Source organism: Uloborus diversus, chromosome 2, assembly GCF_026930045.1.
Source record: "Uloborus diversus isolate 005 chromosome 2, Udiv.v.3.1, whole genome shotgun sequence".
Classification (NCBI taxonomy): Eukaryota; Metazoa; Arthropoda; class Arachnida; order Araneae; family Uloboridae; genus Uloborus; species Uloborus diversus.
The window spans coordinates 49802545-49905823 of record NC_072732.1 but is presented as its reverse complement, the minus strand read 5'-3'; the positions used below and the strand labels follow the sequence as shown (position 1 = coordinate 49905823).

The 103279-nt window shown below is 32.4% G+C and overlaps 1 protein-coding gene across 3 annotated transcripts; it reads right to left on the bottom strand.

The window, feature by feature from the left end:
- Positions 1-30222: 30222 nt before the first annotated feature.
- On the bottom strand, positions 30223-99809 carry LOC129235124 (bifunctional 3'-phosphoadenosine 5'-phosphosulfate synthase-like). Of its 3 annotated transcripts, none has more exons than XM_054868814.1 (12): positions 99655-99809; positions 62608-62722; positions 58461-58696; positions 54909-55047; positions 49651-49769; positions 48225-48450; positions 46125-46330; positions 45918-46049; positions 43700-43829; positions 40761-40903; positions 39223-39348; positions 30223-36018 (listed from the first exon to the last, which is right to left on the bottom strand). In XM_054868814.1, exons 1-12 carry the CDS (start codon positions 99682-99684, stop codon positions 35773-35775), a joined length of 1848 nt encoding a protein of 615 aa, XP_054724789.1. In that variant the 5' UTR covers positions 99685-99809; the 3' UTR covers positions 30223-35772. The 3 variants fall into 3 exon arrangements, with proteins under 3 accessions (XP_054724789.1, XP_054724790.1, XP_054724787.1); XM_054868815.1 differs by lacking the exon at positions 99655-99809 and adding an exon at positions 78292-78385; XM_054868812.1 differs by lacking the exon at positions 99655-99809 and adding an exon at positions 72834-73042.
- Positions 99810-103279: the final 3470 nt, after the last annotated feature.

The window sequence follows — 103279 nt, the reverse complement described above, 5'->3', positions numbered from 1 at the left end:
GATAAGAATGGCATTACCGAACTTTCAAACTCTTTTTTAACATTATTACATAAAATGACAACCATGAAATGCTTATTCTTTTCTGGTATATATAAGAAATAGGTATTTGTGTTACCTAATGTCATGTTGATTAAAAATATGTCAAGAGCTAATTTTTACACCATTTTTTTTCAAAATGAATGTAATTTTAATCACTGGTAGCACCCCCTAAATTATGTTCAAATTCTATGAAACCTTTATATGTGTATTTTTTCATCAAATGGAAGCAATTAAAGGGGTGCCCCAAAAGAAATTCAAAACTTTTTTAAAAAGTGCATTATAAGACACACCCTAATATATATATATATATATATATATATATATATATATATATATATATATATATATATATATATATATATATATATATATATATATATATATATATATATATAAAATCAATGTTCAACAAAACTACATGAAATTTTTTAAAAAAATATTTAAACTTAATTTTTCAAAAATCAAAAACCAAAAAGTGCCGGAAATTTTATCTCATAAAAGTCTTTGCACACTTAAAAAAAAGTCTATATATTATTGAATAATCTAACTTTTTATTAAGTAATTATTTAGCAGAATATCATGCAGCATCAGCAACACCTTTTAAACGTCTGGGAATAGATTTCATTCTTTTTTTCTTTCTTTTTTTGCGTAATTTCTGGGTAAGTGTTCAACCACACTACGAATGTTACTGTTTCTAGCTCTATTTTCGTTTTAAAGTCGTATTTTCGTAATCTAGCCCCCGGATATCTCTAAATATGTTACATTAAGTTCAAATCTGGAGATTGAAGGGGTATTTTCTAAACTTTAGAACAATTTTTGAGGCACAAAACGCAAACGTTGAAAGCCGTGTGCTTCTTATCGTTATCTTGATTAAAAAAACCAAGTTGTTTCCGATAACCAAATTTTTGGCTAAGAGTTTAAAATTGGTTTTTAAAATATTTAAATGAACAGCATGATTTATTATTTCATCAAAAAATTCCAAACTACCAAGTCCTGATGCTAATATGCACCCTTGCACTAGAACCCCTCCACCGTCCTGATAAACTGATCCAACTAAGTTCTTAAGATCAATTTCCTCATTTTTTCTTCTATTGACAATTATACCAAAATCTAACCAAAAATGTTGAATTCAACTTCATCTGTAAGTAAGACGGTATTCCAAAACGCTTTGGAGCTTATGTATCATTTATTTTTGCGACAAAAAGCGTAAGCTTCACGTTTTTCGCACGAACAAGAAATTTCTGCGGGAAGAGTTTCCATTTAATCCAGTCAATCAGAGAACTTGGCGAACAATTTTAGGTGAAAATTAAATGTAAGTTTTTTCATTAAATTCTGCAGAAACTGTTACAGCACTCAAATGTGTATTTTTCATAAATTTTTTAACTGTAAATCTCCGATCATGCTTTGTCAACTTTGCCGGTTTACCTTTTCTTGCCTTGTTTTCGGTCCGATTATTTTCTTTAAATCATTTTATCAAGCACTTTATTATAGAATGGAATAAATTAACTAATTTAGAGACATTTCAAACCAATTTACCTCCACTGTGAGGAAAAATTTCAAATTTCGAATGATGTTTGCGGTTTTTTACGAATACCAGCCATTTTAAAGTAATAAGCACAACATTAAGGAATAAATAAACAAAAAATTAAAGCCAAATGACTCTTAAGGGTCAACACAATGAAAAAAAATTAAAAAAAACAACATATGATAATTTTAATCATGAATTTATTCGAAAATATTTGAGTGTACAATAACTTTTGTGGCGCATTATTTCTCTGTCTCTTCGTTTTCTGACCCATTTCAAAAAAAAAAAGATCCGTCAATATTTTGAAAAAACTACAGAGTTTTATTTAGAATGACATAGGAATGGTGTGAAAAAATATTGGACTTCATATTCGAATTCAGTTTTGCGTTATTTTGGTTTTAATGAAAAATTTTAAAGTGTACGAACACTTTTGGGAGCCACTGTATAGATTTTAATCTGAAAAGTTCCATCTGTATCAAATACATGGAAGTGCAAAATTTTAAAGGACAATTTCTCAATTTGAACTCGGCTGCAGATACGACTTTTGCGCTTAGCACGGCAGTACAATGCTGTATCTCATGAAAAAATCCTGCGGTTTAGATGAAATTTTGGAATTAAAGTGGACCTACTTGGAAACAGACACTGATTCAATATTGGCGTTAACCGTTCGAAGGGGGGCTGATTTTGGTCATCCTTCGTGCTTCATTAAATCAACAATGTGAAAGATAAATAACATTAAAAGGTATATTCAGTAAATTACCGCCCATTGGCCAAGGCTAAAGCAAAAATACGTGAAATACACCGCCAGCTCAGTCATTTCCAGCCGAGGACTGCAGTTTCGGGCTTATTAGCACTCATCAGCCCGGCATAGGAAAGTGACTGAGCTGGAGATGGACAACCTCTTAAGGAAGCCAAGAGTGCGAAACAAACTGGTAGCTAATATAGAATTAGCAGACCAGACGAGTGACCGAAGCAATGGTTCGGTTCAACTCGAAGATTGAACGCGAGGCAAGGTATATTCAGTAAATTACCGCCCATTAGCACGAAACTGCAGTCCTCGGCTGGAAATGACTGAGCTGGCGATGTATTTCACGTATTTTTGCTTTAGCCCTGGCTAATGGGCGGTAATTTACTGAATATACGTTGCCTCGCGTTCAATCTTCGAGTTGAACCGAACCATTGCTTTGGTCACTCGTCTGGTCTGCTAATTATATATTAGCTACCAGTTTGTTTCGCACTCTTGGCTTCCTTAAGAGGTTTTCCATCTCCAGCTCAGTCACTTTCCTATGCCTGGCTGATGAGTGCTAATAAGCACGAAACTGCAGTCCTCGGCTGCAGTCCTCGGCTGGAAATGACTGAGCTGGTGGTGTATTTCAAACATTAAAAGGCTTTCAATTACGATAGTATCGCACAAACATTTCACATGATTAATTTTACATCACATGATTTATTTATACAAAAGCTAAATAGCATCGCACACATAGATGACTGCGTACAAAGCGACTTGCCTCTAGACACAAATAGAAAAGATTTACAACATATGAGAATTAAATAACACCCAGGGCATCGGCGGGAATCGAGCCCAGGACCTACGGCTTAGAAAACGAAGCTTATCAGTTAGAACTTATTGAAATGACACTTATAATAGATTAAAAGTAAATAAATGATAAACATGACAAGACAAGAGGACTATGTATCGATCACTCACGTCAGTAAACATGATGTCATACTGGTGTACTGTACGTACACCTCAAACTGGTTTTAATGACTGTGTCACTAAACACTCCACAAGCAATACAAAATGCAAATAGCTAAAACTATTGACAGAAACAAAGCACCATGAAATTTCTATCATTATCTATTGCCATTCTACAACCCTTCCTACCAAGATTAAGAGCGACACTGAGTAATTTGTCTCTGTTTCAACAAATGATCGTTGTATCACTTGATCCAATGTTTCAATGTGTTGATACCTTCCCGCCAATCTTCTCGTCAGATAGCATTGGGGATTCTTCATACGATTGCGAGTTGCACTATATGGTAAGAGTCGTGGTCGTTGCTGTTGTTGTCTTGAGCCAGGAAGGCCAATTTAGCGTACGGGCTTCTTCACTTTCGTTCACCAACTGTACCGTAATTTGATATGAAGTCCGAAATCCAAAATACACGCAAGTCATAAGGACTCGTTTACAGGACAGGCAGCCCATCCCAGCATAACAACACATTCACACAAAGAAAGGACAATGACAGGAGAGAGAGAGTACATTCATACCCGGACCAGGATTCAAACCCAGGACCTCCCCATCCGCAGTCAGACTTCTCTGACAACTAGACAAGACAGTCGATATGCCCTCGTTTGATTCATTCGACCTGAAGTACGGAGTACAGGTATCCGTGGATGCAGTTTCCTTCAGCTCACTGGTCAGGTCTCATCATATATGATTCTTTTACAAGTCTTCTTAAAATAATCCTTTTGAATCTGTTGACAAATTGCCAAAATATTTATTGTGTAACAGCTAAAAATGAATGAACTGCTTTGAGGAAAGACTTTATTTATTCCATAACATTTTCAAATGAGAAATGTGGAAGATTATAATAAGACAACTAGAAAATCGCCCGTAAAGGTATGACGGGTGAATATTGTTTCTACATTTGACAGAAGCAATAGCCTGTTTGGTGATGTTTTTATAGTTGAAATTTTACCCCTAGCTTCAGTGGATTAACCCTAAACTCTAGTAGATAAGCGTTAATTGTTGACCCTTTTTTGGCTTCTTCATTCTCCTAAAATGACAGTCTTATCATTAAAACAGATAAGTGACCGGATCCAGTTCAGCCTTGCCAAAATAAAACATTTTCCTGCATGTCAAACATTAACAAAAAAAAAAAAAAAAAATATCAAACTACCATGCTGTGGCGCGAGTTTCATTGTTGGGGACGTCAAGAGCGTTACTCGATCTTTCGCTATTATTTTATGAGGATTTGAAATTTTCATAACACATATTTTTTTCCTATTTTAAGAACAAGCCTTGTGTTGCCGACAAACTGAATTAAAATTTTTAGGTCAACTTTGTCAAGAATTTTTCCAAACTCGAAGAGCAGTCTCTTTTCCTCTTCGCATAGACACTTGCCTATGTCATCACACGCACATGCGTGTAGAAATCCCTTGGAGAAAGAGCGTGAGAAACTCTCCACGATTACGCGCGAGAGAGAGAAAAGCAGGAAACACACAAAATCACTGTTGCGTGAGGGCGATCCAAGGCCGCCGCTCCCTCTCACATATCGGAGTGGGGGAGGTAAACGACTCCAAAGGGGTCCCATGTTTCACATGAGTGACATTTGGCCCCTGCGCGTGCGGCCCGCTGGCCCACGGCATCCGGCCCCCGACGCCTATTAGCGTGATGAGGAAGAGATAATGGTCTGATCGTTTCCTCGATAGTCTCTGATTTGCTGCGTTACAGTAAGGCACGGAAATTTGCAAACACAATGAATCCTCTCTTAGATGTCAATCTTTTGTTCGGTGGAAAAATACTGTCCTCCCAGAGTTGACTACTTGAGGAGTAACTATATTAAAAATCTAACCGAAATATTTAGAAATTATTTGATGAATCCTCTTCTTCAGTGATATTGCTCAAATAAGTGAATAAGAATAATGATGAGGAAGAGATAAAGGTACAATCTTCTCCCCCATAGTCTGTAATTTGCAAGGTCAAAGTAAGGCATGGGAATTTGCAAACAAGGAATCCTCCTTTAGGTGTCTTTCTCTTATTTGGTGGCAGGAGATATTCTCCTGCTTAAAAAGCTGTATAAAGAATCTATCCTAAATAGTTGGACAATTCATTGTGATTCTTATTATTTAATGAAAGAGCAAATCAATTAATAAGAACATAGATAAGGAAGCGATAATGTTCTCGACTTGACGGTAAAGCACGGAAATTTGCAAATACAATGAATCCTCTCTCTTTGATGTAGCTCTTTTGATCGGTGGAAAAGGACTGTTGTTCAATAGGGCCGGCCATCACTACAGCTATATTAAGATCTCTCCTAGATATATCGAAAATCTTTGATGATTCTTCAGTGAAAGTTCACCAATAAGTTATTGAGAACAGTGACGAGGTTAGTAGGGGGAGAAGGCCGTTTCTGCCCCAAGAGGCGGCACTGCGGCTATGCATCTGCAATCCGGCTCATAGCCGCCTCCCACTCCCCCTCTGACCTTGGGTTGACCCCCCTCTGATCTCATGGCTCTGCCTCCGTGTAATCTTTGTAGAAGATTACGGGGGTATTTTCGCGCATTTTGTCGTTTTTCGCGCGTTTTCGAACTTTGTCATTTTTTCTTTGTAACCATTTACGAGGGTATTTTCGCGCATTTTGTCGTTTTTTTCGCGCGTTTTCGAACTTTGTCATTTTTTTTTGTAACCTTTTAAGAGGATATTTTCGCGCATTTATATCCCCCCCCCCCCGCGTTTTCGGACTTCGTCACCTTTTTCTCATAATCTTTTACGAGGATATTTTCGCGCGTTTTTAGATATTTTGCCGCGAATTTTATTTATTTTCGGTCATACTGGACTTAGTTGTTTTTTCTCACAAACTTTTACGAGGATATTTTCACGCGTTTTGATTTATTTTCAAGCATTTTAGAGTTCGAGGATTATTTTACCGTTTTAGTCTTAGACTATTCTAAAGTCTTTTAATCTTTGATTATTTTCTCACTCTCTTAGTCTTTCACTATTTTTAATCATTTCAGACTTTGAATATTTTTCACAAGTTAGATTTTTCTTTCATGCATTTTTGGACTGGAAATTTTTTCACATCCATACATTTAGGATTTCGATTATTTTTTTCTAGTTAGGTCTTTGACTATTTTAAAGCTCTTTTGTCTATTTTTAGCAATTTGTAGACTTAGTTTATTTTTATACCTTTTGATTTCTAATTACTTTTGCATCTTTTATTCATTTACAAGTGTACTCGACTTTATCATTTTTCCAACTTAAACTATTTTTTTCATCATTTAGGAGTTCAATTGTATTTTCATACATATTTACACTTAAAATATTTTTCGAATTTTGATTTTCTTTTTCATGCATTTCAAACTTTATCATTTTTACAACTTTGATTCTTTGCACGAATTTCAAAACTTGCAATCAATTTACTCTTAGTAGTAATTAACACTTTTCATTAACAAATTTTCACGAATTTTAAAAATCAACTTAATTCATTTTATCGTATTACTTTATTTATTTTTTCATACAAGCACTCTTGTTAGAATAAAACAAAATTTTCAACTTTCATGAATTTGAATCACTTTGACTATTTCATTTTCCCAATAATATTTTATTTTACTTTAACATATTCTCACGCGTTTTACTATTTATCATTCATTTACCAAAGTGATGAAAAATGTTCCCGCTATTATATTCAAAATACAACTCTTTCAATATAGTTATTTTCCAAGACGAAAGTTAACAAGTTTTTCTAAATTATTACTTTACAGCCAACTAATTTCATTAACAGAGTTTTCAATACAATTTATAAATTTCAGTTTTATTTATTAATTTTTCATTCGCATGCAAATAAATTCAAAGTCGCATATTTCATTCAAGTCGGCTTCAATTTTGTATAACTGAAGAAGCTTCCAACAAAACACTCCCACATCACAACCAAGACTTACAAAAGATATTTTTACAAAATTTCAAATCATTTCAAGAATATACACACTCATAGAAAATCCCCAACGAAATAAAATAAAAAGTTTGCTTAACACAATTTTAGACCTATCACAAGTACTATATTTGCTCCTTTTTAAGAATTTTCATTAAACTTCGAATTAATTTAATACTAGTTCATGATCAACATAAACAGATAGGAACAGACACATACAATCTTCGTGAAAAAAAAAAAAAAAAAAAAACCCCGGAATCAATAGTAAATTTATCATACGAAGAAAAAAATATTTTAAAGTCAAAAATCCAACCTTTGTAGGAAAAGACTCCTCCAATACTTTTGCATTGATGCATTATTGAAGATAATGAATTATATTACAAAATATGCGTCGATTTTAAATTTAACAACGGCATAAAATGTAATATTATCCAAGCTTCATTTCCATGCCTTCCTAGAATGTTCTGACTGCAACCAACACTCTCTTCGCTAAGCGTCCATCCACATCGAAAGCACAATGGATAATGAAAGATGAAACATAGGCTTATCTCAGATTTTATCTTATCATAGTGAGTCATGGAATTCACGTGGTAAGATTTCAACTCAATACTAACGGCTGTTAACACATGTGACCTCTTTTATCGCTGATAAATGTTTGATATCACAACAAAACCATTTGTAATAATCTTATCTCCCAAAAACTTATTTAAAGAAGATACATCGATTTAAATCTTTATTTGAAACTAATTTCCTAATTAATTTCAAAACCACTGTCGACGATTTATTTATTTTTTATTTTTTCCCGAACTTGAACTGTCTACAAAGTTATTCTATTCTATTCGTTTCTCATGCACACACACACACACACACACACACACACTTAAAGACTTAATTTTTTCTATTCGCAATCAGTCCACCATAACATTTCACATTTTGAAAAAGACCATAGTTATTACTTTTTTAAACTGAGTTGTTTTCCAATGATTATTTCACTGTGGAGATTATTTTCAATGCGTTCTTATTCTTTTAATAGTTTTCATCAATTAAGCATTACAATTATTTATTCTTCCAAAAACATAGCGATTTTCACATTTCCAAAACATATTTCTAGTGATTTTATTTTTACAACAGCGAATTCAATTTCCTTAGAAATTTTCGAATGTATTTTGTCATATTTAAACGAATGCAATATTCAAGTTATACATATGTACATGGTGTAGCAATCAACCTTGAATGAATAATTGCAGGTCTTAACATATAAAAAAAATTTCAAGTTGTAAGAATATTTTTTTTTTTTTTTTGTTTCAAAACAATATTTTTTCAAACTTGTAATATTTTTCTACTTTGAAAATGAAATCAAATATTTTTTTTTCTTCAATTATATAAAATGTTTTTAAGAATTAATTTCTCAAACTTGTAATGTATTTCCACTAATTAAAAAAAAATCAATTTTTTTTTCAATCATATAAAAATAAATTTTTAATCTTACAAAAATAATTTTTTCCGCAAAAATATTTTTTTCAAAACAAAAAATAATATTTTTATAACATATTATTTTTTTTCTTTTCAATCTTTTTTCACAAAACTATTTTTTTTTCATTTTTTTTTCAAACTTACAAAAATAAATTTAATCAACTGAATCTTCAAACAGAATGATTTAATTAATTTTAAAACTAGCAATCACTTTACTTTTTGTATTAATAACAACTATTGTTAATCCATTTACTCTTTGCACTCTCAGTATTAATTAGCACACATGCATTTCAAATAATAGTAATGTTTAAGATACTTATAAATCATTTACTCAAGCTTTCAAATATCCAATTATCATGTTATTGTTCAATCATGTGAGGGAACTTGTAATGAAACTTTACTCATCAATCGAAATTATAAGCGAAAATATCACATTTTTAGCAATTAATATAATCATACAATTAACTTTGAATTTAAGAAAATTAAAAACTATTATACACTTAGTAACACATAGGTCGAAATGGTTTACGATCAGGTGAGTGTCTTTTATCAATTGAGAGAACAACATAGTTGAGAAAGAGCGCTCACATTTCATATTAGAATTTATAAGTCTTTAAGGTATTTCTCCAATATTGAATTCAGTATTAATACGTATGAATTTCAACATGTGAATGTGACTGTATATTATTTTTCAACCCATTAACTTGTTTAAGGTTCACTATCATAATTTTCAACTTTTTCTTAGCATATGTTGAAATATTTTATGTGTGTCAATCTATTGAAATATCACAAAAATCATATTCTCACTCAAACTTTATTACAATACCATACAGTGAAACAAACAAAATACAGACATTCTAAAGCTTGCTTACAAGAAAACGCATGTAGAAATTTATGAAAGATTAATTTCAAAGCACAAATCATCAACTATATACAACGCAAAGCAACAAAACAAGTTTAACTGCCTTAAAGGATAACAGATACATTTTGAAGGATAGAGGTAATTCATTTATAAAACTTATTAATTTACTACTTAGCTAAAGGTGCGTATTTCGCAGTCTGAACTTCCACATTGACAATATGATCCAACATCCACCCAGATCCAAGTTGTATAAACACCTCTAAGGCGTTTTCAACCTGACCAATAGCATCATTCAAATGTTCTAAGATAGTGTCCTTAACAAGTTCTATTCGCATTACACTTCTAAAATAAGAAGTAATCAAATTATCATCATCATCACCAACATGACGACTCAGCACTGCCTTCATTACTATGCACCATTTAATGCTTCGTTTTTCATCTATTTCATCCTCCAATATTTGAATAATTTGGAGTCTTAACTCATCAAAACACATTTTTATGTCTTGAGAATTTTTAGGAGCAGGTGTTACAAACTCCGTAGCAAAAACACCGAATGTAGTTTGTCGAGTAGGTTTTAATCTCTTTGGGACATAAGTTTTCACTGTAACTTGCTTCACTGCACTATGCATAACACGAACGTGATGCAAAAAGGTAGATTTACTAGCAAGCACTTTTCCGCACTGATCACATGTATAGCTTCGTCCATGTATCAGTATATGCCTTTTCAAACTATCCTCTCGTTTAAACTTTCTGTCACATTTCGAACATGCAAAGGTGGTAGTAGAATTATGAATCTTCAAATGACGATTCAAAGCAGATTTCTACTTGAATGACTTTCCACATTCTTGACATATGAATGAGGGACCATGCTCCTTAATATGTAGATTCAAATGCTTTCTTTCATCGAATAGCATGTCGCACTTTTCACATCTATAAGACTTCTTTCTAGAATGTATCTTTTGATGACTTCTCAAAGTAGACTCACGCCCAAAGGAAGCATTACATTTCATACAACAAAATGGTTTCATTCCTGAATGAGTCTTAAGATGTTGATTCAAATTTGAATTTGAACTAAATTGCTTCCCACATGAAGCACATACCTGTAAAAGATATAAAGGAAAAATAAATCAAAAATTATCAGAAACTTTTTTTATTTAAGTCAATTCTATTATTGAAAATAGCATTTAAAACACTAGCACATATGAAGTTTCGTGCTATATACTTTCTCAACATCATTTCATCATCTAAATTTAAACTCAAATGAAATGTAAATAAATACATAAAACGTGAAAACAAAACTCCTGTTTACATCATATTCAATTCTTTTAATAAGACAAGAATCCGAAAGTTGAAATTTTATAAAAGTTCATTTAAAAATACAGCACACAATATCGTTTACTGTTCCGCTACCAAAATTCAGCATGTACAATTTTTCCACTAAACTAACAAGCTTCTTTAGAATATTAAAGTAAGATGCTTATCAAATAAGCGCAAACCTTCAAGTAAGCACATTCTATGAAAATATTAATCAATTTTCATGAAATGAATATTTCGTACTCACACTTTTGAAATAGAAAAATTGGTGAAATCTTTACCCAAAATCATTTATTATATTATTTTCATACTGCTTGAGCCCTCAAATATTTCAACAAAAGAATTATCACATAACACACTCAAAAATAAATACTTACATGTGATGATAAAACATCTTCACGACTCACACCACCATCAACAATATTCGAGTTTTCCCTATGATTTTCCATTAGAAAATCTCTAAAGAAATTCGAAACACCAAGTTAAAATTTTCAACTGTTCGAAAAAGTTTTTCGATAGAAGTTAACTTCAGCACAGAAAACCTCCCGTCACGATCGGAATGGAATCCAAACCACCAAAGGATCTTTCGAAGTAACCACATCAAATTTATACTTTCGAAGGATGCGTTAAACAAAAAGGTGAAATTATCAACCAATGAGAATGCTAAATGAAATGGATGAGAGAACCAATGAGCTTAATGCATTTGTTTGAATACAATCCTTTCACAACAGTAAAAAATAAAACAAAATTAATAAATAAATAAAGATAAATTCAATCCATATGTGACCATCAAGATCTTTCTCAAAATTTGTCGAAAACTACTCTGAGTGGAGTTGTTTTTCTCAAAATTTAAGTTTCAGGATGTGCCATGACTTTTAATTTTGAGAAAAACAACTCCACTCAGAGTAGTTTTCGACAAATTTTGAGAAAGATCTTGATGGTCACATATGGATTGAATTTATCTTTATTTATTTATTAATTTTGTTTTATTTTTTACTGTTGTGAAAGGATTGTATTCAAACAAATGCATTAAGCTCATTGGTTCTCTCATCCATTTCATTTAGCATTCTCATTGGTTGATAATTTCACCTTTTTGTTTAACGCATCCTTCGAAAGTATAAATTTGATGTGGTTACTTCGAAAGATCCTTTGGTGGTTTGGATTCCATTCCGATCGTGACGGGAGGTTTTCTGTGCTGAAGTTAACTTCTATCGAAAAACTTTTTCGAACAGTTGAAAATTTTAACTTGGTGTTTCGAATTTCTTTAGAGATTTTCTAATGGAAAATCATAGGGAAAACTCGAATATTGTTGATGGTGGTGTGAGTCGTGAAGATGTTTTATCATCACATGTAAGTATTTATTTTTGAGTGTGTTATGTGATAATTCTTTTGTTGAAATATTTGAGGGCTCAAGCAGTATGAAAATAATATAATAAATGATTTTGGGTAAAGATTTCACCAATTTTTCTATTTCAAAAGTGTGAGTACGAAATATTCATTTCATGAAAATTGATTAATATTTTCATAGAATGTGCTTACTTGAAGGTTTGCGCTTATTTGATAAGCATCTTACTTTAATATTCTAAAGAAGCTTGTTAGTTTAGTGGAAAAATTGTACATGCTGAATTTTGGTAGCGGAACAGTAAACGATATTGTGTGCTGTATTTTTAAATGAACTTTTATAAAATTTCAACTTTCGGATTCTTGTCTTATTAAAAGAATTGAATATGATGTAAACAGGAGTTTTGTTTTCACGTTTTATGTATTTATTTACATTTCATTTGAGTTTAAATTTAGATGATGAAATGATGTTGAGAAAGTATATAGCACGAAACTTCATATGTGCTAGTGTTTTAAATGCTATTTTCAATGATAGAATTGACTTAAATAAAAAAAGTTTCTGATAATTTTTGATTTATTTTTCCTTTATATCTTTTACAGGTATGTGCTTCATGTGGGAAGCAATTTAGTTCAAATTCAAATTTGAATCAACATCTTAAGACTCATTCAGGAATGAAACCATTTTGTTGTATGAAATGTAATGCTTCCTTTGGGCGTGAGTCTACTTTGAGAAGTCATCAAAAGATACATTCTAGAAAGAAGTCTTATAGATGTGAAAAGTGCGACATGCTATTCGATGAAAGAAAGCATTTGAATCTACATATTAAGGAGCATGGTCCCTCATTCATATGTCAAGAATGTGGAAAGTCATTCAAGTAGAAATCTGCTTTGAATCGTCATTTGAAGATTCATAATTCTACTACCACCTTTGCATGTTCGAAATGTGACAGAAAGTTTAAACGAGAGGATAGTTTGAAAAGGCATATACTGATACATGGACGAAGCTATACATGTGATCAGTGCGGAAAAGTGCTTGCTAGTAAATCTACCTTTTTGCATCACGTTCGTGTTATGCATAGTGCAGTGAAGCAAGTTACAGTGAAAACTTATGTCCCAAAGAGATTAAAACCTACTCGACAAACTACATTCGGTGTTTTTGCTACGGAGTTTGTAACACCTGCTCCTAAAAATTCTCAAGACATAAAAATGTGTTTTGATGAGTTAAGACTCCAAATTATTCAAATATTGGAGGATGAAATAGATGAAAAACGAAGCATTAAATGGTGCATAGTAATGAAGGCAGTGCTGAGTCGTCATGTTGGTGATGATGATGATAATTTGATTACTTCTTATTTTAGAAGTGTAATGCGAATAGAACTTGTTAAGGACACTATCTTAGAACATTTGAATGATGCTATTGGTCAGGTTGAAAACGCCTTAGAGGTGTTTATACAACTTGGATCTGGGTGGATGTTGGATCATATTGTCAATGTGGAAGTTCAGACTGCGAAATACGCACCTTTAGCTAAGTAGTAAATTAATAAGTTTTATAAATGAATTACCTCTATCCTTCAAAATGTATCTGTTATCCTTTAAGGCAGTTAAACTTGTTTTGTTGCTTTGCGTTGTATATAGTTGATGATTTGTGCTTTGAAATTAATCTTTCATAAATTTCTACATGCGTTTTCTTGTAAGCAAGCTTTAGAATGTCTGTATTTTGTTTGTTTCACTGTATGGTATTGTAATAAAGTTTGAGTGAGAATATGATTTTTGTGATATTTCAATAGATTGACACACATAAAATATTTCAACATATGCTAAGAAAAAGTTGAAAATTATGATAGTGAACCTTAAACAAGTTAATGGGTTGAAAAATAATATACAGTCACATTCACATGTTGAAATTCATACGTATTAATACTGAATTCAATATTGGAGAAATACCTTAAAGACTTATAAATTCTAATATGAAATGTGAGCGCTCTTTCTCAACTATGTTGTTCTCTCAATTGATAAAAGACACTCACCTGATCGTAAACCATTTCGACCTATGTGTTACTAAGTGTATAATAGTTTTTAATTTTCTTAAATTCAAAGTTAATTGTATGATTATATTAATTGCTAAAAATGTGATATTTTCGCTTATAATTTCGATTGATGAGTAAAGTTTCATTACAAGTTCCCTCACATGATTGAACAATAACATGATAATTGGATATTTGAAAGCTTGAGTAAATGATTTATAAGTATCTTAAACATTACTATTATTTGAAATGCATGTGTGCTAATTAATACTGAGAGTGCAAAGAGTAAATGGATTAACAATAGTTGTTATTAATACAAAAAGTAAAGTGATTGCTAGTTTTAAAATTAATTAAATCATTCTGTTTGAAGATTCAGTTGATTAAATTTATTTTTGTAAGTTTGAAAAAAAAATGAAAAAAAAAAATAGTTTTGTGAAAAAAGATTGAAAAGAAAAAAAATAATATGTTATAAAAATATTATTTTTTGTTTTGAAAAAAATATTTTTGCGGAAAAAATTATTTTTGTAAGATTAAAAATTTATTTTTATATGATTGAAAAAAAAATTGATTTTTTTTTAATTAGTGGAAATACATTACAAGTTTGAGAAATTAATTCTTAAAAACATTTTATATAATTGAAGAAAAAAAAATATTTGATTTCATTTTCAAAGTAGAAAAATATTACAAGTTTGAAAAAATATTGTTTTGAAACAAAAAAAAAAAAAAAAATATTCTTACAACTTGAAATTTTTTTTTATATGTTAAGACCTGCAATTATTCATTCAAGGTTGATTGCTACACCATGTACATATGTATAACTTGAATATTGCATTCGTTTAAATATGACAAAATACATTCGAAAATTTCTAAGGAAATTGAATTCGCTGTTGTAAAAATAAAATCACTAGAAATATGTTTTGGAAATGTGAAAATCGCTATGTTTTTGGAAGAATAAATAATTGTAATGCTTAATTGATGAAAACTATTAAAAGAATAAGAACGCATTGAAAATAATCTCCACAGTGAAATAATCATTGGAAAACAACTCAGTTTAAAAAAGTAATAACTATGGTCTTTTTCAAAATGTGAAATGTTATGGTGGACTGATTGCGAATAGAAAAAATTAAGTCTTTAAGTGTGTGTGTGTGTGTGTGTGTGTGTGTGCATGAGAAACGAATAGAATAGAATAACTTTGTAGACAGTTCAAGTTCGGGAAAAAATAAAAAATAAATAAATCGTCGACAGTGGTTTTGAAATTAATTAGGAAATTAGTTTCAAATAAAGATTTAAATCGATGTATCTTCTTTAAATAAGTTTTTGGGAGATAAGATTATTACAAATGGTTTTGTTGTGATATCAAACATTTATCAGCGATAAAAGAGGTCACATGTGTTAACAGCCGTTAGTATTGAGTTGAAATCTTACCACGTGAATTCCATGACTCACTATGATAAGATAAAATCTGAGATAAGCCTATGTTTCATCTTTCATTATCCATTGTGCTTTCGATGTGGATGGACGCTTAGCGAAGAGAGTGTTGGTTGCAGTCAGAACATTCTAGGAAGGCATGGAAATGAAGCTTGGATAATATTACATTTTATGCCGTTGTTAAATTTAAAATCGACGCATATTTTGTAATATAATTCATTATCTTCAATAATGCATCAATGCAAAAGTATTGGAGGAGTCTTTTCCTACAAAGGTTGGATTTTTGACTTTAAAATATTTTTTTCTTCGTATGATAAATTTACTATTGATTCCGGGTTTTTTTTTTTTTTTTTTTTTTTCACGAAGATTGTATGTGTCTGTTCCTATCTGTTTATGTTGATCATGAACTAGTATTAAATTAATTCGAAGTTTAATGAAAATTCTTAAAAAGGAGCAAATATAGTACTTGTGATAGGTCTAAAATTGTGTTAAGCAAACTTTTTATTTTATTTCGTTGGGGATTTTCTATGAGTGTGTATATTCTTGAAATGATTTGAAATTTTGTAAAAATATCTTTTGTAAGTCTTGGTTGTGATGTGGGAGTGTTTTGTTGGAAGCTTCTTCAGTTATACAAAATTGAAGCCGACTTGAATGAAATATGCGACTTTGAATTTATTTGCATGCGAATGAAAAATTAATAAATAAAACTGAAATTTATAAATTGTATTGAAAACTCTGTTAATGAAATTAGTTGGCTGTAAAGTAATAATTTAGAAAAACTTGTTAACTTTCGTCTTGGAAAATAACTATATTGAAAGAGTTGTATTTTGAATATAATAGCGGGAACATTTTTCATCACTTTGGTAAATGAATGATAAATAGTAAAACGCGTGAGAATATGTTAAAGTAAAATAAAATATTATTGGGAAAATGAAATAGTCAAAGTGATTCAAATTCATGAAAGTTGAAAATTTTGTTTTATTCTAACAAGAGTGCTTGTATGAAAAAATAAATAAAGTAATACGATAAAATGAATTAAGTTGATTTTTAAAATTCGTGAAAATTTGTTAATGAAAAGTGTTAATTACTACTAAGAGTAAATTGATTGCAAGTTTTGAAATTCGTGCAAAGAATCAAAGTTGTAAAAATGATAAAGTTTGAAATGCATGAAAAAGAAAATCAAAATTCGAAAAATATTTTAAGTGTAAATATGTATGAAAATACAATTGAACTCCTAAATGATGAAAAAAATAGTTTAAGTTGGAAAAATGATAAAGTCGAGTACACTTGTAAATGAATAAAAGATGCAAAAGTAATTAGAAATCAAAAGGTATAAAAATAAACTAAGTCTACAAATTGCTAAAAATAGACAAAAGAGCTTTAAAATAGTCAAAGACCTAACTAGAAAAAAATAATCGAAATCCTAAATGTATGGATGTGAAAAAATTTCCAGTCCAAAAATGCATGAAAGAAAAATCTAACTTGTGAAAAATATTCAAAGTCTGAAATGATTAAAAATAGTGAAAGACTAAGAGAGTGAGAAAATAATCAAAGATTAAAAGACTTTAGAATAGTCTAAGACTAAAACGGTAAAATAATCCTCGAACTCTAAAATGCTTGAAAATAAATCAAAACGCGTGAAAATATCCTCGTAAAAGTTTGTGAGAAAAAACAACTAAGTCCAGTATGACCGAAAATAAATAAAATTCGCGGCAAAATATCTAAAAACGCGCGAAAATATCCTCGTAAAAGATTATGAGAAAAAGGTGACGAAGTCCGAAAACGCGGGGGGGGGGGGGGGATATAAATGCGCGAAAATATCCTCTTAAAAGGTTACAAAAAAAAATGACAAAGTTCGAAAACGCGCGAAAAAAACGACAAAATGCGCGAAAATACCCTCGTAAATGGTTACAAAGAAAAAATGACAAAGTTCGAAAACGCGCGAAAAACGACAAAATGCGCGAAAATACCCCCGTAATCTTCTACAAAGATTACACGGAGGCAGAGCCATGAGATCAGAGGGGGTCAACCCAAGGTCAGAGGGGGAGTGGGAGGCGGCTATGAGCCGGATTGCAGATGCATAGCCGCAGTGCCGCCTCTTGGGGCAGAAACGGCCTTCTCCCCCTACTGAGGTTGGGATAATGGTCCGATCGTTTCCCCGATAGTCTCTAATTTGCATGGATAAAGTAAGGCATGTTAATTTGCAAACAAAGAATCCTCCTTTATGTGTCAATCTTTTATTTGGTGGAAGAAGATATTCTCTCGCTTAAAGAGCTACATAAAGAATATATCCTAAATAATTAGACATTCCTTGATGATTTTTATTCTTTAATGAAAGAGCAAATAAATTAATAATAATATATAGATGAGGAAGAGATAATGGTCTCGATAGTATATAACTTGCTGTGTTGCGGTAAATTACGGAAATTTGCAAATACAATGAATTCCCCCCCCCCCCCCGGACGTAACTCTTCTGCTCGGTGGAAAAGGACTGTTCTCCCGGAGCCGGCCACTTGACTAAGAGCTCTATTAAGATCTTTCCAAGATATTTTAAAAAAACCTTTGATGATTCTTATATTCTTTAATAAAAGTGCGCAAATAAGCTAATGAGAACAATGATGGGGAAGAGATAACGGTCTGATCGTTCCCCCGATAGTCTCTAATTTGCACGGAAGTAAGGCATGGGAATTTGCAAACAAGGAATTCTCTTTTAGATGTCAATCTTTTATTTGGTGAAAGAAAATATTCTCCCTCTTGAAGAACTATACGAAGAATCTAACCTGAGTATTTTTAAATTCTTTGATGATTCTTATTTTTAAATAAAGGAGCGCAAATCAATTAATAGCAATATCCACCTATGTCCCGTCGGCTCGTCATGCGAGAAAATCCTTGCTCAATGCACTAAAATACAGGGTTAATGTTTCACCAAGATTTCGGTTAATCTATAGGTTTTCAAGAGGATACAGCATTTCCTGCTTCAGTTAAAATGACTGCTACCACTGAATCAATAGTTCAATCAAAATTTCGGTTTAACTGTAACTGAAAGTGCAAACTACGGAGAGACAAATCCTGTCACGTCGAGTGAAGAAATTTCATCTAATATCTTGCGGGGCAAAATATTGTCTATTTTAAACTATTTTTTTCCCTGTACGTGTTACTACACATTTAATGCACTTGAATTTCATGCAAGACCTTGCTCCTTTTGTTTCTATGATCTTCATAAAATACGGTGATAATACTGACTTTCTCAACGTGATACTACATTTTCTTGGCGTGGCCCAATACATATACTTTTCAATGGTTTAATCTATTTTTTTCTCAACAAATAAGATAAGTTTGCTTTACATTGGAATATTTGCTATTTATTTTAACACCAATATATTCATGGAGTAGAAGTATTAACTAATTCATAAGTAAGTTACAAGAGGTCGACTTAGGGTGTCCCGCATGTGACGCATGCAAGTTGAAATTTAAGCAACAAAATTGTTTAATAAAAATATAGCTGTGTCAGGAGTATCTTTGTATCAAATGTAAAGATTAAAACACTTTCTTGATTCTGTTTAATTAAAATATTACGAGATATGACAAAGTGTTAATGAAATTTAAGCGTCTTTTTGTTCCGCACGTGTACAAGAGTATACAGGAGTTTTATTTTGGCAGGGGCTCAAGCCAAATATTATTAGAAATTTCCAAATGTAAGTTTGAAAAGATTAAAACCCTAATTCACAATGGATAGTTTTAAATTTTTTGGTGGGGAGGAGATTGGAGGGGGCTTCTTCGCCCCCTTAAACACGCCCTTATACGGAAACTGTTAAAAGTTCATTCTACTAATATATAATGTTTCTTGCAGAACTAGGAAATAGATAACCTAACAATTCTTTAAAAATGTTTAAAAAAAAACTCTAAAGTTAACCAAATGGCCTCAAAATGGTAATTAATGGCTTATAAAATCACAAAAAAAAAAAAAATGCATGCTTTTTTTTTAAATTATAAATCGTTATCTCTAGATACGTAGCTTTAAAAATAATGTAAAAATCATTTTTAAATCTTATGCTCATAACTTTAATTTTAAAAATATTAATCAAAATAATGTTTTTTTTTTATAAAGGGGGGGGGGGGGGAATAAATTTAAATTAATACCGATAAAGTAAATAAAAATTTATGAATTTTTAGGTTCAATCTTCAAGAACGTCAGAGCTTTATTGTATTATCAACTTTTATCATAAAATATGCGATATAAATCGCAGATACAGCTGTTATAAAAAATCAGTAATAGGAAGAAAACAATGCATTTATTAAATTGCCACAAAGCCTAGAATTCATTTTACTACACAAATTTCCTGCAGTTTAAAATAGGGATGCACCGATTAATCGGCCATAATCGGTCACTTTGCCTATTATTCATAATCGGCCAAATTTTGCCGATTAATAGGCGGAAAAAAATGTTTTCACCGAATAATTTCTTCAAGCATGCATTCATCAAGGAACTATGGTGTGAATACATTTATGAACAATAAATAAACATAATTTGGTGAGAAAAACCTTCTCATACCTCATCTCTTGCCCTAACATCATTAAAGATGGCCTAAACATGAGTACTTAGGATTGCACTTTTTCGAAAAACCATGAGAATGCTCCCAACGTAAGCCCCAAGAAACGCCCTATCAATTAATCATTCACCATCATTTACGGTCGAAAAAATTTCGTCTTTAGAGACTTTGATATTAAAAAACTCCCTTAAGTCTCCAGAACTTGTCCTCCTCCTAATATTACCAAAGATCCTCAAAAATTACATTGTTAAGGATTCAATTCAGAAAATGTTTCGCGAGAGATCTCCCAAACCCCCTATTCCTCTAACAGTATTGAAAATCACCTACTATTGCGTTAATTGAATTTCAATTTTGAAAATTCACCAGGGGAAGACTCCGAATCTCTCCACCCATTAACGTTACCAAAAATCTTCTAAAACTGCGTTTTCTACAAATCGAAAATTTTTCGAGAGAATGTCCCCCCCCCCCCCTCTCTCTCTCGCCAACATAATCGGAAAACTTCTTAAATCTCGCTTTTAGTGCTTCAATTACGAAACATTTATGTGCAAGAGCCGCTTCAAAGCTCCCCCTCCCCCTTTCATTGAAACGTTGGCTTAAATTACGTTTTCGGAGCTTTAATTTCAAGAAACTGGCGGTGCACTCAATTTTAACAAAAAAGTCTACAACCGCGTTTTTGAGGCTTCAATTTCAAAAACATTTCGAGGGGTGGTGCCCCGGCATCTCTCATCTCCTCAATATCACCCATATATCGTCTAAAACAGCATTTTTCGAACTGCAATTTTCAAATTTTCCCCGGGGGACCCCCCCCCCCCCTTTAACTGTCACAATCAGAAATAATTCACAATTGCGTCGTGCTTAAAGTTGAAAAATTTATCGGAGGATGACCCCGAGTCTCTTCTTCCCTTAACATCATCATAGATCGTCTAAAACCGTGTCTTTCAAATAACAATCTTGAAAGATTCCCCGGGGGAGACCCCCCAGTCCCCTCTTAAAACATTATCAAATATGGCGTCCGATTGTGTTTTGGGAACTTAAATTGGGGGGGGGGGTACTATTGGGAGAGGGTATCGGACCTCCTCTTCCCTTCCTCTTCAACTTAAAATATAGTCTAAAACTGCGTTTCTATATCTTCAATTTCGAAAAAACGCCAGGAGGAAGCCCTCCGACACCCCAATTTCCGACTGAATATTATCCTTCGGATTAAATTTATATTACTAGTACTAAGGTCTAGTAACATGACTATTTCTGCTAAACCAGAAGCTAAATCTTCTTTCTCTCTCTGTATATTGGAACATGTGTTTAAAACAATTAAAGGGTCACCAAATGCATACCCCTCCCTTCCCCCCCCCCCCCCCCCGGTTTTTGAGCTAGCGACGGCCCTGGCAAATAGAGCTCTGCTCTTGTCTTGCTGGCAGGGCCGTCCGAAGACCTGACGGCGCCCGGGGCGAATGTTTCCTGGCACCCCCCCCCCCCCACCGCACTTATGCACACAGAAAAATCAAGTTAGTTATAACAGCAATGCATCATACGCGTGAGTACGTCATACTTGCATTTTTTAAATATTAATGAACAAAATAATCAGAGAGCTACGGATCACACAAATTGTAACAAAAGCATTGAATCTGTTTCTAATATTCATTAATTAATATCCCCAAAACTTTTCGAAAATGGAAATGTTAAAAATTTAAATATTTATCTTGTAAAATGTTAATCCACAAGATTAAAAACAAACAATTAAATTATGTTCTACTATGTACTAGATTCATGGGTGTCTCATAACGAAAGGGAGAGATACGGCTCTAGTTGCGCTTTTGAAAAGGAAAGAGTGTTTTCAAGTAAGACTTCGCTTTGTTACTTGGTGTTTCAAGACAATTGAGGGGGGATAGGCACCCCATCATCCTGTATTTGTAATAAATTTACTAAAAAAAAATATGTTACCTAATTTGTCATTTTACTTCTACTTTTAAGGCTAAAAGCTAAGTAAAAAGTACCGAACCGTCACAAATTGAATGATTTTTGGAACTGGTTCCCAATAATCAAAATGATCATCCTTGGTTAAAATGCCCATTAATTTGTGAAGAAAAAGTGCATATAAATGCGTTACTTTGCTTGTAATTTCAATGTAGAATGTATATTTTTTTTCCTTAATTGAATGTAGTTAAGGTTTTTGTTAAAAAAAATAAATAAATAAATAAAATAGTAACGACTGAATTACTGAAAATAACAATTCAGGGTCAGATTAAGGAAAGGGCACATGTGGCACGGGACCTAAAATCAATATTTAACATTCAATTACTTGTGCCCACTCAGGGGGGGGGGGGGTCATGCCGCAGACTGCACCATTGAAATTTTTAGAGGGGGAGTTTTTGGGGGTATTTTTCTCATGTTTAGAGGGCTCTCGCTTTTGGGGGGGTCTTCGCGATATTTAGGGGGGTACCCATGGGTAAACTGAAAGTATTTTCTTCTTGACGTCATGGGTCAACCTAAACCCATCACCTGTCTTGTTTTCAAGCATGAACCCCCCCCCCCCCACCTGTAATCCCACGCAGGGACTGAATTCAAAAAAAAAAAAAATGGTGCGACCTGTGCAAAGGAGAAGTGCCTTTTGTTTTATTCTAAGTAGGTATAGTCTCAGAGTTTATTTCTGCTTCAATGATACAAAGAAACGAATGTTTTGGAGACTGAGAGAGAGAAATATTTTCGTGTACAAGGAAAAAATAGAGAATCATTACAATGATTCTCTATTTTGGATATCTCTAATCCATGATACACGAGATGAGGGGCACCTCGCGGAGCCCCCTCTTCGGACGGCCCTGCATATGTAGTTGAAAGAAACGTGTGTGCTTCAATGGGCAACGAAATTCTGATACAATCCAATAAAAGTGCTGCCATCTAGTAGAAATCAAGAGTAATATATTATTAAAAGTAAATCGTTGACTCCCTGGGTGGACACATTTAATAAATCGAAGTCTTGTAAAAGTCTGCAAAGCCGGGCCGTCCCAATGGAATTCGGTGCCCGATACTAATATTTCCTGGTGCCTCCCCCACCCCCCGCGCCCAGAGTAGCTGTCGTATTATGGAAAAGTGCAGAACATTTTTATAATTATTATTACATAATTGAACATGTAATCTGAAATCTGTCGCCGAAGATAGGAATTAAATGTAGCTTGTGTTAGCTTTCATATCTATTTTTCAAAAAAAAAATTCCATTAAAAAAATGAATAAATACGAAAGCAGCAAAAACTTAGTCAATGGCGCCCGCTCATAGGCACTCCGCTCTTAGAATGGCACTGATGCAAAGGCATTTAGTATTATACGCGTATTTCAGCGTTACATAGAAACTTGTAATCAGTGGCGGCGATTCAGGGGGCAAGGGGGGAAACCGCTCCCCAATTTTAATGGTTCACTTACTTATTTTGTTTTCCAATTTAGAAACCAAAACTAGAAATTATAAAAAAAGCAGAAGTCACAAAATTTTCAGATCATAATTATTTGTTTTACTTGTGTATCTGTTTACGAAACATTATTTAGCACAAGCAGTAACTTTTAATTTACGTATTCATTGTTTAGATATTAGTAAATCAATTGCTTAACTAAAACAAGCCATACTTGCTTAATGAAATTATTACCAAGACCAAGTTTGTGACATCTCAAATAGGGTAAATAATTGTCTAATTCATGTCTAAGTGCTTCGTTGGGGAAAGTTATTGTGTACATATTTCATCAAAATCTTGAGAAAAGCGTGAGTTAAGCTGTTAAATTAGTATCAGTTACCACTCATATGCTCTCAGCCTTAGCAAAGAATTGTGTACTTTTTTTTTCTTTTTGCTGCAGCAAAAAACCCTATGGCTTTTAGTTGTCTTTTTTTTTTCTTTTTGCCCCCCCCCCCCCCGACCCACTTTTCAGTAACAATCATCGCCTTCGCTTGTAATCACTACTTAAATTTGTGAGCATTGAGATGTAAGTCAGCTAACCAACATATAACATATTTCATAGAAACACAGAATGTAGATGTTATGATCAGGGACGACGATGGGCCAAGTCAGCCTAGTCAAAAACAAGGGGCCTGGACATTGAGAGCGCCCGTCACAGGCCCGGATCTGCGTACGGGTCATTCTCCAAAAAGTGTAACTTTTCTGTCACACGCCTTTTACAGTAAAAACTTTAAGGAACAATTCATTTCACAATGATTTTTAATTTCATCAAAAATATATCATTTTAAACCAGCCAACGAATTTTTAATAATTTTTATTTTAGTATATTTTTGGTTCACAACATGTGAATTCTCACCTCCGTGGCATGTCTCACACCTTGTGTGACTGTTTATGTTGCTTAATAACTTGTTTAATTAAAAATATGTACTTATTTATTATTCCTTTCACAAATGTCTCAAATACTAATTGTTTAAGTACATTTAATTTTTTAATATTGTGTTTTAGTTCGTTTTAGTAGGACAAATTGTCATGCCACACAATAAATTCTCACCTCCGTTACCAAAACACAAAATGACATTCCTCATTAACACGTGGCAGTAATGACATCAAATTTTATTTTCCATGATACACGGGAGCCGTCATTTGTTTATTTTCAGCCAGTGCATCACCTACTAATATGGCGAAACTGGACTGTGTACAGTCAAGCGCTGCTAGGATTATCACTGGCAAGAGACACAGCTGCCCCACAGAAGTAGTTCTTTTCGAAAGTGATATCAAGAGCCCTTGGGTCTGAGAAGAAACCTAATACTTACAAAGTACTTTTGTAAACTTTACAGTTACGGAGTTAATAACCGGACATCTTAGAAACTGGACAAACAGACAGAGACTAAAAATAGATAGTCCTTTCTCTCCAGTGCAAACGATGAATTTTTTGGATCAGGAAGTAGAAGAACGTATTTTGAAGAAAGTCTTTATAGCCCTCTAGTTGGTTTACCTAAAGTACATTTTAGATCAGAAATGGGGACTCATACTTTCAAAAATCAAGATCCGCCTGAATACCTTCGTCAACTCGCATTGGAGATTATTAATCAAATACCAGCTGCTGCAACTCAATATATAGCAAAAAATGACCGGAACACAAGTGGCAGTGGCATCTTTATAAAGGCTCCTAATTGCTCTCATAAATTCAAAATTAGAAATCCAGCGGCATAGCGTAGGTTTCTGCCGTCCTGGGTAGGCACCAAATTTGCCGCCCCTCATCCATTTCCCTGCTATATACCCACCCCTCCCACACACACACACACACACATAAAAAAAAAACAACATGCTTAATATTTTACAGAACGAAAATAAGATTTTATTATCTGAAACATGTTTTACATTTTAAAATATTTTTACTTCAACAGGAAATACTGTTGATCGAAAAGTTGTAATAAATATTTTTTAAAAATTATTGCATTAAGAGAGATAATAATTTCTCTAGATAAAACATTTAAAACATAATCTAAAACTGTGTATGTAGTATTTCTTAAACCTTTTTTTTAAATGAATTAGAAGAAAAAATATGATTATAAATTACCTGATAGATACATTTTTTTTATACTTGAAAAGATTTTCTCTTTTTAACTAAAATTTTAATTTTCTACTTTTCATCAACGGAAATTCTTTAACAACACTATCAATATCGATTGTATCAGACGCTTCTGTAAAATGTTGTATAAAATATCGTTTTTTAAAATGACCCCTTGAATCCAAATATGCAAGTCCGGATCTGCGTACCTGCAGACCCAGCAGTGCGAGGCGGGGGGCACGGCCTTAAAGGGCCAGACGGCCCAAGAAACTGAAAAAATAAAAATAAATAAATTAATTTTAAAAAAAAAACTAGCACTAAGACTTATTAACGTTGCAAATATACAGTGCTGGCCTCTGGGGAGAGGCCCTGCCGATTTATTGCAGGGGGTCCAAAATTTATAAATCTGGATCTGTAAAAAAAAAGAGCTCAGGAACAAGGGCACACACACACAAAAAAAAAAGCCCAGAGCGCATAAGGTTTTTTTAGTCCCGTCAACGGAAACACGTGTAGGCGCAATTACGTTAGTTAAGGCAGTGACTGCTTGCAGGAGCGGACTGGCCTGCAGGCCGATGCGCCCTAGAACATCCTCTGTGTGCCCTCGTTTTTTTTTGGCTCCCTCAAGCCTGTGCGACTTCGTTTTCTTTCTTTATTTATTTTTAGCGCCCTTGAACCTGCGCGTCTTCGTTTTTCACGCCCTCAAACCTGTGCGCTTTCGTTTATTTTTGCACTTTTAAAAGCTTTGCGCTCTTGAACCGCAGTTCTTTCGTGCCTTTTGGTAGTTACGGTTGGCGCCCTCTTGGGGGACCCAGTCCGCCCCTGCCTGCTTGTCGATCTTTGTGACCCCCCAACGAGATTGTCCTCTCTATCCTCGTCTTTCTAAGTCAGCGCCAGTGATAATGATCCGCATGCATGTCAGTATCCAGTATTTCGTGCTTGTGCCTCAACGAGAAGAATTTCCTGAGACAAGTTAGAACTGAAGAGAGAAACAAAAAACATTTTGATGTTGATTTAGTGATACATCCCTAGCAAAGCGCCGTCTTAATTAAAAAAAAAGCCTTTTTGATGTTAATGTAGTGATACGGAATTAGCCGCCCCTAGCAAAGTGCCGTCTGGGGTGAGGGCCCCCTTTGCCCCCCCCCCCCCTACGCCACGCCACTATAGAAATTCAGACTTCTGTTTCTTTTTTAGATCCGAGTTATTGCCATTGGTGAAACTCTCAGAATCATCAAGACATCATCTGCTGAAATATGGATTTTATCTGACAGCCGCAGTGCTATCCAACATCTTAGCACCTGGACAAAAGTTGGAGACAAAACATCTGCCTCAATCCTTAAAAATCTTAAAGAACTCACCCAGCAACATGAGACATACCTCCAATGGATTCCATTCCACATCGGACTCTGGCAATGACACAGCGGACCTCCTGGCCAAGGAAGGCATCACTGAAATTTGGTACCGAGAAGAAACTTGACCTTCTCAGAAATTTGTTCTAAAGTGAAGACTTTGAACCAAGAACTTTGGAAGACTCCGCCTTGGTACAATAGGCAGTCCCCAGGTGGTGCCCTTTCCATCAAGGCAGATAGAGTCGTCCAAACAACAATCAGTAGGCTTGCAAGTGGGCACATCAAGTGCCTCAATTTTTATTTAGGTGAGAAAGTTTTTGAGACCTGTACAAAATGTAGATTGGTACAGGCATCTCCCCAGATCATCTTTTGAATGTGCAGGACTGGACAGAGAAGACATTTACACCAGTCCTCTCCTGGTTTATGATTTTTTAGGAACTCTTGGGTTCATGGACCGCAGCTATACCAGAGAAAATCGTCATCATCATTTTCAGCCATAGTTGAAGTTGTGAGATTTTTGTCAAAAAACAAGAAGGATAGATTTTGCTTTAAAAACTTAGTATGGTTATTCTGACTTCTTACCTCCATAAACTTGAGTTTCAGGGATTTAAATTAATGGAAAAAAAGAAGTGAACATGTTTTCATATGCTTAACACGTGCAGATTGTAGCAACGAAGAAAAAACAATTTTCTCAGAAAAAATGTATGTATTAGGCCTATATGAATGGAAAATTCCTCACCTCCATGACAGACCTTATCAATGTCATTATTTCTGACGTGAAAATAAATGATGGAGGAGAAATACATCAATAATAGGCATTCTACCAAGATTATAAATTGGCAGTATATCCTCAAATTTACAAAATAGTATTTTTTAACATACATTTGAAGCTACTAATTAAGCCGTACTTTAAGAGAGTTTAATACTATATTCCCACTAATCATTAAAATAGCAGATTGTTTGCACAATTAACGAAATTGCTACTTTGATATTAAATTGGCCTCGATTTTTAAATACTAGAAGTTTTTTTCTTTTTTTTTTTTTGATTTCCGTGAACAAGGTATTTTTTTATTTATGAGTAAAGTAATTGGAACTTAGCTGGGCCATTGTTTATAGTTACTTATAGTAGGTAATACTTTCATTTTCATGTAAGAATTAAAAAAAAAAAAAAAGGTTTCGAAAGTGAAAAATAATTGCGTTCAAAAGTTACGTTTTCTGGAGAATGACCTTTACCCGCAGCGCAGGAGGGGCCCCACGTCCTTAAAGGGCCCAATGGCCCAAGAAATGGAAAAAAAAAACTATCAGAAATACTTATTAACGTTGCAAATATATGCTGTTGGCCTCTGGGGAGAGGCCCTACTAATTTTGTTGCAATGCACCCAAAATTTATAGATCTGGGCCTGGCTCATCATAGTATCAGAATAGTATGAGTTTTAGAGGAGGAGGAAGGCCCAAGGACCAAAATAACATGGGACCCGCTTTGGCTCTCAGCGCCGCTCCAGGTTGTGATGTAGAGGCAGCTCTGGCGTTGCCATAGGAAATGACGTGCCTGATTTGAGAATTCTGGAGGGTGTGTACTGCTCCTTGTAAAATTTTGAAATGATGAGTCTGTCTCTTAATTTTCAGCCCAATGCAGTTTATTTCTTTCACTTTTATGTCCTTGCATATCTTGTGGCTTTTTCATTTGTATCAATCTCAAGTAGGACTTTTATTTCCGTCAACTTATAGTCTTCAGAGTTTATTTTTGCTCTGTCTTGTGTCTTTTATTACTGTCAGTTCACTGTAGGGCATTTTCTTTTTTTTCTGTAAATTTAGTCTTGTATAGAAAAATTCCTTTTTTGAAATACTTTAAATTGAGCTAAATATGACAATGTGTATACGTATACAAATAAAAGTAACTAAAAAGAGTTAAAAACTCAACAAACAGCTGTTTCGAGGATGTAAAAACAAGCCTCTTCATCAGTGCGTAAAAGGAATATGGTTAAGTCCAAAGTAAGATTGGACAAATGTTCAGTTTTTATTTATTTTTAATTGCTTTATTTGTACATATATTTTACTCATTTCTTAGTACAAAATTTTTCTGACTGCTCTTTTACATTCGGTTTTTACAGGAGTGATTGTGGACTCAAGTAAAATTTTCTGAAGACAGTGAAATTTTCGGAAACTATGAAGAAGCTCGACAGCATGAAAATACACCTTGAATTTTTTTGAAAGGTGTACAATCCAATTTGGATTAATAAATTACACAAAAAAGAGTGAAAACCAATAGTGACCAATTCCATAAAAAAAACTTTCTGAGGCTGAAATGGAAGATGGCAGGGAAGAATAGATGTGTGCTATTTTGCTTTTTGATTTAGAATGCTTGACATTTTGCATTTAAAAAAAAAAAGCAAATAAAAATTCCAACTTTTTTTCCATTTTTAACGATGTTGAATTTTTACTTGAAACACTAAGCATAAAAATTCACTTGACTAAATTTCTGAGGCGTATTTCTGATTTTTGAATATGCGAAATACGCCTGTAAAGGCTTTAAATATATCTCTGGTCCAGACTATCTAAAAGAGTTGTTTTTATGCTCCAGAAAGGACTCTTTTCAATATAACTATATCAAAAATGGATTCAACACACAAAAATTATGATTGCAAGAATGTGTAAAATAAACAAATAAATATATTAAAAAAGTAACAGAAAACAACATTTGATAGTTTAAGCATTATTTTATAGTTTCAAGTTTTAGTTTATAGCAAAAAATTACAGATTACTGCAGACATTGTTTCAGGATTTCAAGGAACTCCTTTTCCAATGCAAAATAGTGAGCTTTTTTGGATCAAAAAAACGTTAGCTATTTTCTTTTACTTCTCTGCACAAAGGTATTTATTTCTTACATAACAAAAGTGTCTGAACTTTAAGAAAATTACGATCGCTTAAATGGAACCTTCACGTAATAACAGACCTTAAGCGTATCGTAGGAATAGCCGAAATGGCAGTTTTAAAGAAGAGTAAATGGTTCTTTTAAAAATAAAAAGAAGAGTGCTTCAAAACGACAACTGAACACCATGCTACTATTCTAGTAAGTGACAATTTGAAAAAACACGAAATTAAAAGTAAATAAATGAAGAAAAGATAAGAAGCATATGATTTAAATTAATTTTATTACCAAATATATTATATAATATTCTCTAATACAACAAAAACATTTTGTGAACATTTAACAGTGCACTGGTAAAATTTATGCAAAAGTCAACACTTATTTAATGATAACCAATATAGCCAAAAAAAAAAAAAGTTCTAAAATTAATACATGTGAACAATTTTTTACACAAATCAAGAAAATTCCTTAACAAAACAAAGATTTCAGTTGATGGATTAAAAATGGGCAGGAATGTATTTGATACAAAAAAAAAAAAAAAAAAAAGAAAGAGGAAGAAGAAAACAGTGCCATTAAAATTAATCAATTTCTGATTATAAATAAAATTTTGAAAATATAAACAGTTAGCAAGAATCTTTTTATATGTAATAAGAAGAAAGACAATGTTATTAAAAAAGCATTTATTGACCAAAATTTATTAAAAATACGATATTTCACGTTTTTTTTCTTATTCTTATAGCATAAGATAAGTGCTAAACGGTTTAATTTTAGAAACAATGTAAATAATATGTGGGATTCTTGAATGTAATTTTTAGCACTAAATTTCAGTAGGCCCTGTTTGTAGCAAATAAATTCTAATGAATGAATATTTATGAGAAAGGAAAAAGTAAATATTAGTTTATTAGTAAAAGCATTTCAAAGTGTTTAAGTAAGTAAGTGTGTGTTAAAAATCTCAGAAAATTTCCAGATATGAAAAAAAAAATATGATGTCAAAGGGATATTAAAATAGATTTTGATTTAAATAAATTAAATTTCATCATCATTTTTCACACTTTTTTAAATTCTGGTGACTCTAGCAAGAATAAAACATAAAAATAACAAAAAAAAAATTTGCAAATTTCAGTAATAAGTAACATAGACGTACATAACAAAATAAAAAAATAGAATAAAATTTTCATTTGAGACGAAAGCACGAAAAAAATAAAGCCTTAACTATTCAGATTTGAACTTGAAATACCTAAGCGAATTATATGTACATCAAAAGCTTGCTTTTTGCTATAAAATATTCAGGCAAAATTTTTCAAGCAATTAATATTGCAGATTTTGCAAACTCATTAATGCATTAATGCGAAGAAATTAACAGCATGTGGTGAACTACTTTCTTTTTTTATATAAGAATTTTTTTTTAATTTTTCCCTCAATTTTCTGCATATGCATATTTTGTCGGACCAAATTTATACATAGATCATAATCCATAAAAATTGGTATTGACATTTTGAATCTAAAATTTATTTCTGTAATTTTACCTAATTCAGTATTCTCTATTTCCCCCCCCCCCTTTTTAAATTTCTTAACATTCTCCATTCAAAGTAAATATAAAAAGACCATTCATTTTAAAAATAAATATTTTTAAGCACATTTAACAATCTTAGTTGCAAAAAAAAAAAAAAAAAAAAATCAAATGATGCAATAGATGCAATGAGAAAGAAATTGGAGCTTAGATGCTGTAAAATTAAATGTAAAACACAACTTCTATTTCCCAATAATAATTTTAAGGCTGGAAATATTTGTTGACATAAAAATTTGAATATCTACATGACTTCATTTGAATATATAGAAAATTGAACAAATTCATCGATTTCTTCTTAATATTCAAAAATTTCCTAGACATTTGCCTAATGTCTCTAAAATTAAGAAAAAAACTCCATATTAATTTCAAAGTTCTGCTGCTGCTAAGGTAGTTCTAATAATTCAACATCCTCTAAAAAAGTCCAAAAATTCAATTCAATATTCATGTAGGAAAACATTAATATGATATGATATTGCTGTGTAATTAATGCTTTTTTTAGACTAGTTCGCTCCAAACCTAATTCATTTCACACCTACTAAAAACGTACAGAAGGAGAGAAACTAGTATCCTTTAATAACTCGAAAGATTAAACGTAGTGGAGAGTTGAAAAAGAATAAAAATAAAAAGGAGTACTAAATAACAGGAAAACAAGAGGAAAATACAAAATGGTTATCGACAATGAAGACATGAACTTTCAATCTTTCACGAATTAACTCATAATTTCATTTTAATGAAACTTCAAATATCACAGAAAAGGCGCCCCAAAATAAATCCATTACTTGGCCCTATTTTGGGTGAATAAAGTCCTGCTTGTATAATTACTTTTTGATTAGTTAAAGCATTTGTCATTAAACTGATTTCTTTATTCATAAAAATTAATAGACAATCATACCTGCAATGATAACCAAATAAAAAGATTCTTGCTAAGTACAGGAAAAAAATTGTTAAAATAATTTGCTTTTAATGAAGTTTTTTTTTTCTTTTTAAAGAAGAATGCTTAATGCAAATGAAAGAACAGCTACCAGAAACAAAAAGAAAGAAATAATTTACAATTTTAATGCAAAATTGTTTTTGAAATGTATTGCGTAAAGAGTAACAAACATAAACATACAAATTTCAACAGAGAACCTAACTTTAAAAAACTAAAATGATTGCACATATAGTCTTCAATAAATAATTTGTAATAAAAATATATTAATTATTAATTATATTAAATTTAACATTCATATAAACAATTATAAAGAATCTTTGATAATCAATTAGTGATATAGTTATTTACACACATTATTAATTAGATACAAACAAATATACTAGCAGAACGATTATTTATAATATTTACAACTACTGGCACTTCCCCACACGCTTTTTTCCCAAAGAAATATATTATTTTGATTGACAGTGTTTTCAAAAAAATATTTATTAAATAAATAATAATAATTTTACATATAATTAACACAAGCAAATTTTTCAAGACCTATCATCAGTAATACTATTACCATACTTTAAAAGAAAAAGAAGAAAAAAAAGCAGCAAGAATTACTTTTCAACAAGAAATATTTAATAAAAGATGACGCATTAAAACTTTTTATGCGCATACAGGACTTGATTCAAGGTTCTTTACTTACATACAAAACCTGGACATTTAAAATGTAGGTTGCCTTATAATGGATAAAATCTTTCTCTCTATTTAATTTTCTTTGTCCTTCATCACAAATTCAATTAACAGTTGGAATAAAGTAAATAAATTAAATAAATGTAATTATTAAATTTTTATTATTTATAAAATAATATTTATTACTTATTGAAATATATTGATGAAATATATTATGACTTCCACATATCAAGTTATGAAAGGGGTTCCCAAAATATGTCCAGCACTTGGCCCTATTTTGGGTAAATCAAGACCTGCTTGCATAATTACTTTATGATTAGTTAAAGCATGTGTCATTGGGTAAAGTTTAAACTAAAACGTAACTTACCAAATTGATACACAACATCTTTCAGGCTCAATTACGAAAAATTCAACACAACAAAAATTATTAAACCAAGATTTGGGGTAAATATATAATATTTGAAATCAAAGCAAAAACTTTAAAAACCGAAAATTATTAAATAAAATAAATTCAATTCCCACATTGGAACATCAGCCAATTAAGAAAATAAATATACTGTACAGAAATACAGAAAAAAATATGATTAAAACATATGGATTTATGCCAGCACAATTCCATAACAAAGCTCAGTGATTTATATTTTTTTGCACATAACATGAACATTCAATAAAATAACAATTTTAAGAATAAATAAAATGAAATTATATCACACACAAAAAAAAAGAAAAAAAGTTTGTGTTACAAAATTTTACTTTAGTTCTCTTTCATGTAACAATATAAAATATTGAATAAAAAATGACGTTCAGTGTCTAGTAAAATTTTCAATCTAATTAAAAGAGTGACAGAGCACCTATAACCATACAGTGACAAGACAAAATACGAGAAATGATAATACATCAAACCGCAAAGTATTTGCAAGTTAGTAGTATCCCAAAACATTTTCTAAAGAGGACAAAAAAGAAACTACATCTAACAAAAAAAAGATATCTTTTAATTTTGATCGATTAAATTGAAAAAAATGCCAGTAGCGCTTTAACACAGAGTAGCATCTTTTTTCTTCTTTATTTTAAAGACCCAGGCCTTAAAAATGTCCTAACTTGAAACAATAAAGGAAAAAAAATATTTTGTGTACTTATTAATTTTTTTTTTCATTTATCTTGCACATTTACAAATTTTTTTTAATTCAATGTTTTCAAAAAAATATGCCACATTATCATTTACACAAAGTTATTATTTTAATATTTTATAGAAGTGCACTATATTACCTTCAACCAAAAGTGGTTTATTACACATTCTGTGATAAATGTAAGCTTGCACTAAAATTATCTACATTTTGCAGTAAAATTCTAAAGTAAACTACAGTTGAACTTGGTTATAGGGATATCATTTACAGCGACAACTCTGTTATAACGTCAAAATGTTTCAGTCTCTTCATTTGCCCATAAACAGAAATGATGTTTGTCTGTAATGTCACTTGGCAAAAGCTTCATAAATATTCCATTAGATGACGTTATAATTGAGTTTCACTGTTCTTCACTTTTATGACAATTTGAAAAAGTTAAATACATTTTTTAACTTGAAATATAAGCTATTTCATTTGAAAGGAAATGGATACTCTGAGAAATTTATAAAACATGCAAAAGTATTTTTCATATATATATTTTTAGAATTATATATGCTCTCAATAAAAAATAAATAAACTTTCTAACACCTAAGCAGTTATTTTACAAAAGATTCCATTTTCTCAAAGTTTTAGAAAAAACAAAAATATGGTATTTTAGTAAAATCAATTTTATACAAAATAGCAATAGGTCAAGTCTTTTCTAGCATAAAAGTTTAAGGCATTTTTTTTATCTATATAAAAATAGTAATCATGTAGAAGTGGTATAATGTAATAAAGAATAATTAACAGCATTGCAAAATGCTGCTTGAGTATTATTCATAAATCATCAGGGGAAAAATATGAAATAACTATATACATTCAAAACAACTTTTACCATGGTTAAAAGTATATTAACATTAAGTGAAATTTATGACTAAAATCCCAAATGCATAAAATAAAGTAAATGACTCATGCAATGAATGTTAATCTGTGGAACAAATTGTGTTCAATCAACGTGAAACTAATTGATGGACAATTTTGCATCGGTGATTTCATAGAGAGACATACATTAGGCATTAATACAAAAAGAAGCATTAGCTTTAAAAATTTGTATTATCTCTCAAATATTTGCCTTTATAATTTTGATCAAAAAAGAAAAAAAATGAAATACTTAGAATTTAATATTATATAACTGCTTTGCTTACAATATTTTATTCTTATTTGAACTGGCAATTCGAAGCTGCAAGTTTTTTTTTTTTCTAAAGGGAAATCCAGTTCAAAGAGAAATCCAATATGGAATCTAGTCTTTCCTACACCTCAATTAAGGTGTATATGTCAATAGTACTAGAGAATTTTGAAATCCAGTTTCTCCCCAGATGGTTGCACCTGAGTTCTCATGGTGCCCAATTGCACTAGGAATTTAATATAGCGGAAAGTACCTCAGATAAGTGAAAAATTAAAAATATCCCCAGTTATGAATGTATAATTCTAATGATTTCATAACAGCCACTGCATGAGTCAAACATAACACAGAAAATAATGAAATAAATGACATTCATTTATGATTTATCTGTGAGGGAACGATAATAGTCTGAAAGAACTTTCCAGGCAGTTGGTGCCATAAAGCCATCGGGGGGATTCAAGTTATTTCGGGCAAGGTGGCGCATTTTGGTCCCAGAAATAAATTCAAAATCTTGCTTTCGGTTAGGATCAAAAAATGTCATTTGCTTTTTTGACAAGTCATATGCTGCCACACGAAACGGAATAATCTCTAGTTGAGTCAGACCAGGAGCCATCGTCAACACCTGCAAAAATATTGACATATTAAAAGGTACATCAAAACTCCAATAAAGTCTGCCAATACAGACTCGGTGTAAAGCCCAAATCTAAATCATTTCATAAAGGAACATTTTTCCACCTGCAACTGAACAACATCTTTCTTTGTTAAATTATATGAATTATTTAGAGCTCTTTAATTTTTGTTGTTTGTTGAATTTGAGTTAAAAAGTGTGACATTTATGTGTTACAAAAATTTACAATGATTATGCAATTAAAATAAACACATAATGGAAAGGAATATCAGTTCATCCATCAAATATATAATGCACATTCTCTCATGTTGATGATAAGCCTTGTATAGGATAGGAAAGGATCTTCTTTTTCACAAAAAAATTATGCATTTGATGAAAACGTATGCTATGACTCTACTGCAGTTCGTTTTACAGAAATAAACTAATCGTGGACGTATAGCAAAAAATCCATATAAAATTCATTATCTTCTAAAATATATTTTTACTTTCTTTTAAGGGGTCATGTTTGGTTTTTGCTCAAGAACTGAAAATTTCGGACAAAAATGATGTCAATTTGGTTAATGCATTGCTGTATCCAATTTAACTTGCATTGAGAACACACTTGTTGCTTCATTAACGTTAGTCATTGCATCCCTGCATTTGATTCATTACAACAAATGGTGAACGCGATTGATTTCACCAAGTCGCAGTCATAAAGGGACCTTCAAAAACTTGAGCAGATCAACCTACAGCATCGTTATGCTAGTCATCCTGTGCTTAATTCAAATTTCTGTATAATTTAAAGGGTAGTATTAATTAAAAATTAATACCACCCGCATTTGAATATTAGCTTCATGGTGACCAAGACATCGGCAGGCAATTTTTACAGATTAGAGAGTAAATAATGTCAGGTTTTTGACTGCTTTCTTCTTCAGGGAAATATATTGTACAATTTTAGTAAAGTTTAAAGTAATTTTGAGCATACTTCACTAAGCTCAAAGAAGCGTTTCAATGTTGGAGTCAGGCTACTCCAGTGGGTTTTAAAATCTGTAATAAACTTTCTCAGTTTTTTCTAAAGAGCAATTTTCTGGGTTTCAACTCTTAGTGATGGTTTTCGAAAATTTTATATTTTTTACACATGAAACCTTGAATGAGAATACCAACTCATTCTTAGAAAAATATACTCTATTTTTAGTGTTCTTAAATGGCAAACTCACGGCTCATCATATGAGACAAAATTTTTCTTGCTCTTCTGGGAGATATATAAGAAAGGTGATTCAAACTTCAGATGATGCTCGTGAAAATATTCATTTTATGAGCAGAAAAAGTTGAAAAACGTTTGCATAGAAAATCTTTGAGGGATTGGAAATCATGCAGGATTTTGCTCTAAATCCCATGGGATTAATCCCGCAAAATATCATGTGGGATCCCGCAAGAATCGGGATTGGAAACCCTAGTTCTGGCATACATGATACATAATATAGTTATTTGATAGCTGAAATACCTATGATGCTTTAATACCTTAACTGAATGACCTACTTGAAAAAAGAAAAATGCTGATAGCAGCCTGGGTTATTATAGACAACAGAATATTTTGCTACTCAATTCACATTATTGAAACTGACATAATTCAAAATAATTTTTTAAACATGGTGTTTCATATTGGAAGAGACAAAACGAATAGTATAATTTAAATTCTGCAGCTGATTGTTTAGTAAAAACAAATTAATTCTGAATTTACAACCATTCAAGTTTTATACAGCAACCGGAACGAGTCTGTCTATTATAAAATCACTACTAGAGGTACTCTCAATCAAAATAGCACCATCCATGCAAAGAAAGAACACCGTAAATGATTTGGGATGCATTAAAACATTTTCATTTATCGTGGCTCAAAGACATTTTTCTTCTTTCTAATGGGGCTGTATTAGGCACCTCAGCCATTAGCACACCCAGTGTGATCCCTCAAAATGGCATCCACTCTTTTACCTGCCACCATTAAGGTGTGAATGTCAATGGCCTAGATGATTTTGACTCCTAGTGGCACCTGGGCTCTCTTTGATGTCAAACGGTACAAGGGGTTTAATCTTGCCAAGAACATTCAAAGTCAAACAAACGCACAAGAAATCTTTTACACGCCACATAATCATACGACATGGGCGCTGACGATTTTCTGTATATATCGAAAATCCACCGACTGGCCACGCTGATCAGAACCCAGAATCAAGGTGCTGAAGGCCAACGCCTTACCACCACACAAACCAACCGATCGATTAAAGACATTTTGGAGCAAAATTTGGTACAGATTCACTGCATCACTGCATTGAATGGTGGTTGAAGCAGTTTCAGGTTGAAAGCCTACCCCATGGCTAGTTTGGCTGTGTTAGGTAAAACAATATGCCATTGCTATGTTGGCTACTGACATCCCCAATTATAACCCATTCTGATTTTTTTTCATATAGGACATTGTTAAATATGTCTATTTGTCCAGGACTTATCTTGTAAATGCTGAGGGAATGGGGGCAACATCCTGAAACAGCAGATAACTGAAGTGCTTGAATCATCAACAATGTATATTTTTTACGAGTGCAGCAGGAACTGGAATACTGCACAGATATTTACCGTGTCGTAGGAACCGGTGCACATAGGATGCCTACGGGGACATGGATAACTATAATTTTGATGTCAATTTGATATGTAATTAAAATTAAATTATTGCAATGTTCATGGAAGTACATTCTTTTTGTCCCATTCAAAATGAAACACCCAGCATTTTATCAGAATTTTGAAAACAATCTCAGTATTTCCAGTATCAGTATGTAAAACAAATTCCAGTACATTTCCAATATTAGTACATATCCTCAGGGCCGACGAGAGGCCATGTCAGCCTAGTTTGAAACTAGGGGCACATCAATTGAGGGGGCCCGGCTTGGAATCAGAGTAGTCTAAATTTGACAAGTTTTATGGATGTAGGCCTGGCAACCAAACTGACATGGGGACTGCCTTGGGTTTCGGCAGCCCTGCACATTTTAGCAATTTGAAATTAAAATCTGCATCTTTTGCATTAAGATAGACAAGGTCTATGATGAACAAATATTATAAACCGAGAGAAATGCTTCATAATATAGAATACTAGAGTTAACTGCACAAAATATCAGTAATTAACAGATAATCAGTATTTTTGAAAATCTAAGGAAAGAAAGTGAAAAGAAAACACACCTTTGCACCATGTGTCGGTTCATAGAGATCCTTTTTAGTGTCAGGGTGAGGCATTCCAGCAGGATCTCGTCCTACTATATAAAAGTTAGCTCCAGTGGCCATTCTGGCTTTTGCATGCCATTGCACCTTGAAAATTAATAAACAAAATACTGTGAAGACTTTTCTAATTTTGTAGCATTAATATAAGAGAGTATCATCATTATAAAATAGATATATAGTAGAATCAATATAAAGTTGTTAAAGGGAAGATGACAATGCATCATAGACACTGCTTCAAACATATTTTAATGCTAGAATTATGATGGTCTTCGTATACCTAGAAATACGGTGGGGATCATTTCGACTTCTGGGAAGAAATATGCATAGTTCCCTACTTAATGTTATATATTTGTAAAAATTAGTTAAGAATAAACATATCCTCATTATATCATAGCGAATGATCAAGTAACGCTCCTGACATCATCAACAATGAAACTCGCGCTTTGGCATGATAATTTGATAATATTTTTTGGTAATGTTGAACATGCAGGGAAATGCTTTATTTTGACAAGGCTGAACTGGATTTGATCATTTAACTGTTTTACTGGTAAGACTCATTTCAGAGGAATGAAAAAACAAAAAAGTGGTCAACAATGAATGAGTGGTCAACAGCTTCAATCTTTAGTTTTGGTGGCTGTATAGATTGAAACTCTGAACTCCTATAGGCGTGTTGTGGCAAATAGATCATTGCTTTTTCAGCAAGAAACATATGGTTGGTATTTTTTTGCTTTCCAGCTGAAATCAAAATGGGGGAAAGTATTCTGAAATATAGATTTCAATATGCAATCTCAAGTTATGTCTACCAAACATTCATATTCACATGACAACAGACTGTATGGTTTTGTAAAAGCAGAAAACTGTTTGACCACCAAGGCATGATCTTGTACGTGTCTTGAGATTTTGGGAAGTAATTCTCAAAGGACAAATCCATGCTTTGAGGATGCAAAATTTTAGTTTTAAATCTAAAAGCATTATTTAAATATTGCTAAAACTCTTTTTTACTTTTTTACCTCGAGTTTGCTGCGAACCCCCAACTCAGGCTTGGCGAACCCCAGTTTTGGGAGCCCTAGTCGAGCAGATGCAGGTTCAATACTACGCTTATAATAGCAATACATTCTCAGCAAAAGGTTTTTCAGCTTAGCTGGTGTTTTTAGAACGTAACAACTCTCCAAAATTTGGTAATTGTGCCAAAAATCTCAAGCATCAAAATATCCCTCTCATTTGGGGTCTCCCCTAATTTCAAATGAATTTGTTAAAAAAAAAAAAAAAAAAAGAAATGCAACAAATATGCATAACAGTGCTACTCCTGTCCTATTTTAATCCATTACAAATTACAGCATTAAATTTACTACAAACTTTGCTTAAAATTTTAAACGTCAATTATGAAATTCAGCCGAATTTCATTCTGCATCATAATGCTTCAACCATTTCAAAGGCTTCTGCGTAACCATTGTTAGATTTTTATAACATAGCAAGTCATACAAATTTTAAAAATATACCTCAGTTGGACCAGCATACATCATCGGCGATGGGAATATAGCTAAAACAGTAGACTCTGGATCCAAAATTTTCTCACTAAGAACTGCCTTATGTTGAGCCATTCTGACATGCAAAGGCACATCATCATCTTTAGTCCACCCACCTTCAGGGAGAGAGAAAAAGAACATGATTTCAATTGTTTACAATTTCTCCAATACTCTTTAAAAAAAAAAAAAAATTGAATTTTGACATCTGGAATTTAAATTATGTTTTTTGCAATCACGAGTGTGTGTGTGTGTGTGTATGTATGTAGGCGTGTGTGTTCGTGTCTGTGTGCAGTCATGAGTGTGTATGTGTGTGTGTAGGAGTGTGTTTGTATGTGTGTAGGTGTGTGAGTTTGTAGGTATGTGTATGTAGGACATGGACACAACCTGGAGACGGTTTTCGCAAGAGGAGCAGCATCGTGAGGCCGGTCGACGGTGGTGTTGCAGAGGGAGGCGGGGGAAAATAAAATCATAGGAATTCAAAACAGTCAAATGAGAACAATAAGCAATGCAATTGCTCTATACAGTAAACCCCTGCTTATCCGCAGAATAGGGTGGCACAGTAATTACAGATAAGTGAATCCCACAAATAATATGCAAAATAGGAAAAAAAAAAAAAAAACACACAATAATATAGTGAATTCAACAGCTTTAGGAAACTAATAATACCTCGCATACATTTAAACAATAGCTAAAAATGATAAACATGTATGTAAAAGTCGAGAAAGGATCGCTTATTATTACAAAAATGAATTACATACATATGCATGCAAGTCATGCAGATTGATTAACTGAAATAAATCAATCTATATCACACCAAGGAGAGGGGAATTTCTAAGAATAAAATTTGTCTTGTCACTCGTTTACGCATGTAAGTAATGTAGATCTAAAAATCAGTAAGGAGAGGGGATCTAAAACTATTGGGTTTTGATGACCTTGGCAGGTTTAAAGTCATTAAAAGGAAAGGAAAGAAAGAAACAGAAAAGTCTAAAAATAGATTTTGCCCCAGTTAAGTTGAAATAGGTGCATTTAGTTACATTCAGCTAATCATTGCTGATATTTTTGTTTTGTTTTTTGTATTTTTTTAAGTGTGAAAGACTGGATAATCTGTACCGTAGACAAGCTGCCCACGGATAGCACATATAAGACGCCCACGAATATTTCAAAGTTTACTCCATGTTAAAAAACAAGCATTTTGTATTAACAGTGAGAGTAACAAAGTTATTTTGCTAACAGTTAAAAAAGTTGCCACCATATTTTTCATTTGAAACACGAGATCCTAATTGGTTTAATTACTTATGGTGAATGCTTACAGATTTTTCTGTGAGACTTTATGGAAAGGATAAAATCAAATTTCAATGAAATTCATAGATAATTCTTGAAAAATCTACAAAGGTTTCAAACAGAATTTATTAAAAAACATTTATACTTTATAATTATAAATCAGTAGAGATGACAAAAAATTCAAAAAATTATATTTTTAGACTACTTTTAGCTTTTTTAGAGAGATGTCATGGACTTACACATGAAATAATCAAAGTGCTTGCAGAGATTGTGTACAAAACTTATAGGGAATCATTCAGGGGTGCCCTGATGGTAGGTCACTACTATCCCCCCCCCCCAAACAAAAAATCTTATTCAGTAAACTTTGACCGATGAATTTCAGACAATATTCCAATTAATTTCTTCTTATTTTTTTAATAACACCTAATGTTTCTTCTCATTAGATGTAGGTCCTTTGCATGCAGACATTTTATTTATTTATTTATTTTATCATTCTGTAAAATTTGAGTTTCATTCAGTAAATTAAGAATTCCCCTTCAAGTAAAAATTTAGGTTCTAGGTGACCATAGAATTAAATACAGGGTGTCAATAAAGTCTTGCTAGTTAAAGAAAATTCTCTTCAAAAAAAAAAAAAAATGTAAAAAACTTATTTATACAAAAAATTTATTTATAACTTGTTTAAAACAAATTTAAACATTTACATTTATCCTTACTGCAACATTTTTTTTTTTTTTTTTCAAAAGTTAATAAACTTTTGCCTGTGCATCTTTTGTATGATTTTCAACTCCAGTAGAGACAGACACCAGTAGAGACAGAGTTTACCTTCTGGCAGGTGAGGGTTTAGTCATAACAGTCCTCATATAGATATAAACTGTAATATTGAAATTGTCAGTATGTAAAAGTCAAAGGTTCTGGGGAGTTGACCCTAGTGATACCGAAAAGGTATCACTAGAGTAGGAAGATATTCAATTTCAATGACTTTAATATTTCTTTTAGCGGATAAATTCAGGATAAGTACGAATCCTGAATGTAGAAATGCTTTCCTAAACACTTAGAGGAAAATATAACAAGATTTTGCTTAATTTTCATAATATAAAACTCCTGGTAGCAGAAACAGTGTGATGCTGTAACATATGTCACAGATTCTTGAGTAGTCTGAAGACTATTTCTTAGTTGGGGGAAATCAAAAATTTTGAATTTTTAAAGAAAAAAATTGTAAATTCCAGTCAATGAAGATTTCTATTGCATTTTCTAGGATATAACTCACAGGTTGCATGTACTTGTAATAGCGTTTTATTTTTAAGCATATCTCCGAGTCAATTTTGATTTTATGCTTAATCATTCTTATCTCGCTTTTTTTTTTTTTTTTTTGCAGATTATTATTTTTATTTTTAATCTGCATAGCAGACTTCTAAACAAAAGTTTTGCTACTAGGATAAAATTTAGAAAAATATGTCAAAATTCCAATTATTTACTTATAGTACTTTAAATCATTTATTCCTTTCAAAATTAAACTCTTGATTAAAAATATAGTACTAAGAAAAGCTAACGAAAACTAGTTTTTATTCTGATCAAGAAAAAAAAATCAAAACTTTAAAACAGGAATTAAACAAAATTAGTTTGCAATATACCTAATGGATGTAGCAACAGGACAGGTTTTTTGTAACCTCGCTCTAACAATTGTGTTCGGGTTTCTCTCATCAGCAATGCATGCCCATTATGGACAGGATTCCGAAGTTGGAAAGCAAACACAGCATCAGCCTAAAAGAAAAAATTGTTAATAGATATTATGAATATTAACAACTAAATAGTAAAACACAAAAAATGAAAAGAAAAGAGACAAAGTTGTGAAGTGATGCAATTGCAACATGGAAAAGAAATTGCACAGCCAAATTATTAATAATATGACATAAAATCTCTCAAGTAAAAAATAATGAATTTTTCAACGAAAGAATACTACAGTAGGTGGTGGATCTAGCCGATCGTTTTGGGAGGGGCCAACCGAAATTTTTCAACAAACTCCTAGAACTTTTATGAAAATGAAGTTCTAAAAAATTAATTTTAGGTTATCTTTAGAGACATTATTTAGAACTCTCCCACAAAAATGTTTAAAAATTGAAATTTCCGAGTAATTTTTGAGAATTTGTGTCCCAAAAACACAGTTTAGGCTATTTTTGATGATGTGAGAAGAAAGGTCAGGGTTTGGAGGTTGACCCCAAAATACTTTTTGAAAATGAAGCTCCGAAACCAAAATATTCTGTTATATGTTGAGAAATTAAGAGACAGGATGGGTGCTCTTCTAACTCTTCTGCTGTAGAGTATAAAAATGCACCTTTACGCATCGTTTGCTGACATTAAAAGGAGAGAGAGGGTGCTTGGAATCTGTCCTTCCTGAAAATATTTTGCCATTGAGGGTCTAAAATTCCAATTTGTAGCTATTTTTTGACGCATTACAGAAAGTGATGGAAGATTTGGGAGCTCCCGTCCCCCCAAATTCTCATTGTAAGGCTGTCATCATGATATTAACCGCAGAGGGGGGGGGGGAGTTCTTAAGGAAGTCATTTGTAATTGAAGCCCTAAAAAACGTCATTTAAACCACTTTTAGGCAAGTTAAATGATGCGGGCTGGGTAAGCTAAGCCCAGTTGAATTTTTTCAAAGTTTAAGTCATAAAATGCAATTCTTGGTTACCTTTCACGGCATTTGTGGAGAAGCATGGGAAAAGGGGAATTTCCCCCAGAAAAGTTTCGAAATTAAAGCCACAGAAACACTAATTTAGGCTCTCTTTGGTGTCGTAAAAATAGGTGTACTCTGAGGACAGTAGTGTAGATAGAGATCATCCAAGTGTCTAAAGTAGGAATCAAGAAATGATGTAATGGATAGAGCAAAATTTTAGAAATTATAGTTTGTTCTGTTGCGAGGAGAGGGATATAATCTCGAGAGAGGGATATGGTCTCTGCCAATCAAGACCTAAATTTCTTTTAAAGTAAAACACATGTGGTAAATGTTGTTATCTTCTAATAAGTTTCTTGTTTTTTTTTTTTTTCTTCTTAAACAAAATCCTACAATCAGAAGGTTTGGGAGATAGGTAGAGGGGGTCCCTCTAGATAACCCCAGGATACATTTGTCTTAGTAGAGGTTTAGTTTTATTTCAATGATTCAAACAGTCAAACCCTTGCATTACTGCTTGAGATATAGCAGTCATGCTTGATGAAAAAAGGTTTGATTGTGTCATTCCTCTGCAGAAATTGGCAACAAAAATGGAACAGCATTTTTTTCCATTAACTAAATTCTTGCATTTTTTCTTGAAATTTATCATTTACCAAGAAAATTTGTGATTCCACCAATCCTTGGTGCGACTGGAGTCAAAAATTAATCAACACATGTCCCTATTGAGGTATTTCTTCTAATTGCATTACATTTCATGCATTAAATTTTGAGTTAGAGGGATCATTAAATAAGCATTCCCATGCATATTGGACACACACTGGCAGATAAATTTTCCAAAAATAGCCAAAAAGGGCTCAGCACTTTTTAAAGTGAAAGTTTCAAAATTAAAAACTTTCATGAATTCAATATTTTTTTTTAAATATAAGGCGCAGAAGAAACTTTGACCAATTAAAAACATGGCTTAAATTAAATTTATGCAACAATGGCAGTAATAAAAAAGGCATAATCATCCATTTTAATTGGGGAAACATTTCAGGCTCTTTTTTCAATACTACAAATGTTTTCGAAAATCAATTTTTTCTCCTTTTTTTTCATTTACAATGATCGTATTTTCTTAAAACTAAAATGGCTAATGATTCATCAAAAAAGTTCAAAATTTAATATAATTTAATTCAACTTACACCCATTTCCTTAAACTTGGCTCGTAACTCATCAGGAGTCAGTCTGTATTCATCCAGACCATCATTTTGCTTTATTCTTTCAAGTACTTCAAGGTTGCCACCTGCTAGCCAATCACCACTCTCATGAATCATCTACATTAATATAAAGATTGTTTAAGCAATGCAAAATAAAGATGTGCAAAATGAAATCAAACAAATGCGACTTACTTTCACGTATGGATGGCCAGTATTGTTTGTCCCGAATTTGCGGCAACAGCGTTCTTCTTTCTTATGCTCAAAAAACTCGGGGTTACGGAGAATGGCTACGCAATTACCATTGTACCGCAATGCAAATGCAGACACATCATCAAGTCGTTCCTTATCTTCAGTAGAGACAGGCAATACTATAGGAATAGACTGATTTATGACACCACCTGAAAAAATGAAAATAAGAAAAGATGTATTAGTAAACATATTACAGATTACACATATAAATAAATGATTCAACTGTATCCATTTAAACCATGATATTTTGAAACTAAATTAAAAAAAAAAAAGTTAACATGAACTGTGAATGCCTCTTTAAGGTATTGACGTTTTTATTACCTAAAAGAGTACGGCAGGAAAAAATGCAAGCTCAAAATCAAAGGGGCCACTCCATGAAATACAGTAATTGCCCTCAAAATCTACTTTATTTTAACATTGTAACATTAATAGAGCAAAAATATTAAATAAATCATAAGCAATCTACAAGAGGTTGTCTTTTGATGTCCCTCACATGATGCATGCAAACAAATTACATTTTAAACAACAATATTTTTTAATAAAAATATAGCTGTGTCAGGGGTATCTTTGTATCAAACGTAAATATAAAAAAAAATTACTTTTCCCTGTTTAATAAAAATATTAAGAGGTATGACAAAATGTAAATAAAATGTACTCATCTTTATGTCCCACATGTGACGGTGGAATGGCCCAAAGGTTATTTTCCTCACATAATTTCAAGCAATCAAACACTGTTCTCTCCCCCAAAGTTTTTCAAATGTTTGGGAAATAGAAAGGTATTTTAAAAGACTGATATACTAAGATTTCATTTGTAGGAAGTTAAGCCAGTCATTCTTACATATAGCAGAGTCTTCAAAAATTCAAGGTAGTTGGGACTGACCACAGCTCGGATTGTCCAAAAAATTCTTAGCAATTACAATTACAGTGGTGTCGCTATGAAGGGGGGGGGGAGTATGGTCTATCCCAGGTTTCACCGGTCTGGGGGGTGACACCCAAGGTGGAAATGCAAGTTTTTGAAAAATATGAAACTAAAATGCATTTTTAAGACCACAAATTTGAAATTTTTTCGAAGGGGGGGGGGGACTTCCAGACTTCACATTTTTATTTGCTTTTTGTACATTAATAGCCAAATTAAAATTTTGTTAAACCACAAATGTAGTTGTTTCTAAAAATTGCATTAATTTCATGTTTACATAATTTTTTTTTTCTTTTGCGTTTGTAGGAGGGGAGGGGGGGGGGCAACACTGCAAATTATGCCCCGGGTGCCACCCATGCTTGGTACGCCACTGCAATTACTACTAGCACAACAAAAAAAAGGTTTATTTCCGGGTATGAAGAACAGAAAGTATTGCAGATATTAAAAATTTCCATCTCAAATTTTAACTTAAATTTCCATTTTAATTAGCCACAAATCTATTTTTACAAATTTTAATGAGTATCTGCATGTACAAACTTGTAGTTACCAAAAAAACTCTATTTTGGCTACCTCACTGTCCATTTCAACGCATTTTGCCACGTGTGTAATAACCAAGTTGGTTTGTGACGACACATAAGTATGTTATCACTTTACTTTACAAAGTTAAAAAAGCTTTATCACAAAATAAGATTTAAACTTTTGGATTTAAACAGAAATCGTTTTTAAATATTGAATAAAGTTAATTGCTTAAAAGGCATGCAGGGAAGTAATGTGGTGTCAGGATCAGATGTTTTTTCTCTTTAGTCCAATAATAAATAGGAATTAGGAATATTAATAAATATGTCATAGTTCAAAGGAACTTTAAATTTTTAGATAATTATCGACTTTTAGGCACCTAAAAAGAGGCAACAAAGATGATACAAAACGGTAATGACACTCTATGGTGGAATGATAAGAGCTGCAATTGTACTAGCAAGGGGAAAATTTTTAATACCATGAATAAAACAAAACCTCAGCCTTTTGATATTTCTTTTTTTGACACTTTACTTAGTTGAAAGCTTGAAAATTCAAGTATATCTTTAAAAGCTTTTTCTTTTATTCAAGGTATAACAAAGTATATGAATTACCATCCAGGAGGCAGCCAAAGTGGAGGCACTGGAGATATTCTCTTTCTCTCATAAAGCCTTTGAGAGGGGTTGCCCATCCTTCTGCTAAAACTTGCACCCACTGTAAATCCACATCAGAGATTTCAATCGAAGGCAAACTTTCTGCTTCACTGATGGCGCTTTGGAGTCGGCTCCTGGGCACAAACAGCTCTTTTATGCTGTCAAGAACCGATTCGGGAATAATACCCTAAAAACACATTGATTTTAGCAATTTAAAATATTTCAAATTCATTTCGTATTGGCTTCATTATTTATGAACAAGAATATTCAGAAATCTTTTAACCAAAAAGTGATGTAAAATTTTATTTCAAATAATAATACAAACTTAATTTATCAACTTCATTAAATTTGAATGGACAGGAAATGTGTTTATGTGTATTAACAACATAAAAACACACCATTATATATATTTTGAATACCTTGCCAAATTAAGGAGTCATATTTGGAAAAAAGTAGTTTTTTCATCATCTTGGATGAGTTTGAATATGAGTTTAAGAATTTCAGCTAAAATATATACATAAAGAAAATTTGGCGAGTTGTTAAATTTAATTGCTTTGGCATAAGCAGAAACGAATTTCTAAGCACTTTAAAATATTTTACACAAATGTTTTAAAGTGAATTTTTTAATGATTACTAAAACTTGGTGTTCCAACTAAAAGTACCAGTAAAACTACAACGTACTACAAAGTAAGACTCCATACTCAACAAATATGTTCCTTTACAGATTTGTTGTGATTGCAGCCACACTACATATTTTCAAGAAATATTCTTAAAACTACTGATGAGATAGCCTCTTCGTTTTGTAATTCCTTTAAGTTTCAAAAATTATGCATACAGTAGACTCAACTATTTGGAGTAATTGAGACAGGCTGTTTTGAAAACCAAACTTTTTGAATTGATCAAGAATGCTTCAACTTTCAGATTATGAACAATTATATATGCTATATAAAATCCTTCGCAACCCTGCTTTGTCTATTATTTAAATAATTAACATGGGCAGGGCCTGATTACTGAACAGGCCAACTAGGCCATGGTCTAGGGCCCTCGATATTTAGGGGCCCCCAAATAGCTGAAATTACTTTAGTCTGTGGCTAAAGCTGTTGAAGCCAGCATCTAAGGTTATAAAATTTTAATACAAGGGGCTCTAAAAAGTATTTGGCATAGGGCTCCTTGATATCTTAATCGGGTCCTGAACATGGGCAATACATGTAGTTCCGGTAATCAGGAACTTCACTTTTAACTGCAAAGTTAAAACCTATAATAGCCCAAAAAGGAAAAAATCAGATACTTTTTATCACAATTTTGTTTTTGTTTTTTTATGTCAATGTGCAATATCTCAATATAAAAAGGCAGAAGATAAAAAAAGTAAAGCTTTTACTATATTTACCCTGTCTAAAAGTAATTTTATCACTTTTTGCACCGATTCCTGAGGAGTGAGTTCACCAGCTTTGATGTGGATGTCAGGTTTACTAGGTTTCTCATAAGAAGAATCAATTCCAGTGAAACCTACAAGAGACAAGGCAATACTTTACTTTCTCCAGAGAAAGGTATACCACGCTAAAAAAAAGCATAGTGCATAGATATAAATGTTAAAATCAAAATATAAGTTACCTAACGCTTTTTTTAACACCTAGAATTTGAAGTTAATTTTAATAGTTAAGACAAGTGCACTTTGGTTGCGTTCGACGAACCTCACCGGTCGACCGGTAAGTAACCGGTTACAAACCGCAGCGTTCTATCATCTATCGGTTACCTCACCGGTTACCATTTTAAGCTGTTGATTGGTGGATTGGAGCACCTGATCATTAGATGTCACGTGATTAACTAACCAGTCGAGCTCGTCGAACGTAAGCTTTTAATTTACAGTAGAACCTCATTTATCTGGACCTTTGAATTATCTGGATCAATTTTGGTATCTTTAAAAAAATCATGCATACATAGAAAATTTTAAAGTACACCAAAAATTCCCATATTTTGATTAAATTCAAAGCGCCTGCATAGATTGTAGAATAAATAATAGAAATCTAACAAACACCACTGCAGCTGAACTGTAATGATAAAACTTTAAATTGACCTTACTTGATTAGAATGACAAACGTGTCTGAACCAGAAGACAGTGGAGCAATGCTTTGTGAAGAAATGATGCAAAATTTTGTTTTGATCTTTTAAAACTTTTTAAAAAGAATGCTATATAATTTTGCAGAAAACTATAGCTTTTTGTTGTAATGAACAATGAGTCAGCCCATTAAAGAATTTGCTTTGCCTATTGACCAGACTACATTGGTTATCCAGATGGTAGATAACCCATGTTAGTGCAGATAAACATGGTTGTACTGTAATTTGACAAACAAGTTGAAACAAATGTAATTGTGCAACAAACGTCTGGCTGAATCTATTCTCCTCCGTCTGTAGAATTACTTTTGGTCATCATTTGAGTTTTTCTAACGTCAGTAGCAGTCTGCAATATCTGTTCTTTGTATCTGAGAGATATGTGTGCCAAATAAGGTAAGATTTTGTTGCATTCGATTTTCTATTTATTTTATTATTTTCAGTTTAAAGGCTACCTGTTTTTAAAGAATTGCCCTTAGAAACACCTTCAAATAGACCAATATTCATGTAATTGGATGACCATATCATCATAAGATATTTTTGCACTTTTAAGATTTTAATTCAGTAGGCACATTTTCATGGGTACTTTCGACATATGTGGAATTTTTCCCCTCCTGCTTCCTTCTGGAGTAAAAGGGGAGTTTTTACCCCGAATGTATTACAGGAAACAAGTTCGTCGACTTGCTGGGTATAGCCGCTAAGGATTCTGGGTAAAAACCGCTTTTTCTGGTACAATTATTGAGAACCTCTTTTTACATGTATAAACGGAGAATTTTTCAAACTATTTTTTTTTCAGAGCCAGAGCAGGGATTTACGAGGTAGAAAAGTGTGTTGTGAACATGGCTCATGAGTTTCTAGAAGTTTTCCTACCTTGGTACAAATGACACTAGGCAGCTTTATTGGTTACTATAGGCTATTAAATATATACTAGAAAACTGCACATCAAGGTATGACGTGTGAAAATTGCTTAAACATTTGAACGAAGCAATTGCCTGTTAGGTGATATTTTGATAGTTGAAATTCTAACCTTAACTCCAGTGGATGAACCCTAAACTCTAGTAGATAGCATTCATTGTTGACCACATTTTTGTTCCTTCACTCCAATTAACTTCTAATTTTATTAGTAAAACAATTAAGCAACCGCGGATTCAGTTCAGCCTTGTCATAATAAACCATTTCTCTGCATGTCAAACATTATCAAAAATATTATCAAATTATCATGCCATGGCTTAAATTTCATTGTTGATGACGTCATGAACGTTACTCGATCATTTGCTATTTTATATATATAAATATATATATATATATACATATATATTGGGGGTCCTTATTTTTGAAGTTGCAGATATTTTACGCGACGCCCCCTCAATTTGTTCCATTATACAAATAAATGATCCATGCGAAATTTTAAGTCAATCCATGAATATTAACCCGTGCTCCTAGGGCCCCCCTTTCTTGAGTTTCGAAGAAGAAATTGCGCATTTTCTCATTTTTATGTAAAAATATTCTTACGTTTCATATTTAAAGTAATTTTGAACCTCGATAGATGTTGCTACTTCCAGACGAACCATTCTCTCACTTTCATTCTGTAAAATTTTACGTATTACAGATGGTACATGTACACCAATGGCCTTGGGACAGGCATACTGCTATTCGCGCTCGTTTCAAACCAAGCGGCAGGGGAACATTTCTTTGTGGCAGGGGAAGAAGGACACAAGAGATTCTAATGGCCATTAATGAATGGTCTTTGACAACAACAAATTGCCTCCTCTAGGCTTTAGGGGGTGTTGATTTAGAAAATTTTCTGTGTATGTAATAGGTGTGGCAAATAAGGTCACTAGGTTTCAATGCTATAAGTATAAGTAATGGCAATTATATTTTAATTCGCTGTTCTTTAGTTATAAATATACTTGAATGTTTATGCATTCTTAATATATAAATTTTGAAAAATCCTCGATTACTCTACCATAAAAAGATACTCGATCTTCCATACTTAAAATACAAAATTAAAGGAGTTCCAGATCGGAATAATGTAAAAATCTATACTTTAAATTGTCTTCTTTTTCAGTACACAGTCCTTTATTATCATCAAATTCTTCTTACAATTCACAAGATTTAGAAAACCGAAAGGGATATCTATCTTAACCTGTTGAAACTTTTTTCTATATCTGGTCTACCACAACGCAAAAAAGCTTGACTACTATTGATATCTACTCGCATTTCATCAATGTTAGACAAGTGCCATATTAGGGACAAAGATGCTGTTCATGTATTAACAGCCTATGCAGATGCAGTAAATTTAAATCCAAATGACCTTATGATCAATCGTACATCCCTTAAGAGAGGAAGAGAAAGTCTTCAAGAGTTAAAATCAGATTTCATGAATTTAAATTTAGATTTTTTAGCTATTCACTGGGATACAAAGCCACATCCAGATGTAACTGGGGAAAAAATGACGATAAGCTTACCGTGATAGCTTCAGGTCCCAATGTTGGACAGCTACTCAGAATTCCTGAGAAATTTCTTCATTTGTATATGATCTCTTAGATGATTGTTCTTTATTGCTAACTGTTCAAGCTGTAGTGCTTGATACAACGGCTTACAATACCGGCCGTATAAATTGTGCATGTAATTTTTTAGAGCAAAAGCTGAACGGTGATATATTACATTTGGATTGCCATCATCATGCCCTTGAAATCGTACTGCAGAGTGTCTTTAAAGAAGTTCTTGCCTTTCTTAGTTCTAGACTCGATATTCCATTATTTAAGCGCAGCGCTTCAAAATTTTGTGGAAAGATCTCCATCATTCAGAACTTATAACATTTCAATCAAGTACACATACCACTTAAATTCTAGAAGACGAAGTTGATGACATGTTATTGTTCGTAGAAAGCGGAATTGAGAAATATTACTGAGAGTTCTCGTAACGGGTAATAATATTTCTTGGTGAAGTCGTCCCTCCTACAGGGTTATGTTTTCGGCAACCTGAAGCTTATCCCGGAGCCAGAAGGGTGGCAAAAGGAATTTATTGTTTTTAGAAAACAATTTAAATTGACTTTACATGAAGAGAATGCCCGTAAATGTTGTTTTACCTATAAATGTTGTATGAAAATATGGTTTTCCGCAGCAACCAAATCTAGGCCCTTTAAAATAATGTGCCTAAAAAACTAGCAGTGTACAAAATGATTGCAAACATGCAGCAGAAACAGTGATTAGAAAATTCAAAAATCACACTTATGGTACTTAGGGGATGAACTAGTAGCTTTGTCCATATTGGATGAAGGAATTAACTTTGAAGATAGGAAAAGACTACTCCAAAAAAATGCTTGCTGAAAAGGAAGACGTGACTGATGACTGTATACAAAATTCAGATAACAGTCGATGATTTGGAATACTTTCTTAGTAAAGATCTTCCTCTTTATAGAATTAATTACAAGTCAATAAAACTGTTTGATAAGTTACAAACACCAAAAGATGTTTTCCTATTTGATCCTGATTCATGGCAAAATGAAGGAAGCTATTTAAAGGGAAGAGACATCGTTGAAATGCTGAAAGTTGTGAATGATACAACTGAAAGAGGAGCATAATTAATCGAAGAATTTCCCAATCAATTTACCAAACATGAGTCACAAAAGCAATTTAGTACTTTACAGACAGTCCAAGACTATCCGGAAAAAAATACACACGATTGAGATACACTGAAAAAAGCGTACGATTAAGGTAAAGTTTCTAAAGCACTATTTCATTCTTATACAATGTAAAATCTTTAGATGATGTAAAGTAAATAAAAAGATTAATTTTACTGTTACCTCGCTGTAAAAAATATTTTGCAAACCTAGGAGACACGATGTACGGGGCCTGAAGTAAAAACTCAAAGATATGTGGGAAAATTACCAAAAGTGTTAAAAGTTCAACGTCCTAGGGGCACGTGTTATTATTGACCGATCGAGTTCAAATTTTGCACCGATTACGTTTTATTATAGTGTCACAAAACTAGAGGGCGTCACTTGTTGAATTCCGAAAAAAAAATTTCCCATATAAATAAGAACCACCCTAATATATATATATTATCTATTATAGCAAGGGAGACTAATTGAGCAAATGTGCAACTGTACATAATTATTAGTTCTTGGTAGATCCTGGTTTTAACCCATAGCAAAACTATATAACCAGTGATTTTTTTACACTCACTTATTTTAATACTTTTTTAATCTTATGGTTACAGTTTAATAAACACATGCAGGAGGTGTGCACAAGGTTAAGCTGAAACTAATATATTTGCTTTTGAACATGCAATACCATAATATTATGCTGTCTAAAACTGAATTCATTTTTAACGGATTAATTGATTTTTTTTCTTTTTAACCAATTTTTAGTACATCAACCTATGAAACAAGCAAAATTCTTTTAAATTATATCTAATTGATAGTGTGATGAAAACTTTTTTAAATTTTAGACTCTGCTTTGATGATAAAACTCAGGAGGTTCATTCCATCTTCAAAACTAAAGATCAAACAAAATAGAGAAAGAAACCTACCTTTAATTTCTCCTGCTCTAGCTTTTTTGTATAAGCCTTTGACATCCCTTTGCTCACACACTTCAAGAGGAGTATCCACAAAGCATTCCAAGAAGGTCAATCCGGCATCTTCATGGATTTTTCTAGCCTGATTTCTGTCCTTAAAAGTGAAATATCTATGAAAAACATGCAAAATACACAAACAAAACTCTTTCATTGCTAAATTTCAATAATTAGTTAAAAAGAATTTCTTGAAAACATAATAATAAATTGTAAATTTCTAAGAGATCAATAGCAAAGGGTTCACAATTTTGTGAATGCCATCTCCACTTTTCTGGATACAAATAACACATCAACAGAAGAATCATTGTTTTTAGAACCTTGATAGCTTATTTTTTTCGCTTTACCCTTAGCTGATATTGACTCTTTTTATTTGATTTGTAATGAGTAGATAGCAAGTTACACAATCCATTGCCATTGTCTGATGAATGAAACTCACAAAAGTTGAGGGGGAAAATCGCACCCTTTGCAGAAAATGTAGAAAAAACCTAACCTCATTTAACGGACCCTACCAAATAGCAGACATATCAAATTAGCAGACATTTTTGTGGGTACCAGTCCCTCAATGTAGGTTGTTTCATGTAACTCACTGAATATCAGACATGTATCTGAACAAAAAAAAGTGTTCTTAAATGCTTTGACAAAATTTTCTAAAAGCAAACCACATACAAAGTGCCTTTACAAATCCTATTTGGCATCCTCACATTCAGATTTTCATTCACCCCCCTCCCCCCTCTATTTGATTTGTTTCTGCACTCAAATTTGCTTTGAGATGCATTTTTCCACCGCAGTTGCTTCTCTTTCTAAAACCGAGTCGATTCCATTTAGTGCAAAAATAAAAGGTGAAATGGCAGCTGAAAGGATTGACATTTAAAAAGTTAATTGTTGTTCTGGGAGAAGATGGATAAAAAAAAAGCTCATAGTGGATTTGTCTGCCCAAAATTTTTCCAAGTTGGAAAATTTTCGGAAGTTTTAAAGGGCAGATGAAATAGATAAATGTGGATCATAGGTGAAAGTTACGAGTTTTATTCCTAGAAGCACAAAAGAACAATTTGCTTTTTTGGACAATGATGAGTATAGATTACCTGTGAACGGAAATAATGCCTGTGATTTTTCAAAACACATACAGTAAAAGATAATTTTTTTCTCTTGAAGAAACGAGAATGTGAGGGAGATGCTTTTAATATCTATGTATTGAGATATAAATTTTTGATGAAAGAAAAGATGGCAAAATCCATTAAATTAATATTTCAGTTATTTATATTAGTTCCTACCAAATGTGCATTATCTTTATTTTATGCAAGAAAAAACTATGTTACACTTTGAAAATGAAATAGTAGTAAATAATATGAAATTATGATAAATCTGTTAGAGCACAATGATAATAGTATTCTTTTTATCAATATTGTAGGTTAATTGCTACAAGCGCAAATAAATTATTTTCAAATAAAAAAGGAACTGACTTCAAAAAACAAAGATGAACTAAAAAGTAAAAAATAATTAGTCATACTTATATACGATTTTTTACCCAAACGTATAAATCAAATTTATTTTACAATTCCAGTAAAAAATCAACCAAACTAAACACCCAGTTATAAAGTAAACACTGATTTTTAATTACTATACGATGAATTATTTTAATATCTAACTATTTATATACAATCTCTTAATTTTAGTAACCATTTGGAGTAGGTGCCTCCTATAAACTACTACCTAACATAACCGAGTAGGTTTAGTTTTAAAGATTTTCGCGTTTTGTTAAATTAGTGTTCAACTCACAGGATTTGGTATGTTGTCAGTTACAGAGACACACTGAGTAAAGAAAGTACTGTTGTTTTATGGCACTTTCTTTTTTTTATTTAATCGTTCAATATTGAAATTAAATGAAGTTTATTGTTTTTTGCCCTAACTTTTTTCTAAAGAACAAATATGGTGAAGCCAAGGTTTGGGATTTAAGTTAGATCACTCCTATCCGCTAAACAAAAAAACCATAAAACTTTCTTCATTAAGTCAGACGCTATGAACAACAAAGCTCAAGTATGAAATTTGTAGAGTTCCCACAATTTCTACAGGATCCCTCATACCCGGATTTGAAGGCCATTAGACGACCGGGAGAAGTATACCGTTTCAAACAGAAAAAGAATTTTCCTAATCGGTCCAGGCGTCTTCTAGTAATCGGGGAGCATAGTACATAAAAAAGTTCCAACGAAGTCTGTTAATTAGTATTGCCATAACTGTAAATTAAACTGATGGCCTCATGAAATATTAAATCTAGAATACTTGTCAAACTTCAGAAATTGGACACCAGTTACAATATATTTAATAAGGCATACAAATTTAATCAGCGGGGAGGGGGGGGGGATTTTTGCCTTCAATTCCCCTTAATTAAACACTAAATATTTCAAAACTGAAATATTTCAACAATAAAAAAAACTTTAATGACTAAATGAAGTTATTTATTAGCAAAAAAAAAATTATATTAATTCAACTATTTTCGTAGCAAAATACATTTAATTTACTGATTTGCTACATGAGTAATAAAAACATTAGTAAGACAATAATTAAAATTAACAGCTGGCACCACAAAAATAAAACATCCCAATGCGTGAGAATTAAATATTGTTCAAGACAAGATTCCTTTGTTGAAAAAATGCATCGTTCACGCCAAACCCATGTGACCTGTTACGTATCGCGCAGCTGACGAAAGCTGATCTGCGTAGCCACTACGCCTATGAAATTTAAAGTTTCTTAGATTTCTCCAGGACCCCTCATTAGATCCAGACAAAATTAACATGGGACCATCTGAAAAGTATTATACCCTTCTAAACAAAAAAATAATTTTCCAAATCGGTCCAGCATTCTTGAAGTAATACGAAAACATACATAAAAAGCCGCAAGACGAAATCATAACCTCCTTTTTTGAAATCGGTTAAAAACAAAAATTTTAAAGAATTCCTCATTAATCGAAGACATCTCTCAATAATGGATATTCTCCCTCTCTTTTTTTTTTTTTTTTTTTGGTAATAGTTTTCACATTGGATATTCTCTTTTACTTGTTATTATTTTTTATACTTTTGGAACATTGTTTAACATTAAACACTTTGATACAGTAATTATGAATAGTTACACTTTAAATCACATATTTAACTTAAGAATTTCCTGTACCAAAGACACTTTAGTGGATTCATTAGGAATATGCTTTAAATTTTTATTTCATTTGCTCGAAAAAATTCACAGATTTTTTAATATTAAAAAAGTTTTAAGTCTTTTATTTAATAGCACAATTTTACACATTTCTTACTACTTTTTTTCTTAATAATTGCTTCATTTTATTTATTATGTATCTTTTAAAATGTTACTATTTATTAGGGTTCTTTTAAATTCAACTTCTTATTTTTTCTTGTACATGGTTAATTTTTTTCTTTCGCATTTTCCTTTTATATTAAGAGAATCTTTTTAAAACTTTTTTTAAATATTCATGTTAAAAGAAAACTAACAAAAGAAATATTTCACCTTTGTAAAAGGACTGATAAAACTAGATAATGCCACAACACCACTATCAGCAAACAGCTTGGCCACTTCAGCAACTCTCCGAATATTCTCTTCCCTATCTTCTTGGCTAAAGCCAAGATTTTTATTCAAGCCGTGCCTGATATTATCACCATCTAAGGCATATGCAGGAATACCAAAGGAGCATAAGTAGTCTTCTACTCCAAAGGATATAGTAGTTTTTCCAGCACCAGATAAGCCTAAAAAAACCATTCATATTAGTATTATTTTGTACATTTTAATTTGTTTATTTCACAAATCATAAATTCATTAAAAATGAGTAATTAGTGGCAATTAGTTTTATATTCTTCAGACCTGAGGAAAAAACCACGGTTCAAAAAAAAAAAAAAAAAAAAACTTTTACACTGCGTATAGCTGTCTTATGACTCTCATAATATAAAAGTAATTTGTAAAAAATGATATTTTGACTGAAAAAAAAGTATTTAAATTTATTTGAAATTTAAAAACAGAAAACACACACACACACACAAAAACTTATTTTTGCTTAATTTTGAGTTTGAGACTTACTTGAAACATATGTAGCACTTAAATGCAATAAAGTACAACATAGAAGAGGAACATAACGTTTTACAAAACGAGAAGGAATAGCTTTCAGCTATTATCATCAACATTTTTTTTTTCAGAATAATCTTTTAAAAAATGTAACCTATGCTGCCATTTACAAGACAATATCGATATTAGATTGTTTTACATATTTTTTTGAACAACATAAAGGTAATCTTTCACAAAATTTGTTGATCAAGCATAATTTTGAGAATTGGTGACTCTTTTGTATTCTTAATTTTTGAAAATTCACTACTTCAGCATTTTTGCTTGTGCTCTACAAAACAGCTTGTGGAGAGGTTTATGTGTGCTAGTCGCCAGAAATAATTAGTTATTTGAGTTAAATAAATTACAGGAAAGATCATTCCTGCTTCTTGCATACTCTCCCCCAACCCCCCGCTCAAAAAAGTTACAGGTATTTTGCATAAACAGATGCAATTTAGAGAAAAATCCACATTTCTTATGATACATTTTATGTACAGTGGCTCCCAAAAGTGTTCGTACACCTTGAAATTTTGTAACAAATTCTGAATAAAACCCAGTAGTTTTTTTTTTTTTTTTTCAAAATATTGCCAGATTTTATTTTTGAAATTTGTAAAAAAACGAAGAGAAAGAGAAAAAATACGCCACAAAAGTCATCGTACACTGAAATATTTTCCAATAAATTCATAATTAAAATAATCATATGGGGTTTTTTTATTATTTTTGCATTGCAATGATACTATAAAGTCATTTGCCTTTAATTTTTTGTGTATTTATTCCCTAATATTCTGCTTATTATTTTAAAATGGCAGTTATGCGCAGAAAACAAGAAACACTTTTCGAAATTTGATTTTTTTCAATCACAGTAGCCGTAAATTGGTTTGAAATGTTTCTAAATTGGTTAATTTATACCATTCTATAGTGAAGTGCTTGATAAAATGCTTTAAAGACAAGAATCGGATCGAAAACAAGGTAAGAAAAGGTCAACTGGCAAAAATAACAAAGCGCGATCGGAGGTTTACAGTTAAAAAAAAATATGAAAAATACACATTTCAGAACTGAAAAAGTTTCTGCTGAATTGAATGAAACATATTACGTTTAATTTTTACCTAAATTTGCTCGCCAAGTTCTCTGATTATCTGGATTAAATGGGACCTCTTCCCGCAGAAATTTTCTTGTTTGTGAGAGAAACAGTAAGCTTACGCTTTCCGTCGTAAAATCAATGATAAATAAGCTCAAAACGTTTTGGAACAACGTCTTACTTGTAGATGAAAATAAATTCAACATTTTGGGTTAAATTGTTGTATAATTGTAAATGAAAGAAAAAAATGAGGAATTTAATCTTAAGAACTTAGTTGAATCAGTTAATCAGGACGGTGAAGGTGTTCTTGTGTGAGGGCGCATCTCAGCATTAGGACTTGGAAATTTGGAATTTTTTGATGTAATAATGAATTATGCTGTTCATTTAAATATTTTAAAAAACAATTTTAAACTATTAGCCTAAAATTTGGTAATCGGAAACAACTTTGTTTTTTATTAAGATAACGATAAGAAGCACACGTTCGCGTTTGGTGCCTCAAAATTTGTCCTTTAGCTTAGAAATATCTCCTCAATCGCTAGATTTAAACTTAATGGAACATATTTGGAGATATCTGGTGGCTAGATTACGAAAATACACCATTGAAACGAAAAGCGAACTAGAAACAGTAAGACTTGTAGTGCGGCTGAACACTTACTCAGAAATTGCACAAAAAAGAAAGAAAAAACAATGAAATCTATTCCCAGACGTTTGAAAGCTGTTGTTACTGAATGATATTCTACTAAATAATAACGTAGTAAAAAGTTAGATTATTTACTAATTTTTTGACATTTTTTCAAAGTGTACGAAGACTTTTGTGAGATAAAATTTCTGGCACTTTTTGGTTTTTGATTTTTAAAAAAATAAGTACAATGTTTTATTAAAAATTTTCATGTAGTTTTGTTAAAAATAGATCATAGATCTTATAATAAAATACCGATTCAGAAATATTAATTCTAACCAATGGATAAGGGTCTATTTCATTGAAAGTCGTAGGTGTACAAACACTTTTGGGAGCCACTGTATATTCTGTTGTGTCAAGTACAGAATGTTAGTGGAAATTTTTGCTGTTTCAATTTAATGAAACTGCCGGCATTTTTATCATTTTTAATAGTCCACCCCTCCCCCTTATTCCGTTTAATGGTTTTATAACAGGTATTCTTGTCCATAGAAGAGTTTAATGTTTTTTTCTCTTTGCAGAAAAGCAAGTAAATTTTCTCGCCCATAAATCTAACATTACAAAAGTGATGAGTTCAAATTCTAAATAACCATTTTGTTACTTGAAATTTCATACATCTTTCGCGTTTCTTAATACAATAAATACAAAATTGTCAATTTGTTGAAAGTGGCTACTTTTCCAAAATGAAAAAATCTAATTCAAGCCAAAAAATAAAGGAAAAAACAAACACTAGATTCAGCTGTAGGGAAGATAATCTCTTTAATTTCCTGGCTAAATATCAGATGTGAAACTGACAGAATAACAGCACAGTAGGAGGATATATATTGTAAAATAATATACAAAACTTTGCATTGGTAAATTATTGCAGGTGGTAAGTGACTTTTATAAACAAAATCATTGATTAAAATTAGTTGATTTTATTCATATAAATTAATTTTGCATTTTTAGAATGTGTTGTTCTAAATTTAACAATACATGCTGCATTACATTACCTTAACTTCAATTGGCAAACTACATTGGCCTGTCTGTCACAAATTACTTTTATGGGCCCTCTTCCATATTGTTTAACCCTGCATATATTTCACCCCTCATTTGAAAAATCTCGTGTCCCCTTCAGGCTCGGGCCTGGACCAACAGGCCCGAGCCTTCTTCCCCCTATGCACGCCCTGGTTGGGGGGGGGGGAGTAAACGTTAAATTTAATTTCAATCACGCATTTTTATTAAAACTGATCTAAAAATTTCTATTATTAAAAATAGCTACTGTATGAAATTAAAAAAGTTGCATTTTCATCTATTGTATGATATATATTATGCTTATAAATACGTATAAAGTAATTAATGCCTACAAATTTTTGAAGAGTTTTTAAAAAATGTAAAAAAAAAAATGATTTAAATCGAAACATTGCAATTAAACTTTTTAAAAAATCCGACTTGTTTGATTTTTTTTAAAAAGTCAAAAAAAAAAAAAAAAAATCATAAATCCTGCCAATGTTTCATTAAAAGCAAATTATTTTACTTTTTATTGTTGCCCCCCCCCCCTTCTCAAAAAAAAAAAAAGGTTGAAAATAAAAGATTGAAATCTCAGTTAACATTTACATCAATCAAAAAATCATTTGGAGCTGTTACTTATACGCGCAAAGCAGTTAAATAAGCAGTATAAATAAAGCAGTTTTAATTTTCAGAATTCTAATGTTATTTGACCGAACATCGTTCGGCGAATTGAGAATTCTCCCCATCCAAAAATTTTAGTTTGGGGAGTCCCTGCATTCATCCAATGCTCGCCAAGTAGTGTGTAATAACTAAATTACCTGTAAACCAAATTGTGCAGCCTCGAAAACCAGCTCTTTGGCCCATGATCTGTCCTCTTTTGTCTCTCGAAACGTGGTGTGCTTGATATGTGACATTAGTAGACTTTTGTTGATTCTAAAACAGAAGAGACAGACACAAACATTAACTTATGTGGATAAAAATGCTGCTGCTGTTTACTACATAAGCCTGGAACAGTGGATAAAAAATCCAGATAAATAATTAATACCTGTTTGCATGAAATACAATCCAAATTAGAGCAACATCAGACTCATTTTTTGTTATTTGCAACAAAAACTGGGAATTCGTTTTGCTGCAGATCACATGGGTTAAGTAGCCCAGTTGCCGAGTGCCATTTGTGCACTAATACTGAAGTTTTCGATACTCGATGGTAAGATGCATTGTCATTTTATTGTGCACAATATGTATTTTAAATTCTCCGAGGTGCCCCCTAAGAGCAAGGGTGCACCCCCTAAATATCGCACACCCCCAAAAGCAAGAGCTCCTCCAACCCCCCCCCCCCCCCCACTGAAAAATATCTCTCAACAAAAGTTTCGAAGGCGCAGTCTGCGCCAGGATCCCTCTTAGGTGGGCATTCCCGAATTCTCTGGGAATCAAAAGCAGTAAACTGCATCTGTATATTTAAAAAAAATAACGTGAAAAAAAGTGTGAAATTCTGTCTGTGGCAGGTCTGTGTCCAAACGCAATATCCGTTTCAACGAAATGCATTTTCAGCCTTCATTTAATTGCCATTATATTACCAGAATTCTAATACAACGAAATTCCAGTTACAACGAACGAAACTTGCGGTCCCCTGAAGTTCGTTGTAACGGGAATTCACTGCATTACGTATCATGATTTAAGGACAAATACACATAATCGATATGTATTAACAGGCAGAAAGTAAACACACAGAAAAGCAAATGAGTGAGAAAATATTGTCTTAAATAAGAAATGGATTTTTAAAAAAACTAAGTTTTGAGCAATGGTAGTTCTCTTATTTTCTGTTCTTATCACATTTTCGTATTTAACATAATTCACAATATCAATCTTTAGGGGATATTTTGATAATTGGGAATCTGACGATCTTTCTTCATTGGCGTCAATTTTTGGCTCCAGCGCTTGCGCGAAGAGGTATTTTTCTTTGCAAATCAAAACAAAGAGATCGGAAACATCTATTCACATAGGGTTACTATAAATCAGCACGGTTACCAAAATAAAATTATTTACGCCAAAAATGAGACGACCGCGTCAGATTCCCAATTATCGAAATATCCCCAATCTTTGTAATTCAAAAATGTAAGAAATTTAAGCAAATGCAAATAAATTAAAATTCATTACATGTGCATCCACAACGGCAAGAAAACACGAATAAGTTTATCACATAATTCCACACTAGATCTTATTCCCGATAAAAGTTAATCAAGTTGTTATTTCAATGCTTCATATTTTTTTTTTTTCTTTTTTTTTTTTTTTTGCGGTTTAAAAGTTTTTTTTTTTTTTTAGTCAAAACTCCGTTGGAGTCACTAGAGGACTACTAGTGGAGCCAATACAACACATCTTGTTATGGAAAACAATTTTCTACAAGTTCCGAAATTTAATTTAAATATTTCCAGAAATCATAAAAAATAGGCAACATGAACAAATTTTCATCGTTTATTTTCTTTTTAAATCACATATTTCGAGAGACATTTTCGAAAAATTATGCAGAAAAAACATTGTTCCCAAGCAAATTGTCTCATTATGTACATTATGTACTTGATAACAGAAAAATCGTCACGAAGTTAAGGTGTTTCAAATAATTAGATCAAATTTTGCATTGAAATGGTGAGTGGTTCCATATTCTATAGTGTTACCATTTGTACATAATATTGTGAGATAAAATTGCTCATTACTGTAAAAAAAATAATAAAATAAATAAAAATAAAAAGGAATCAGAAACGTTTAGGGACTTATCAAACTTGTACAAATTGACTTCTGTGTATTACTTATTCGCAAAGATAAAAGATCAAACTATGTTAAAATTTCGCTAAAATTAAAAAAAAAAAAAAAAATCACAAACATAGATTAAGAACTAAACTAGTCTGAAATAATCTTCACAAAAATAAACAAACAAATAAATTGAATTAAATTAAACTATAGAAATTAATAAACGAAACTAATTTCATACATGTCGTTATTTTGAGAATAATAGTTATTCCAATAAGATTCTAATCTAATACACACATACATAAAGATTAAGTTCAAAACTGTAAATATATAATTAAAGAGAAAAATGCACTTACTAACATGAGACATATTGGAAGCTAGGTCAAAATTGATTTAATGTTCATCAATTCGCAAATAAACCCACAGTAAAATAAACATCTAAAGCTATTACCGCTCTTTAAATAGGTCGAATCTTATGATCATGTACTTAAAAATGAAGCACAAGATTTTGATCCTTACACATTTTTAATTCTTACGTAAACGATTTTTTCTTACGTCAACGATAAAAGGATCTCCTCTATTAAGCGGTCAAAGTATACTTTATCTATTCTAAATCTTGTATGGAAGCAGAAAAGAATAAACACAGAATGTTCGTCTTGTTTACTATGTGATAATATCATTTCGAAACCATAGACTTTTGCAGGAGAGGATATTCGGTAAAAAGCAATTGCGCTGGACAGATAAGAACAGATCGGCAATTTGTTTGCCAGTGAAGGAACAAATTTATTATCATGAGTAGACGCAGCAAGTGAATTCGAAGAATAACAAGCATTACATCTGTTGGATAACAAAAGCAACGCTTTGAGATTCATTTATGGTACAGTTAAATACTGTACAACATTCATGGTGCGGCAAGAGTAGAGGTAGAAAATAAAATGTTATTTTTGTGCTTAAAAAGTCGAAATTAAAGATTCACCGGAAATATTCGGTCTTCCATCGATGTCTTTGGTAAACAAATGTTGAAATTCTCCAACTAATGTCGATATTTGTCAGATTTCAGACTTACACAGTAACATATTCACTAGGTTCCCAATTAATCGATCTTTGATTAACTGGATCTTCGCTTTAACCTATCGTACTTAATTTAAGTATGAAAATCGACAAACAAGATTTTTTTTTTTAATGAAATGTTTATAACTGTGCAGTATAATTACGAAATTTTGAAAAAAAAAAAAAGTTTTTAAAAAAAGAGAGAAATGCGTTATTGTGCATTAAACGGTATCGTTCTCTTCTGAATCAAAACATAATAATGAAAAGATCGCCGACGGTCACAATGAGTCCAACTTTTCCGCCAATGAGAGCCCCGTCGTAACACTTAAAGAGGAAAATGCAGTAGAACAATATCAGTGGAAAAATAAGCATCATTTTTTTCCATTAATTTGATGATTTTTTTTAATGCCTAAATTATGTACCTATCTAATTGTCGAATTTTCACCCTTCAGAATAAAAAAAAAAGGGGGGGGTGGAGTTCTAAAAAAAATCTTTCTAATAGTATGTGAAAAGCTTGTTAAAAAAACATTCACTGAAGAAATGCTCATTTTAATTGTTTGGTGTAATATGAAGAAATGCATTCATCAATAATCTTGTACATTTTTTTCATTCTCTGCTTTAACCGCAATTTCTTTAAACCAGTCCCATTTAAACCGCTTAACCAGGAGTCTACTGTTCATATATTTTTTTAATTGATTGTAGATATAAAATAAGTAAAATGCCACATAAAAGAACATTATATTTATCATGTCAAGGAAGTCAAACAAATTCAACAAATTAGTAGTTAAAAAAAAAGAGAAGAAAAAAAAAACAATTAAAATCATAGTTACCAGAGAATTAATACGGTTATTTTTAGAAAAATGAAAAATTAGAGCGACATCCATTACTCATATCAAATCTAAATGAATCAATTAAATGATTTGTTTTGATGCAAATTACTGCAGATACGTGTTTCGGTGTTACAAGGAACACCTTCTTCAATGCAAAGAAGTGTGAGTTTTTGGATGAAAAGTCATCCCTTTCCTCGGATTACTTTTCATCCAAAAGCTCACACTTCTTTGCATCGAAAAAGGTGTTCTTTGTAACACCAAAACACGTGTCTGCAGAAATTTGCAATTTTTGTGCATCAAAACGTCTGTTAATTGATTCCTTTTATTTTCAAGCACAAACATTCGTCATTTATAAAATCTGTTGAAAAATAAGGAATCATTCCATTTTAATTTCGTAGTCTATTAAGTTCATATATAAACTAATATAATTTTCACTTAAAAAAGCTTTCTGTCCACTGTCTCACACACACAAACACACATATCATTTCCACAAAAATCAAACAATTTAATTTCACCGCGCACACACACACAAAAGGAAAACAAATGAAAAACCTTCGTATATTTTAAAACCCCCGCTCCATAAAAATGCAATAATAAAAACAATATTAAAACTCAAATAAACATAGTGCAATGTGACTGATGCATTTATCGTACTGAAAAAAATATTGACTGAATTTAATGCAATTAATAGAAATGAAACTTTTCAAAAATACACCCAAATGCGATTCCTTCCCCTTCTATCCTTTTTATAAACAATAGAAAGTTTCAAAAACTTAAAACAGGAAACAATTTTCACGAGCGAATGCACACTAATTTTTTGCTCAAAACGCAATTTGGGAAAATTCAACTAAAATGCGGAAAAAATGCATTTATTGCAAATTAATGCCCTAATTGGTAGTTACGCAATTGCTATTAATGTAACAAAACTAATTATATACATCCACGAAGAAAACGAAAGGGGTGGTAAAGGCAATAAAAAGCCAATGTAAAAAATAACAACAATACAGCAAATTATAAGCACCTTAAACTGACAAAAAAGCAGATTTTTTTTTTTTTTTTTTTTGCTTTTATAGAATAATCAGTGTTGTAGTTAGGAAAAACGAGCCGATGTGTGCCTCACATGACTTCATTTTACTCCAATTTAATGCCATTTTCCCATTATTGGTAATTTTAATGTGATTCAATAGTTTACTCTCTAAATATCACCAACAGTGGCCAAATTGAAACCAAATTTTAAAAGTAAAAAAAAAAAATCGCCAAATTTGTCACCAAGTTGGCGACCAAAAGACTGGCGATATATCGCCAAGTGTCCGCCAAATTGTAACACCACTTGAGTTTACATTGAAATTAAGAATGATTTTCCCACAAAAAGGGGCAAAAGACCCCCTTAAAAACACCCGAATGCAACCAAAAAAGGGGAGGTGCACAACTAGACCCCACTAGGAGTCTACGGACCAAATTTCAACTTTCAAGGACATGTCGTTCTTGAGTTATGTGACAAACATACGCATATCCGCACAGACATACATACGTACATACAGACGTCACGAGAAAACTCGTTGTAACTAACTCGGGAATTGTCAAAATGGATATTTCGCGTGTCTATACCTTCTTAGGCACTTATCCACGTGTGGTCGAGTAGAAAGAAAAACTCAACATTCATTCGGGGGTGAGGAAAATGAAAATTAAGGTCGATTTTTGATTGAATTTTTTTCGCGAATACAATACTTCCTTTTTTGTGAAAGGAAGTAAAAAGTTGAGGAACTCATTAAAAGAAAATATGATTTCAAACCAAATTTCATCACATTTGCATGTAAAACCAATTATTTCGGGGGGTGAAGTCCCCCCCCCCACACACACATAACCACAGCACTGAGTACAATATCATTAATAAGGGCCGAAAGACAATGCAGATAATCCGGGTAAATGGTAATAACCAAAACAAGTCCTTAAATAAGACCATTATTTATTACTAGTACTTATTATTTATTATGTTAAAAAACTACGTTTTGTAACAAAATTAAATAATTGTTTACAAGGCATTACAAAATCAAATTTTTTAACAAAGAATTAGTCATCTGTCTTCCGTTTCAAACAAGTATGGCGTTATGTCAAAGTAAAAAGCGAATGTTTACATACTTCCGGTTATTATTCATTTGCGAACATAATTTTTTTAAGGCTACAAATTTGATGCGAATTATCTGAAGATTCTGAAAACGAGAATCGGATAAATTAAAGCATTTTAAGATAAACGAGGTTCTACAGTAGACCCTCGTTTTACACGGGTTTATTTTACGCAGTTTCGATTATACGCGGCTTAAGATTTGACACCTTTATTTTATTTCACTCGGATGAGTTTCGGTTTTACGCGGATGCGGCAATGCAAACAGATAAAATTTTCCCCTCTTTCAAAATCCAAACTCCTTAAGATTGCAGATTACACGTAATCAACTGCATTTTGGCGTGCTAATAATCGAGCTTGGGCCACTGGAGACATTTTATGCGATTGGTTCTAGAGCTCTTTCCAGAAGTAAAGTTATTAAACGCACACAATTCAGAACTCACTGGAAGAAGAGCTTTTAGGAGTGACAAAGGAGGCCAAAACCAACGAGGATACCGACGTTGGTGATGCACAAACAAAAACGTTCACATTGAAAATTTTGCGCCATTCCAAGACAATCGAAATGATCTTTCTGATTTGTTAGTGAAGAAAGATTCTATCATGGAAATGACGCAAGTGATCATGGATGCGTTAATGCTCTGCAAAGGATTACAGAGAAAAAATTTTAATAGCTGCCAAAAGACTATCATAGCCAGCTACTCTTTATAAACAGAACACGAAATTAATTTATGTTTTCTTTATGCATGTTGTGCATAGAAGTCGATATACTTACACATTAAACTTATACAATTAGTCATCACTAGAATGAAGTATTTTGTTATCTACGGACCAAACCCGAATTTTAACACTAGTATTAGGTCTCAATTTACCCGGTTTCGATTTACGCGGCATTTCCGTGGAACGTAACCTCCGCGTAAAACGAGGGTCTACTATACTTGACTTTCAAAAATAGAAACTAGTATAAATTTTATGAAACCTTTTTAAGAATGACTTGAAAAAAATAAATAAAATAATACTATTTTCTCTAATTGATGAACGTTGTAGTAAATTATAACTTTCATATGCCCTATAACTTTCAGTTTCGTCTTCGCTGACAAGAACTGCACAAAGAACATGTTATTCACATGCTATGCTATTTTAAAAGTAAGATTATTTTTTTAACTGGAAGAAACATCAGATGTGCATTTATTTTCCAGTTAAATGCGACAGTTCAAGAAGAAGCTTTATCGAGAGAGAAAAAAACAACTTATACATATTTATTTAATTTTTTGTACACTGTGTGTGAGAATTGGGTTACCGTACTAACAAATAACCAAACTAGAGTTATCAAACATGTTTTCCCACTTCAACTAATCTGATTCCTTGCACTTAAAGAAATACCAAAACAAGTATTGATGCCAAAATATTAAAATAACACTTCATTGCATATATTATTATTGTTATTATTTATTTATTTATTTACTTTTTTTTTTGTGAAAAGTTGAATCGGAAGCAGAAAAAACATAAGAGTAAAGATAAAAATGTTGCGTCAGCCGTTTTTATTTCGTCTTTTACAAAACTGCAAACTTTAGTTTCGAGTTTTGCTTCCTAAAATAATTAAAATACAACTAATTAAATACTAGGCATGCTAAGCAAACATTTTAAAAGACAAAAAGAATAAAACATATTAAAATATTAATGTGTTTTACTACAATTAATATTCTGTGAGAAATCAATGATGTACAAAAAATGAGGCAGAGAGAGATGGGGCACGTTGGTCCGCTTTTCTACTTTTAATTTTTTTCATCAAAAATTAAATTAGCAGTTATATTTTCCACCATGAGTTTCACGAACCATGACATGAGTTATTATTTCTCATCATCACTTTTTTTTTTTTTTTTTTTTGAAAATGATCAGTTTATTAACTGTTTTAATATTTTTTAAACAGAACTCAGAGAAGCGGACTAAAGAGCCCCGAGCACGGAGTACGTTGGTCTACATTGCGAAAACAACTTTTAACAATTTTAATGACAAATATTATCCAATATTGTAACTAACTTATGTTCTTTTGTGTTTTGCATGAAAAAAAAAATTAAAGATAGGTATAATAATATGGTAAAATATTAAATAGATCAACTTCTACTTTTGCGCTATTTATGCCAGAACCATCTATTTTTTCTTCACTGATGCTATTACTAGAACTTTGCACCTCTAATTTTTCTATAAGTTTTCGTTTTTTGTGAGTTTTCTTAAAAGTGCACCAACGTACCTCGGAATCTTGGTCAGAAAAAATGCTGTCCTTATTCTTTTACTTTATGACAAAAAATTATGAAACTACAAATAATTATGAACTAAAAGAACTTACAATTTATTACACAGTTCTACATTTTTTTTCATCTTAAAAAAAATAAATAAATAAATAAATAAAGTTAAAGACTTAAGAAAATTTCTCAGCACTGAAAAAATAGCAATAAAATTTGTTCAATTCAACTGCACCATGTGATTTTGTTATAAGATTTGTAGGACTATAGAGGCTATCTGTTGGTCATAAATTAAAATAAAAAATATTATTAGTATTAAAATGATTGAGACTGGCACAACGAGCCCCGACTTCCCCTACTGTGAAAAAGTCAAACAGAATCGATAGCCCCAAAGCAGAATATTTGACGATGTTCTGCAACGTAAAACCGTTTGACCAAAATTGTCCTGCAAGTACTTCAAGCACCTGTATACAAAAGCAAACGACATAACATTTTTCCACGAAACGAGAGCCCTAAATCAAAATTGTTTCATAAAGGAGTTTTTTTTTCCCCCCAGTTTTTAAAATTTTATTGTTGCTATGCATTTCTGTAGAACCTAAACCGATTGCAATTCTCCAAAAATATTTTATATGTTTTCTAAAATGTATAGAAAGGACATAGATACAAAATTTTATAAAAATCCGAACCTAGGTGTCAAATCAAGTTTTTTTTTTTTGGTTGATTTTACATGGCATGAAGGAGAAATTAAAATAATGTTAATAAATAAATACATTATTACTAAAGTAATAGATAAAATGAGTCGAATTTGGGTAGCAGATAATAAAACACTTCAAAACTTTCCAAATACTTGAAATATTTCCAGGATGCAAAAGGACCGAAATCTCAAATAAGACACGCAATTTTCGGCAATGGACGAGTTTCAATGTCGGCATGTTTCCAAAACATACCTTTTATAGATGAAATTGCAGTGGATGAAGGTCAATTGGGAAAAATAAGGAAAAGGGGAACCAAAATCGCCAGAAAAATTAGAATCTCTTCAGATTTAGAATACGAAATTTCTGCAGAAACTGCCAATTTACTACAAATACCTTCGAATTCAAGATAGAATATAGCCCTAATTCTGTAGATTTTTTAAAGTTCAAAGTAAAAGTTCATGCAGATGACTTATCGAATTCAACATTTTCACGAACTTTCCGCCGAATTATCGTAATTTCTGAGAATTTTAGATTTTCTTCCAATTAAAAGAAATTTGCAAAATTCTATCTTGAGTTGGCAGATATACAATGCAGAAGATCTGCAGATTTTCTGCAAAAATTTCACAACATTCTGTAGAATTCTGCAGAAAACTTGTTTGAGTTTTCCTCTCACATTTGAACAGAATTGTTCTGCAGCTGAGGCATCTGTTCTGCGGCATAGGTCGCAAATTTAGTAGTATTTTGCTTTGTGGATCGATAGTAATTAATTTAATTTCGCTCAAAAACAAAAAGATTAGTGCTGAATGTGAAACTAATTGTTCGCCAACTATATTTAAAAGACACGGTACAGAAAAATGTCAAATAAATAAATGAAGTCGAAATATAGTCGAAACGATGTGATTTGTTAAAATTAAACAAAAAAAAAAAAAAAAAAAAAACACCAAAAGGTAAATACAGTTATACATTTTAAAGTGTTATGATACTTAAAAATTCAGATTTCATACAAAAATAGTTTAACTAAAAAACAATGAAGGCTATCATACAAGGTAAAATGTATCGCTGAAAAAGTAGTCGTAAAAATAATTAAGATGTTGGATGGATAAAATAAACTGTCAAATGTGACTTGAATAAAAAAGACAAAATTGTAGAATAATTTTTAAGAACGAGTGGGGGGGGGGATGTTGAATGAACAAGTAAATTGATCATTTGTGTAGTGACACATTATTATTCATAAAATAAAAAAATAGTGACAGGAAAAAAATCTTCAAAATTTTACTCTTTTAAGATTTATATCAAAATTTCCATTTTACATATGCTAAAGAAGGGTGTATACAAAAAATTAAAACAGTCTGCTAAACTTACTGTTAAAATTCGATATCCATTCAAGGGAGGAGCCATGGTGATTTTCGAGATAGATGCGAAGTTGAAATTTTGAGAAGAAATCCCAGTGGATCACTTCATTTATTTGACTACGCAAAATAGAATAGATGGCGCTTCCGAAGGCTACTGCAGACGTACACTTCCGGATCGCGGGTAAATTATTTTCACGGTCATTTTAGGAGAAAAGCACACACACACAAAACTTAATTCCTTCACGGTACAGGAGACACAAAAAGCCAGTAACACACACAGATGTTGGAGAATGGCAAGACCAAGAAGAATCCCGCAAATTATCCAATCGGATTAAGGGATTTGAGGAGAAACGAGTCAAGGGCTTCACAGAAATGTTTTTCCGAAGTCTTTCACGAATTACTACGAAATTTCTAGTACATACTATGGGTGAAACGACGGTTATGAAATGTATTTATTCTTGTTTACAATAACGATGAGAAGAGATAAATTGCATTATGTTTGCAACACATACACTGTTCAATTTCACTACGGATAACATACCTAATGTAAGTCATGAAAATATACCTATTGATAACACAGCTGTGTGGTTGAGCAATTTCTCCATTCCGAAAGGATAAATTGGAGTTGACACAGTTTTATAAGTATATGTCCGTAGTTGATTTAAACTAATGGCTTGCAAAGGAAACAGTAACATCCTTTAGTATCAAGGCCCAACTAACTAAAAGTGAGGTCCTAGGCCCACAATAATTTGGAGGTCCCCTGAAGACTCTATAACGGAAGATTTACAAGTTTGGGGCTCGTCGGAATGCTTTTTTTTTTTTTTTTGGAGCCACCTTGTTTATCATAACTATGTAAATCATTTATCATGTGCATTTATGAATCCCCGTCGAGGCCCCTCATAATTGTGACGTGGTAAATTTTCGCTACTGGCAAAATGAATAAAAATTAAGTTTTTTTTCCAAATAACAAATTATAATTTTTTTAGTCATTATTTAAAAAATATGATGTGTATATATGTAGTTATTTTGCTATGCATGATTCTATAAGTAATTTGGGGCTCCTTAGGAAGATGGTGCCCCAGGCCCAGGTGGCCTGTGCGGTAAGGCGATATAAAAGACTCATTAAGACAAAAAAAAAAAAAAAAAAAAAAAAAAACAGTTTAAAAATAGCAAAAAATACTTTGACTCGGAGATAATTTCAACACTTTTACAAGCGCATTTCACGCATGGAAAATCGAAAATACGCCTCGAAAGTTTTTACACTTTGTGAATTATTAGCCAAAGAGCAAACACATTAGGGTGGTTCAAAATGTCGAAGATGAACATTTTTTGAGTCTTACCCTCCCATTTGGTTCCAATACATCAGAAAATAAGTACGACAAAATTTTATGACATTTGTATAATATTTAGAGGTAGCTCAAACCGATAAAGTTTGCATCATTGCCGAAGTTTAGTAAATCGACAAAGGTCCAAACTAATCACAAATATGATTGCTTTTTCCATTAAAAGAAACTAATTACATTGTAAAATTGCTACTTTTATGTACACAGTTTTCAACATTGCATTAGCCATGAAATATATTCTGCAAATACACAGAATACACAAATGTGTTTTGTAAGATGTAGCAGTTAATGCACTTCTGCCCCCCAATGGGGTTGTTTCCTTCAGTCATAAGTACTACTTTTAGTCACTGAAATTGATAGAATAAGCAAAAATAATAATAACAATAATAACATGGACCCAGAAAATACTTTCATTTTCCCAACAGTTGTTTTTTAATTAATTTTTTTAAATGTCCAATTTTTCAAACAAGGCGTGGTCTTGATGACGTCACAAATGATGCACTTTGGCGCAGCTTTCTACCGCGCTTCCACGTTACGATAATCAATAAGCAAATTAAATATTGTGCTCTACGTTTGCTATCGACCATATCGTTGCCAATACACGTGAGTAAAAATGCGAATTAAATATTTTGCTCTGTGAATGGCAACAGTGATTGGCATTTCATCATTTGTGATGTCATCCGCAGAAGCGTAAACAATGAAAGCGCACCGATTAAAATATTTTTTTTATATTAAACTTAAACAAATTATTTAAAAAATGGTCAGATTCTATGTTTTTAAGCATGCTCTTTCAGAAAAAAAATACTTTTAAAATTTTGGAAATAACCCCATTTTTTGTAAGTTGACATAGTGCTGTGTTTCGATCGAAGAAGCATCAATACTGGCAAAAGCAATAGCACTTGTTTTACTAGTACAAACTAATTATGAAATAATTAATTCTGGAATGTCAACACCGCATTATAGAATTGATTATTAGTGCCATTTTAATAAAAGCATAGTTTCTATACTTCTGCACCAAAATTACTTCTCTGTAACAGGTTCTAGGCCTGCTGGGAGTTGATTCATAAGTATAAATGCATTACAAGGCTTAATAACAAGGAAAGGTGGCTTATGTAAAGGGCTATAGTATACAATCTGTTAAAAAATTGCTGTATGACTTAAGAGATGATTATCGAGAATTGTTTGAACTGATTTTAATAGTTCAGCATAAAACCCCTTTCCTAGAATCAGAATTATTGCACCTAGAGCTAAGCACTTGAATGTTAAAAATCCTGTACTGTTTTGAAATACAAGGGTTTAACCACTAGTTCGCTATCGCTTCAGTAGAAGATATTGGATTTCAAAAGATTTGGTATATTTGCGAAATGTGTTTATTTAAAACCTAGAGTGAGTTTCTATACTTCAGAATGCACTATGTAATGATTTTAATTTAATGAAATATGAATTTCATAACTGCAATATAACAATATTGATGAAGAAGTGAATAAAATTGCATGGCAACAAGTGATACACTCGAATATAAGACAATTGGTGGAGCTGTTCAAGAAGTCAGTGAAAAAAATATTGCTGCAAAGTACCTGAGATTATGCCCAAAATCTCATGAAATTTGAAGGACTTCCTAACTTATGATCAGCTTCATTAACTGAAAAAAAGAATTTACCTGATACATTTTATCATGCAAAATTTGGGAGATCAAACAAATCTGCGAGTTTTGGGAGAATTATCTTCACAAGCACTAAAATTTATTGGAGCAAGCCAGTTAATAATAATCTTGAAGAAAGAATTGGTATATAAAAATATTTCAATGAAAAACATAATAACCATTGAAGATCAATTTCAATTCTTGTTGCAAGTTGTCGAAAAACATTGCCGTGCTTATACCGATAGCAAAAAATAATTTGGTACATACTAGCACAACCACATCCATAGTCATTTAAATATAATTAATTGTTGTATTGTTGTATAATTTTCAACGTACAAGATGCTAAACATTTAAATAGAATATAGTTGTATTGTTTTTTTTTTTTTTTTTCCAGCCTTTTTCTTCTTTTTTGCATTTATTGCTTAAATTAATTAATTATTAGCCGAACTTTGAGGATGTTGAGCTACCTCTAAAAGTTAAAATTATTAGCTGTAACTTTATAATATTTTTTTTTACATAAGTGGAACCAAATGAGAGGGTAAGACCAGTAAAAATCAGAAATTTTTTAAAAAGGGCCTTTCTTGGATCACCCTAAAACACATGCACGGTACAAATTGGAGAAAAATAATAATTATGTGATAAAAGAAAATAGACAATACGTTAGATGAAATGTACAAAAAAATTGCTAACGTGCACTTTGTACATTTTACTACAACAAAATATCGGGGGTAATCAAGAACTAATAGGGGGGGGGGGGGGTACCAATAAAAAATGAAAGAATGCGGCTGAATCGAGAAAAAAATTCAAAACTAATATATTATGTAATCAGTGTTAGAAATAAGAATTTAAATCTAAGCGTGATAATGAAGCCTTGTATAAGTTTCGGGCGCCTAGTATAAGTATAGTTAGGCGTTAAAATTAGCAGACTAATTTATCAGCTGTCAATAACTGACTAATAAGCTTAATCATTTTTAATAAATCAAGTACACAAGTATCTGAATAAAAATATTTATCAAATAGAAATGCTGCACATGGTTGATAGCGAGAAGAACTGTAAAATGTACAATAGAAAATGACAAAATTGGTTGCATTTTAGTTACTTAAACAAATTTATTCCTCGGAATATCTTCAATTTGATCTAAAACTTTAGGCACAAAATTTGGAACCTAGTGTTGGAAATCTAAGTATCCAGTAAAAATTTTAAAGTTAATTTAACGAATTTATTCTTAGAAGAAAAGCTTCAATTTGATCTAAAACTTAAGACATCAAATTATGATCGAATTTGGCACTTAGTGTTGGAAATCTGAGCATCAAATCAAAACTTCTGGTCGCAAAGCGCAACTAACGAACGCTTATTTTGAACACTGAAATAATCTATTTGAAGACAAATTTCAGGGAGCAGTGAGTTTCTGAGTAATTTCGTAATAATGTCATAAGGCTCGGGAAAGCTTTATTATAGATAACCTGCAATCGTCGATTGTTTCCTCATGATACTAATACAATTATTGGACAACCTTCTTGAAAGCACTTCACAGAGCTTTCCTAACACAATTATTTCAGTATGAGTCAACAAAACTATCATCGGTTCTTAAGTATATTTGAGCTCCTACTTGTAAAGAATAAATATCTTCGGTCAGCAATAGGGCAGACAGTAAGTTATCGATAGTTGGATTTTGGGACTGAATTCCATTGCTGAAAAGAAAAGAGCTGCCTGATTCATATCGTTGTTAGTTCACGAATTCACGAGACAAAAATACCGCTCTAATTAAGCATGCCACTCTTGTGGGATGTCCAAACTTTTCGGAGTGAGAAAAAGTCAAATTTTGAAACCGCAATAGAAGCAGGACTGCGGAGACGTAGTCGGACTGATAATTGAAGAAAAAAAAGTCGGAGTCGGAGGTCTAAAGTTCCAAGGGTCGGAGTCAGAGACGGTCATTTTGCCTCTATTACTCTTCACTTCCTCCGAAGTTTTACCATTTATCAGGAATAAGAAAAACTGTCGGAACCTGTATTTATTTCCTTATACAGAAGCTGAGGAAGTATTTGTGTTTATGCGTGTGTTGTGTATTTACGAAACAAATTTTACTCAAATTTCAGTGAAAACTTCTATTTTAATCTCCCCCAAATAAAGTCCGACTACTTTTCTGACCAGAAAAGAAAAAAAAAAGACAATTTTTTGCGATTGATCACAGAACTCATTCACAATATTTAATATTTTATACAGTTTTCAATAATCCCAAATTGGGACTATTATTGGGGTTTGGTTCGTGAGGTTAATTTGTTAATTAAGTTTTCCAAAATTTGTTCCAGCTTTACTGAAGTTGTTGCTGTTTTAATAAGTGGTTGATTTGAGCTAAGGTCGCACTAAAAAGTGTATATTACAATTCGGCGATTTAAAAACGGACAATAATATGGAACGCAAAGCACGAGTTTCAGTGTATTATTCAGAAAACAGAACAAAAAAAATATTAAGTAACACTAACCAACAAAGCCATTCTGTATCCGGAAAACATTTCGACCAGTATGCAGAAAAAATAACAAACTGAAAGATTCTAGGAAGTAAAAACAGGAATTTTCAGTAATAGATGTTCAACTTTAAATACTATTAATGCAACTGAGTCTTTCACACAACAAGAGAAAGATGATGATAAGAAATGAGTGATAAAAGACAGCCTTGGAAATGGTGTTTTAAGCAGATTATCATTTATGAATGCTGGGCGTTTGCAGTTGTCAGAATGAAATTTGACGTAATCTATTCTATCTCGAATTACGAAAGTTTCGAAAGAATTGTAGGGAAAGTGTTAAGGGGAGAAAAAACTCCCTCTAATAGAGTAGTCTGTGCTTGATATGATCACTTTCAGACAGATTTTGATTGTCGATAAGAGTCTCTTCCTGAGATCATATTTTGGTATTATTTTTTTATTCATTTTAAATTAATTATTATACGAGGCGTGTTTTAAAAGTAAGTTCCGTTTTGAAATAAAAAAAGAACGAGTACAAATAGAGCAAAGAAATTTATTGCACAAAAATCTACCACCCTTACGCTATTTTTCGACATTGCTTCCGTGATTTTCCGAGCATTTGTCATAGCGTGGTACAGGTTTTTGTATACCTATTCCTACACAGTTGCCGCCCGTGTAGTCAACCACGAGACTCTTACAGGGGTTTGAGTGGGGCGTTTTTGAACATCCTCTGGTCTACCCCCACCTTGCTCGCAGCATCTTTCATTTGTTTCGGCATCTAAAATCTTTCCTAGGTGGTCTGTGGCACAACAGCAATAATGAGCTCAGAGAACATGTTATCCCAAGGATGATTACACAGGCGGCAACTTTGTACGAATATGTATACAAAAACCTGTACCACGCTATGACAAATGCTCGGAAAATCACGGGAGGAATGTCGAAAAATAGCGTAAGAGTGGTAGATTTTTGTGCAATAAATTTCTTTGCTATACCTGTGCTCGTTCTTTTTTTATTTCAAAACGGAACTTACTTTAAAAACACGCCTCGTATGTAGATAAATTTAAGATATTGAATGGAAATGCATTTGCATTTCAAGAAAAACATAAAATAGATAAACATTTTCTATTTTGAATTAACATAAAATAAAAATACAAATATGACAGAAAAAAAATTTACCAGATAATCGGTACTTGGTGTATTCCTAATACAAATAAATAAAATAAATTTCTCAATGTTCAAGCCAAACGATAATTGCACAGCAACTTTCTTATTTGAACAGAAGGTGATATCGCCGTATAAGTTTAATGTGGCATTGACTATAAAAATGGGTCAATTTCAACTCAATAATTGACATTTTATTATAAGTGCAAACACCAGTTAGTAACATAAGCATAAAATCAAACCTTAATACTCTTATGGCAGCTGATTTTTCACGCAATTTTGGCATTCTCCTTTTATTTTAAATACTGCACATGAAAACAATCGAATACAACCAGTTAACTTAAAGTGAGAACGATGTCGAAATTGTGAAATTAATTTAATTGTGGAAACGTAAATCTTTAAACGCTCATTCTTCTTCATTTAAATGAAGATATAACACTTAAAGTTCCTAGAATAGATTTTAACTTAAGGATCATTCCACAGTAATCATGTGTCACGTACGGGACATTTCACAGCCAAATTTTGACATATTTTTACTTTTTTCAGAGTTAAAACATAAACAAAATGATTTTCAATTAATTTTAATGCATTCTTTATCTCTTCAGCAAAATTATGCTATTAAATTTTTAAGATTTGAGCTGTTTGTGTGTGTGTGTGTGTTTTTTTTTTTTTTTTAAATAATTAAGTTTTGTTACGTACGGGACATCACAAAAAAAAAAAAAAAAATAGTATCTGATACTTTTTTTTTAGAATTTATAAAATATTTTAAGAAATATATTTGTTACGCGGGACCTCTGATTTTAAAACATAGTTTTTCTTAAAAGTAAAGCAAAAATAATTTAAACACCAATTTTATACATTCTACTTATGTATTTAATTTTGTACTAACAGTAAAAAAAAAAAAATATTAATAATTAGTATAATTTTAACATCTTAATAGATTTTTACAAATTATATCAATGTTTTTAAACAAATTTCCATTTCAAACATTTCTAGGTTGTTGATTGACTAGATTTTTATGATAATAAATACTATTCAAAAAGTTATATAAATCACTTAAGTCCTAAAACATTAATAATGTTTTCATTTTTTTTCACATCTTCTAGTGATATGGAAAAATGTCCTCTATTATTTATTGGCTTGGGTGCCTCAATCTTAGTAAAAAAATTGTTTTTCAATATCTTGTTTTTTTTTTCTGGAATGGTTGGCCATGTAAATTTATTTTTTCCTATTGGTTTCATAAAAGATAAAAAGAGATATTTATCATCAATATCTGAAACAATGCCTGGCCACCATTGCTCGTCATACATAACTGATATCCAGTCAGATATTTTTATTCCGTCACTCAATTGTACTTGTTCTTCAATCTCTGAAGAGCGCAAAAGCTCAATTCTCTCATCTGGATCAGATGCTGATAAAAAGCATGAATGATACCAAAGGCTCAAATCACTTGCACTTAATGCAGGGGTGCCCACCTAGGAAGGTGGATCATGGCACAGACTTCCCTATGGAAATTTTTAGGGGGGAGGGTATTTTTTCATTGGGGGGGGGGCTCTTGATTTGGGGGCGGTTTTGCGGTATTTAGGGGGTTCCCCCTCCCTCTTAGGGGGGCACCCCTGCTTAATGGTTTGGCAAAATAAATTCTATGTATACCTTGGATCAACTTGGCTTTCTCCCATTGTTTTGCCAATTTAAATTTAGAACTTCTTTATATGTTCCATGCTTACATATATAATTTGAATACTTTGTGTACCTTTTTTTTGCAACTTCAGCAAACTCTTGTGCTGTATTTATTATGAATTGCTTGCGTAACACCTAGCCAAACATTTCTTTTTATGGTCGCACCGAGACCATCAACTGCACCTCTGCCACGTGCAGTCCAAACAATATTCCAATCTGCACTAACTTTATGATAATTTTTGTGAAATATTAAATTTTGCAAATTGTATCTATGTTTGAACTGAGCACCAACCCATCTGACCAGAAACGGACGTGATCAAAGTCTAATGTTATTTTAAGCTCTTCAATTATTGCCAAGTTGAAAGCAAACACTGCCTCCTTTGTGTGGCTCAGGTCATCAGATATGACAAAGACAAAATAGTTTTTGTGCATTTTTTGAATCAAATCAAATACAAACTAATATGCTAATAAAATGTTATTGCACAAAAAATAATTGCTATTTCATATGAGATTTTGATGTAAACAAACAGATTACTTAAGATTGAGATAGGTCATTTCAAAGAATCTTCCATCTCAACAATTGTGAGAACACTTCTTGTTTACAATGTTTTTATACTAGTGCTGCCACCCATGAAAGAAAAATAAAAAAAAAGATCCTTTCCTTATTTATTTTTTTTTTTAACTTTTCTACCAAAACTCCCATTTTTGTCCCGTACGGTAAGTTTTGTCCCGTACGTAACACATTTTTATTTATGATGCACAGCTTACAAATTTAAAGATATAATATAATGTTATTTATAAGATATAATAAAAATGTTATTTATTATTTTAGGAATCTTGTGTTTCCAGTGAAGAGAAAACAAAATATTGTTCAAATCTTATAACTATAATTATGTTTTAAATTAAAAATAATCTTAAAATTGTTACGTACGGGACAAAAAGAAAGGAATTATTGAAATTTCCTTTAAAAATTATTTAAATGTATATTTACAAAATTTTCTAATAATACTTCTATAAGATGCATTTTATTTAACAAAAAAATTTTGCTTTTTTTTTTTTTTTGAGTTATGGTTAAAAATAAAAATGTCCGTACGTAACAGACTTTTCAACAAGTCCATATTAAAAACTCAGTAATTTTTTTGGGAATAAAAATAATGATATTATTTTAATAAAATTTAAAAGTAGAGGTTTTAAGCTTTAAAATAATGTATTTGCTTCAGTAAAAGTAAAACTTTTTTTTTTTTTTTTTTTTCAAAGCTCTGAAGTCAGATACTGTGGAATGACCCTGAATTATTTTAACACGTCCCATAAAATTGTTTTGTCTCTGTCAACGGTTTTAAGAAATCCAAAAAAGTTTGACGAATTCATCTTCCGTCAAAAAATGTTCAACTAAGTAAAAGTTTAATAATTAAAAAATATAAAGTTTAGACGCCCTTTGTTAAAAACATAACACTTAATCGTATTTTAACATACATTAAACAACTTGTAACAGAGTTACAAAAACCAGTCCCCCACTTTCAGAGATAACCAGCTGACCCGTGCGAAGCATTCGCGCTTCACAGCAGTACTTCAAAAATTCGATTTTTAACAAGGTAACTTTTTTGAAAAACAGCTACAATTTGAATCGTTTGTAGATTTTTTGCCAATGGCGGTGGAAAACAAAATAAATTGATGCATAATTTTTGCTGTTTTATGAAATATTTAAGGAAAGACCTAATTTTTTTTAAACCTCTTAAGAATTTTACTGAGATTTACCATGCTAAAATAAAAGTTTTCTTTTCTGATTTTAATACAACAGCACTACAGTTGTTCAGAACCCTGAAATGAGTTTAGATTTTATATTCCTGGAAATTTGGATCAAAATTAACTCGAGAATAAAAAGTCGTTTAAAAACACCTCGTGGGACACTATACATTAAAGCAATGCTTAATTTTTAAAAAAATTAAAAAAAAAAACAGAATAAACCGAAGCAGTGGGGGGGGGGAGATCTTTCAATTGATAACTTACATATCAAGTTTGATGAGTTATTGAGAAAGTTATGGCGTTGCCACAAAAAAATTGAAAAAACACATTTGAGAAAAAAAAATATGTATGATGTTTGAGATAAGTCAATGTAGTAACTTTGCATAAGCTTAGGTAAAATTATTAATATCCCAAAATAGTTCCTTTCTAAAATACACTGCTCGACATTGAAAATGCAACACCAAGAAAGAGAGTTCAGAAATTTATGCAAATTTTAGAGTAGACGTACATTACTGAGTTTTGTAAATGACGTGAAATGCGCAGCTTTCCGACGCACGTGAAAGGGAAGGAACTTGCAGAATGGGCAATATTCGTGTCGTTATTTCTGACGGGAGAATTATCGAAGAAATTTTGTTTTTGTCTTGGAGAATACGTGTAACACGAGAGAATGCCAGGCCGACGTCAACGAAGGCACTTCCAACAGTTAGATCAATTTTACGAGGGGTAGGGTGATCGGACTGAGAAGGGGAGGTTGGTCCGTACGTCAAATAGCAGCTGATACCCACATGGATGCGAGCACGGTGCATCGGCTGTGCCGAAGATGGTTGGAACAACGAAATCTGGCAAGATAGAGGGGTGCAGGGGCAGCCAGAGTGACGTCAGAAAGCGTAGATTGCCGCATCCACTGACAAGCTGTAGCAGACACACAAGTTACTTGTTCCTCTATTCTGCAGCAGGTGCAAGATACCCTGAATGTTCCCGTGTCAACCAGAATCATTTCCCGTCGTTTGGTCACACGTGGTCTGCAATCACAGCGTCCGCTAAGAAGATTGCCATTGACCCCACAACAAAGACAGCAACGTTTAGTATGGTGCCGGACTAGAGCGACGTGGATGACAGAATGGCGAAATGTCGTGTTCTAAGATGAATCCCGCTTCTGTTTATCCAGTGATAGTCGCCGCATACGTGTGTGGCGTCAACGTGGAGACAGATCTAATCCGGCATTAACTGTGGAACGTCCCACCGCACGACAACGTGGCATATTGGTTTGGGGAGCAATTTTGTACAATTCCATATCACTTCTAGTTCGTATTCAGTGCACTTATAACGGCCCAAGGATACTTGGATAATGTGCTGCGGCCGGTGGCAATCCCTTACCTTCAAGGGTTACCTAATGCAAATTTTCAGCAGGATAACGCCCGATCACACAGTGCTCGCATCCGCCAACATGCTCTCCAAGGCACACAGATGCTTCCCTTTGGACACCATCTGCACCCCTATTGACTCTATGCCTAGACGTGTTTCTTCGTGTATCACTGTCCGTGGTGGTCCTACATCCTACTGAGTCAACGCCGTTCTCGCTCTGTATTCTGCCTATCATTTTGAAATTAAGATCATTTATTATTCATTGCTGTCCCTGTCTTTTTTTCCAAATTTCATCACTTTCTGACCACTCCTTCTTGGTGTTGCATTTTCGATGTCGAGCAGTGTAAATATGATTTTGAAAACAGCTCAAAAATCGTTCTCATGTTTGGTGATATAAATAGTAAATACTTCTAATAAAATAATTTATTCATTGATAATTTAAGTATTTTCGGCGATTATTTGCAACTCCAATAAACCATAGGGGGCGCTGCAGCCACTGTCTAATGGCGGATGAAAAAGGTAAAACAAACAGATGTCGTTACTTATAACTTGCTTTGAAGCTTAATGAATGACAGTAATATTTCACCGTGTTTGTGGGAAACTTTCTTTTCTATTCCTCTGAAATTACATTACACCACAAACTCTCTGAAGCCTGTAATTTTCTCCAAAGAAAACACGTGGAACGGAATGTTGTACCTTTTTCTTTAGTATTGTTAATCACCACAAGGTAGCGTATTCGACCTCTGGAGTTGCGAATACTTATTAAGAAAAAAAAAATAAACAACCATAGAACAGATTTAGATATAAATTCATGCATTAATTCAATTTTGAAACATTTTGAAGCGGCGAGTTTAAAAAATAAAATTATGTCAGCTTACTCGGCGTTTTGTAGGAAAATAAAAACACGATACTATGATTCACATTATCTTCGCCAAAATTAAAATTTCGTAATTGATACCGGGCAAAAAAAAAAACCTGTATTCTAAACCTTACAAGCATTTGAAGAAGTGGTATAATCTAAACATAGGCGGCTCTTACGGAGGGGCGACTAGGGTATGGAGGGGTTAAATTTACCTGATTGTGTCCTTTATTATTACCCCCTGGTTTAGATTCATATTTTTTAACCATTTATTCATAGCATTAAAATTGAACTGTCTTTTAAAACATTCTAAAAAAACCTGCCAAGGAGGTGAAACCTGTTGAATACTTGCGACCCTGGAGGGGGGAGGGAGGCATTCGTTTTTCCCGGTTGAACATGTCAGGAATCTGGCAAGCCTAATCATAAGAAAATTCCAACTGCTACGATCTAAGGCAGGGCCGGATTAAAACTCTGGAGGCCCATAGGCATTTGAATTGATGAATGATGGGGCCCCCCATACAAATATATGCATTTGATAATCACTTTCAAATAATTAAAATACGTTGTGTAGTTATTTCAATCATAATAATTCAGGGTGGCGACAGGAACTAGAAATAAAAAGTTCACTGACTCCCCCTGATTAAGTTCACCAAATTTCCCTGATTTACGATACCAATGATAATGGTTTCCTTTCTTTGCCTTACCTGAAAAGCATTGCATATTAAATAAAATGCAGTGTTTAAAACGGTTTAAGCTGTGAATTAAAAATTTATTTTGAAAAGATGCTTTTTTTTTGGTTAAAAAAATATATTACCTAGTCGACAGATAAATATTGTAGGAAATCTAAAACAAATACTTTACTTCTAGGAACCAGTAAAGTAAGAAACCTAAGAAATTATTAAAACCACTCTTAAAGACATATCTAATCGTGATAAAACTAAAAAATTTAAATGGAAATAATATCTTGAACCGAATTTTTCAAGCAGTATAACTGTTGCTGCAAGAATAACAAGTAATAGTTAAAGTATAGAAGTAATGTAGTTTTACTTACGTAAATAATACTGCCGTGTGCAGGTAAACGGCAGTATCTGCAGAAATTAGTTTTCGAGACATTTGAAGATATGCGCAGTGAATTCAGTACTAACAATAGGAAAATGTTGGAATTAGACTTTTTTTCGCGCCTCTTTTTCATTGGGAACCAAATAAGCGAGTATGTACAATAAAGATAAAGTACAATATGACAAAAATGCAAAAAAAATGAAAAATTAGCAGTTACTGCCCTTTACCTGCACACAACAGAATAGACATTTATGTAAAACAAATTAAAATCTTTCAACAACCAGTCTCATTGAGCTATTTATTCTCTAATCAAGAACTTAGGTTTTAGTGAATAAATACAGCATTTTAACTATTAAAAAATAATAAAAATATTTACTTATGCACACAACTCAATTTCAAATGATTTCGTTAGTTGTCGAAGAAAAACCTTAGATTACCTTAGTAACAAACATTGAAATGCAAAAACAATTATTAATTTCAAAATGTATGTGGTTTTACAATAAAAGAGTTTTAAAGTCTGAAAAAAAAAAAAAAAACCTTTGTGTAATCTGAAATGACAGCGAATAATACCATGGCAAAAAAACAAATTTGATTTTCAGTCAAAATTCAATATTGGCAATTGAATAAAAAAAACCAAAGTGATAACTTTTTAAGCATTAACTTAAAAAGATTTTTTCTTGAAATCGTCATGTATGCTAATTACTTCAAGACAATGAGTAAAGGCAAGGGAGCAAAGTCATTAATGACGGCTTCCTCTTTGCCTGTAGGGTTGTTTATTTTATGTAGCATGGAATGCGTGGAAAGAAAATTCAAGCTAGGTAAAATATACAACTTTTACAGACACAGAAGCAATCTTAGGAAGCTCATCCTAAGATTGAATACTTTGACCTTGAGGAAAAGGGATGCATAAATATGCGGCACTGTATAATCGCACCTCATTAATTTTACTTTTTTAAAACAAATAATTGGCGGAAAATTTGCAAGGAATCAAAGTACTTCATTTTGCAAGGGGGGCATTCCACGGTATTTTTGACATTATGTAGAGTCCGTAACGTGACCTTTTTTTGCCATAACTTTTTAATTTACTGTTTGATTTGCAAATTATTTTAATTTGAGCTGGTGTGTGGGTAGGAAAAGATCAAAATAAAATAATATGCTAATCAAACAGTAAATTAAAAAGTTATGGCAAAAAAGGTCACGTTACGGACTCTACATAGATGTCAAAAATACTGTGGAATGCCCCTTGGGGAAAAAATTTTTTTTTCTTCATTTGATCAATTTTCCCTGAATTTTTTGTTATTCTTTTTCAAAATTCTCTGATATTTCCCTGAGTGATAAATTTCCCTGATCTCCCTGATCTATCGCCACCCTATAATTGATTATGTACAGTTATAAATATGTCAAGGATGATCTTCTAACGTCGCTGTCGTAATGTCAAAAAACTGAGTGAAGGGAAGAGTTTGGTGGCTCCCTCAATTTGTTTCTAACACACATGCACACTTTTATACTAAAATCTAGAATTCATATATGTGTAGAAAGAGAATTGAAAAAGGGGGTAGATCCTAACTCTAGTTAAGGCGACGGTCATTATTAAAATATGAACACACAAATGAACAGCAGGAATAGCGTTGTATATGCGAAGAGAAAGACGCAGCAATATGCATTCAGTCAGAAATCCATAAATGTAATATTCACTCTCTAACAGGGGGTCCTCCTCCGGAAATTTTTCGAAAGTATGTTTCTAAAATTATAATTTAAGCCGATCTTAAGTGATGTTTCGGGAAGTGAGGCCTCCAACTGCGAAAATTTTTAAACTTGGAAGTCTCTTTTCTTTTTCGCTTTTAATTCTGTGAAGTTTTCCTTCCTTTTTTTTACATAACTAATATGAGATTGACGGCTGCTTTCTTGAAAAATGGGAGTGTGTGGAGCACCTCTCTTGCTCTTGGCGAGGGCGTCATATAAGGTAAATGTACAAAAGGAAACTTGTTTTGTTCTTCATACCTTAACTTGAACACTGGGGAACAGAACGGAAGATGTGTTCAGACACTTTTTTTTAATAGTCAAAACAAATTATAATTTTTATTGATAAAGCTGTCATCAATTGAGTTAAGAACGGACAAAAACGTATGTCATACATTTCAAAGATTTTGTATAAGTATGACTACATTTTTTCAAAATCATTTCCCCCTACATTTTTTAAATAGTTCTCAGCTTGTGAGGGAAAAGGCAAAGTTATGACTAAAACTTAAAAAAAAAAAAAATAGAGCACGAGAGATAGAGAGAGAGAGAGAGAGCGGGAGGGGGGGGGAGAGAAGTAAGTTAAACTTTTACTCTGTAAATAACGTGTAAAAATTCTCTTATCTTCTCTGCTTCATCTTTATAGTGTTCCGTCTCACTGTCAGGTGACATGTTTTCGCACTGTCCTTTACTCACAGTAAAAATTATCGTTTGTTCGCATGCGACCGAAGTACAGAACTGTAACTATCTCATTCTTCTTATTGAAATGCAGTTCAGATTGCAGAACAAATATATACAACAAGTGGAATAGTCATGGCCAATTTCCAGCGATTAGAAGAGAGATAACAGTGCCCCCCCCCCAACCCCATTGAAGTACTTCCATGAGTATTTAATTTTCCCAGTTACTAATATTTTAAAAAGGGGGAAGGGGCATTAAAGCAACTGTGTTAAAGTCACCTATTTTTCGAAACATATCTTTAAGGTCATTGACTCTTGAGCAAAGCATAAAGTTTCTGCTGTTCTTATTTTACGAAGGAAAATCAAAGTATTTGCGCCTATTTTTTATTCGCCAAAAGCAGGTACATATAGGTATTTACAAATATACATAGTGTACTACGTACCATACATTATTTCTCCACAAAGTCACCCTACCAGTTCAGACGTTTGTACCATAGCAACACAAAAATTAGAGATCTCTTGTGGTAGAACTCTTCAGGCTGCCTGTGGAACCACCGTCGGACCGCATTCGTAGCTTCTTCATCACATGCGAATCTCTGTCCTGCCAGAAACTTCTTCAGTGGACCAAAAACGTGAAAATCACTAGGGGCAAGGTCTGGACTGTAAGGTGGGTGTTCCAGGTAGGGCTCCATAGAAAATGAATAACACTTCGCTGCCCATAAACTGTGGACGCCTGAAGAACAACCGCCATCTTAGATGGCTGAAGCGGCGTTGCTCATCAGAGCAAAAGTCCGATAAGGCTGGTACGGTTCAAGTAAAGTTCATTGCTGGAAATGTATATGTTTGCTTTGTACTCACAGCCGTATTTTGGCTAAAAAACTCGGCATAAAGACTTTTTGATTTGCCCTCATACTGATTTCCTTTGTACTGATCGTATTGATTTCCCTTTTGTTCTAGTTTTTTTCCCCTTACACATTTCACATGACTAACAGTAACCAAATCCAACAGTTTTTATCTCTTCTTCAGAGACTCCCCAAGAACTTACAGAAACACTTTACTACTCAATTATCGTTTCACTGCAAATGATCAACTTGGCGGTCTGAATTACAAAGATGGACCACCTCTGCGCTTTACTCTGCAGTATACACAGAGGCATCTACGGTGCTAAGCGGTGTAGCAATAAAGAAATAGGAAAGAAAACAGACTGAATAATAATAATAATAATAATAAATAAGTAAATAATGGCGGAAAATGTTACTAGTTGAAATTTGGAAAAGAATTTTTTTTTTTTTTTACTTCAGGATTTCTCGGGGCCCATTGGCAACTGCCTAAGTTGCCGATTTGGTAATCCGGCCCTGATTTCCGGGTTCGTAAATGATGAGACAGTGAGTGAAGCCAATAAAAAGCAATATATTTCGAGCAAAAGAAGGGTTTGTGACTTTTTTAAATAAAATAATCGGATTTTTTAAAACTTAAATCAACTATATTTTTTAAATTAGATTTTATTTTACTTTAAGCAATTTTATTTTAAATATTTTTTTTTCAACAGACTTCGAAGAGTTTAGACATTAATTATGTTGCATTTATAAACACACTTATAAAACTTATAATATTTTAAAATACATAAAAGAATACATTTTAACTTTAAGCTATTTTCATTGGACTAACTCTAATTTGTAAAAGGTACATGTATGACACAAATAATTTATCGTTTAGAACACCAGGAATAATAAATACCGTAGAAAAAAAATGACTTAGTTTAGTTAGAATTATTTTACTTCTGAAAGTTGAAATAAGCCAAGCAGTTATGTCATGTTAATAGAAGCACTTGCTTTCTTACATTAAGGAAAATTAATATATTTTCTACTGCACTACTTAATTGTGTTTTAACTACCCATTTAGTAAAATCAGAAGTTCACTACATTATGCATTAGCAAAATCTATGAACAGTAATCTGAATTAATATATCTATGTAATTTACTTATGAAGTTAGGATAATTTCTCTTAAACATTTCATAAATGTCAAAATTCAGAAACATTCTATAATTTGTGGTGGGTGAAAACAAGCAGTTTTGCTTTGAATGGAATTAAAAACGTTTATCGTTTTTTTTTTTTCATAAATACGTATATTTTTAGCAGAGAAATCCTATACTACAATAAACAATTACATTTTTCATAGACATGTAGTATATAAAGAACAACAATTTTTACTTCTTTTTGTATTATTGTTATTTCACTTCTCAAGCATAACAGGAATATTGCAGGGTCTGAAAAAATAATTTAGTTCTAAAGTATTGAATTCACACATAGTCAGGCAGAGAAGGATTTCTATAGCTTAGTTAAAACCGAGGTTGTAAGTGCAACATATATTGTATTATGTATGCGCACAAACATTCTAAAACAGAATTTTTTTTTTTTTTAACTTTTAAATGGTTTTAATAAATATTTTTTAAATCAATGAATCTTGCCAGCAAGTTCTAAACGAATCGAGATCATATGATCTCTTGGCTAATTTTACAACTATTTTTATTCCATTTTTACTCAAATCATATATTTTTTAACTCTTGAAAGTTAAGGCTCAGGTAGATGATAAAATACTTGAGAAAAAGAACATCTGGGGAAGATATGTAAAAAGATTCTCAGTATTTTTAAGATCATTATCCTCATGGCAATGTCAGTTTGAAATATGCATAAAGAGAAATGGTAAAGTTATTGGCCACTTAAAAGACTCCATGGCAGTCAAAAATACATTCATGGCAGGACTGTATGTTTGAATTGAAAATAATTAAAATTGCTTTACATTTAAAAAAAATATATATGTTTAGGGTATACATATCATATTGTTTTGAAAGTTTTTTTTATATGTATTCTAGATAAAGTTAAAACAATAATACAATCCCCCCCCCCTCCCCTAGCTAAAAATTATTTTACCAGAAACCCAATTCGTTCGGTTTCATCTCTGTAAGACTGTAATTAGCAAAGATTATAATTAGAAAGCCAACTTACATTCTTTCAGTTAATTGGGTTGCTAAAATCACAGAGACATTGCTGGATTTGATACCAAATGAGTCACTACGGGTGTGTGCTAATAGAGCAACCAGTTAACCTGGTCAATTTTTTTGATGACAATCAAAGTTGTCAGTGGTTAATGTGTCCATAGAATACTTTCATATACAATTGGCTAGCCAGTAACTCTATTACAATGCATCTGGTTAGTTACCAATGGAACCAGGTTAACCGGTTGCTCTATTTGAACACACCCCATAAAAGGTGAGGCAGCCAAAAGAGTAGGTACATGTGGTTGCCAATGGCAGAAGCAAGCAGGGAGTCAGTAGCATAACCACGATTTCACTTTGGAGAAGATCAAATGAAATTTGCATATACTACTCAAATTCAAGTTTTTTTTAAGTATACAAACAGGAAAAGTATGTGAAAAAACATGAATTATTTTTTCAAAAATATTTTTCTTCATTTAATACTCCAGATCCCATGGATCCTAATCTTGCCTATGCCACTGTAGGAGGCGCAGACCTCTAGTAATAGGGTCATTCCATGTCAAATCACACACCTAAAATGTGAGTGCTCACAGATTTTAACAATATATTGCAGTTTTATACCCATTTACTAAGTGGTATTAAAAAAAAACGAATTTTGACCCTCTAGCTGTTGCAGTTTTTTTGATATAAGGGGTCGAAATTTTAATGTTTTGCTTCACCGGCTCATACTTGCCTGACCATAACTCTGAAACAAATAAAGTTAGAAACTTGAACTTTATATATTTTGAAAGTTTACATTCAGAGCTTTAAAATGATATATTACTTGATACAAAAATACAATTTTTCATTTTGAAGGTCATTTGAATTGACCTTTGACCTTGAGTGTTTCCAAAACTTATAATTTTAAAAATCTGAAGAAAAAAAATATTTTGTATACACTATTATTTTCTTTATTTGTGCCAAGTTTCATGTTGGGACAACACTGGGATCATGCATAATTTAACAATTTTTCATTTTGAAGGTCATTTAAAATTGGCCTTTGACCTTGAGTATTTCTAAAAGTTATAATTTTAAAAATTTGATAAAAATATATTTTGTATACTCTGTTATTTTCTTTATTTGTGCCAAGTTTCATGTTGGGACAACACTGGAATCATGCATAATTTAACAATTTTTCATTTTGAAGGTCATTTGAAATTGACCTTTGGCCTTGAATATTTCCAAAAGTTATAATTTTAAAAATCTGAAAGAAAAAAAATATATATTTTGTATACACTGTTATTCTCTTTATTTGTGCCAAGTTTCATGTTGGGACAACAATGGTATCATGCATAATTTAAAATTAATGTTACTTCGAGTGGCCAAAAATCAATTGCCATCAATTGAAAGTCAAATATGCGTGCACAAATGTGTCATAATCATGCTGATAATACAACATTAGAAAAATGAAAAATTCATTCAATGTGATGAATGTGATGTACAATGAGTAGATTACATAAAATAATTATACAAGTCATCCATGCAGTAAAACTGGACTTAACAGTTATATACTTCCTCCTGACAATGCTTTGCTAGGTTGATTTCTGCTTCTGCAATTTTATATCTCCTTCCAGTTTCTGCACTTGAGTAAAAACTGGTCTCAAGTCTTCATGCACATAATGTTATGGCAGACATTTACTGGAGTATTCCATTGTCTTCACATGAGGCAACTTTGTGGGTTCAATTTTTCTTCTAAAAATACCCCACAACGCTGTTAAAACTGAACCGAGTTGACTAAACAAATTTACTCATGTGTAAAGCGAAGGCTTGGCAATGTCCCTAAGAGTTGAATCAATTGAAAAGTTGATTCAACTCATCAGGATGAGAACCTTGTTGTTGTTTTTTTTGTGCCAGCAAGGCTGGCAATTTGGGGTGCGCTGCTTCACTTTTATAACTGTGCCGTAATTTGGTGTGAAATCCGTCTTCCACAATACATACATGCCATAGGGACCCATTAATAGGGTAGGCAACCATTCACAGCATAACAACACATTCACACAAAGGAAGGACAAGGACAGGAGAAAAAGTACATCCATGCCCGAGCCGGGATTCGAACCCGGGACCACCCCATCGCAGGCAAGGAAAATGACATCTGTAAGTCAATCTGCAGACAATATTTATAATAGAGCAAATATAATTTTAAAATATTTTTACATTTCTAAATTATTGTCTGCCAAACGTTGCTATATCATTATTTTTCAATTTATTGTCAAACATCTGTTGCATGAAACATTAAATTATAGTCGATCCCCTAATTGTCCCAACATGAAACTTGGCACAAATAAAGAACACAATAACATGTATAATATAAATATTTTTCAGATTTTTAAAATAATAACTTTTGAAAATACTCAAGATCAAAGGTCAATTTCAAATGACCTTCAAAATGAGAAATTGTTAAATTATGCATGATCCCAGCGTTCTCCCAACATGAAATTTGGCACAAATAAAGAATATTAGTGTATTATACAAAATATTTTTTTTTTCAGATTTTTAAAATTATAACTTTTGGAAAAATTCAAGGTCAAAGGTAATTTTGAATGACCTTCAAATTTTAAGATTGTATTTTTGTATCATGTAATGTATCATCTTAAAGCGCATTTTAAGAGCTTTAAAATGGAATCAAGTTTTTGCATGTAGTGCAATTAGAACAAAAAATATGCATGTTCAAAAGCAACTCCATCTACCAAAATTCAATTTTTTGTAATGACCCCCTATCAAAAAAAATCTAAAAATTTGGGTTTTTACTTTTATTACCAAACACTACCTCTGTTTAAAATTTCAGAAAAATTGGAATGGGTCAACTTGAATATCTTACTTTTTTGATCGATTTGATATGGAATGACCCAATAGCCTCCTAACATAATCCTTTGACCAGGTCCGAATCTACATAACCGCCAGGAGGTCACAAGAAAACAAATTTGAAAAATTATAATAAAGAAATAAATAAATAAAAGAACTTATGCTCAAAAGTTTTTAAAAGTCAAAATTTTTTCCAATGTTTTAGTAAAAATATCAATAAAAATACAAACTCAACACATAATACTTAAGAACAACAGTGAATTTTTATTAATAGACTTAAGGAGCCTTTAAAATACAAAGTTCAAAGAATTTTTTTTTCAAACAGAAAAAAAAAGTTTTATGTACAGAAAGAAACAAAATTGGGAAAAAAAGTGATGAAAAATTCACAAAATGTGTTTTAGTTACAAATGTAACTAGTATGTTGTGGCCATCATGAAACTTTCTTCTATATTTTTCTTTTTTTTCCTGATCCCTCCCCATGCTTGACGAGGAAGCAATATTCCCAACAAAAACAAAATTACACATGAAAAAACTTGACGACCATCCCAATGTCTGCATTATTGCAAAAGCAAAGCAAAGAGCGAAAATTGAAAGTTATTTTAAAAGCCTTGCTTGAATTAATGACAAATATTTTATTTGTTAACAAATATAAGATGGCAACAGTTAAAAATTTTAAATCATTGAAATAATATTTCCGATCATTTCCATACAATTAAAATCACGAGAAATAAGCAGACGATAATCTATTACGATTTATCTTTCTTATTGTTGCACTAATAAAGCTATTTTTATTCGCTAAAAAATAATGATAATAAAAATAAATCAGCACCTCTTGGCGCGATTGGCGCCAAAATTGAACCAAAGCCTGTTTACATATGGATTCACATATATTCCAAATTTCAACCAGAACGTAGCATTACTTTTTGAGATAGGGCACTCACAATGGAAAAAAAGAACGGGCGATTGCGCTACCCCCTTTTTAGCTGTTGACACCAAAATAAAATCAGCTTTTATACCCACTAAGGGCTACTTGCCGATAAATTTTTCTTTCATTCCGTTCATTATTTCTTGAGATACAGCAGTCACAATTGACGACAAAAAACGTTCTATAGCTCAACCCCCGTTTGAGTTATTGACACCATAATTGAATCAGCACCTGTTTCTGTTACTGGCAACATATGGACCAAATTTTGTTTGATTCCGCCAGTTACTTCCTGCGGAATAGCAATCACGCGTAACTCAAAAAACGTCCCATTGCTCCACCCCCCTTGGAGGAATTCGCGCCAAAAACCAATGGGCACAAGTTCACATAGGGGCACATATGTGTACCAAGTTTCGTTCGATTTCATGCGGTAGTTTTTGCTGTAGAGCGGCCACAAAAAACTGGTCACACACAGACGTGACACACACACACACACACACATACACACACACACACGTACACACACACACACATACACACAGACAGACAGACATTTTCCAAAAATAGTCGAAATGGACTCAGCACACCTCAAAACGTTCGAATCCGTCAAAATTCGAAATTCGAAAATTTGCACGAATCCAATACTTTCTTCTATATATTAGATATAGAAGAAAGTAAAAATCACCATTCTTGAAATTTTATGTAATTCTAAACATGAATTTAAATGTATTATGTTCAAACAGAGCGACCAGTTTAACCGGTTGGTTGACCACAAGACAGCTAATGACGTCACTGGTTAATAAGCAAGCCAGTGGTCGGCTAGGGGTCCTGCTGATTTTTTGCAGAGGGGCCCAAAATTTATAGATCTGACCTGACTTTGACACAAGTATTCTCAGTTCATTTTTTTTTTCGATCCATGTTAGGTCTAAGAAACCTTTCATAATAGCAGTGGCGTACTTAGTATAGATGATACCCGGGATGGTAATTTGTGGTGCCCCGCCTCCCCCGGGACAAATTTTCAAATTTGCATTTTAGCTTTATATAATTAAAAAAAAACATGCAATTTCACTTTGGTTGTTACCTCCCAGACGGGTGATGCCCCCGGGGCAGCCCCCCCCCCCCTGTAGCGTCACCACTGATAATAGGTAATCAAAATAATTACAACAAAAAAAAAAGAAATAACATTCATTCTGTTTCTTTTTTTTTAATAATGGTTAAACTAACACTAATAACAGCTACAATCAAGACAAAGTTTAAAAGCAAGCGAAAATTAAAATATATAATTTGAGTTGGAGAATACCAAACTAGCCAAGTATGCATTCTTTAAACTGCCTCTGAAATTTCTATAAATTTTTACAGGGGGAATGACTCTGTTGTTTTTTCATTAAACATAAGGGGAGTCAGAGCTTGTTGCACCATGGGACATGTTGGACCAGTTTCAATTAGAGACGTACCGAGTAGCACTTTGGCCGAGTAGCCGAGTACCAAATACTCGGCCTTTCACTACTCGGCCGAGTACCGAGTTACCGAGTACTCGGCCGAGTTAACAAGTACCAATTATGTTTTAAGCAGAACCACTGACACACACGTGATCAATTTTGAACTTATTGGAATAGTAGTATAGACCTCTTTGTCCATATAAAAGTTTTTAAAACTAAATTCCTGCTGAAATTTAATTTCGTATTATTTAAAAAATTTTGTTTACGTCAAAAATTTTACAAAAAAAATTATTTTTAAAATTAAAAATAAATAAATAAAAGGTATGATTGATCAAGTTGGAATTAAGACAAACTATACCAATCTATTTTAGTTCTAGTGTGCCAAACATAAATAATTTTTAAAAGCAAATGTGCAGGAACACTGCACACATGTGTTTCTGCGTTAGAAGGAACGTCTTTATCAGTGCATAAAATGTGAGCTAAAGAATGTTAAGACATTCGACAAAAAAGTCCAACTTTTGTCGGATGTCTTTAAATCTACAAGCTCACATTTTGTGCATTGAAAAAGGAATTTCCTGTAACGCCAAAACACGTGTCTGCAATGTTCCTGCACTATGCTTTTAACGTTGTTTTATTTCCCTTTTTTTAAGCAAAGGAATTTTTATATTTCTTATAACTAATTTTTGTTTGTAGCAAAAATCTATTTTTTATGTAAAAGTTTCATATTTTCTATACTTACCTTTTTTGCACAATTTTTAATAAATAAGTTTTATTAACTTTGGGGACATTAAATGGGGACATAATAATGAAGTTTTTAATGCTTTAATGGAATAAAGATTTATTCCATTAAAGCATTAAAAACTTCATTATTCTCAAAATTTAAAATTGACTTGTAAAATGATTGCAGAATATTAAATATGCTTGCGCTTTTTTATAAATTTTAATATCTGTCTTGGACAATATTCAATTTTTTGCAACTACTCGGTATTGGCCGAGTATCTGATCAAAATTTGGCCGAGTACCGAGTACTCGGCAAATTGGCCGAGTATGCCGAGTAGTTACCGAGTACTCGGTACGTCTCTAGTTTCAATAATATTAAAATACAGTCCCTGATTATCTGGACTAATGTGGCAGATTGGCAGTCCAGATAACAAAAAATCCGGATAGGACGGAGTTCCATCTTCTAACTCCATCCCCAACTTAATTCAAAACCCATATAATTACATATTTTAGATAAATAACAAAAGCGTATTGCAAGTAGTACTTACTGTTTTATTTAATTGACAAATGTCATGAGCAAAAGTGACCGTGTCAGGGGGTAGGTAGAAAATGAAAAACATTTTAGTCTTCTTTATTTTCCCCATGCACTTCCATAATCAGTTTTACAAATGACCGATTTCAAACATTCTTTACTAGACTGGATAGTCCAGAGTCTGCACAGTCGCGAGCCGGATAATCGGGAGTCTACTGTAGGTACTTTATTTCAATTTATGACCAAAAAATAGCATTTATAGTTCTACAAATTCCACAATAAAATCACATATGCGTTGAATAAGTTTTATTTCAGAGACAAATTTTATAAATATTTCAGCAGTGCTGAGTAACATTCATACTCTGCGACTTTATTTCTTTAAATGATTTTCATGAAAAATGGAGAAACTAGTTCATTCCTCTCCTAAAGTAAGATTATTAAGTTTTTACAGTTACGTTATTTTTTGAAATAAAGAAAAAAAATATGTCGTTGGATTTTTTTCAGACCAAGAACCAGGGATATGTTTCCCCACTTTCAGAATGCATACAAAAATATTCAGCAGCCGTGAAGTTGATGAAGACTAGTTGGGTTGATTCTTGAAAAAATATAGCTGATTCTGGCTCAAATAGCACATAAGTAGAAGAGTAAGTTATGAGAGTAAGTTAGTTACATTATAAGATTTATCTGTAAAATTTTAGCAGAAGTTGTTTTTGTAATGCTAACCAATGTACCCAGGGCCCAAGCAGGTTAATTCACTTCAAAGTTCTGTTAAAATAAAGTATAAAAAAGTTTCTGAATTGAACATATTAAAAAAAAGCAATGTGCTTAAAACTTCTCATCATGTTTTTCGTTCTCATCATTATTTTAAAATTTTATTCCAAGCTTTATACTAATAGGTTTTTCTTTCGTTCAGTGTTCTCCAATTTCTTCCAATTCCCTACAGGAATCTGAATCCTGTTCCACAAAACTGAGAACAAATTATGAGCCCATTGTTTTTTCAATTATGTGGTTTTAAATCACGGATTGTTTCAGCATTACAAATGTGATTCTTTTAAAAATATAAAACATCATAGGAGATATGAACACAAAAATATTTAAAAACCTGGCTCAATGATATAATGATAGTTTTCAAAAACCACTGCCATAAAAAATATAAGGTACCTATTTTTCCAACAACATTCAGGTTAACCAAACTAAAATGTTTAACTTTAACTGTATTTAGTATGCATTCCTAGGGAAATAAATGCACTTCACAGACATTATTATAAAACCCAACAGATGAATGGTTATGTATGTATACAAAAGTGCAATCTTCTTGATCAAACATATTTAATGACGAATTTAAAGGTAGGTTTAATGATCAATTTATTGTACTAAAATAATAAAAATAAAAATCTTTCGTGTGCATGTTAAGTAAAGTAAATGATTTCCAAAACAATTTTATAGAAATCATACACATGATTGATTGTATTCATACAAGTGAAATAAATATTGAGATAGCATTTTCCACAATAATGATATTTGAGAAACATCTTAATGCAGATAAAAATAGTGATTCATTGATCTCAAAAAAAGTTTATGAACCTAAATAAACAATACAAACAAGGAAATGAACATCTGCAGAAATTAAAGTAAACAAACAAATAACTCACCGGTTTAAATTTCTTGATTATTTCCGTCATGATTACACTTTTGATTTAAAACTACAATAAGAGCAATTACGATTAATTGCTTGCGGATAGTCCGAAAACAAGTAAAAATATTTCAAAACATTAGCTTCGTATGGGAAAGGATTGCTTAGCTGGCGTCTGTCGACGACGACCGGTTGTTAAACGTCAAATTGCGGCTCTTGCGCCTGACGGGCGTCTAGCCGCAGCCCATTCTCTCATTATGCGCATGCGCACTCCTGAAGTTGCTTAGCTATATTGCCCAATATTGCAAAACCGCGTGTGATTCTATTGGAGTCCCTAAGGGACTCTAAGTTATCTTAGCGTTGTGATGCGTTTTAGACAGCATTTGCACACGCCTGTTTGTATTTAATCTTCGTGTTGCGATGATTTTTAATTCCCATTGCGTTCCCACAAATGGCCCTTTTCCGAGCAAAAAGAATGTGGTCCTCTTCAGGGCCCAAAAGACGAATCTCTCGTGCAATCTTGCACTTACAGGAATTAGAATCTTGAGCTAATCATTTTCTATTATTCTATTTGAAGCTTACTTATGAACCCTTTAAAAAATGTAAGTCTAAACCTTTACAATTCTAAAAGTAACAGGATGGAAATTAAAAATTTCACCATCGGGAAATCAAAAGTACTCAAATTATTTTGGAAACGAAAAACTGGGGAAGGTTTTCCACAACATTTTTATCAATAATTTAATCAAACAAAAGAAGATAGGAATGTAGCCGAAAGGGGTGGAAAGGGAGAGATTTCTTAACTTTATCTCTTCATTTTACGATACAAAAAATAGGCGGCTGGGTGAACCAAAAAAGTGGGGGGAGAGGGGAGAGAAGTGGGGAAGGCGCCCATGAAGCTGAAATGTTTCAGTAAACTTTGACTCTCTTGTTTCATTTTAACATTACTGATAAAAAAATCTCTAAAATTATGGAACAAGTATTCAAAAGGTTGACGCAGAGTCACCATAAACTTCCTGCTTCCATTTCAAAGTTCCATTCTTGTGAAATAACTTTAAAAAAATTCATTTATTTTTCATTTTAGTTTTTATTTGCAGGAAATAATTTGCAGGAAATGTTTTTCACAGTGCTACAAATAAACGATTAAAATTACAGATCATTTAAATGAAATAACAGACGTAAGTTAATATTGAATGTAGCAACTATGCGAGCCTGTACACGTTTTGGCATCGAATCATAGCGGTGCCGAATGTCACGATTGGGAACAGCATCCCATATGGCTGCAATCTGAAGCCAAAGTTCATTCGTACCTACTGCCGGACGAGACACATGGCTGAGTCTCCGACCAACGCAATCCGAGACATGCCCGATCGGTGTCATATCCGGAGAACGGGCAGGCCAAGGAAGTAGCGTAGCCCGTCATGCACCGAAGAACAATTGTACGTTATGTACGACATGTGGACGTGCATTGTCCTGCTAAAACACTGCACTAGGACTGCTCTGAAGAAAGGGTAGTGTCTCCAGCGTCACAGCGTCCCTGATGTGGCGCTCGCTATTGAAGTTACTCGTAATTTGAACTAGATGTGATTGATCTTAGTATTCAATAGCGTTCCAGACCATGACGCCTGGCGTTATGCTGATATGACGTCGTATTACGCACTCTGGGAGGCGACGTTCCCAAGTGTAACGTCTGAAGCGTGCACGTCCATCGTTTTGTGCAGATTAAATCTGGACTCATCCGAGAAGACGACCGCTGCTAGTCCTCGCGATATTGAACGTGTTGGTGGGCCCATTGAAGCCGAAAGTAACGATGATTGAGGGTGAAGGGAACCCTGTATTGGAGAATCCTTGCATACAGGGGGTCCTGGCGTAGCAGACGTCGATGAACTGTGGATGCAGCAAGTGTGACACCTGTAGCCATACTCCAACATTGTGCTAGCGTAGGATAGGACGCCATACGATCCATAACAGCTAGACTGGCGATTTATCGATTATCCCGTGGCGTCGTTCGGTTGCGTGGGCTGGGGCGAGCCCTTCGGCTAATTTCATCGTCCTCTGTCCATCTTTTACAAATACGCATCAGAGTTTAGACATTGCGCCCCGTGCCGGTGCTGATTTGTCTGCACTTAAGTTCACCCTCACGCATGCCGATCATGCAACCCCATTCAAACTCCGTTACTCGTTCGTATGACGCTCAGTGTTTTGGACGAGGCATACTGAGTACGAGAGGAACATCTACTATCGGCAGATAATCGTTCAATTATTTCGAAAAGTCTATACAGCCCTTTATATACAGAGTCTACGCCACTGTTCAGAGTGCATTTCTCGGTCTACGCATGCACGACGTCTTTGTAATTCCAATCATTTGCATATCTTATCCTGCTATTCATTTCCTGTGAATTTCGGATCATTTGCAAAATTCCTTTTTGGTGTTGCAATTTTCACAAACATGAGTGTATATACGGATACGACAGTCGCGAAATTGATGCTTCGGTTCAAATAGGAAGATTAGAACCTTTGCAATATTAATAGCCTTTTTTTCTTATTCATTTATCTGTTTGCAATTAGATATGATACAAATAAAAATGGCAGGGAGACTTTTTTTTTTTTTTTTTTTGTAATACATACGATAAAGCAACTATTAGAATGTTGTTATGCGCAATAGCTAAAATGATGATAACTATGGTGAAAAATGTCAAGTAGTTTAAAAATCAGCAGACAATTGTTTTTAATTTAAATTATGTCTATGTGTTTCAAAATAAATGGTGCATATACATTTGTTTTTAAAGAAAGAAAGCAAAACAAAAAAGAGGAAGAAGAAAAATCTTTCAAGCCTACAAAGTTTGCAATCAACATGTTTCGGATTTACAAAGAGTATCGAGGAGTTTAGTGTACAAAAGAAGTAAGCAAAACGAAGGCATTGAACTACATTTGTCGTTTGTCTCTACGTCGATAATTCACTTCATTTTTATATTAAAAGAGGTTTTCTTTCAACGTTGAAACACATGTCTGCAATTATTTGCAAATTTGTGCAATTGCAGAGCTGTTTAATTTACTTTAGCAAGATAAAGAGTTTTAATCAGGTATAAGTGACAAAATAAAAGGTTATAAAAATATTGTAAGCCAGATTAAATTTCAGGGGAAGAAAATGGGGATTAGGAATTTGTGATGGGAATACATTTGACTCAGCAGAATACTATGCCTTTATATCCATATACTTTTATTTTGCTTTGCAAGAGAGGATCCTTCTAACCCCGAAACACGTGTCTGCCAGTATTTCAAATTTGAGCAATTTTACTTATTCATTTTGTTAAAAGTGTCATTTATTTGAAACACTTACAACCTACTGATTTTATTATAATGTATTTAGCCTTTTTTTTTTTTTGCCAACCACTTTTTAATTATTTATTTTTTAATATTTTTTATTTCATGTTTCTTATGGTATAAAGAGCAGATAAATGGGAGGGGAAAAAAATATTTTCTTGGTATTTTTCATCAATTTTGAACTACTTTTCCTCCTAAATTGCTGCTGATCAGTTTGAATAGAACTTGAATTTTTCATCATAGTTTTCATTATTTTATGCGTGGTGCGTTTCAAAAATATTTTTAAAATCCCAAAAATATTTAAAAAATCATCAAAAAACGAT

What these genes read in the sequence shown, in the direction of transcription:
- LOC129235124 (XM_054868812.1), bottom strand. Translation starts at nt 72,869, where the DNA reads ATGGCTCCTCCCTTGAATGGATATCGAATTTTAACA. An exon ending in CTTTGGCTGCCTCCTGGATG is followed by an intron (nt 46,331 to 48,224) that starts GTAATTCATATA and finishes TCATTTTTTCAG; the next exon opens with GTGGTGTCATAAATCAGTCT. An exon ending in AACCGACACATGGTGCAAAG is followed by an intron (nt 36,019 to 39,222) that starts GTGTGTTTTCTT and finishes ATATTTTTGCAG; the next exon opens with GTGTTGACGATGGCTCCTGG.